The sequence below is a fragment of the Myxine glutinosa genome, chromosome 8 (genome assembly GCF_964187855.1).
Source record: "Myxine glutinosa chromosome 8, kmMyxGlut1.1, whole genome shotgun sequence".
NCBI classification, from domain to species: Eukaryota; Metazoa; Chordata; class Myxini; order Myxiniformes; family Myxinidae; genus Myxine; species Myxine glutinosa.
In genome coordinates, this window is record NC_136268.1 from 139,697,811 (window position 1) to 139,836,068 (window position 138,258).

A 138,258-nucleotide genomic window follows, 5' to 3' on the forward strand; every position below is an offset into this window, starting at 1 on the left:
AGGTAAATTGCATGGATATTGACACCTGTGGTGCTGATGGTAGAAAGTAGTATTTTGTGAGGTGCAGGAGACAGTGAAATGGCTGGGCGTGTGGTTTAATTGGTAGTTATGGTTATTGAAGCACTCTGTCACTGGGAGATCGTCGGCCAGGTAAGGCCACAGGTAGGCTCTTGGAGCCAGTTAGGTTCGTGTGAGTGGGGCCCGAGGATCCAACGGAAGGACCCGGGTTGCCCAATGCTGAGGTGGGCATCGAGGGGGTAAGCGCCAGGGAGGGCCTTCCCCAGTTCGGGAAGTTGCGAGGAGTAGGCAAGCTCGGGAGACGGCTCCAGTGGACGGAGGAGCGCAGGTAGGTAGACCTGCTGGTAGAGCCACACGAGCCAGCCCCAAAATTGTGCGAGGGCACAGAGAGAAAATTTGTTGAGTGAGACCCAAATTCGGAGGGCACCACAGTGTGGGCAATGGGAATTCTGGTTCTTCGAACCACATAGTTTAAAGAGGCCTACTGGCAGGGTACGACCCCGGGGAGTTTAAATGAGTAATGTTGTTGGTGTAGTTAGGATGTGAGACCCCTTCGCACCATCCACAACCATTCACCACGGAGGATAAACTTCACACCGTAAGGCTCTGTAAGCTGTTTGGGAAGTAAGACGTATCACGACATGAGGGAAACATTGCTTTATTCCATCCCTTCCTTCCTGGGAGAACCTGGGAGGGATTTGGGGACGAATTTGGCGTTAGAGGGGGACATGGGAGACAAGACGTAGAGATGAATTCTAAATACAAGGGGGGCTAGGGTAGTGTAGCCAACGGTGGGGGGTACGTACGGCTAGGAACGAGCTTGCTCTGCTCACTCTGCCGCGTTCCTCTCACTGCACCAGGTATGGTGGTGCCTGGTCACCTTGTTTTTCATGTGCCACTGTTTGCTTTTCCTTGTGCTTGTTGCACCTTGTCTTCCTCCCCACCCAGGACCATTTGCAGGGCCACCTGTTGCAACATCTTGCTGCCAAACATCCCTTCATCTTGCACTTATGGACCACAAGCCTTGTGGCCCTGCACCTCTGCTGTGGCAGCTCTTGGCTGCTTTATCATTCGGGCCAACCTTCGGACCACCTGTTGGGTGGCATTCGGGCCAACCTTTGGACCACCTGTTGGGTGGCACTGGCACCACACACACATGGATCACCTGTTGAGTGGCACTGACGCCACACATTTGGACCATGTGTTAAGTGGCCCTGCTTGTGAATAATAAAAAAGAATGATCCATGTGTGCAATTTGTGAAGATTTAGATGGCCCTGATATTCAAATGGCTTGTATGCCGGTCAGGGCCAGCCGGTTTTTGTTAGCCCGCACACAACAAGAAGCCGCAAGATACAAGCAGCAAGTGCCTCCATGTCCCTCCTCCATTTCTTTCCTCAAGTCCAGGTCCTGGGTTGTAGTGTGTAAATAAAGGTTAAGTTTTGTGAGTGTAAATATAAGAATGTTGCCCACCGGCTATGTGTTTAGTTCAAAAATTCCGGAAATGCGCGAACAGTTGTGGGTGTGAGTCTGTTAGATAGCTGCTCAACGCATTAGGAGGGACATATCTAGTGTAAATGATGTCGCACACATGGGTTAGAGTTAAATGTTAGGGGGATTACATCTATGTATCACACTAATGGTAAATGTAAAAATTGCATCCCAGACTCTACCGGTCGCTCCGCCTGAGGTCGACTCGGGGGGAGTCTGGTCGGAGAGGGGGGTCGTGTTGCGGTTTTGTAAATAACGGCAACCTCCCCCCCCCCCCCCCCAATAGTTAGTTACACCACAACATGTAGCCTCGCTTAGTTATTTATTTATTATTAAATGTTAAGTATAGTCTCCTTCCCGGTGTTATTATGCGTTGAGGCAGGCAGGGTAATGGTAGGCCTCATTGCAGCATAAAGTGCCTTGTCATGGGCCTAGGCCAGGCCTTGCAGGCTGTAGGGAGGAACTGGAGGGCGTGGCCAAGGAGGAGCAGCGAGCAGCCAATGGGAGCTAAAGGGAGTGGCCGAGGGCGTGGCCAATGAGCTGTCACCAATGGGAGCTAAGGGGAGTGGCCAAGGGTGACCAATGGGGGGCTGTCACGACACGTGACCCCAGGCGGCCAACGAAGGGCCGTGGAACATTCGAGTGGGGGGGGGGGGGGGGGTTCGGGGGGCTATAAAACCCGGCCCGAACCCCCGTGCTCTCTCTTTTCTTCAGACTCGCCCTCCTCTTGCAGACTCTCTTGCATTGGCCCCGATCTCTCTCTCTGCCTGGACTCCCTGCACGCTCGCTCTGCCTCGCCTCTCTCTGCTTCGCCTCTCTCTGCCTCGCCTCTCTCTCTCTCTGCCTCGCCTCTCTCGGCCCCGACGCTCTCCCTGCCTGGACTCCCTGATATAGACGCTCTCCCTGCATACGCGCTTTGCCTCGCTGACCTTGAGATACGCTCCTCGGAATGCTGCTACATGCACGACTGCGACCAACGCCGCTGCCGCGAACATCCCCGGCTGCAGTGTCCTGGGGTTGGAGCTATCCTTGGGGGCATCCGCCAAACGAGCCCGTCCAGGCAAACTGCACAAGCGGCCGCGCTTTCTGCGCATTCCCTTCTTCCTTCCATTCCCCGAACGAATCTGAGGGCCCTTGTCTGGGCACGTAAGTAAGGCTGATAAGGTTCTTCGCTGTGTCCCTTTTCTACGAATTCTGTACATTTGTGAATAAATCCTGTGGTTTTGTTTCCAACCTGGCCGTCATCGTCCTTTCAACATTGGCCTAGCATTGCCCAAATTAAAACCGCTTGATCGGGTTCAATAGTGTTAACGGCACGTGTTATGTGACGCACAACCGCTCGGGCGTTCGATACTAGCGTGACTCGTGCGAGGTTCAGCCCCCGTTCTCGCAGCTGCGTGTGTTGAAGGTACTCGGGTCGTGACCGATAACCCTTCCGCGCGTAGCTGCGGGCTCGGCGGCAGGAATTGCTGAGCAATCCGTCCACCACGAGTGTAGTGTGGGTGGGGGCCTCGTGGACTCGGAGTTTGAGGGGGAGCAGGGCTTAATCCCCCCTTAGTACGTCAACGAATCCGAGATCCACAACAAAATTATTGTTTCTGTGCATTTATCAACTTGCCTGTCAAACTTTTTTTTCGTATACAAAGTCGAGACTCGTGTAAGAGCTAACATATTAAACACAAAAAACATAAACATATAATAAAGGGAGTGGGAGACAAGAGAGGAGAGAGAGGGAAGCATACAAGCACAACAACAGCAGAGAACAGGGACATCGGTAGATCTGTGGAAGGGAGAGGGCTGGGAGAGGGGGAGTACACGGTATTAAACAAATGAACACTACTAGGAATTTCAGGAATGAAGTCGGAGATTGAAAGAGGTGGATTTGGGAACGGGGGTAGAAAAGATCAAGGTTTTGAATGGGGGGAAGATAAGAACAGGTGGTGAACAGCTGTTTTAAAGACCTGGAGGGAGAAGTGGGATTGAAGAGAGTGAGCTGGCGGATCTTGTGTGTCCTGCAAGAATATGTAGGGGACAGCGCACCAACCTGCCTGAGGTGAGCCAGTGAAAGGCCCTCAGAATCAGCTTCATCGCGGGAGATTCCAATGATTCTGAATGTTTTGGTTTCAACCGCATGAAGCCGAGCTAGGTGTGAGGCAGGCGCACCAGCCCAAAGGGGAGAGCAGTATTCTATCAAGCTGCGGATGAAAGCCTTGTATGTGGTGAGGAGCTCAGGCGTGCCCAGAAAGGAGTTTGCATGACGGAGAATGCCCAGTCGGTGACTGGCTTTGGAGGCCAGCTTGGAAATGTGGTTTTCCCAGGAAAGATCATGGCAGATAGTGAAACCAAAAAGCTTGAGTGCCAGAACTTCTTCCATAGGATTGTTGAGAAAGTAGATGGGAGGGTTTTCCAGACGGTCTTTTCGGATAGACATTGTGAGAGTGTGAGATTTGTCAGGATTGAAAGACATGTTCCACGTGTTTGACCAGTTTGTGATTTTGTCCAGTTTGACCCGTTAATACGTTAATTTCTACCCAGTCTGCAGAGAGTGAAGAGGCTGCTGCCTGCTGATCTGAGGGGTGAAGACATGGAGCGGCAGAGAGTGGAGTCATTAGCAAAGAGATACAGAGGATTTTCCAGAGAGTCGGAGAGATCATTGATGAATACCAGAAAAAGCACAGGGCCCAGAACACTGCCTTGAGGAACTCCAGCCTGAACAGGAAGGGGAGATGAGAGAATTCCATCCAGGGCCACACGTTGACTGCGACCGGAGAGGAAGTCCGCAAAACATGCAGGGAGGTTTCCATGGATACCATAAGAGGAGAGTTTGGTGAGCAGAGCGGGGTGCCAGACCGTATCGAAGGCACGTGATATGTCAAGGGAGACGGCTCGAAATTCCTGTTTGGCATTGAGGACCTCCATCCGTTGTTGAGACAGCAGAAGCAGCACGTCCAGAGTGGAGTGAACTGGTCTGAATCCAAGAACAGGTCACTCTACTCCGGACATGTATGATTTTATCCAACTTATAAAATAATAAAAGATTAAATCTCAATGCAAGAATAAAGGTAGGGGCAATACCCCTGGGCACTCACCTGGTAGAATAAAGCAGTACACTACATGGACTAAAGGTATTTATAACAGTATCACGGTGTTTTAAACCAATTTAGAAGGTTACTAGGAGAGAGGGCAGCATGCAGAATCATACTAACGTACTTGTAAGTTTAAAAACAAAAAAAGTACTACCTATTTGGGGGGGGGGGGGGCGGGAGGTGGAACCCCCGCCCCCGAAACCCCTCAGACCCCGATTTTTCTGATGCCGTGAACAAACTTTGGTACATCACAGGTGATGAAGGTTGTGGTCAGGCTTCATCAAAATTGGGTTGTTTCTGAGAATTTGACCTATTTTGGGAAGTCAAACCAGGACCCACTTTGACCCCAGGTACACCCTTCGACCCCAATTTTTTTTTTTATGCCGTGAACGAACTTGAGTTGGAACAATGAAATATCATTTTAGCCAAGCTTGGTCATAATCCCATCAGCAGTTTCGGAGAAAAAGTTGTAAGTGTTTACGGACTGACAATGATAAGACCGATGATGTCAGACTGATGTCCCATAAACTCCAGGGAACTTCGTTCCAGGTGAGCTAAACATGTAGGGCACGCGGAAAGGTTAAAAAACAATGTGACAAAGGTGATAAGAATAATTGTTACCTTAAGGCTAACCTTATATACAGACTTGGCATTTAATATGGAATTTTTTTTTTGTGGGGGTGAACTTACTCTTCAAGATGACTTAGAACCAAAAGTTCATTGGAATTATGTTGAAATTATTCTAGATTTTGTCAATGTGACCTTTAAAAGAAACAAATACCACATTTGACATTTCGAAGCAAATAAATTGATCCTTGAAAGTGATCTAAACTGATATCGAACTCAATTCACGGACAGTACTGTGTTAAACGTCTGTACGTTTTCCAGAAGTATCTCTTTATTTTGCACATTAGCCAAAAAATTTTTCAACAAAAACAAAAGCTAAATTATGACTGGGATTACGGACAGTAAAATTACAGTTCAGTACTTCGTGTAACCCCCCACGAGCATTCAGGAGAGCACGTACACGTCAAGGCATGCTGTTCACGAGATTTGCCAAGGTTTGGACAGGAATCGCTTGCCATGCAGTAACAATAGTCTGCTGCAATTCACGCACAGAGGTAGGCTGCTGGTCCAAGTTGTCGATTTGACGCGTTAATTCTGCCCACAGGTTCTCTATCCGATTTATTTCCGGGGACATGGCAGGCCACTCCATATGCTCTACACCACGGTCAGCAAGAAAGTGTTGGATCATGCGAGCACGATGAGGCCGTGCATTGTCATCTTGGAAGACAAAGTTTCCTCGAAAGGCTGCACCAGCAAATGGAAGCAATGTTTCTTCCAGAATGACCCTGTACTTGAACTGGTTCAGGTTTCCATTCAGAACAACCAGGTCAGTTTTGCCCCCTGCATGAAAAGCAGCCCAAACGGTCACCCCACCACCTCCAGCTTGGACTCTTGGCACTATACAATCTTCGTTGTGGGCTTCATGCACTTGTCTGCGCACTCGGACGCGGCCATCTTGACGATAGACCAGAAATCTAGACTCGTCACTGAAGGTCACGTGATTCCAGTGTCCTGGCTGCCATTGATGGTGCTCTCTGGCCCACTCCAATCGGCGCTGGCTGTGTTGTCTGGTCAGGCGTGGCTTTCTCAGGGGACGCCTGGCACGATAGCCTGCTTGAACCAGTCGTTGGTTTACTAGCCTTCTGGATACAGGCACATTTGTCAGTTGCTGCCACTCAGCCCTAAGCCGATTAGCTGACTTGGTACGGCCATTGCAGACTAACCGGTGCAGCTGGCGGTCATCTCTCCTTGTGGTTCTGCGTGGACGTCCTGGCCTCGGTATTGGAGAAGGGACACCCCTCTGAGCATTTCGTTTCAGGATCTTTGACACCTGACATTGAGTGATGCCATTCTGCCGAGCAATAGCACGCTGTTTCATGCCAGAATTTCGTAAAACCACCACTCCATGACAAACAGCATTGTCAAGTTGACGGACCATCTCCAGAGGAAGCGGCAATAACTTTTGTAGACGTGCAGCAGTTGTTTTCCACTAATACAGAACGCAACAACCCTTATATACCCGATTGTGAAGCCAATCGTCAAATGTACCTGTCCTTACATTTTGTCACGCCACCTGTGATATAATCCTGTTATTGACTTCTTGCTGCGAAAGACAATCAGTGACATGGCTCATTCAACAAAGACATCACCGAAGGGTAAAAGAAACTCACCACATTGATATACTGAGTTCAGCAAGTAAACCCAAGTCAAAAAAAAAAAAAAATTCCATATTAAATGCCAAGTCTGTAATACCTTAAGGCTAACAACCGACTCAGGAATCCTCCTCTAGACCGCGAGCTCACCTTCACAATTTTAGAATCAAAATCTGGAATTCTGCTCAAGTGGATTGTAACTTTGCCCATCAGTTGAGTGCCATCATCACAAGGTAAACACACTCTCTTTTTGAAGGAGCGAGCACACAATGGCCTGCTCTGAAAGATTGTTCAGAAGAGGTGGGAGCTCCTCCGTCCATTAGCATTGGCTGGTGGACGTTAAAGGTCCCACGGTGTCTTTTGCAAAGAGTAGGCAAGTTATCGCCTGCACCCTGAACAAATGACAACCTTGATTATGAAACGCGGGACACTCCTTGCTATCTCAGTGAGGACGCAGCAGCAGCTCCGCTAATACAAGCACGTGACCATGGTTGTTCGCGTGTCAGGCGTGAACGGCTATCTTCGGCAACAAAGAGCAACCATGTTGCCTTTACACTTGCTAAACTCTACAGCCATTATTCACAACTGCTGCCCTCCATTTTGTTACTTGTATGGCCCGTGTCCATTTACGCCCATCCAACCTATCTACCGGTCTCCCACATTGTCTCACAAAAAATTACAAGCATTCAGTTTTGTAAAACTTTCAAGTAATTATGACATATTTAACAAGAACGACACTCTTCGACGTCATGACGTCAACCGATATGCATCCGCCCACATTATTACATCATTATACATACTTCGACTAAGTTTGATTTAAATCGACTCAGCTATATTCTCAAGTTATCAGATTTTAACCTGACATGACCTCTGATCTTTCACCTCTTTATGGCATAATCCATTCAGTTCATCTTTGCATCATATATAGGTTTACCAAGTTTGTTCAAAATCCCATCACTTGTTCACAAGTTGCCACGGCAACATAGTTTTTACTTAACATGACCTCTGACCTTTGACCTCGTCACCCAAAAATCTAATCAGTTCATCTTTATCTCATTATACATACCTGCACCAAGTTTAACTAAGATCCCGTCAGCCATTCTAAGATATCAAGGCAACAAAATAATTGTAACTTAACATGACCTCAGATCTGTGACCTCTTGACCACAAAATTGAATCGGTTTATCCTTGCATCATCTATATAATAATAGCGTAAGGACTCGACTTTGTTATCCCTTTTACGCCGCACCCAGTGACCCGATGCCCACGGCACTAATGGATTTACTATCTACGAACCGCGCTCTTTGTTTATCACGTACAGACATACTCGAAAAATCTGAATTAGCCGACGTTGGGGCCCAAAAGCATCCGATTAACTGCCGATACGACGCCATCGTATCGGCGGCTTTTTTTGTTTGTTTTTTTGTATACTGAATCGAGGCTCGTGAAAGAGCTAACATTTATTTCACAAACAAATCAACCAGACAAACAAAACATACAAAAAGAGGGAGCGGAAGACAAGATGGGGAGAGAAGGGGAGGCACACAACCACAACATTTGAGAGCAGGGAGAAGTGTGGGAGGGAGAGGGCTTGGGGGGAGGAGGCGTGGGAAGGGGGAGTGGGGGGGAGAGCTATAAAACACAAGGGGACCGAAATTAGCGGGGGTAGAAAAGATCAAGGTTTTGGATGGGGGAGGATAAGAAATGGTGGTGAACAGCTGTTTTAAAGACCTGGAGGGTGAAGTGGGATTGAAGAGAGTGAGGGAGTTTGTTCCAGAGGCGGGAGAAAAGAGGAATGAAGGAGTGAAGGTGAGCAGAAAGTCTTGATTTTGGCAGTTTAACCATAAGAGGGTTGCAGGCAGATCTTGTGCGACCTGTAGGAATATTTGGGGGACAGAGCCCAGAGAGAGCTGGGGGGGGGGGGGCAAGGCCAGAGAGGAGTCGGTAGAAGACGGAAAGACCACCAACCTGCCTGCGGTGAGTGAGTGAAAGGCCCTTGGAGTTAGCTTCATCGCGGGAGATTCCAATGATTCTGAACGCTTTGGTTTCAACAGCGTGAAGACGAGCTAGGTGTGAGGCAGGGGAACCTGCTGGGCGAAAGCGAAGCAAGCCGTCCGCTGATTGGACAGGCGAAGGCGAAAGCCAGCCATCCACTGAGTGGACAATCCAGAGCATGCATTTGTGCCGGTGTCGGCGATCGTTATTCATATACGCACTCTCCATTCTCATCTTTCTTCCTAACTCTTACTCGGACAAGCAAATCCCCTATGCCATCCATAATGGTACACTCTATCCATACACCACCTCCTCCCTTCCGTGGATGTTCCACGCGCCATCGTATTGGCGTCGGCTGGGTGAAGGCGAAGCAAGCCGTCCACTGAGTGGACAATCCAGAGCATGCATTTGTGCCGGTGTCGTCGATCGCGGTGTACTACACCACATCCTCCCTTCCGTGGATGTTCCACGGGTTTCGGCTAGTAATATATAATTATACCAAGTTTGGTGAAAATCCTATAACTCGTTCACAAGTTAGCTCGTAACAGAATTTTTACCTGAAGGGAGGTCTGACATTTGACCTTTGAACTCTTGACCCCAAATTATAATCAGTTGATCTTTACATCATTATACATACCTGCACAAAGTTTGAATTAGATCCCTTCAGTCGTTCTCAAGTTATAGACCTATTACAGACTTTGACCTTTGGCCTCTTGACCCCAAAATCAAACTATATGGTATTCATATTGGTACGTCATAATTAAAGTACCGATGACATCATCATGAACGTATCTTATTCCCCAAGCGGAGTACTTGACAATGAGCCATGTTTCAGTTTTTTTCCATGGAGCGGTTTTGGAGATATAGAGGTGCAACATTTTTCCAAGATGGCGTCCATACCACGTGACATATGACGTTATAATTATCAGCAAAAAAATCTACAGGCAGAGGCGCTCCTACCATAAAATTTCATGTCATTCGCGTGCCTAAATCCGCTCGTCGCTCTCTCTCGCTCTCGTCTAATTCGCTTGTCTAATTCGCTCTCTCGTGCCTAAATCTTTTCGGACCAACGGTTACCGAGAAAATGAATTTTAAAAATGCAGACACCGCACACGTACACATACGCACCCGATTGCTTAACCCCGCTTTTCGCTTCGCGAGCGCAGGGTAATAAGTTCATCTTTACATCATCTGCTATATAAGAGCCGTTGGTCTGTGTGTCTGTCTGTCGTCATTTTTCTCAGAGATGGCTGAACGGATCTTCGTCAAACTTTCAGAGGTTCATCAGTGAGTGCTTGGGAGTGTTTTTGGCAACAACAAAAAAATTTTTGGATTTTAAAAAATAAATCGCTCTCTCGTGCCTAAATCTTTTTGATAATGACAGTTATATACAACAAGTACGCATTCGCATGAATAAATACAAAACAATCACCAGACATTTGAACACAAATAATAAAACAATTCCAGAAGCGGTCGAAGTTGGGGGTAAGGCTTCTTCTTCTTCGTGAACGTTATCATACTTAACTCAGAAACGTGATCAACGGCACATTCACTCGCATATATTCAACGAAAAGGTAAAATGATGATTTGACATTCGTGATGGATTCTGATTTGGATGCAATTGCTTTTCCATTATATTTGCCCTCATTTCAAATATGTTAATCTTTATTTTCCGCTTGAGCAACGCCGGGTACTCCAGCAATAAATGCTTATATACTTTACTCGGGGTACACATACAAATAAAACGTTGTCTGGGGGGTTAACATAGGCTATGTGACCGCGGCTTCATTCTTGGGTATGGGGGACTGGGAGGGGGGCATAAATTCTCGATGTAAATGTGGAGCGTGTCATGCCACCTGGTGATGGTGGCAGAGGGTATTACAATTTCCTTTTTTACCTGGGAAACACGGAGGCACAAGGCACTCTTTGCACAGGAAAAATTTTCCTCCTTCCCTTCCCACCCCTCCCCGAAAACGGAGGGGCCTGCCAAAAGCCCCCCCCCCCCAAAAGATGTATATGTAGTATATATTTCCCCTCCCTCTCCCCTCACCTTCCCCTTCCACTCCATTTCTCAACCCTCCCTCTCCTGCTCCCCCCCCCCCCCCCGCTAGTTCTACATAAGTGTACCAACTTTGATCAGAATCCCATCAATGGTTCACAAGCTATCACGGTAACAGAATTTTCATCTAACATGACCTCTGGCCTTTGACCTCGTGACCCCAAAATGTAATCAGTTAATCTTTACCTCATTATATAAACATACACAAGTTTGACTAAGCGGTAACAAAATCAAACTCATGTAATCAAAACAAGACTCATGTAATCAAACTTCAGCCATTCTCAAGTTATCGCGGTAACAAAAACCTATCACGGACGGACGGACGGACAGACAGAGCCTGAAAACATAATGTCTCCGGTGACTTCGTCGGCGCAGGCATAAAAATTAAACAACCAGCTATGCAAAGCACAGGATTCCATAACCGAATAAGTTGCAGAAACTTCTTACTGGTACACTGTTGAAAAATTTGATGTTGTTAAATAAATAAATAAAACAACAAAGGGGATGTTAAAAATAAAAACCAAACAAGCAAGTAAAACAGGAAAGCGCACGATGGATGAAATAAACTAGACGTTGATCAAGGTATGCCAACCGTCGTGGGAAGCAAGAAGCCGATGCTTTGGGTATTAAAACCTTCGTTGGATCAAAATAGAGGGCACGCTGGTCTTCACCAGCAAGACTGGTTCTTCATTCTCCTTTGCTCTAAGAAAGGTGAATGCTCAAAGCATCCGCTTCTTGCTTCCCGCAGCAGTGAGGATACCTCAAGAAAAGTCCTGTCGATGCCGCCCATCGTTCTACACGCGGATCAACACGAACCTTCACCAGCAAGACTAGTTCTTCGTTCCACGAGGAAAGAGCAAGACACAGGAAGGTCAGGCAGAGCAGAAAGCAAGGTATCTCAAAGGAAAGGAACGTGACAATGATCAGATTTGGTCATTCCATTTTATAAATCTCACTATAAATTTCAATGGGATAAAAAAACACAAAATATATACAACTTGAATCAAGACAGAAAATGGCAAATTGTGCTTCAAAAATAAAATAAACAAAAGCTAAGGACATCTTCTATCCCTACCAGCGATCTGTTCCATCCCTTTCCCTACCTCTGACCATTGTGGAAGTGTAACTCAGCGTAACTTATTAATTGGCACTGGTAACTTATTAATTAACCTGGTAACAAAGCAAATACATTTTACATGCAAACTCTGTGAAGGACGAGTTTGTAAATGAGTTAGGAATGTGCACGAACATGATAATCTCTTGAAACACCTGGTCACAGCCCCAGGCTGGAGCACCCCCCTATTGTTTGATAAATGGAACTCACAACAGGGGGGGCTAGCTGGCGCCAGGAAGGCGACCAGTAACGTCAGCGGAGAAGAGATTACGAGTTCAGCGGACAGAGGATTAAGTCGAGTTGGTCCATATAAGCGGGAGCTGCGGCTGGAGTCGAGAGGACTTGCTGCGAGGAGCTCTGACGAACGGGACCATGGTGGAGGAACATCAGCCGAACGAAAAGGACCATGGAAAAGAGTTAATCTCAGCCATTGAATAATGCGGTATTATTTGGTAAATGGAATGAAGTGAATAATAAAAAAGACCTTTTGTAAACCTGAGTCCGGTCATTGGAGTCCTGTGAGTCATACACGAAATTCTTCCACAATATGGAGGCACCGCTGGGATTTCGAGTGGACGTCGCCAAGGTGAGCATGTAAGCATGACGTCTTGGGGATCTGTCCATTATGAAATATGAATTCTGAAGATGGAGGATTTGGTGTGTGGGACTTGCATTCCGTAGGTAATCCAAGGAGTGTAAAAGTATTTTTGTCACGACCGTCCAAGGTAAAAGTCACGGATGGAACGGTTTAAATGATTCTATTATTCGTGTGCTTGCATATGCGTACGGTATACGCTGGGTGTTAAGAGCCTTACTCTGGTCTGCGGGCAAGTCGGCTCATGAAGTGCACCATGAGGCGATTTGTTTGCCGGGTCGGTAAGGTTCGGTAAGGTCCGTACACGTGTACAATCGTGTACACCCGTTTTAAATAGAGAATTTTTTTTCAGTTTTCCCGCCATAACTAAAACTCGTTCGATTTTTTTTGACGAAATTTGCTAGATAAATAGCATGAGTGACACGGAACCAGTGCTGTTTTTTTTTTGACGAAATTTGCTAGATAAATAGCATGAGTGACACGGAACCAGTGCTGTTTTTTTTTTGACGAAATTTGCTAGATAAATAGCATGGGTGACACGGATTAAATGATTTTATGATTATGAATTAATGAGGAAATGATTTTATATTTAAATATAAAAATTGATCTGCTTGGTGTTAGTTTAAGGGCTGTTCCAAATTTATCTTGATTATGAGACAAAAACAGCAGAATGGGAATCAACAGACAATGGAACAGCTCGCGACGAGTGTTTGTGGGTGACAACCACCCTCTGGTCGAGGCTCATAGAAGGGGTGATGCTTACTGATTCGGCACGCTTAAAATAGGTGTTAATGGTGGGATGTCAGAGGTTTTGGCGTGGGCTTAATAGTCACACTGTTTGAAAAAATAATGCTCGATGCAACATGATCCTAAAAAGAACCCATCCCTACATCGAAGGATAAGGAAGGGAAGGAATGGAAAATTTGAAGTATTAAAGTTACGGAACTCAAAATGTCTGGGTTTGGATGGAGTCATTAAAGGATTGAGTCATTCATTGGTTTGATGATGGTCCTAATATTTTGATAAATGTTTGATAATGGTCCTGGTGATTTTAGTCCTAGGAATAATATATGCTAGTGGTTTGTCTGAAGGTTTTAATGAGATCGGATTTTATCTATCTATAATTCCAGTAATCTCGGTGTGTGTGTCGGTCTGTCTGTATGCGACCGCTGTTTCTCAACAACTACCGGTCCGATATACTTGAAACTTGCCAGGTATATTGGTGGGGACCCGAGGATGTGCCTTTTCAAGGTTTGAAATTAATCGGACGGGTGGGTCCCAGGGTGTGGTCGCCGTGTTCTGTGGTCGTTCGCTTTGGCTCTGCGGATGGACCGAACCATTGCATGTAAATAGAAGGGGGGTTCTGTGGTCGTTACTGCCACGTGGTTTCAAAGTTTTGTTGTTGTTGTTTGCACGCATGTTTTTTGCAAGCACGTACGGGCGAGCACGTACGTGCGGGCACGCCCTAGTATATATAAATTGAGGTAATATTAAGTTATGGAATTAATTGCTTTCAACAATGCAAAGGGTGATAAAATATGGGATTTTAATGGGATTTTTAAATGGGATATTGGTTTAGGAATGTTTAGAGGTCATTGCAATGTGATAATAACTTGTTGGAACTTGTTGTTGGAACTTGTTGTTGGAACTTGTTGTTGGAACTTGCTGTTGGAACTTGTTGTTGGAACTTGTTGGAACTTGTTGTTGGAACTTGCTGTTGGAACTTGCTGTTGGAACTTGCTGTTGGAACTTGTTGTTGGAACTTGTTGGAACTTGTTGTTGGAACTTGTTGTTGGAACTTGCTGTTGGAACTTGTTGTTGGAACTTGCTGTTGGAACTTGTTGTTGGAACTTGCTGTTGGAACTTGCTGTTGGAACTTGTTGTTGGAACTTGTTGTTGGAACTTGCTGTTGGAACTTGCTGTTGGAACTTGTTGGAACTTGTTGTTGGAACTTGCTGTTGGAACTTGTTGTTGGAACTTGTTGTTGGAACTTGTTGTTGGAACTTGTTGGAACTTGTTGTTGGAACTTGTTGTTGGAACTTGCTGTTGGAACTTGTTGTTGGAACTTGCTGTTGGAACTTGTTGTTGGAACTTGTTGTTGGAACTTGCTGTTGGAACTTGCTGTTGGAACTTGTTGTTGGAACTTGTTGTTGGAACTTGCTGTTGGAACTTGTTGGAACTTGTTGTTGGAACTTGTTGTTGGAACTTGCTGTTGGAACTTGTTGTTGGAACTTGTTGGAACTTGTTGTTGGAACTTGTTGTTGGAACTTGCTGTTGGAACTTGTTGTTGGAACTTGCTGTTGGAACTTGTTGTTGGAACTTGTTGTTGGAACTTGTTGTTGGAACTTGCTGTTGGAACTTGTTGTTGGAACTTGTTGGAACTTGTTGTTGGAACTTGTTGGAACTTGCTGTTGGAACTTGTTGTTGGAACTTGCTGTTGGAACTTGCTGTTGGAACTTGTTGTTGGAACTTGTTGTTGGAACTTGCTGTTGGAACTTGTTGGAACTTGTTGTTGGAACTTGTTGTTGGAACTTGTTGTTGGAACTTGCTGTTGGAACTTGTTGTTGGAACTTGTTGGAACTTGTTGTTGGAACTTGTTGTTGGAACTTGTTGTTGGAACTTGCTGTTGGAACTTGCTGTTGGAACTTGTTGGAACTTGTTGTTGGAACTTGTTGTTGGAACTTGCTGTTGGCACTTGTTGGAACTTGTTGTTGGAACTTGCTGTTGGAACTTGCTGTTGGAACTTGTTGTTGGAACTTGTTGTTGGAACTTGCTGTTGGAACTTGCTGTTGGAACTTGTTGGAACTTGTTGTTGGAACTTGCTGTTGGAACTTGCTGTTGGAACTTGTTGTTGGAACTTGTTGTTGGAACTTGCTGTTGGAACTTGTTGGAACTTGTTGTTGGAACTTGCTGTTGGAACTTGCTGTTGGAACTTGTTGGAACTTGTTGTTGGAACTTGCTGTTGGAACTTGTTGTTGGAACTTGTTGTTGGAACTTGTTGTTGGAACCCGTACTTATTTAATTAATTACATTTCTTATTACATTACAGTAATTACATTACAGTAATTACCTGAGGTAATTACAGTAATTACAGTTCCGGTAATTACAGTAATTACAGTAATCATTACAGTAATTGCAGTAATCTTATTACAGTAATTACATTACATTAACTCAGGCACCTTTTGAGTAAGGAAGCTGATATTTGGACATGACACTGACCAAGTGATGTGGCTGTCAAGGAAAATATTGATTTATTGATTAATCATTTAATAAATTAACTCGTTGATTTATAAATGACTTATTTAATTAAAATTCCTGAGAGATACATCTTCGGATGAAATACTTGCAGATTGGTTATGCTATGAGCCAATTGATTAAGGAAAATATTTTGTGATGGCCATATTGGCAATTTCGTGGCCATATTCGTGGCAACTCAGTTAGTGCCACTGCACCTTTAAAATGCATCCCTGCGTTCATTTTTCGATCGATTGAGTTGAAATTTTGAACAATCGGATCTGGACTGTCGTTAACGACTCTAGCACGCACTCGTCCAATCAGGATGGAGCGGTATGGTCCCCGGATCATCACTGCCCGCAGTTTTAATTAATTTTACTTTTTCTCTTGGGCATATAATTTTGAAGACATGCATGTCATGATAGAGGAAATGTTTGTTCTGTTAAACGGAATAAATGTTGTTAATGCATGTGTGTGTGTATTTTTGTGTATTTGGATATATTTTCACGACTAATTCCAGTTATCGTCCTGCAAAAGGTCTGCTCGTTCTTTTCCTTTGAGTCGTAAATTCCTGTTGAATTCTCATTAAAAAGCGGAATTAAGTACGCTGTGTGATGATGGAGATCCTTGATGACGAATCAGGAATAGTGAATGAGCAGACAAATATCACGGATGGTACACCAGATAGGGAAAATGTAGATGAAACCCCTTTTTGCTCAGGTGCTGTGTAGCGCTGCACAAAGATCCATATGAGCGGGGCCTGGGTGCTGTGTAATTAGTACACAAAGAACCAATTACTAGGGTGCTGAATAAACACAAAGATCCATTTTTGGAGCTGGTTCTCCCGGTGCTGTGATTTATTCAAAGAACCAAAATCTTGTAAGAATTAAGATATGATTTGTCGACATCATAAATACTTTAATATATGTAACGATTTTTGTAACGATCATCCTGCAAAAGGTCTGCTCGTTCTTTTCCTTTGAGTCGTAAAATCCTGTTGAATTCTCATTAGAATGCGGAATTAAGTACGCTGTGTGATGATGGAGATCCTTGATGACGAATCAGGAATAGTGAATGAGCAAACAAATATCACGGATGCTGCGGCTGGAGCAGGGGAAGCGATTTTTGAATTGTTCAGTGATTATTCGATATTGTTATGACTTATTGTCAATAGGTATACTAAGTGGCCATGAGGTAGCCTGTTGCTATGTACAGTTTTATTCTATTGTTGATTATACCACATAACTGTGGTGATAAAGGAAATGTTCGTTTTAAATAGATGATTATGATATGACCATGACTATAAAATCATGATGATTATTATGAATGATATCATAGGGTTCAAATGCAGAATGATTGCATGAACTTGGGAAAGAACTTTCAAGCCCTATGGGATAAATTGGGTGGTACAAGCGATGGAGTTTCAAAATTTAGCATGATTAAAGGAATTTTACAGTCTTATTTCAGGAGTTTTACGAAATTTATATTGCCAAGAGATTTTGGATACTATTAAAAGAAAAAATGATGAGATATTTTTCCCAATGAACTTTAATATCTGCCATCCATTTTGGCTGTCTCACGAATGAAGGATGAGTTGCCTTTAGTGGTTGCAAAGAAAATTTGTGGAGACCAGGCAAAATGGGAAAATATGTCAGATATGACCCTAGGACAGGACGGTGATTCATCAATTGACATGAGGTACGAACCCGAGGTGACGACCGATGAAATTCGATCTCAGTCAATGGATGGACCTGTCCTGACATCATTGGGGAAAGGGCCTATGCAAAGAGACATCCAAAGTGATTAATTTGATTTATTGATGAATATTGATGAATTAATTGAAATTGAATAATTGATTGAATTGTCGATTGATTGAATCTAATTGATTGAATTTAAGTGAATAAATTTAACTGAATAAATTGAACTGAATAAATTGAATTGAATATATTGATTGTTTGATTGATGAAAATGCGGTCTCAAGAAAGAAGCTTTGATATCTTTGCGAGATATTATCAATGTGGAGACAACCTGGGAAAATTGAGCAAGGTGGTGAGTTTATATACAGATATATATGTGCGGTTACCATTGTGTGATTTCCCCGTCAACAGAGCGGACACCTGAGGATTCACCCATTTCATACTGACCCTCCGGCTCATCTGCAAATACTGATCTGTGAGATTGGATTGTGCAAAAGCCACGGCTGAGGGAGATTCTCTGGAAATCACCGTGTGAACAGGTGGAGAGACCCTTCCTGGAGGTACGAGTGAAGCTTTAGAGGAACAAACTACAACACATCCAACGCTACTTTGATAAAAGGCAGAATGGGAAATGGAGCCTGCAAGAATACACAAGGACAACCAGAGAGTCCACCAAAAGGTACTTGTACACATCATATGTACGACCGTTATGGTGCAGAAGCTATAAGGCAGGTCGAGAATTGGTATTTGTGGACAAAGGGACATGATAAGGAGTTTCCAAGAGATGGTACATTTGAGCGAAGTCGATTGGAAAGATTGGAACAAATATTGAAAGCCAGGAAGAGACAGAATCTAACGGTAGACTGGCTTGCATTCCATCTTTGGGATGGTGAATCCAGACAACGGGAACAGCAAGAACGGATAACGGATCTAGAACTTAAAATAAAAAGGATACAGGATACAGTGCAGGAGACAAATGCACAACTGCCCTCAAAATTAGGAATGAAAGTGACGGTTGTCCCATCTGATTTCCAGTTATCTCCCCAAAAAAGGACGGTACAGAGAATTTTTTCGTGTTTCAGGAGACAACGAGAGATTGCAGTGGCAACTCAGGAATGTAGAGATGCAGCCCAGCAATACAAATGCACAGGTGCACAGACCAGGAAACGACAGAAACCGGTGTTTCGAGTGTGGAAAGATGGGACATTGGAGAAGAAGATGTCCGTATGTCAACAGGAGGACAAGGTCATGGGGCAAACCAAGATCAAGGGTACCAGTACGTACCGGTACCTCAGACAATGATTAGGCCTTCATTGCTGCAAATCCCAAATGATGATTGGCCTCAACAGATTCGATTACTGGACAAACATGAATAACTGTCAATGATTCTTGGGTCTGAAAAGTTTTCGGAGCAAGAATTATTCATTTTTTCTTTTGCTTGTAAGCAAATTAGTAATTAATTGATCACATGCCGAAATTGGATCTTTTATGTTGGGCACACAATTTTAAATTTACAAAGTTGGAACAATTGCTTTGCAAATTTTTGAAACTAAGTGACAAGAGTCACATGATGATCAGGTGGGAATTTCGGACTAGTGTTCCGCATGATTGATAGGTCAGTGGTCGACTGAAATGCAAATGGGTGTGTAGTCAAATTTGGATAAATTATTGTGGGAACTGAAAGGGTAATTTCAATGTGACATCATAGGGGTTTTCTAAGAATAAGCTTTTGGTCCATTTGTGTATTAGCATTTCTAAAATTGAAGGACAAATTTTATGAAATTGAAATAAAATTGACACCCATCTTGATCTGTAAATAATAGTTCCAACGCAAACAAATACGCATAATGCAGGTGTGTGTGTATTTTTGTGTGTCAATGTTAGTGTTTTTATTGTTTTGTGTATCAATCTTACAAGATTGTTGACACCGACAGTGTGCCTGTCTGGAAATGGATAGTTTTATGTGGATGGGATTGAATATGCAGAGAATCCGTAAAATAAAATAGAAATAAAATTTGATTATGAACATTATCTCTTTTGTCAAGGGAGATGGAATATAAAGATTTGATGTGCTGGGTTATGAGCAGCTATTCATTCATAGTAAAATTGTGAGTAATTTGGGGATTCCATTTTGATAGAATTTATATGAGAATAACAGCTATTTATGGATATGAGCTTCATAAAAGGAAATGAGGGAGTACAAAATTATCCAAATTTGGGAGAGGTCTTACACTGACTTCCCAGAATACTCTGCTCATGGATTTATATATATATATATATCAACTTGAATTTTATCAGCATATAAATTGTGCTGCATGTATGGATGTGTATTAGGCATAGATGATATGGGAAAATAGTAAAGAAAATCTTGCTGATTGGAACTATTGTGAGTTTTAAAACGGAATGCATTGTGCATCTTAAACCAAGGGGCAGACATGAACGCGCTGTTACGTTATTTATACTCAGAACGCGCTGTTACATGTACCTGCAACATATTTGTTAATCTCGCACACCTATATTGGCATACTGGTGTCAGTAGTACTCACTGGGTGCATAGAAATGGATGAGCAACAGTTAAGGGGGTGTATTAAAACACTTACTTGGATACTTTCTACAAAAGTAGGGGTTTCAATAAGTGGTACCATACACATGGGATTCATCAAATTAAGTTTTGGAGTTCAAACAAAGTCACTGGTTAACAGATGGGAATGGATAGTAAATAAATTCTTCGATGCTGGGTAAATGAAGTGAGATATTACAAAGACTTATTAGAGCTATTGTTCTTCCTTGCAGCAGTGGGAGAAAATTTAGATCCAACATAATGAATCTATAAATGAATGTGATAGGGATAATATCCTCAATTTGTACTAATTATTTGATTGTGGGTAAAGGAATTAATTAATCGTAGTGGATTGTTAACAAGCAGCCTGAAATGTCCTGAGAGTGTGCATCCATGTAATCAGAAATCCCAGATTTGTTTTTACAAACAACATTTTGGTAGAGATCTTATGCGGACGAATACTTGCTTGGTAGATAAAAACGGTACTGCATGTTGGCAGCCACTTCAGTGGCCATTTAGGCCGAACAAATAGGAAAAAACTGTAATTGAATATGTAATTTACAGATGAGTATTTGGGAAGTAAAAAGGGAATTTATTGATTTGGGAGACATTTTTCGAAGGTTTATTAAAGTGTTGCAATATGACATTTGGCAAGGAAAATTATTGGATGGGAAAATTAGATCTGTTTATAAAATGAGTTTGTTGACCCATTGAAGTTAATTCTTTGAATTGTTGTTTAATTAGCATTTTGAGTTCAAATTGGAAATAGTTTGGTAGAGCTTTGGTTAAAACCTTTGGTTGCAGTGTTTTGGAACAAATTGATAAACCATAGGAGATTGATAAGAATAGAAAAAAAATATGGACCCAAAATAGAAAGTTGGATTCATGCCCCTCATTGCAAACAAGGACATGGGGCTAAGGTGGACGATCCCACAGAAAATGAGGCTGCACCTAGCAGCCCAGCAGAACATTCAGTGGTAGATAAATGATAGTCGTGATTTACAGTCATTTGAATTACATTTTAACACCCCTTGCATTGTTAAACATTACATTTTCAACATGTGATATTCCTACTTGGGATAGTGACATTTATTTGCCTACATGACATACAATTACCTGCTGATATTAATACAACATGAGTGAAAAATGTATCACAACTACACTCATGATCAGGGGATTGAGTTCAACCCCGGGAGATAGGGGGATCAGGGCAAGACAAATAATCTGATTATGTTACATATTAAGGGATTTTCTTTATTTACCTTTTAGGAAGCTTGTTAGTTTGGTATATAATGTTAAATGTCATCGACATATAACTATGTCATAGGTATGAATATATACAAGGAGTAGCAGACTTGTTTGTTGGTTTAGTAGTTATATTGGCAATTGTTTTAGTGGTGGCTTGCTTGAAAGCCTTAGTGACGGTGTGTTTGAATAAGGTAACCAACAACACGATGATAACGCATGAAGTGACAAATGAGGAAAGAAATGTGAAACCAGAAAAGGAAGACTTTTATGGTGACATAAACAGTAGAATTAAGATAATGGCATAACGACAATGTTATGAGTTGTGTCAATTACAATATCAGTGAACTCATATCACCACGAGTGACACACTGTTAGAAAAACAGAGGGAAAAGAAAAAGTGGAGAGGAATTATGGTAATAATACATTATGCTTAATTTGTTGGTTTGGGAAAATTGTTGTTGGGAATTAGATATTCCCGTTTGTGATTGTAATCATATACAATGCTATTCTTAGATTCGTAATAAAATACATACCTGATTGAATATTATTTGTGTGACGCATATAAATGAATATAACGTTTGTGTTAAGGAAAAAAACAACAAATTGTTGAATGTGAAACTGTCGGAAGATATACATGATTATGCTGATTTCATGGTAAGATGTACCCTATCTGATCCAGTGTGTGCGGAAAGCAGATTCAGATGTGACTGAGCATAAGGATAAGACGAGATCACAGTTTGGAGGGATTGCTAACGGAATTGGGAAGAAGGTCGAGAAAGAAAATTTGTGGCTAAAAAATGAAGTTAATCGTGGCATACACCCTCTTTCTCAAAGAATGATGAAGACATTCTCCCGTGTAACTTGGAGATGAATGCTTACCTTCACCAAGGAAATTTATGTGACCATTTGCCTGGATCACACTGCAACATATGAAAGAAAGGCGATCACTTACTCTTGTTCGAAGGCTTCGAACATTCACCACATCAGAAGTTGCAGGACAACGACATTTTACCTGCAACCTCTGTGAAATGCGGGGACATATGTTATTACTTCACCAACGTCCGGGGAACCAGCATGGAGCTGCAAAAAACGGCTGTGCCCTTGTCACAACAGCTGTGCACGATTCTGCTGGTTGCTCCTGGTAAGGACCATGAATGACCTGAACACCATGGTCCCAACATCATTGTGGATGCATCCGGCATCCCTGTTCCACATCTTGCTGGCCAATCAACGTCACACCAATACTTGCTGCCCACTCACAATGAGGGAGGAGGCAAGTCGACTACAACTGGGTGAAGGCCGTGTTCAGGAATTACTATGGTTTACAGCAAAAAGTGGCAAGAATGCTACAAGGAGAGCAGGGTCAGCCTATGACTCCGCAATGTTACCACAACAGCGAAATCCTACACGAAGTAGTGCAGGAGCTATGAAGACATTAGGAGAAAATGTTTCATACCAGGATTCAAACACAAGTGATCAGCCCTTCCTTTCAAACAAAGTCAACATTTGTGTGGAGGAAAACGTTTTTGCCAGATGGTGCAGATGCTTTACAAAACTTGAAAATGAAGTGAAATTTTTGTATCTTGGTGATGGTGAAGTGTTGTTTTGAAAATATATTTGTGATGCAAATGCAATAGATTGAACGATATGGAAGGAGTCAATGACCAACGAAATGTTTTGTGATTCTTGCAGGATGACGGTGTATGCCCAAGGGAATTTGATTACCAAAGTGATTGATTATTTACTTATACTTGTAATGATGTTTACTTGTAGTGATTGATTATTTACTTATACTTGTAATGATGTTTACTTGTAGTGATTGATTATTTACTTATATTGATGTTTAGATTAATGGTTAACATAAACAAAAAACAAAAAGATGAGGGAATTGTGGAAGTGTAACTCAGCGTAACTTATTAATTGGCACTGGTAACTTATTAATTAACCTGGTAACAAAGCAAATACATTTTACATGCAAACTCTGTGAAGGACGAGTTTGTAAATGAGTTAGGAATGTGCACGAACATGATAATCTCTTGAAACACCTGGTCACAGCCCCAGGCTGGAGCACCCCCCTATTGTTTGATAAATGGAACTCACAACAGGGGGGGCTAGCTGGCGCCAGGAAGGCGACCAGTAACGTCAGCGGAGAAGAGATTACGAGTTCAGCGGACAGAGGATTAAGTCGAGTTGGTCCATATAAGCGGGAGCTGCGGCTGGAGTCGAGAGGACTTGCTGCGAGGAGCTCTGACGAACGGGACCATGGCGGAGGAACATCAGCCGAACGAAAAGGACCATGGAAAAGAGTTAATCTCAGCCATTGAATAATGCGGTATTATTTGGTAAATGGAATGAAGTGAATAATAAAAAAGACCTTTTGTAAACCTGAGTCCGGTCATTGGAGTCCTGTGAGTCATACACGAAATTCTTCCACACCATCAACTTGCAGGTTGCTCTGTTTCCTTCTCTCTTCACTCCCATTCTGTTCATTCATCCCTTCGTTCCATCCACCTATTGTTCCACAGCCCCACTTACATGCATTACCTTCTTCCCTCCATCACTGAACTCTTCCATGAGCCTAGACCTTGTATGCAAAATAAAGTTGTGACCGGATGTCCGTGTGAGTTACAATTGCAATCATTTTGTAGAGGTTGCATTGTCTTCTGTACCCAATCAGTTGAGCAGATTCGTGAAAGCAGGTTTTCAAATGTCAGGCATTCATATATTTGTACCCACGCCAACTTGTGAGTCGTCATACAGTAAGGGTACGTGATGACAAAAGGTTGACTGAACATGACTTGGAAGAACAAAACATGCCACACAAAACCGCAAAAAGAATTCTCACCATGAGATGTCAACAGGAAACTCGACAAATAAACTGCTGCTTGTTCCTCTCGTTTCTCATTTGCATAACCTGCAAACTGGTTGCAGCAAGACAAAGGCGTGGTGGTGGGGGGTCAGGTCAGGGGACAGGGGAGGAAGAAGCGGATTCCACTGATGCAGTATCATGCAAATAGCAAGGAAATTCTTCAGAATTTAGCCATAGTACCGGAACCCAATATTAGTCAGGTTCACGATGTTAACAAATATAATTTCGTTCAAAATTTTGGGATTAGCAAACCTGTACATTTTTGCAATCATCAGAGCATGGAGAATCCGAAAATCAATGTTGGCATTTGCACAGACACCTGCATGGCCGCCATTTTGGATTTTCAAAATGGCCACCATAAAATACATATTTTGTGCTATCTCGGCTTCTCGTCAATCTAGATACTTAATTAAATATGCTAATCCTATGTTTTCTGGGTCAAGGAATCCGATAATAGGCCTCAAAATAGTGCTCAGGATTATAGAAAAGCAACAAACAAAGGTAATTGAAAACCATTGTCTTTATATTTGCGATATAACTGTATTACATAATATGATATTGCATGATAATACATGATATTGCAAGTCCTTTGAAGTTATAGGTATGGGTTTATAAAGCAAGAAAGCAGCCTTGCTAGTATCAGATTGAACTATAAGTCCTATACACAGGATCTACGAGGTCAATACCGTTCAGGAATATGCTTTTACAGATCTTCATCACAGTCCTGAGTGTCATCTGGAAAGTCCTAAAAGTGAAGCAAGTGTTAGGATTAGAAGTCTAATGATCCCACCAATGGTTTTATTGACCCAGAAAACATAGGATTAGCACATTTAAATAAGATTCTAAGTTGACTAGAAGCCGATAGTGCAAAATATGTATTTTATGGCGGCCATTTAAAAAATCCAAAATGGCAGCCATGCAGGTGTCCACGCAAATGCCAATATTAATTTTTGGATTCCTCATGCTCTGAATATTCCAAAAATGTATAGTTTTGCGAATCTCCAAAAATTGTGAACGAAAAAATCATAGCGAACCTGACTATATCGGGCTCTTTTTCAAAACGGTGGTATCTATAACCATCCAAAACAAGCGTTACGCCTCAGTCGCCCGTCGGTGAAGTGATGTGAGTTGACAAAGTGGAAGACGCAAGGCGGCCATCTTGGATTTTGACGTGGCGACCCAATTTTCAATAGCGTTCTCCCTTATGCGTAGATACACCCATGCACCAGATTAGAAGTTAGTAGTTCGTTTATTTTTCAAGATATTTCACTCACAAGGTTCAGACATATACATGGTGGCGGCCATCTTGGATTTTGACGTGGTGACCCAATTTTCAATAGCGTTCTTCCTTATGCCTAGATAAATGCCTGGTGTTGGCTTAGCGGTTAGGGTGCCGGCTGGGGATCCTAGGATCCTGGGTTCGAATCCCGGTCGATCGCTGAATTTCGCTGAATTAACGCCAGGGGGGTTGACTCAGCCTGTCATCCTTCCGAGGTCGGCAAATTGAGTACCAGCTTGCTGGGATGAATGATCCCGGTGTGTACCCCGGTTTAGAATAGGTACACCGTATCCCTGCGTATCATAAGAGGCGACTAAGGGTTGGCGTCAGGAAGAGCATCTGGCCATAAAAACATTGCCTCAAACAGGGAACCATGATTGTCATGGGGCCTACAAGGCTAACCCCCACTGTAGCGTGGAAAATGGCCTTAAAAACGATCATTCATTCATTCTTATGCCTAGATACACCCACACACCAGATTAGAAGTTGGTACTTCGCTTATTTTTCAAGATATTCTGCTCACAAGGTTCAGACATACATGGCGGCGGCCATCTTGGATTTTGACGTGGCGACCCAATTTTCAATAGCGTTCTCCCTTATGTGTAGATACACCCACACACTAGATTAGAAGTTAGTAGTTCGTTTATTTTTCAAGATATTCCGCTCACAAGGTTCAGACATGCATGGTGTCAAACATACATGGCGACGGCCATCTTGGATTTTGAGGTGGGTTGCACCCACACACCAAATAAGAATTCGGTCCTTCGCTTACGCACGCACGCACGCACGGACGGACGCACACACGGACGGAGGGGAAAACCATAGTCCCCCTTTCGCTCCGCGGTGCGACGGGGAACAATAAACGCTGTCCCTGAAGGATCATTGATGCAACACCCTGCTTACGAAGCACCAGAGCGAGAGTTTATAGTTGGGTTGAAAACTGAGCTCACAGAAGAGCACATGCACGACCTACGGACTATCATGTAAGATATGGTAAAGCTATCCAATCAAGAACTAGAACGGCACTCAGGAGAGAACATACCTCCACCTGGTTGGCCATATCACTCAATGGTTAAGAATCACCTAAAAAATTATACTGGCCGGATCCGGATTGTCACCAAAATTGAATCGATTTTTCCTTGTCACACACACATTGTCCAACAAGTTTCGTCCAAATCCGTCCACAACTTTTTGAGATATCCCGCTATGTATCGTTTTTGCCCCGATCTCCAAATGTTGAAGAATCACTTAAAACATTCTCGTAGCCGGATCCGAATCCGGATCTTCACCAAAATAGAATCATTTCGTCCTTGTCACATACGTTACATGTCTGCTAAATTTCGTCCGAATCCGTCCACAACGTTTTGAGATATTTTGTTCACAGACAAACAGACAGTCAGGGGTGAAAACATACCCTCCATCCACCTTTGGTTGTGGAGGTAATAAAAATGGAGACCTATTCTTGCACAATTACGTTCAGCAAATTGACCCTCTCGGAGAACAAGAAAAGCACAATCGATGCAACGCAATCGCACAGCCGAATAATAAAAGTACACGATGTACCTAACAAACTGCCTATTGCTTCCAGACAAAGAAAGCTCAAGGGGCAACGTACGAATGGTGTTCAAAAGGTTATAGGAGCGACATGCAGCAAATAGTCCAAGACAAGCCAACTGTTTTTGTTACGTTTCAATATGGCGTCTCTTGACTGCAATGCACTTGCTTCATTTGTCTTCTTCATTTGAAACTTTTTTGAGGAAAGACAGGCGACGTCATAAAAAGATGGCGTCCCTGGTAGCAGGGGGGTTCCGGGAGGTGATGTCAATTCTCTCAAGATCAGTGGGTGTGTTTGCCTGGAGTCAAGTCCTGTGTTGTCCAATCATCATCATACAGAAGTATAGGTAGTCCTCTTAAATCTTCCGAACATTTAAATGTATTACTCCATGACATTGTTTGTCCAAATCTGCCTCATTACTTTGTCCTTAAACTCTGCTGTTGCCGTACGCCCTTCTTTTTCTGGCCTGTTGCATCTTCAACCATTCAGTGTGTTGACTCTCCCACGTGCCTCGACTCTGTGTACAACAATTAATTACTCTTCATGTGTGTGTGTGTGTGTGTGTGTGTGTGTGTGTGTGTGTGTGTGTGTGTGTGTGTGTGTGTGTGTGTGTGTGTACGCAATTTGTTCCACCTCTTCCATTAGCACAAGACCCTGTAAATACAAAACAAAAAGCCGCTTCTAAATTCGTTTTATGATTGCTTTGGGCAGAGATTGATGGAAGCTTCTTCTTGGGCTCGTGGTGGAAGCTTGAGGCGGGGCTCTTGCAAATTGTCTTATCGTACCTGGCCTTTTGTGTATTAAATTCATTATTCCTTTCCCAAGCATTGCACGTTGCTGTTTGGGCAGTACCTCCTTCTTATCTGCCACCATTTTGTCGAACCAGTAAGAGGGTTAATTTGGAGATCCTGGAAGGTTGAACTATTGTACGAGTTTGATAAACTGTGAGGGATTGTCCCCTTCGGTACACAGGCTATCAATCGAGCTTGCAACCGGATATCAATCGAGCTCGCAACCGGATATCAATCGAGCTCGCATCTGGATATCAATCGAGCTCGCAACCGGATATCAATCGAGCTCGCAACCGGATATCAATCGAGCTCGCAACCGGATATCAATCGAGCTCGCAACCGGATATCAATCGAGCTCGCAACCGGATATCAATAGAGCTCGCTACCGGCTATTAATCGAGCTCGCAACCGGATATCAATCGAGCTCGCAACCGGATATCAATCGAGCTCGCAACCGGATATCAATCGAGCTCGCAAACGGATATCAATAGAGCTCGCAACCGGATATCAATAGAGCTCGCAGCCGGATATCAATCGAGATCGCAGCCGGATATCAATCGAGCTCGCAACCGGATATCAATCGAGCTCGCAACCGGATATCAATCGAGCTCGCAACCAGATATCAATCGAGCTCGCAGCCGGATATCAATCGAGCTCGCAACCAGATATCAATCGAGCTCGCAACCGGATATCAATCGAGCTCGCAACCGGATATCAATCGAGCTTGCAACCGGATATCAATCGAGCTCACAACCGGATATCAATCGAGCTCACAACCGGATATCAATGGAGCTCGCATCCAGATATCAATCGAGCTCGCTACCGGCTATCAATCGAGCGCGCAACTGGCCATCAATCGAGCTCGCAACCGGCTATCAATCGAGCTCGCAACCGGCTATCAATCGAGCTCGCAACCAGATATCAATCGAGCTCGCAACCAGTTATCAATCGAGCTCGCAATCGGATAACAATCGAGCTCGCAACCAGATATCAATCGAGCTCGCAACCAGATATCAATCGAGCTCGCAACCGGATATCAATCGATCTCGCAAACGGCTATCAATCGAGCTCGCAACTAACTAGATATCAATCGAGCTCCCAACCGGCTATCAATCGAGCTCACAACCGGATATCAACCGAGCTCGCAACCGGCTATCAATCGAGCTCGCAACCGGATATCAATCGAGCTCGCAACCGGATATCAATCGAGCTCGCAACCAGCTATCAATCGAGGTCGCAACCGGATATCAATCGAGTTCGCAGCCGGATATCAATCGAGCTCGCAACCGGATATCAATCGAGCTCGCAAACGGCTATCAATCGAGCTCGCAACTAACTGGATATCAATCGAGCTCCCAACCAGCTATCAATCGAACTCACAACCAGCTATCAATCGAGCTCGCACCCGGATATCAATCGAGCTCGCAATCGGATATCAATCGAGCTCGCAATCGGATATCAATCGAGCTCGCAACCGGATATCAATCGAGCTCGCAACCGGATATCAATCGAGCTCACAGCCGGATATCAACCGAGCTCACAACCGGCTATCAATCGAGCTCGCAACCGGATATCAATCGAGCTCGCAACCGGATATCAATCGAGCTCGCAACCGGCTATCAATCGAGCTCGCAACCGGATATCAATCGACCTCGCAACCGGTTATCAATCGAGCACGCAACCGGCTATCAATCGAGCTCGCAACCGGCTATCAATCGAGCTCGCAACCGGCTATCAATCGAGATCGCAACCGGCTATCAATCGAGCTCGCAACCGGATATCCATCGAGCTCGCAACCAGCTATCAATCGAGCTCGCAACCAGCTATCAATCGAGCTCGCAACCAGATATCAATCGAGCTCGCAACCAGATATCATTCGACCACGCAACCGGATATCAATCGAGCTCGCAAACGGCTATCAATCGAGCTCGCAACCGTATATCAATCGAGCTCGCAATCGGATATCAATCGAGCTCGCAACCAGCTATCAATCGAGGTCGCAACCGGATATCAATCGAGCTCACAACCGGATATCAATCGAGCTCACAACCGGATATCAAATCGAGCTCACAACGGGATATCAATCGAGCTCACAACCGGATATCAATGGAGCCCGCAGCCTGATATCAATAGAGCTCGCAACTAGCTATCAATGGAGCTCGCAACCGGATATCAATCGAGCTCGCAGCCGGACATCAATCGAGCTCGCAGCCGGACATCAATCGAGCTCGCAACCGGATATCAATCGAGCTCGCAACCGGATATCAATGGAGCCCGCAGCCTGATATCAATAGAGCTCGCAACTGGCTATCAATGGAGCTCGCAACCGGATATCAATCGAGCTCGCAGCCGGACATCAATCAAGCTCGCAGCCGGATATCAATCGAGCTCGCAACCGGATATCAATCGAGCTCGCAACCGGATATCAATCGAGCTCGCAACCGCTCGTAGCAGGCCTGTTATTAAAAGCCGTAAGCCGGCAGTCTTTTGGCTTAGTCCAGCATGGATGTGGTAGGATGCGGAAGTGTGAGTATTATATTCCATTTCGATACTTGCCGTCGACATTAGAATATGTAACGTGGTCATACAAGTGTAATATTGTGGAGGAAAATTATTTTCCTGTTGATTTGCCATTGCCATACGCTCAGGAAGGCCCATGTTTGCCAAAGACGAGGGCAGTGAGGTGTTATTCTGCCCATGCACCAGAGGCATGTGTCTGAGTAAATGACGAGATGCATTGAAGGAATAGATGCTCAAATGCATGGTTTTCATTTTGTTTTATGACATCAAGTTAAAATTACGTGAATGTCATATTTTCACTAAATGTGACAAACGTCCATGGGCATCTCAGTCCGTTTATAAAAGTGAAAACACAATTGGAGGCGTATTATGCCTTGAGGGCCACGCTCCTCTATGAACAAGGATTTCGCAGTGGAATGGCTAGTTATGGTTAGCGGATGAATTTTTCAGCCAGCTCCAGTCAAGGCTCTGTTGAAACACAAAGAAAGAGAAACAGATGCAAATCAGAGGCAAAAGTCTACAGATCACATAATGCGTTGAAAGAAAAAAAAAAATACCAAAATCATGCTTTAAATTAAGCTCGATCGATACCTCTTTAATGCCTACTTCAAGCAATATGACAAAGCGATATCAGAAAGATCGTGAAGTTCAAGTCTAAAAAGTGTGTTGGCCAAAATTTATGCTGAAACCTTTACACATTCTGCTAAAATTGTTTTGAGGAAGAGGGTAGATTGCAGCAAAGTCATTGCATTGATGGAAAAGAGGTACATGCAGTGTTCTGTGATTGAGCTGTCAATCAATGGAAGCCATAATTTGCATATTTCTGGGAAAAACTATGCATACGAGAACACAACGGCACACTTCAAATTCTTGCCCAAAACATTGGGAGATGAAAATTTGTAATAATGGGCCCTGCTGATGCAGACAACTCAAAATAAATGCAGATAAAATTTAGAGTTCATAGAAGACAATACCCTGCGCCGTCTTGACAAACAAGGACATGGGTGGGGCCTACGAGCGGCAAATTTGATTGGTCGTTATGACGTAAAATGCTGTAATATTTTGTCCAAGTACTACTAAACAGAAGGGTTTTGAAAGTGCCAAAAAGTCTATTTGTGTTTGTGTTCAAGTATATAATTCAAATGGAATAAAAAAGGTTTTAAATTTTGGAGGATTTTTTTTTGGAAGTTTCCCACCGTTGATGCAGTGTCTTATACACCACCTTAAATTTCGTTTGACTGCCAGACAGGTAGACAGAGTAAAAAAAATCTTACTCTGCGCATGTGCGATCGGGACAAATTCAAAGCCAAAATACTGCTAAACTGCAGGTTTGTTTTCCAATTCACGTCCTGATTAGTGTTCAAAATATAACATTCAATTGAAATAAAGTTGTTCCTCGATCAAACTGACTGAACCAATTGTTCATAGACAGACAAACAGAAGTGACCCAATTGCTTAACCCTGCTTTTTGCTTCAGGTGCACAGGGTAAAAAAAAAAAAAATCACAAGTACCTGCAAATCTGACGACTGATCTTGAAGGTTCTGAATGAGCTCCAGAGAAAGTGAAATTTGTTTCTGGCCCTCAGCGACAAGCAGCATCGATTCTCCACCATTCCCACAGTATGTCTTGGGCCTGTTGGGAAATGCAGGAAAATCACATCACCCTATCAAATGTACAGTTCACTAAATAACTCCAATCTATATTATATTCTCCGTAGGTGATTCTGTCTGTCTGTCGAACGTCTGTCCGGGTGTGTGGCTTCCTCCGTTGAGAGAGTAGCTCCACCTATTCTGGAAGAGGCTTCAAAAACAAATATCTACCATTTTATTTACTCGCATAGCTTTGAGGCCTGTTTTGTTAGGCCAGTGGTGTCTTGCTCTCTCTCACAGTTTTATTTCAACTCTAATTCGATATCTCATTTCATTTTTAACAGTCGCTAACATGGTTTTAGACTCGGTTGAAAAAAAAACGGGAATAAAATCCGATGAAAGTTTCCGTTTATAGAACGAAATGCATTTTCAAAGGCGTATCACATAAAGGCCATTGACACTCTTTCACGCCACTCTAACTCCACTCTCCAATCTAACTCACCATCTGATTTCATTTTTATTGATGGTTTTAGACTTGGTGCCAGAAATAATTGAGAACATTCATGCACACACGGGAAATTGCCGAGATATATATATAAAAAAAATCGTGGCACGGTCTGTCATACACCTGTCATACCTAAAATAACAGACGGGAAAATGGCGAGATATATTAAAAATGTACTTTGTAAAGCGAAAGGTTTCCGATATATTCAACTTTAAAAATGAAGTCACCCATGACTGATGTGCATGTTAAGACTCAATCAACACGTCTTCGATCACAAATTACTTTTTGAAGAAACAAAGGCACATTTTGATTCCAACTCAAGCAAAGGAAACCAGGTAATGCCTGTTTCGTTCGGAGTGATTACACACCACCCAAAAGATGATGCGTTTCATAGCGAAAGGAAATAAAATCAAGACATCTTTAATAAAATTTTTTTTGGTTTTCGCAAGAGTTTTCAAGGCTGAATAGTGTTCACATCCAGGATTAATAAAGAAACTCCATTTCACAGATGTGAAATAAATAAATAAATAAACACAGATGGGAAATAATCTGGTCCGGTAATTACGATTATAATCGCTGCGGAAGTTGCCGTGGCCATTCGTTGTGATCTCGTGCTGTACGTGTTGTTTTGTCAGGTTCTTGGTGCGAGTTGCTCTCGACGTCGGAATATGCTCCATATGCGTCGCGTGTATCCGAGCTGTCTTTAGCTCAAGGTTAGGTAATGTGGGGCATGTGGGTGGTCATTCCTGCTTCTTTATGTCATGCTGTCTCAATGAGTTGCATGAGGGTCATTTGTAACTGCCATTTTCAAAATGAATAAAAGAATGAGGGAACAGAACGAGACCACCAATGAACGTCATAATCCTCTCCCCCTCCACCGTGTATGACCCACGCACCCCCCCCCCCCTTGTGTGTGACCCTCACCCCCGTGCAGTGTGCGTGATGTGCGAGGGATGGGGTGGGGAGGGAGAGGATTTGAGCTCTTTAAGTCACATCTCACATGAGATATAATGACACATTTCAAACTGTATTTCGCATGTGGAACACATGTGAAATACACGTGAACGCACATGCATTCACATGTTATCAGAAGTAAATGCATTGTGTAGATTACATCATTTGTGGATCTGATGAATTGCCAGTAACCATATATAAAACTGAATGTACAGTATCTAAATGAAGATGTCCAAATGTCACACACGCTCATGCCCGTGGGATTCCCACGGGTGACCCCACTAGCACAAAATAATCGTAGTAATCAACGTTGATCAAAGCTAACACTGAAGGTCCACTCGTGGTTGCATTACCAGCATTCGGTTGGCAGGGGGATGTTTTGTGTAGTTCCTGGGGGAACAGTCAAGGGTGGGATGGACCACGGGCCAAGTACAGGACTTCCAGCAGGAGGAGACTGGCGGCTTTTCGACTGGAATTCAAGAGTGAAAGTTATGGCCAAAAGAGGACATGCTTCACAAGCAAATATTACATACCATTTAAGAAGGGGAGTCAAACAGCCCCCGAAATGTGAAGGAATCATCATGTGCCAATAAAACTACACACAGTGTGTATCAGTGATTTTTCCATTTCCAGCCAATGACATTCGTTTTCTTACAGAGATGGATGAATTTCCTCATCCCATTAGAACAAAAGTCATGCCTTTGGCTCAAATTAAAAAGGCAATTTTTTGACTCTTCCTCAGATGTCAAAGAAATAAAGAGGAATAAAATGAGTTGCACAAACCTTACCATCGCTATCTTGAGCAAAGACCAAATGTCCTTCTGTCGTTTTTCCTGCAGAGCAATGAGCGTACGCTCAGACTGCTTCATGCGTTCCAGGGAGCTCTCTAGCCGTGGAACCAGAGCCACAATTTCTTGCTTGCATGCCAGGATCTTGCTGCAAGCAATCCAGACAAATGTGCAACAAAACGAGCACAAAAGAGGCATATCAATATAAAGAGCACACAAAGAAGGAAAGTTCCAGAATGTGTTGTAGAGCTTTGCAATACCCAAGCAGCATGCAGAGCTCCTTCATCAGTTTGCTGTGGTTCTCGATGGCCTGCACGACGAGTTTAACCATCTCGACGCAATCCCCATAGCCACGCTCTTCTGCTCGTCACACACAGACAATTGTCTACTTTTCTCAAATTGATTTGGTTATCCCCAATGTAGACCTTTATCAAAGTAAAAGCTAACAATAAAACAGGACCGTGTCATGCCAACAAAATCAGTCACTTATGCAGCTGAGTCGCACAGAAATGTGCACAATCACCCATTACCTCCTTGTCATAAAGAATGGCATCATGCTATCTATATAATAATATGCTTCATCGTGTTTCTGTGTTTCTTTAACAATCCTTCCCAACAATTGGTTGGACAGCTTGCCTGACTCCACCCACCCATCCTGATGAAAATAAATAAATCTTACGGCCACCATTTTGGTGCTCACTGCTATACAAAGCCAAATACACCTAAGAACTATCATATTCACAATTGCTGTGCACTCCCTATTCACCTCCTTATTTCCTTTTAACGATGTGTAATTTTCTCTTCATTGTAAAACGACCAAAGCGACAGCTAAAAGGATTTTGAACCGATAGGTGTCACGGGCCTTGTGAAGTTCGGCCTCAGCGATCGAGACAGCAGTCTGTTAACGAATCTGCCGCTCAAATAACTATGTGGCCTTCTCTCAAGCAGAGATTAAATCGAAGTCATTAGGAATTTGTCCAAGGTCATTATTTACTCTTAACGGTGTGTATATGCATCAGGAAGAACATAATTGGTTTCGGTCGTTTGTTGTCACATATATCCTTTCCGTATATCTCGCGGGATTTGTGAGTTGGACAGGCATCCGTGATGGGACATGACCTGCTCATACTCACATATCTTTGCCGCATATCTTGCGGGAATGTGAGTTGGAAAGGCAACTGTGATGGGCCATGACCTACTCTCACAGTTTTATTACACTCACATGGTCACATATCTTTTCCGCATATTTTGAGGGATTGTGAGTTGGACAGGCGACGAGGACGGGCCTGACCTGCTCATGATCCCATATCTTTTTTTAATATCTTGCAGGATTGTGAGTTGGACAGGTGATCGTGATGGGTGGGAAGGTTGTTTAAAGGCTTGGAGGTGGCACAGGATTGATGCCTTAGTGTTGGGGGAGGGGGGGGGGGGGGGGAGGTGAGGACAGGACTTGTGTTGTGTAAGGGGCGGGGGGTTGGGAGGGACAGGAGAGTTGAGGACTTTAAGTCACATTTTACATGACATGGAATTTCCACGGGTCCCTGCTAATCTTATACGAGGGGCAGTCAACAAGTAACCTTGAAATATTTTTCACAACTTGTTTATTGCATGTACGTGTGTAACAACTTTTATTTTTCAACATAATCTCCATTGCGTTCAATGCATTTTTTCCAGCGCTTTACTACGGCCTGGATTCCACTCAAAAAAACAAACATTTTGGCTGCTTATGTAGCCATTTGTGCACCACCTGTTGGACCTCTTCGTTGGATCGGAAAGTAGTTCCACCAAGCGCCTCTTTAAGTGGCCAAAAGATGTGCTAATCCGAAGGGGAGAGGTCTGGCAAGTAGGGTGGATGAGGAAGACACTCAAAATGCAGGTCCTCGATTGTTGCAGCTGTAGCGTGGGTTGTATGGGGCCGAGCATTGTCATGCTGCAGCAAAACACCGATAGTGAGTTGCCCACAACGTTTTGATCTGATTGCTGGTTTCAGATTATTTTTAAGGAGGTCGCAGAATGATGCACTGGTGACTGTGGTCCCTTTGGGCATGCAATGCTCTACAAGTGGGCTTCGGCTATCCCAGAAGAGCGTCAGCATCACTTTTCCAGCGGACGGCTGTGTGCGGATTTTTTTGGGCTTCGGTGAAGTTGAATGGCGCCACTCTTTGCTTGCCCTCTTCGTTTATGGCTGAAAGTAGTGGACCCAGCTTTCATCCCCAGTCACTATGCGCTGTAAGAAAGCATCGCCTTCTGTTTTCCTAACATCGCAGAAGTTCTTCACATGCGTCCACTCGCCGTTCTTTCAGTTTGGGTGTGAGTTGTCCAGGCACCCACCTTGGAGACACTTTGTGGAACCCCATTATGTTGTGAATGATATGGTGTGCTGGACCATGGCTAATGTTCAATTTGGAGACCACTTCATCCAGCGTAATGCGACGGTTTTCCCTTAGCAAACGCGCTCAACTCCTGCAACCATTTCTGGTGTGTCGGCTGTATGAGGCCAGCCCAAGCGAGCAGCGTCTGCCACACTAGACACTCCACTTTTAAACTTCCTGTCCCAGTCGTACACCTGCTGCATCGATAAACATGCGTCACGATATTGCATCTTCATTCTGCGATGGATTTCACTGGGATTCACACTCTCACTTCCCAAGAAACGGATAATAGAACGTTGTTCCTCCTTGGTGCATCCTTCTAAGGGAGCCGCCATCTTGGAACTGCTTGACTGACATCATACGCTCAATGTTTCAAGATCTAAAACAGGCAAAACATGACTCTTACCCATAGATATAACATGTTATCTACAACTACACACACTACATTCTCGAAGTTATATCGCCATTTTAAGGTTACTTATTGACTGGCCCTTGCATATAACGGAGCTATGGCATATGTGTGTACGTATCATCTGCTCCTCTGACAGGATTTGCCCGAGGAAGCTGAAACTTTCAAGGATTGATGATGACATCCCAAAGTTGTGCATGTGCTAGTTTTGTTTGATTATATCGAGGTTTTAATTCATTTTATTTTCGCCCATCTTGACATTTTCTTCCTTTGCAGCGAGGAATGCAATCGGAATTATCCAAGCTATATAACCACGATGTATTATATATGCAAATACGCAGTACGCAAGTTTTCATTTCATGTACGTAACCTGGGTTATTTGTATTTCCAGGAGCAATCGAGTCAGCAATAATAGTCTGCTGTAGATAATAATTGAGGCAGTCTGTTGCCTTTGCACTGCACAAATTAAGTGAGGTGTCAGAATGTGTTGCATGCTTGTAACAAGATCGCCCTTAGGGAGAGTACTCCGCTAGTACAGTATATAGTGCCTTCAGAAGTATTTACACCCCTTAACATTTTCACATTTTCTTGTGTGAGAGCCTGAATTTAAAATGTATTAAATTGAGATTTTTTTGTCACTGATCTACACATTATTTCCCATAATGTCAAAGTGGAAGTTATATTTTTATTTTTTAGAAATTTTTAGAAAATAATTAAAAATGAAAAGTGGAAATATCTTCAGTCAACAAGTATTCATCCCCTTTGCTATGACTCTCTAAATTGAGCTCAGGTGCATCCAATTTCCTTTGATCATCCTTGAGATATCTCTACAACTTGATTGGAGTTCACCTGTGGTCAATTCAATTGATTGGACAAGGCTTAGAAAGAAAAGCACCTTTCTATATAAGGTCCTATTGTTGACAGTGCATGTCAGAGCAGAAACTCTAAAATGAAGTCCAAACAACTGTCCGTAGAACTCCAAGATAGAATTTTTAGGAGACATAGATCTGGGGAAGGGTATAAAACAATTTCTGAAGTTCCCAAGAGCACAGTGAGCTCCATCATTAGGAATTGGAAGGAATATGGAACTACCCAGTCTCTTCCTACAGCTGGCCGTCCTACCAAACTGAACAACCGGGCAGGGCAAGAAGAACCTTGGTCAGGTAGCTGACCAAGAACCCAATGACCATTCTGACAGAACTACAGAATTATTTGGCTGAGATGGGAGAACCTGCAGGAAGGACAACAGTCTCTGCAGCATTTCACAAATTAAGGCTTCCTCCCGTCCATGGTACACGGAATATTGTGGCGAGGCTGTTGCCCTGAAACAACTTGCTTTCGTCTCCTGGAAAGCAAATCCAACGGAAGGAAATCTCATTTCCTTTCACAAAGCCCGAAACAAGTGTGTGTCCACCCTCAGGAGAGCCAGGAAACAATATCTCACCATTCTCAAGACCGAACTCTCTTATCTGTCTCCCTCTTCCAAATCCTGGTGGCGTCTGGTCAAATCTGTTTCTGGTGTTTGTTCCCCCTCCATCCCCTCCCTCACCTCAAACGGCTTAACGGCTGACTCCGCACGTGAAAAAGCTGAATGCCTCAACTCTGTGTTTGCCTCTAAATCTTGTGTCCCAAACCCATCCCTCTCTGTACCCACCGTACCCAGTCGTACCCAGCTGCTCCTGGACTCTGTGTCCTTTCCTCCTGACAAGGTGGAAAAGTTTCTGTCAACCCTCGACTCTGATTCTGCAACTGGTCCTGACGGCATCAGCCCACGGGTCCTAAAATCATGTTCTTCTGCTCTTTCACTCCCTCTTTCTGTTCTCTTCACCCTCTCTTTTGCTCAAGGTCATCTGCCATCTGCTTGGAAATCAGCCAACATCACCGCTTTGCACAAAAAAGGTGCAAAAACAGATCCCAGCAACTACAGACCAATCAGCCTTCTCCCAATTATCAGCAAAGTCATGGAATCCATCATTGCTTCAGATATTAAATCTTTCCTCTTCTCCAATGGCTTGATCTCTGATCATCAATTTAGTTTCAGACCTGGTCACTCTACTCTGGACATGCTGCTTCTGCTTTCTCAACAATGGATGGAGGTCCTCAACGCCAAACAGGAAATTAGAGCTGTCTCCCTTGACATTTCACGTGCCTTCGATACGGTCTGGCACCCTGCTCTGCTCTCCAAACTCTCCTCCTTTGGTATCCATGGAAATCTCCACGCATGGCTGGCGGACTTCCTCTCTGGTCGTAGTCAACGTGTGGCCCTGAATGGGTTTCTCTCATCTCCTCTTCCTGTTCAGGCTGGAGTTGCCCAAGGTAGTGTTCTGGGCCCTGTGCTTTTTCTGGTCTTCATCAGTGATCTCTCTGACTCTCTTGAAAATCCTCTCTATCTCTTTGCTGACGACTCTACTCTCTGTCGCTCCATTCCTCATCCCTCAGATCGGCAGTCTGCAGCCTCCTCACTCTCTGCAGACCTGGACAAAATCACAGACTGGTCAAACAAGTGGAACATGTCTTTCAATCCTGACAAATCTCACACTCTTACAATGTCTCTCCGAAAGGACCGACTGGACAACCCTCCCATCTACTTTCTCAACAATCCTCTCCAAGAAGTTCTGTCGCTCAAGCTTTTGGGTCTCACTATCTGCCATGATCTTTCTTGGGAAAACCACATTTCCAAGCTGGCCTCCAAAGCCAGTCGCCGACTGGGCATCCTCCGTCGTGCGAAGTCCTTCCTTGGCACACCTGAGCTCCTCACCACATACAAGGCTTTCATCCGCAGCTCAATGGAATACTGTTCCCCCCTCTGGGCTGGTGCTCCTGCCTCACACCTTGCTCGGCTTCACGCTGTTGAGGCCAAAGCTTTCAGAATCATTGGAATCTCCTGCGATGTAGTCAACGCCGAGGGCCTTTCACTGACTCATCGCAGGCAGGTTGGTGGTCTTTCTGTCTTCTACCGACTCCTCTCCGGCCTTGCTCCCCCAGCTCTCTCTGTGCTCTGTCCCCCCAATATTCCTTCAGGTCGCACAAGATCTGCCTGCAACCCTCTTATGGTTAAACTGCCAAAGTCTAGGCTCTCTGCTCACCTTCACTCTTTCATTCCCCTTTTCTCCCGCCTCTGGAACAAACTCCCCCACTCCCTTCAATCTCACTCCTCCCTCCAGGTCTTTAAAACAGCTGTTCACCACCATCTCTTATCTTCCCCCATCGAAAACCTTGATCTTTTCTACCCCCGGTAATTCACCCCAGAGTCCTTGCAGTGTTCATATGTTTTAATCCTCTCCCACCTCCCCCCAAGTCCTCCCGATGTCCCTGCTCTCAAATGTTGTGTTTGTGTCCTTCCCCTTCTTCCCCCTCTCTTTTGTGTCCTCCCCCCTCTCTCCCCATCTTGTCTGCCGCTCCCCTTGTTTTTTGTGTTTTGTGTGTCGGTTTGTCTTTTTGTGTGATTAATGTTTGCTCTTTCACGAGCCTCGATCTTGTATACAAAAAAAACAACAAAAAAAAAAAAAAAGGCTTAATGGGAGAGTGGCTAGACAGAAGCCACTCCTGAGAAAAAGTCACATGACAGCATGCCTGGAGTTTGCAAAAAGGCATGTGAAAGACTGAGAGCATGAGGCAAAAGATTCTGTGGTCTGATGAGACAAAATTGAACACTATGGCCTGAATGCAAAGCGCTACGTCTGGCGGAAACCGGGCACATCTCATCACCCATATATCACCATCCCTACTGTGAAGCATGGTGGTGGCAGCATCATGCTTTGGGGATGCTTTTCAGTGCCAGGGACTGGGAAACTTGTAAGGATAGAGGGAACAATGAATGGAGCCAAATACAGGCAAATCCTTGAGGAGAACCTGCTTCAAAGTGAAAAAGACTTCAGGCTGCGGCAAAGATTTATGTTCCAACAGGATAATGACCCGAAGCATAGAGCCAAAGCATCACTGGAATGACTTCAGAACAAAAACATGAATGTCCTTGAGTGGCCCAGCCAAAGGCCAGACTTGAATCTCATTGAGGATCTTTGTAAAGACTGGAAGATTGCTGTTCACCGACAAATACGAAGTATTGACTGAGGGGGCTGAATACTTATGTAAATTAGATTTTTGTGTATGTAATTTTCAATACAATTGTAAAAATTTCTGAAAACATGTTTTCACTGTTATTATGGGGTATTTTTTTGTAGATAAGTGACAAAAATTTAAAATTTAATCAATTTTAAATTCAAGCCATAACACCAAAATGGTGAAAAAGTCAAGGGGTGTAAATAAATACTTTCTGAAGGCATTATATACAATTTGAGAAGTGTGTGTTTGTTTGACTTGTATACACTCCTGAATCACTGGATGGAATAAGTTTAAAACTGGTGGTTGTACTTCGTTGTACACGAGATGGTTTTTGGCAGTGAAAAAATAAAATTCCAAAGGGAACACCCCGATTAATGTAGAACATATAGCACTGCTCTCAGTGGCCGATTACAAGTCATTCGTCCCATTCGTACTTCTGGGGGAATTAACCCATCCATAAGGACAGATTATTTCGTTGGTAAGGAAAGATTATGAAGCAACTCTCTGAAATCTTGCTTATTTCAGAAACCCATCTCCATATGAAACTTTAAATGGTGAGCCACAATCTCATATAACCCCATCCTTATACAGTACACTGTATTTTTTTCTACCTCATTAATCCTATTGAATCAAATTCAAACTTGTTCCCTTCCCTTCTCTTCTCTTCTCTCTCTCTCTCTCTCTCCCATTCTTGTTGTGTGTTGTGTCCATACATTCCATTGATTGCATCAAACCGTGGCTCCACCATCAGCAAGTCTGCATTTTACCATCATCTCGTCGCTCTTCCACGAGTCTAGATTTATTTATACAACAATAATGACCGCTCTAAAGGTGGTTTTTAATGACCGCACTGTGGTCACAACCTGTGACAAAATCTCAATGGAGATCGGATGTAACAAACCCGAGCAGTGTATAAATCAGCAAAAGCCTAAAGGCCTCTCAGGCCCAACAGAAAACCAATATGGCAGCCATATTATTTTGTCTGGGTGCCATGGTGGGTGGAGTCAAGTAACAAATGTGGGTGCGGTCTGGCAGCTGTCTGACCAATGGATGCACATTCCAAAATTCCACCCCAACAAGAACCACAACAACAGCAGCAACAACCACGTGGAGCTCTTGTCGACCTTAAATACGTCGCAGATAAAAAGAGCAATCACTTAAAGTAATGCATATTCCTCGGTATCTGTTCTGGCATATCGATGAGAGAACCAAAACAATGCTGAAAGCTCATACCACGAGGCTTCTCTCGCAGCTCCCTGTACAGCTCCAGTGCCTTCACTTCCCTACAGGGCAAAACAAAATGTAAAGGGTCCATAACACTCAGTTCACCACAGCTTGGTTCTAAACTCAACCAGACATTCTGAACAATTTCACTTTGTCAAAGAATATTTCGCCTCCAAAGGGCCAAACAATCTAAAAACAAAAAAGTAGGCTTAAAATCATAAAACTTCGCTTTCCGATGCATGGCTCTCGGCCAGAATAAATACCATTGCTCTGCTGCAGTGATTAATTTAATGAATGTTTGAATGTAGGGAATAAAAACATTTATGAGTTATGACTTATGACGCAATATCTTTCCGCAAATACTCCCGAAATCCAGGCTCACTGCTCACGTCCACTCTTTGTTCTTCTTTTGTCTCTCGCCTATAGACCAAACTTTCACAGTCTGTTCAGTCCCATTCTTCCCTCCAGGGCTTCAAGGCAAATGTTCACCACGACCTCAGATCATCCGCCATCCATACTCATGACCTCTTCTACCCCAAATGACCCCATTCCCAAGCACTCACTTTTTCCAGGTTATTGTGACCCTCAATCCTCCTTAACTATTTTCAGTTGTTATTTGTAGGTTGGTTTGTTCCTTTTTGGTTTAACCCCTGGTTTCCCCTTCCTCTTCCTCACCTCCTTCCCTCCCCTTAATTTCACTTACACTTCTATTCTGCTGTTGGTGTTTCCCCTTTTCCATTCCATTCTGTTCTATCTTCTCCACAAGCCTCGACCATGCATACTAAAAACAAAAAAAAACAAATAAAGTACAATAAAAAATATAAATGTCGGCAAATTAAGTTAATTGTGAGATGTGTATACTGATTACAGGAAGGAAAGGGAAATCAAAACATTAAATAATGAGCAAAGAGTATGCATTTCAACCTCATCCTTTCCTGCCATGCTCACCCACAGGTGAGAGGCACCCTAAAAAAAAGAAAAAAAAGTTGTACAAGCCACCACTGTTCCATATATTATACCTTCCTTATCTCACTTATCTCCGCACAGCAATAAACCTTCTACCTTCTTAAATAAATATCAATATATCAGAAGCGATCAACATACACTGGTGCAACTGATATTTACTGCAAAGTCTGCCAACTTAGAGTAAGGTTCGATGGCACAACAAAAAGGCACTCATCTCCCACTTATCCTATCATACTTCACATTACAATTTAATTAAGGGCAAGACAGATTGCCAGGACTACTTGGCTTTGACCTACAACTTGTGAGTGTGACTTACTATGCATTCCTAAACCAAATGGACAGAATGAGTTGAAAACTGGTGGTTGTAATCACAGGGTGCATGGGAGGTATTTACGGGGTAAGAAAACAACAACTAAATAGTCCAGGTAATTCAGGATGGAGGGAACACTCCATTTATTTGCAAATGTGTATCGTATAGTGCCACTCCTGGTGGGAGATGGGTATTAGAAGTCTTGATAAAATACAGTACCCCAATTCTCTGCGTGATAACCATAGACATCATAGAAGTATGTGGAGATTGTCATACTATAACTGTAACATCAACTGTCAGTGTGTTTGTTTGACTTCTATGCACTTCTGAACTGCTAGACGGAATGAGTTGAAAACAGGTGGTTGCACTCGGGGTGTTGGTTTTAGGCAGTTTTTAAAACTTCAAAGCCACCGGGAATTGAGGTGGGGGAGGACCCCTCTACTCTCTATGTAAATAAGTATCATGTAGTCCCGTCTGGTGGACGCCAGAATTACAAGTTATAGCACGAGAGTTCATAGAACACCTTAACCCGCACAGTTTTGAGAAAAAGGACATGGGAATGGTGCTTTGCATTTCTGAACACTATCTAAGTTTCCTACTGGCCGCAATTTTGTCTGAATCTCGATATACCCCAATGCTGATAGAGCGAGTGGAAAATTTGATTGGCCGTGATGGTGTAAAATGGCTTAATACTCGTATATTGTCTAATTACTGCATAGCTGGAGGGTTTCAGAAGTGACAACAAGGACATTGATTGGTGTTCTACATGTATACGTACATAATTATATTGAAATAAAATAAAAGTTTTAAAGGCTGTAAAAACAAACAAAAAATTGTTTCAGAAGTTTACCGCTGTTGATGCTCCCTCCGTCTTTCACACCACCTTATTTAACGCTACATTAGTTCTTCATCAAAATAAAGACCAATTACTGCACTGTAGTCCCAAGAAGGAAGCTGGACATTAACAATAAATATGCACACACGCACACCCACATACGCACATGTTTGTTGTTTGTGTCCTTCATGACATCCCTAAAACATGCCTGGTGTTGGCTTAGTGGTTAGGGTGCCAGCTTGGGATCTTAGGATCCTGAGTTCAAATCCCGGCCGATCGCTGAATTAACGCCAGGGGGGTTGACTCAGCCTGTCATCCTTCCGAGGTCGGCAAATTTGAGTACCAGCTTGCTGGGATGAATGATCCCGGTGCGTCCCCCGATTTTAGAATAGGTGCACCGTATCCCTGCGCATCGTAAGAGGCGACTAAAGGTTGGCGTCAGGAAGGGAATCCGGCCATAAAAACGTTATCTCAAACAGGGAACCATGATTGTCATGGGGCCCACAAGGCGAATCCCCGCTCTAGCGGGGAAAATGGCTTTAAAACGATCATTCATTCATGACATCCCCAAAACAGTATATTCCCTGTTTGGAATGATTTTCAATTTTGTTTGACTGCCAGACAGACAGAGTAAACTAGATCGGCACTCTTCTGCCTCCACCCACATTATTACATGATTACATCATTATACATAGTTGTACCAAGTTTGATTTAAATCCCTTCAGTTGATCTCAGGTATCACGGTTTTAACCGACATGACCTATGACCTTTGATGCCGAAATCTAATCAGTTCATCAGTATTTCGTCTCGTAATATATATACTTATACCAAGTTTGGTCAAAATCCCATCACTGGTTCACAAGTTAGCGCAGTACCAAATTTTTACCTAATGGGACCTCTTCCCTTTGACTTATTGGCCCCAATAATGTAATCCATTTATCTTTACATCATTTTACATACTTGTACCAAGTTTGATCCTCCCTTCAGACATTCTTAAGTTATCGCAGCAACAAAAATCCAATACAGAAACTAACCTTTGACCTTTTGATGCTGAAATCGAATTAGTTCATCTTTGCATCATAATACATAGTCATATCAACTTTTGTCAAAATCCCATCACTGGTTCACAAGTTATCGCGCTAACAGGATTTTTAGCTAACATGACTTCTGACCTTTGACCCTATGAGGCCAAAATCTAATCAGTTCATCTTCACCTCATTATACATACCTGCACCAAGTTTGACATGGAGCTCTTCAGCCGTTCTCAAGTTATCGTGGTCACGAAAATCTATCACGGATGGACAGACGGACGGACGGATAGATGGACAGATGGACGGATGGATGGATGGACGGACAACTCGAAAACATAATGCCTCCGGCGAAGGAGGCATAAAAATTACCTTCCTCTCTGTGCATGCATGCTCGGGACGAAATGCCATACAATTTGCCAAATTCAGAGCCAAAGTACTGCTAAACTGCAGGTTCGTGTTCTGATCATTTTTTAAACAGTGTTAAAAATGAAGTATTCCCTCGATCATAGACTGACAGATCATAGACTGATAGAACAAATTGCTTATCCCCACTTTGCGCTTAGGCTAATAAAACACGCCATAGACGTCATAAAAATGGGGGAAATCAACCTGTCCGCAAGGACGGGTTCTTTGCTAGTCTAATAAATAATTGCAAAGCTCCTGCTGAAAGGCTGACATTGATCCTGGAAAAAACACGTCCCCTCATTCTCGCTTGACACCCAAAAAGACTCACGTGTTCTCGAGGATGTCGGCCTGCCTTCGGGCATTGGGACTTCGCTGCAATTCCACAATCTTGGACTGCACGCACATCTCGTCGAGCTCACTCAGGTCACCTTCCTGTTCGCCACATGGCTTGCACATTAGTCACTCTCAGCCCTGACACTCGTTTTCAAAACAAACCATTCAATGTCTGAAAACTTTCCAATCCACGCAGCAAGGTATGAAGTGCATGTGACTTTACCAAGTCCTCATTCAGCCCAAGTTCAAACAAATGAGGAAAAAAAACAACCAAACAAACAAATAAACCACATTGATATGGGTAGACAAGGACAAACCTATCGGCTGACCCCCGCTCTAGCAAGGAAAATGGCGTTAAAATGCCTGTTGTGTGTGTGTGTGTGTGTGTGTGTGTGTGTGTGTGTGTGTGTGTGTGTGTGTGTGTGTGTGTTGTTGTAGACAAGGACAAACAAATGGCATGAGAACATGAGTGTGTTTCGGAGGTGAATATGGACAAAAGCAAAAGGCATAACTGTGCCATGAACACAAGTAAAAGTTATTCTGCATAAACAGTCAAATCAAATCGAGCATTTTATCCAAAAAGTAGCGTTTAGCATTTACTGACAAAAATAAAGCCTAATGTACGTCAATGAACATACAAATCAAAATACATGACTGCAGCGGGCTGGCAGGAGAGTCATGAGGTGTACGCACTCGTCACCCTAACACCCCAAAGACCCAAAATACCCTTAAAGGCCCAGAGGCTCCAAAAGATCCTGAAGACCCAAATGGCGCCGAAGACCCAAATGGCGCCGAAGACCCAAATGGCGCCGAAGACCCAAATGGCGCCGAAGACCCAAATGGCGCCGATGACCCAAATGGCGCCGAAGACCCAAATGGTGCCGAAGACCCAAAACACCCCGAAGACCCAAAACACCCCGAAGACCCAAAACACCCGAAGAGCCAAAACACCCCGAAGAGCCAAAACACCCCGAAGAGCCAAAACACCCCGAAGAGCCAAAACACCCCGAGGAGTCAAAACACCTCGAAGATCCAAAACACCCAGAAGATCCAAAACACCCCGAAGATCCAAAACACCCCGAAGATCCAAAACACCCCGAAGATCCAAAACACCCCGAAGATCCAAAACACCCCGAAGATCCAAAACACCCCGAAGATCCAAAACACCCCGAAGATCTAAAACACCCCGAAGATCCAAAACGCCCCGTAGATCCAAAACACCCAAAAGACCATGAAGATCCAAAATACCCTGAAAGGCCCAGATGATCCAAAAGACCCTGAAGACCTAACAGACCCGGAAGACCCCAAAACACCCTTAAATACCCCAAATAACCAAAATACTTCAAAGACCCAAAAGACCCAAAATACCCTGAAGACCCAAAACAACCCAACGATCCAAACGACCGTTAAATACTCTGAAGACCCAAAATACCCCAAAGGCCCAAAAGACCCAAAAGACCACAAATACCTAAAATACCCCGAAGACCCAAAAGTCCCTAAAGACCCAATTTTGGCCATTTTTGGGCACTCTTCCCTACCATCCCCCAACCCATCATCATCCACCCCATCCCCCTCCACCATTCCCCCACTTCCCCCCACGATCCCCAAGCCACCATCACCACCGCTAAACCCCACCCACCATTCCCACCAGCCCTGACTCCCTGAGAAAGCAGACATCGTCAAAGATGCCTAGCCCTCTGAAACGACGTGCAGTGAGGCTCGTGGAGCACGTGGGTCACGCTAGTGAATCACAATTCAGCATCTAAAAAGGATGTGATGAATATCCTATTAACAATCTCCTCGCTCTCTGAGTGTATAGCTAGGCCGATATCTATCTATACACCACCTAATTTTATTTTTTCCCACTAGAAACTGTTTTTTTAAAAATTTGTTTTTTTCCAATTACACAATGATTGATATTCCCATCAGCGAAGCGACGTGTCTTATATTCTAGTTCTAGTATATATAATAAAGGAGCAACAATGTGGCGTATATGATGGAGAACCATCCGCACATCTCGGAATTCACCATCCGGACATGAAGGTGCAAAGAAATACATTTTAGAGAGGTGAATCATGGCACATTCAATCATGGAAAGACCACTGGATATTGGTGTTAATTATACTGCACATGACGACAAAGAAGATGATCCATGAACCTTGAAACATTGGAGACGGCACAGGAAATTGACTCCAGAAATGTTTCAGAGTGAAGAGCTCGAAGAGTTTTTCCCTTTCATTCCTCAGATGTTCAGTGGACTCGGGCGAGATTCAGTTGCTGATATTACCCATCACTGTGTCATTCTGGAGCTTCATTATAGCTTTTTTCAGACTGTGTACACAACTGTTTATGCCATGCCGAAGTTAAATGTCTGGTAAAGGCCCCTTAGCAATAGGATGACTTGATTTGTTTAAAACTTGCCCTTACCCCCTTTGAAAAAGCTAAGTGGCATTTTAAAAGGTGGCATCTTAAAAGATAAGAAGCAAAGTTTACTTATAATGGTTTATAGCATTTACTGAACATGATTAATTCCTGAAGATACAAGAGTGTACAGACTCGGATAAAGGCAACTGTGCGTTGACAAATGCACACTTTTTTGAATAATACATATGCAAGGAAGAGTAGAGAGACACACCAAATAAACAGCAGAGAGAGGGGGAAACACCACCAGCAGAGTTGAAGGCCAAGATAGAGGTAAACTTAGACAAACAATGGGTGTGGGGAAGAATGAGAGCAGGAAAGGATGCATGGGGTGGACAATCTGGAAACAGACAATATAGATGGAAGGAAACTCCAAAGAGGGAAAACTGGAAATTTGGAAGGAGGCGGGATTTGGATGGGGTGAGGGGGAGGGTTAACGAGGGTATAAAAGATCATGGTTTTGGATTGGGGACAATCTGAGATGGTGGTGAACAGCTGTTTTGAAGACTTGGAGGGAAGGATGAGATTGAAGAGGATGTGGAAGTTGGTTCCACATGTGGGGAAAAAGAGTAACGAATGAGTGGAGGGTGGGCAGTGATCGTGGATTTAGGTAGTTTCACCAGAAGAAGGTTGATGGCAGGGTGGGCATGCCTTGCAGAACACTGAAGGAGAAAGGGGTGGGACAAAGCTCGAAAAGAGCAGAAGGCACAAGACCAGAAAGGAGGCGATAGAAGACAGTGAGCTGTTTGCGATGGCAAAGCGATACGTCTATGGACTCAGCTTAATCTCCTTAATCATGCTCTTTTCGTGCCATAATCTTAAAGGCCTTGGTTTCCACCAAGGAACCAATTTTCTTGGAGCAAGATGTGAGGTGGTGGACCCAGCTCAGAGGGGAGAGCAGTACTCCATTAAGCTGTGGATGAAAGCATTATACAGTAAGTGGATAGAAGTTTAGGTTTGCAAAGGACTTTGCACGATTGAGGATGCCGAGTCGGCAGCTAATGAGGCTAATTTTGAAATGTAGTTTGCCCAAGAAAGATAATGGCTGATAGCGAGACACAGGAGTTTAAATGACTGAATTTCCTCGAGATGATTGTTAAGAAAGTAGATGGGAGGCTTTTCCAGACGGTCCTTTCAGAGACAGAGAGTGAGAGTGTGAGATTTGTCAAGATTGAAAGACATTTTCCTAGTGTTTGTCCAGCTTGTGATTTTTTTTCAAGGTCTGAAGAGAGGGAAGAAGCTGCAGCTTGTCTGGCTGAAGAACGAGGGATGCCACGGCACAGTGTGGAGTCATCAGCAAATAGACAGATTATTTTCCAGAGAGTCAGAGGGATGATTTGTGAAGATAAGAAATAGGACTGGGTCCAGAACACCCAGTTCTGAACACCCAGTTCTGCCTTGGGGCACTTCAGCCTTGAGAGGGAGAGGAGAAGAAAGGATTCCGTTGAGTTGCACACCTTTGCTACGAGAGCAGAGGAAGCCAGTAAGCCATGTGTGGAGTTGGCCTTGAATGTAATAGGCAGAGAGTTTGGAGAGAAAGGGAGGATGCCAGACTGTATCAAAAGCACGAGATATGTCCAAAGAGACAGATCTGATTTAATGTCTGACATTAAAGGCCTCCATTCAATGTTGTGTGAGTAGAAGCAGCATGTAAATCGGTGATATTACTGGAGATGCAACAACTCATCATTTGCGTTAGCTTCCTGTAGGTATGGATATATACAAATACGTCCATAGAGATGTCCAAAATTTGAATCTGCTCTAGATCACCAGATTGGCTGGCTGTTGCACTCACTCCTTGGAGTCCATTCAAAAACTGAGCAAATGCCTTCTTCTTGAGAGTTTGAACATACATGACAGCCTTAGAAGCTCTTTCTCAAGTTAGTGGGGCTATTAATGCAATTACCACGATAACACGTGGTGACAATACAAATAAATGTACACTTGTAGCAGACGTTCACAAATGTAATAAGATTGGTGAAGGCAGGGATGCTCACCAGCAAAAGTAATGCAGCTTCGCTTTCCATCTCCAGCCATGCACTATGCAACTTCTCAGATGCTGAAAAATATAATTGACAAATAAAACCATAAACCAGAGAGCAGACATAGTCATCGATTTTATTGCATCGGAGTTAATCAGGAATCATATACAGTGGCCTGCAAAAGTATTCACCCCCCCCCCCCCCCTCTCCAATATTTTCATATTTTGATGCCACCTGAGCTTATTTAATGATGCTTTCAAATCAAACTTAATATATAGAGTCTTCACAAAATACTGCAAAGTGATGAAGCAAAAAATGCAGATAAAATGTAAATAAGTTGGATTAACAGAGAAAATCAGATGATTCTCAGTTGCATAAGTATTTAAACCCTTTGCCTAATTAACGCTAAATCACTTAAGGAGCAAATTATTTGTTTAAAAATTTCCAAAATAAATGTAACAGGTTTCACCTGTTTGCCATTAGAAGCCATTACTGAAAAAGACGCATCTAAAAGCTCGTATGAAGTTTTCAAAGAAGCATCTTAATGATACTGCAGGTGTGTGGAGAAAGGTTTTGTGGTCAGACGAGACAAAAATTGAACTTTTTGGTCTAAATTCAGTGTTACATCAAGGGGCAAGCTTAACAATGCACATCACCATCCCGACTGTAAAGCATAGTGGTGGCAACAGTTATGGGGCTGCTTTTCATCAGCATGAACTGACAAACTTGTCAGGATAGAATAGACAATGGACAGTGCAAAGTACAGGAGAATCCTTGATGAAAATCTGCTTGAGTCAGATTCACATTCATCTAAGTCAGAGATTCACATTTCAGCAAAGCAATGATCTGAAGCACAAAGCTAAATGAAAGCCACAATGGAGTGGCTGAATAAGAATAAAGTAAATGTTCTTGAGTGGCCCAGCCAAAGTCCTGACTTGAACCCAATTGAGCATTTATGGCGGTAATTGAAGATTGCAGTCCATCGACGATCTCCATTAAACTTGGCAGAACGAGAGCAATTTTCATGTGAAGAATGGGCGAAGCTTTCATCATCTCACTGTGCAAAGCTGGTAGATGATAATGATGACCACTCATTGTTGCATCGTGATGATGCATAGAGCTGCCGAAGCAGTTTCTAGGCTATTGGGCACAATCCTGGACGGGTCGTCACTCCGACGCAGGATACTCGAAAGGCTCATTCATCCCAGTAAGCTGGTACTCATTTTGCCAATCTCATAAGAATAACAGGCTTAGTCAACCCACGTGGTGTTAATTCAACGGCATGCCAGGGGCTTGAACTCAGCACCCTGAGATCTCAAGCCAACCACCATAACCGTTAAGCCAACACCAGGCTTAAAGCTGGTGGAGACCTACCCAAAAAGACTCAGAGCAGTCATTGCAGCAAAAGGTGCTTCCACTGAGTATTGTCCTGAGGGGCTGAATACTTTTACAACCAGTGAATTTTTATTTGTACATGTTTTTTGCAGACAGTCCTGACATATAACCTCCAACGATAACAGTATTTAGTTTGATCTCTTCAGTTAATAACAAAAAAGTTAATTTGGAAAAATTGTTTCTCCATAATTCCTAATTCATTTAAATGTGGCATTATTGGTAGGGGGTGAATACTTTTGCAGGCCACTGTACAGGTCACACATTCACCTGCAGCATAAACTAAATACCTGTTTATAAAATCCACTGGTGCACCAAAGAAGCCAAAGTGGCATTTCGGGATGGAGCAGGTGTGCATACATTACCTACTTGGCCACTTAAACGTACTGCCTAGCCTATCACGAGGGCAACAATCAACTTACTGGCCAGGATAACGAAAGGAAATGTTATCACATCACATGTTGCTGAGGGACGTTTCTGTGGTTGCAAGGTCACAAAATGGCAGGACCTTTGAAATATGAACTTTGTTTCTCGACCTGACGATAAACTATCCGACGATAAACTATCGCATAATGTTTTTCAGACATCACTGAGTGAGCTAACTTTAGGCTGAAGTAAAGCTGGGGACCCACCTGCTAGCATGAGTTGGTGGACCTTTCAGATGAAGTTAAGCTGGGGACCCACCTGCTAGCATGAGTTGGTGGACCTTTCAAATGAAGTTAAGCTGGAGACCCACCTGCTAGCATGAGTTGGTGGACCTTTCAAATGAAGTTAAGCTGGGGACCCATCTTCTAGCATGAGTTGGTGGACCTTTCAGATGAAGTTAAGCTGGGGACCCATCTTCAAGCATGAGCTTGTGGACCTTTCAGATGAAGTTAAGCTGGAGACCCACCTGCTAGCATGAGTTGGTGGACCTTTCAAATGAAGTTAAGCTGGAGACCCACCTGCTAGCATGAGTTGGTGGACCTTTCAAATGAAGTTAAGCTGGAGACCCACCTGCTAGCATGAGTTGGTGGACCTTTCAAATGAAGTTAAGCTGGAGACCCACCTGCTTGCATGAGTTGGTGGACCTTTCAAATGAAGTTAAGCTGGAGACCCACCTGCTAGCATGAGTTGGTGGACCTTTCAAATGAAGTTAAGCTGGAGACCCACCTGCTAGCATGAGTTGGTGGACCTTTCAAATGAAGTTAAGCTGGGGACCCATCTTCTAGCATGAGTTGGTGGACCTTTCAGATGAAGTTAAGCTGGGGACCCACCTGCTAGCATGAGTTGGTGGACCTTTCAAATGAAGTTAAGCTGGAGACCCACCTGCTAGCATGAGTTGGTGGACCTTTCAAATGAAGTTAAGCTGGGGACCCATCTTCTAGCATGAGCTTGTGGACCTTTCAGATGAAGTTAAGCTGGAGACCCATCTTCTAGCATGAGTTAGTGGACCTTTCGGATGAAGTTAAGTTGGGGACCTAACTGCAAGCATGAGCTATTGGATCTTTTGGATGAAGTTAAGCTGGGGAACTATCTGCTGGCATGAGCTAGTGAATGAATATGAATGAATGATCGTTTTAAGGCCATTTTCCCCGCCAGAGCAGGGGTTAGCCTTGCGGGCCCCATGACAATCATGGTTCCCTGTTTGAGGCAATGTTTTTATGGCTGGATGCCCTTCCTGGCGCCAACCCTTAGTCACCTCTTACGATGCGCAGGGATACGATGTACCTATTCTAAACCGGGGTACACACCGGGATCATTCATCCCAGCAAGCTGGTACTCAATTTGCCGACCCCGGAAGGATGACAGGCTGAGTCAACCCCCTGGTGTTAATTCAGCGATCGACCGGGATTCGAACCCAGGGTCCTAGGATCCCAAGCCAGCACCCTAACCGCTAAGCCAACACCAGGCTTATACAGTGGACCTATAAAATGAAGTTAAGCTGGAGACCCATCTTCTAGCATGAGCTAGTGGACCTTTTGGATGAAGTTAAGTTGGGGACCCATGAGAGCAGCTCAAATGAGAATATGGAGAAGACTCATTCATAATTATTATTCTATGAAAGAGTAATCACTAATTATCAATTAATAATTAATAAAGACAAATTGATCATTATTATTCGATAAAAGCAGAAGTTATGCCACGGACGGATGGACGGAGACACGCACGCAAGCACAACTCCATCTCCAACTGCGTCGGGGATGGTCTAATAAATATAATTTAAAGATCTAAATTAGTGCATTAGTGAAAGTGTCTAAATTAGTGAATGTTGTACTTGACAAATATATTGCATGTCTATCTGTGAGCGTCAATGAGGATACAAAATGAAGTAAACTGCACGAAAAAGGATATTTTATAACACACAATTGTTGTTGTTGTGGCTATGGTTGTTTGTGTGCTCCTCCCGTGTCCTTGTAAAGAGTTTCTGTTGTCGTAGACTAGAATAATAAATGTTACCGTTGGAATCGCTACATTGAAGCTCAATCCCAGAAACATGACCTTTTAAATGAGGCAAGTTGGTGATTGAACGAATAATATTTTGTTCCAAGTAAATGGATTATTACCTTTCCAAAGGTGACATTTTTATTATTCTACTAGTAAAAAGCCCATCAAAAATGACGGGTTGAAACCGTTTATTTGACTTGACAAAAGTCAGCCTCGTGAGCGTGTCAAAGTCTGAAACCTCAGCCTAGTGTCAGCAATGCTTATACCTTATTCATTCATTCTTCAGACGTAAATGACCACTCCTTTTACTCTGCGTGTGTTGCACACGTCACATGCAGCGAATTTCATCTCCCTGCGCATTGTATTTATTGGTATTTTAAAAAAAACGCTTCTGTACACCGCTCTCGAGGCTCAGTTTGCAAGCCACCGTCTACAATTCCAATAGAAGAGACATAATTACTCTTTTATGGAAAATGTTTTTTGGAGTTTGTTTTATCGTCAAAAATAGGCCGTAGTGAACACACATTTGTGTTAAAAGATTGGCCTTTAAAACCTCCCCTTATGAAGGGGGACAGACGTCTGTACAAACACACAAACTGACTGTTTTATATGGTAGATAACAGCAGAAACCTTTTAAGAATTGAGTGTTATGGACAGAGAAACTCAGCTCCTTTTATACACAGTTTATACAAAATTTTACACAAGTAATGCAGAGGAGTAGAAGGGTCGAAGGTAATCGAGAAAAGCCAACAGAGCAGCAGCAGTGTGTTTAATATCACGTGTATTTTGAGAGTCTTACAGATACCAGTGCTTGTCTGCTCTCCATACTTCTCCAAGTCAAGGTTAACGCTAGCACGAAAGAACTCCACCTTCGCTTGCAGGCAATGAGAGGTGGCAGCTGCCATGTTCTTCAGTTTGGTGAGGTTACCATTGTGGCGAAGAAGGCTCAGCCTGCAAGCAACAACACACTGGTCCTCATATATATATATATATATATATATTTATACACACCCACACACAATAATGCCATACATGTTAAATTTCAGAGCACAGGACAGGTATTTGATATTGACTGCCATTCAATATGTCATTGCATAATTTGCAAGGATTTGGCGAGTTATCGGGGGCACTCTGGCAAAATTCCTAATTTCTCCCATCTTCAGTCAAACAAACGTCAGGTCTGGCCATCCAGTTGTTGAAGGACTTGGGCAAAAATTCCCCTTTGGACGACCCACACGAAGGTAGAAAGGACGACCCACAAGTAGTAGTAGTTGTTGTTGTTGTTTTCGTATGCAGCCTGTGGCTGCCGGTTGCATAATTTCTCTGGAAGCACGTTTGTGCCACTGATGCAGTGCCCCAATTACCAGTGAGCTGGTACTCAATTTGCTGACCTCTGAAAGACGACAGGCTGAGTCAACCCCCCTGGTGTTAATTCGACAATCGACCGGGATTCTAACTCAGGATCCTAGGATCCCAAGCCAGCACCCTAACCGTTTAACCAACACCAGGGTGGTGGTTGTTGTGGTTGTTGTGGTTGTGGTTGTTGTGGTTGTGGTTGTTGTGGTTGTTGTTGTTGTGGTTGTGGTTGTGGTTGTAGTAGTAGTAGTAGTAGTAGTAGTAGTAGTAGTAGTAACAGCGATAATATCAATCATATCCAACTTTTCTGGGACTGAAACCCAGTAAATTATCGACAAAAACGAGCATAATTACTACAGTGACTACTATAATGGCCATGATTATTCCCACATTAAACGGTTGACTGGGGAAAAGTTTTGACTCGAAGTCTTTGACAGACCGGCCAGCCAGGCCTGCCATTTGACTAAACTTGACAGGAATTTGTAATTTGATCAGGATGCTGGCTATAAGTCACCTACTCTTCACGAAAACACTGTGGGAACTTTATCGTCCACCAACTAATGCCAGCAGAGGTGATGCCGAGTTTCAAGTCCATCCAATGTAAGGCGCACTTTGTGAAACAACACCCCACATGTGAAACACCAAACACCAGGGTCGAGATTCAAACAGGCTACAAAGCTCAAAAGTCAGTGCACATACCTCGCGGCTATCCAAAAAGTGATCATACTACCACCCAAGTTGTACTGATGTGTTCATCAGAGAAAAGCACACTCGCCTTTGAGTTGTCGAGCCTGGGTTCAAATCTCGGCCCAGCTATAAACTGTCATCTTGGTGTTTTGCAGCTAGGGTATTTAATCAATGCGTGCACCGTCCCTCACATGGATTTTAAACTGGGCGTCTGCTGGCATGAGTTGGTGGATGCTGAAGACCCAATGCTGTCCATCATGAAGAGGAAGCGAGCTATCGTCCGCACCCTGAACAAATTTGAAATTCCTGCTCTAACCTTCATGGGACACCGCATCTGTGGCATGGCCATGTCACCAGCAAAATGATGCTATCTGCACCCATGTGCTGCATACCAAAGGAAAGGAGGATCAGAGAAAAGGTCTTGATTCAACTTAATCGGTGGTATATTATTTATTTATTTATGTTCAAGATCAAGGCTCATGGAAGAGCAAGGTATCCGAGTATGAACTGACATTCAGGCAGCCTTACAACTCTTGGACAGGATATGCAAGGGAATGAACTGCGGTGATAAGAGGCACACAGAGAGGAGTGGAGGAAACATTGTAACCTGCAAGTAAAAGGATTGAATTGGGTTACAAAGGGTTAATGGGGGTAATAAAACTTGTGTGCAAGAATGGTTGATGACTGGAAATGGTGGTGCAACGCCTGCTTGAAGCCCTGGAGGGAAGAGTGGATAAAAGAGTAATACATTTGGAAAATACACAAAAATTTGAACCACCCTTGTAAAACTACTTATCACATGAAAAGCAAACAAAAACCAGCAGTCACTTACGGAAAGCAAACAAAAACCTTGTAAAACTACAACTTTCAAATAAAAAGGACTTAGCTTCTTCTTCATTTGTATGCAGCACAAGGGCTGCGTGATAGCATCATGGGCTGAGAGCGCGGATGTGCTGTTGACGCAATGCACTCTGCTGGTTAGAGCAGGAATTTGGAGCAGGCCTCACATTATCCTCAAGCACCCTCTGGTACAATGAAGAATTCATAGTGGATTCTATGATGGTGAGCTTGTCCAGGATGCCGGCAATAGCTCGACAATTCTTCGCGAAGGACACCAGAGGATCTTTAACGTTCACCAGCTAATGCAAGCAAATGGGACGCCCGTTTAACATCCATCCGAGGGACGGCACACAAATTGATGAATCATCCTGAATGTGTATCACCGGGTTCACAGTTTATAGCTGGGTCGAGATTCAACCCCAGGCGAGACAGCTCAGAGATGAGTGTGTGTATCTCTAGCCCATCGTGCCAGCAGACGCTGATTGGCACAAGTTAAACTAGAACGACACACAGTAGAGCGCATACTTCCGCCGTGGGTCAAGATGGAATAGTATGATTTCACAAAAGTTTGAGGGAGTAGTTCAGTGACAACACAAGACAAGACAACACAAGACAAACACTGCACAGATTATATATATATATGTAAAGTTGACTTTTTCAACATATTTCAACATACAGCTATTTGATCTTCATTTCAACAATATTGATAGATAAAGGTATTATAATATAACAAATATCATGAAACATTTACATTTTGTAGTCCATTGTATAATTTAAATAAACATTAATGCAAATTTCGCATGTGGAAAAAGTAAGTACACCCTTGGCTCTAATAGGTGGTATTGCCCCTTTGGCAGAAACAACCTCAAGTAGGCGTTTCTTATAACTGTCTACCAGTCTCTGAAATCGACTGGGAGAAATTTTTGCCCACTCCTCCATGCAGAATTCTTTCAGCTGTGCGATGTTTGAGGGGTTTCTTGCATGCACAGCTCGTTTCAAATCCCCCCACAACATTTCGATGGGATTTAGATCCGGGCTTTGACTTGGCCATTCCAGAACCCTCCATTTCTTTCTTTTCAGCCATTCCTTGTTGGATTTACTGGTATGTTTAGGGTCATTGTCATGTTGCAAGGTCCACCTTCGGTTGAGCTTCAACTTTCCGACAGATGGCCTCACATTATCCTCAAGCACCCTCTGGTACAATGAAGAATTCATAGTGGATTCTATGATGGTGAGCTGCCCAGGCCCTGATGCAGCAAAGCTGCCCCAAACCATAATATTTCCACCACCATGCTTTACAGTTGGTATCAGGTTCTTGTGGTCAAATGCTGTCTTTGGTTTTTGCCAAACATGTCTTCTGGTACTGTGGCCAAATAGCTTGACCTTTGACTCATCTGTCCAGAGCATATTGTTCCAGAAGTGCTGGTCTTTGCCCCGGTCTTCATTGGCAAACTTTAGTCTTGCCCTGATGTTCTTTCTGGACAGCAAAGGTTTCCTCGTGGCACACCTCCCATGTAGATTAAATTTGTGCAGCCTCTTTCTAATGGTAGACTCGTGCACTTTGACATCAACAGTGACAAGAGCTACCTGTAGGTCCCGTGATGACATTCTGGGGTTCTTAGAGACTTCTTTCAGCATCTTGCGGTCTGCTCTCGGTCTGAACTTGCTGGGGCGGCCTGGCCTGAACAAGTTGGAAGTTGTTTGGAATCTTCTCCACTTGTATATGATCTTCCGGACAGTCGAATGATTGATTTCAAATTGTTTGGAGATCTTTTTTAATCCCTTACCAGACTCGTAGGCATCTATAACCTTCTTTCTGAAGGCCTCAAAGAGCTCTTTTGATCTAGGCATGGTGACTCCGCACACTTCAACAACAAAGAGCAAACCAAACTAAATGTCTGAGATTTAAATCAGACAGGTTCCTCCAAGATCCTCTCTAATGATGTTCTAATCATTTGCACCTGAGCTGGAGCACCTGATTCTAATTTTAGGTATTTGAAGTCGTGATAAATGTAGGGGTGTACTTACTTTTTCCACATGCGAAATTTGCATTTATGTTCATTTAAATTATACAATGGACTACAAAATGTAAATGTTTCATGATATTTGTTATATTATATCACCTTTATCTATCAATATTGTTGAAATGAAGATCAAAAAGCTGTATGTTGAAAAAGTCAAAACTTTACATGGGGTGTACTTACTTTTTCACGTGACTGTGTGTATGTGTGTGTGTGTATGTATGTATGTATGTATGCATGCATGCATGTATGTATGTATGTATGCATGTATGTATGTATGTATGTATGTATGTATGTATGTATGTATATATATATATATGTATATATATATATATATATATATATATATATATATATATATATATATATATATATATATATATATATATACATATATATATATATATATATATATATATATATATATATATATATATTACAGTGGAACCTTGACTTACGAGTGCCCCAACTTACGAGTTTTTCGAGATACGAGCCGTCGCTCGGGCGGTTTATTGCTTTGAGATGCGAGGCGAGATCCGAGTTACGAGCTTTCGCCACCCGGTCACGTGGTTATCTTGCCGTTCAAGTACAGTACGTATCTCTGTCGTATAGCGCTGCGTTTTTGTTTTCGCATTTTGGTTATTTCGAGTTTACGCCACCAGGTAGGTTCTGGTCACGTGGTTATCTTGCCGTGCACGTACAGTACGTATCTCTGTCGTATAGCGCTACGTTTTTGTTTTCGCATTTTGGTTATTTCGAGTTTACGCCGCCAGGTAGGTTCTGGTCACGTGGTTATCTTGCCGTTCAAGTACAGTACGTATCTCTGTCGTATAGCGCTGCGTTTTTGTTTTCGCATTTTGGTTATTTCGAGTTTACGCCGCCAGGTAGGTTCTGGTCACGTGGTTATCTTGCCGTTCAAGTACAGTACGTATCTCTGTCGTATAGCGCTGCGTTTTTGTTTTCGCATTTTGGTTATTTCGGAAAATTTCATGTTCATGTCGAACATTTCATGTTCATGTTCATGTTTTCATGTTCATGCCATGCCAGGCCACAACTTGTTCAGAGTGCCGGCGATAGCTCGCCTTCTCTTTGTGGAAAACACGGTGAGATCCTTAACATCCAACAACTAATGGGACGCAAACGGGGCGCCCAGTTTAGCGGTACACACATTGATGAATCACCCTGCCTGTGATTCACCCATGACAGGTTATAGCTGGGTCGGGATTCAAACCCAGGCTGGACAGTTTAGACTTTAGAGTCAAGTGTGCGTACCTCCAGTCCAGGCCATCCTGCCAACTTGTATGCTGCATACAGGTGAAATATAAAGCGCGAGATATTTTTATATATACTGTATATTTTTTTAAAAATTGGTGTGGTTTTTGGGGTGCTGGAACGGATTAATAGCATTTCAATGCATTTCAATGGGGAAATTTGATTTGAGATACGAGCAATTTGAGTTACGAGCTCGGTCACGGAACGGATTAAACTCGTAAGTCAAGGTTCCACTGTATATATATATATATATAGGAGATTAAAAACACCTCACAGCCACAAAAACACGAAACTAAAAACACCTCACAGCCACGAAATTAAAAACACCTCAGCCACGTGATTTAAAAACACCTCACCACCACGTAATTTTACACCTCACCACCACATAATTCAAAATACCTCACCACCACGTGATTCAAAACCACCACCACGTTATTAAAAACACTTCACAACCACGGAAACAAAAGTTTCAGGGAGTAGTTCAGTGACAACAGACACTGCCCAGATATGTAGATATATAGATAAATAAACCTGAAAATCGCAGAGCCAGAATTATTTTTTGGTCTGGGAAGCCCATGCGAGGTTTCTTCTTCTTCAGCCTCTCACAACCCTGGGTGAATATGCGATCTTTTTAATAAAAGTTGGAATTTTGCCAAATCTGTTTTATTCGTTTGTTAATATACCTCAGCCATTGACAAATCTGGAATTATAATTTTATTTGAGGTTCAAATTAACCCGGGACATTGTGTCAAACGATGCCTGCAAATCTGTACATGTGATAAATTAATTAATCGTCCACAGTCGAAGACTCTTCTTCATGCAATAACAACTTCCAGCTTCCAGACCGTACATCGAATCATCTTCAAATTTTGCACACTTGTTACTCTTCATGACTTCTACTACAGTATGAAGTTTGACGTCGATAAATGAAGTGGTTCAAGAGATATAAAAGTTTTTTATTATTTGCGTTTAATTAACGATATCTGCCAAACCACGTGACCTATCGCAAATTCCAAAAGGGCATTTTAGTAGACTGATATGCTGAACAGATTTGTGAAGTTTCCCTCGATTGGATCACAAATGAGGGAGGAGCTCGGTTTTAAATGTTTGTGCTTAAAAACATAATAATTCTGAAACCATGTGATGCATGACGTAATGCTCACTGACTTTTTTGTTCGTCATGGGTATGCGATTCTGCCTGCAAAGTTTGGCCTCGATCTGTTCAGGAGTTTTTGAGAAAATGGGATTTTAGTGTTTTTCACTCAAAACAATATGGCGGCCGAACCACGTGACCTGTGACGTCATAATTACCATTAAAATATTCTGCAGACCGAGTTCTTTCCTCTGGCAAAAATTTGCTCTCAATCGGTCCAATTATTGCAGAGAAAATGTTTTTTAAAAGAAAACAGAAAAAAAAATTCCCCAAAAAAACTTCCTGGATCCGGAATAATTTCCTGAGCTTCACCAAAAACTAATCAATTCTTCCTTATCCCAAGTGCAATCATCCCACCAACTTTCATCCAAATCCGTTCAGAACATTTCCAGATATCTTGTTCACGAACACACACACACACACACACACACACACACACACACACACACACACACACACACACACACACACACACACACACACACACACACACACACACACACGCACACACGCACACACACACACACACGCACGAATGCATTATTCCCTGGCAGTAGTAACTAATTTGTTGAAGAAAGCAGGATATTTTTGGTGTGCATGATATGTGGATTTCTTAATACATTGATCGTTGATAACTGTCTAATATAAAACTACTGAAACTGCAATGTTTGTCCGTAGGTAAAACCAACAGAGTGTGCACACAAGCATGCGACTTGGAACCCACATGGCTGCCCGCTGGCCCTGCTGCAGACGACTGTGGTGCTCTCGCAGGCCACGGATGTGGTGATATGCCTGGCCCCACGCTTTCCGCCGCTGCATATATGTCAGCAACACTTTTGATTCGGCCACTGCATGCCCCACACACGTACTCGATTTAATCGGTGGTAGAGACATTTTGTTTTCTCTGCAAGGTTGTGTTTAAAACACTCCAACAAACATGGCTGCATCAACTCATTCAAGAAGCACTCCTACCATAGTACGAGGACAGTAACCTAAGGGTCACCAAAAGCTCCAGAGGTTGAACTGTCACTAATTACATGTCAAAGTAATACCATAAAAATAGTGTGTGGGGTGGACTTGAGGTGGGGCTCTTGAAACTGCAATTACGACATCTTACATTGGTTGTCCTTTTTTACCTGAAGATAGGCTGTTCATGTGAGAAGTGCAAAACACCTGGTCAATTTGTTTACAGTGCAAAAAGATTGCTGCCCAGACAACCACCAGACTCTAAAATAGCAATTAGTGTAACACAGCAACAAGAAACCTCAAACAATAACAGACCATTTGCTACCCACAGTCCAGGCAGGAATCTGGAATTTGGTCAGGGTTTCAGCCAAAATGATGTGCAAATTTTTTCCTTTAATCTAATATGGCTGCCATACCAGGTGACCTACGATGTCAGAGTTAGCAATAAAATGTTATCCATAGTAAGCGACTCCTATGTATGAAGTTTAGCATCGATCGGACATGCGGTGGTAGAAAAAAACCCATTTTTAAAGCGAAAATATATAGATGTGAACACATACAGACAGACAGGGATGGAGGGGCGTTGCTATAGTTTTACATCCCTTTGGCGTGAGACTAAATATGGGAAAACGAAAACATTTTTCACAGAGACACAGACACACCTTTGTCTCCAACGTTTAATAGACAACTCGCATATAAGACTCCTTGCTTCGCTGACCTTCCTGGGAGTTCCCTGAATACACAGTCTTGGTTTCATGGAAATCTGTTAATCCGTTCTCAAGTTATAGCATGACAAAAAGCAAGACACGACCTTTTATGACACAGATTACCAGAAAAATACATTACAAACATACCGGTTTCCCTTTAGCCCCAATAACCAAATTACATTGAGCATCACTTCTTTGTTCCAGGAAGAAGGTGGAATCACATGCTCTGCAACATAGATATGTCTATTGACATTGCATGAATACACTAAGGCATTGTGGATAATGGTCAAATCAACAGTGTGGTACAGTACTGCATTTTGAGTCACAGCATCATGAGGCAGATTCTCAGACAGGAACATGCAACAATGCGCTGAAAACGATTGAGATGTAACCCCCTACAGTATGTCTGTGCTTACCAATGTATCCAACGAGGTCAGGGACACGAGGTGACCGGATGTGTCCCCCTGGCTCCTGCATACTCTTGTCAAAGAGGTACACCATTGGTGTGTTCCAACCAGTTTGCTGTAAATGAATAACCACATTCAAATAACTCAAGGATTCATTATATAACTGAGGGAAATGTAAAGAAGGCAAGCGAAAGTGAAATCCAAAAATAAATTACCCACATTTGCAAATTTCCAGATATACACATCCAAATCACAAAGGCAATGTAAAATAAATAAACATATATTTAAATCTCACCGCAATATTAATAGTCTATTGCTGCAGAAAACCGCCAAGTTTTCAGCTGCACTGTCAAGATTGGGAAGAACATGAGATGTGGCAGAATAACTAATTGATGAACCAGGTGTTCACTTTGTGCCATCAATGGTCGCGCTCGAGTGCATAAGGTCAATGAGCTACAACATATCCGCATAAAGGAGCTATGTGTCAAGGAGGACCAACTCAAGCTTTTAAAGAATGTGGATCTGGGAACACGACCACAATGTAGAAGTATAGAGCATCACATATGGCAGGTGACCTATCAAAATGGAAAATGGAAGAGGGCCCATATCGCCTAAACCAGATATTCCAGATGTAATGGTTGGCCATGGATGGGAGTTGGGTGATGGCAAGCTAGAGCCACCAGGGTATGTCGGAAATGTTCTGCCACAACAACTCATCGGTATCATGGGCGAACCTGTAGATTCTGAAGATGTGGACTCGGATGACTCGGATGCATAACTGCCAGATATCCCATATCAGTTTGATGGAGAAAGCACCGATGGTGATCAAGATTGACAATATTCACCAATGAATGAACGCTGTGCCCTTTCTTTATATTGAATACATTACCCAGTATATCCTGCTTCATGGTAGCTTCTTCATTTGTTCATGTGCATACATTCTGTCAGGCTAGTTTCACCCTTCATCATATTTGTAATCCTTATGACCATATTGTTATGAATTTGGGTGGAGGAATATATAGAGTCAGATAGATCTGAATAGGTATCATGCTTCGTCTGTCGTGATAGGGAATCTATCTTGTAATAAGTTCTGTGTGTTAGGCCGTTTGTCGGGGTAAGTGTATACCTGTGAACATACAAGGATGTTCGTGTGTTAAATAGTTGTAGGGATTAATATAAGACCCCTGTGTGGTCGACCTGGTGATCAAACCTGTGTCCCTTATGGCAACGCATTCTCATAAAAACACTTAGATATGTCCTTAGTGCATACACTAATCAGTCCACCTCCCTTACAACAATGACCGTGGAAGAAAACGGGCAGGAAGCCAGATCGGTGCACCGCCGCATGGGCCGCAGCCAGCTACATCTCCAGCTAGCCCAGCACGAGCCTCATGGCAGGCTATAGCCATGCCCAGGGAACGGGTGATTGGTTGGAGCGGGAGGCACTCGACAAATGGAAGAAAGCCAGCGAGTGCGAACGTTCTAGAAGACGAGGGTTGCAGCACTGGTTGAAGAAAGAAAGGCCTGACGTCACAGGGCGAGCAGTAAAACTGCCGGCTCGCCGGCATTGCGCGCTCTGCTCTTCTCTGCTGGCCTAGGCTGATTCGTTGCCTTCCTTCCTCCCGCGCTCTCTCTCCGTTCCTGTCTCTCTTTGTGCCTCGTGTTGGAGATCGGCCTCGTGTTGGAGATCGACCTTGTGTTGGAGATCGCTAGCCCTGCGTTGGTGCGGTGTGCGGTGCTTGGTGCGAGGCGTGCCGCTGAACAGACGAGGCCGGGGCGAGCGGGTCGCTCGAGGCATGGTGGCACACAAGCGGGGCCGGACGGAGCCGCGTTGGACAACGGACACACAGACTACAGACAGATAAGCTCGCACCACATTTCACAAGTACACGACGGACGGTTATTTTATTAATTCATTTTCCTTTGTCTCGTATCCGAAGTGTGAGTGGGGACGTCCCAATTTAGAATTAGATTTTATCATCGCGTTTTCCTGTCCCGATCTTTATTTCGAATAAACCCTTGTATTATTTTCCATTTCCTTTTAAACCCGTTCTCGTTTGAGTTAATCACTTTCCAGGTTGAAGACGCTGGTGCGCGCGAGCCGGGAGGTAAGCGCTTCCGCTACTTCCTCTTCATTCTTTCTTCCGTGCTTTTGTAGCCTAATCCGTATTTGATCGTCGCCTCCATTAAGTCCGTTTGGGTCATCCGCGAGCCCTGGTATTAACCGAAGGGATTGCGCGACAACTGTTGTCAAGGAGTGGGATTTGAACCCTGTTATAAATTTGGTGTCAAGGAGTGTGGAGAATTTGGACGAAATTATTTCGTAGTCGGAGGCGATAAATTGGAATAGTTGATCAGTGCGGGGGACACGAATGGCGCGTCAGTAAAAATCTAAATCGGTTCCTGGTAAAAGCCGCGCGGGGAAGCGACCTCTTCTGTACGGATGGAAGAGGTAAGCAATATGGAAGAAAGGAGAATGGACGGTGCTTTGAGCCTTGGAAGTGAGTCGGAGGTAGACGGGGTAGAGAACAGGAGTGGAGCTTTCCCTGCCGTAGAGACGGCCCCCACAGACAACCAGGCCTTAATGAAATGTTTGAGGGAATTAATAAACGAAAAACTGGGAGAATTAAATGATAAAATGGATGCCCAAAGGAATGACATGAATGCATAAAGAAATGAATAACAATATGCGGGAAATGAAAAATGGGTTGGAAAATAAAATGGATGCCCAGAGTGAGCGCAGTGAGCGAATGGGAATTAAAATTGATGAATGTACGAGTAAATTGAGGGAAGGACGAACGAATGGTGCCTATGGGGCCCAAGAGAAGCCAAGGGTGGCAGAATGCGAATCGGACCGGGGGAATTTAAATTTGGAATGGAGGAGTGTACAGCCCATGCAGATATGCACGGGGCTCAGGAGCCATGAATGGCAATTAGATTAAGATTGGAAGGGAATGGGGAGTTTCGAAATTTGGATGGGGAATGCGTACAGGTAGATGTGGAGTGCCAAGAGGTGAATGGAGAATAAATTTTAATGGGGAATGTTTCCCACCTGGTGACCTGGAGGTTTATCGGGGCCGGGTGGATGCCACAACACCCCAACCGGGGATGGATTGGAGTCCTTGCAGCACAAGGGCGGTTGTGCAGTGCAACAGGGGATAACAATAGGGGGGGTCTGAGCAATGGAGCCGGACCGGGTATTTATTGGGGAAGGCCTGTCGGGGCCAGAATTGATGGGGAATGATTACGAGGATGATGTGACCCAGCGGCTGGAGACCTGGGACAGTCCCATGGAGGTAGAGGTTGACCAGTTCCAAAGGAGTTTGGGGGAGGAGGTGAGTCGGTCCGAGGAGGCGGTTGAGGTGACCGAGGGGACACTCACCACAAACACAAATTGGATACAAGAGGCTCCGAAATTGAATGACCTGTTGGGGGAGTGTGTTGGCTCCGGGCTAGATTTGGACGTTGGAGGATCGGGATATAGAGCCTCTGAAGATTTGGTCCCCGTAGGGAATTTGGAACAGCTGCAGGGAGGGGCAGAACAACCTGTAGGGGTTGTTGCCTGCAGCTGCGGTTTGGGACAGGAAATAAAAATTGTTAGAAGGAAAAATAAATTTAGATTAAAATGGGAATTTGATTTGGAGCAGCCTTGGGGGGAGTTGGTCCCTGGGCTGCAGAATGTGGACCAGGAGAGGTCATTGGGGATGGCCTCGGGCAAAAGTTTCCCCTTTGTAAATTTGGGAATGCCAGCCAGCTTGGGGGGCTGTGCTGGCGAGATTTGGACGTGGGGTCCAGCCATGGGTGTCGTGGTATGATCTGATCCCCACGGGGGGGGGGGGGGGGGTCTGGTGGAGTGTGGTGTCCCTTGTCCGTCGGGGCGCAGCCCGAGCTGCTGGCTCGGGCCGGCAGGGTCACCGGACCCTGGTGGGGGTTCAGACCTCCAGGGGGGGGGTCCGAGGTGGTTTCTCAAGCCTGGGATGGCATTTATTGAGGACCACTAGAGGGAGGTGTTGTGGGTCGTGCTTTGGTGGTGGCATCGCGGACGGCCAACTTGGGCCCGATGTGGTGACCACCCGGGCATGCGGCCTGACACCCTCTCCCTGAGACTCTGGGACAGCCAGCATGTGGTGACCTGCCATGCTGTGCTGGTCTATGGACGCGGGTCGAACCGAATGGACAGGGATGGACATAGCCTGCCGGACAACCATTGGGGCATCTGTGGAACGTGATGGTGTGAGAGTGACCTTCCACAGATGTTCTGTTATGATTTATGGACTCTCGGTTTGGGAAGAGCCATGGGAATGTGATCGGGAATGTGATCGGGAATGTGTAACATGCCGAGCATATGGGCTATGCTCGGCTGGCATGTGTATGGCAAAGCATCTTTCTTTGGTGAGGTTAGGAAAATGTGAAAAATGTTTGGCATGGGTAATCTGAGGATTAGATGCAAATTTAAGGGTGAATTTTGAAATGTCATGGTGGATACTGACAGCAGTTTTTTTTTTTTTTTTTTTTTTTGTATACAAGATCGAGGCTTGTGAAAGAGCTAACATTAATCACACAAAAAGACAAACCGACACACAAAACACAAAAAACAAGGGGAGCGGTAGACAAGATGGGGAGAGAGGGGGAAGGACACAAAAGAGAGGGGGAAGGACACAAACACAACATTTGAGAGCAGGGACATCGGGAGGACTTGGGGGGAGGTGGGAGAGGATTAAAACATATGAACACTGCAAGGACTCTGGGGTGAATTACCGGGGGTAGAAAAGATCAAGGTTTTCGATGGGGGAAGATAAGAGATGGTGGTGAACAGCTGTTTTAAAGACCTGGAGGGAGGAGTGGGATTGAAGGGAGTGGGGGAGTTTGTTCCAGAGGCGGGAGAAAAGGGGAATGAAAGAGTGAAGGTGAGCAGAGAGCCTAGACTTTGGCAGTTTAACCAGAAGAGGGTTGCAGGCAGATCTTGTGCGACCTGAAGGAATATTGGGGGGACAGAGCACAGAGAGAGCTGGGGGAGCAAGGCCGGAGAGGAGTCGGTAGAAGACAGAAAGACCACCAACCTGCCTGCGGTGAGTGAGTGAAAGGCCCTCGGCGTTGACTACATCGCAGGAGATTCCAATGATTCTGAAAGCTTTGGCCTCAACAGCGTGAAGCCGAGCAAGGTGTGAGGCAGGAGCACCAGCCCAGAGGGGGGAACAGTATTCCATTGAGCTGCGGATGAAAGCCTTGTATGTGGTGAGGAGCTCAGGTGTGCCAAGGAAGGACTTCGCACGACGGAGGATGCCCAGTCGGCGACTGGCTTTGGAGGCCAGCTTGGAAATGTGGTTTTCCCAAGAAAGATCATGGCAGATAGTGAGACCCAAAAGCTTGAGCGACAGAACTTCTTGGAGAGGATTGTTGAGAAAGTAGATGGGAGGGTTGTCCAGTCGGTCCTTTCGGAGAGACATTGTAAGAGTGTGAGATTTGTCAGGATTGAAAGACATGTTCCACTTGTTTGACCAGTCTGTGATTTTGTCCAGGTCTGCAGAGAGTGAGGAGGCTGCAGACTGCCGATCTGAGGGATGAGGAATGGAGCGACAGAGAGTAGAGTCGTCAGCAAAGAGGTGGGTCCCTTGTCACCATTATTGATCCAGGTGTGCAGATCAAAGTGTTGAAGGCTGTGATAAAATTGATAGGGTAGCAGGACACAGCTTTCAACTGGTTGCGGGGGCGATTGCGCCAATATTTGGGACGTGGGGTCATGGGGATGGAGTTGGGGGTCTGGAGGTCAACGTGGTACTCTGGGTGTCCGATGTGTGTGGACCATGTCTTGTGGGTGGGTCTCCTGGTGGAGCATGGCTGTTGACTGGACCTTGGTGTGGTCAAGTGTGGGTGGGCACTGGGGGCTGCAGTTCTGTGGACTGGGGGACGAGGGCGGCACAGGTGACGTGAGGGGAATGCCACGCACTGCGACCGTCTTCCCCAGGGCCGAGGTTGTGCGTGCGGTAGTGTTTGTTGGCAGCAGGTGCTCACCACATTGGCCAGCTGGGGCTGGTGCAGCCGTGTTCCTCGCAGGGGGACCGAAGGATGGATGGTGGGTCCCACCCTTATCGACACTCATGGGCCATGTTGGCTGTTCGACTGCTCAGCTTGTCCCGATGACCCTTGCATGGTAGAGGTGCAGAGCTATCGTAGCCACAGGTAGTTGTTTAGAACAGTTCACCGTTGGATGCGGATCCACATACCTGCCAGTATAGTGAGGACAAAAAGTTAAATTTGGTGAAAATTTGGTAGGCCCAATGATAAATTTTGCGATTTTATGGGTGGATGGCACTTTGGACCTGACCAACCGGTAATTACCTGCACATCAAGGTGGAGATGAGGCCTTGATGGTTACTGTCCCAGGCTTCAGGACTTGCTTGTTAAATTGGGGACATGTAATTTGGAGTTGGGGGCGGGTGAGAGTGATGACATGGCCGGTGAGGGGGGGATGGAATGTGTGCCACAGAGTCTTGTGGGTGGCGTTTGTTTATGTGTAGAGGTGATGTGTTTCTATGTGGTCGTGGAGAATGGAAACCGAGAGTGAGTGGTGATTATTGTGCTTTTGAGATGTATTGATTTAAATGTGAACGGGGATTTCACACAATGGCAGGCCATGGCACATCTTTTTGTAACATCTGCTCTTGCAATATGTGTTGGAGAATTGAATGGCAGCGGGGGAGGAAATGTGTTTTGGGATTTTGTGGGTGGGGAAGGTGTGTGTGTGTCCGCAGGTACAGATCAAGCTCTGAGGAGCGATGCCTGCGGCCCCCCTCTGCGGCAATTACCCCTGGCAGCCAGTGGTATCTGGAAATTGGAGCTCGTCGGTGGAGGGTCTGTTTGGGCGCCTTTGGGTAAGGGAGACTCCCGGCGACCCGTGTAGCTGCGCTGAAGCAGGCCACGGGGCCTGGTGTGTGGGGACCCTCACCGGCAGGGTAACGGCGGAAAGGGCTGTTTGGCTGTCACGGGGCCAAGAGGTAAAGGGGGGGGAGGGGCAATGAACTTGAGTCAAGTGACTTGTTTTTGGGACTGCGGGCACCACAGCCTGAAGTGCCCCCACCATCTTACTTGTGCGGTACCTCCCCGCTGCCTAGTTGAGAGAAATGCACACCACGAATGAGATCTATGCCATGGTCCTGCAGGGGGGGTGAAATATGTGCTCTATTGATTTTTGTGTCGTAATGATTTATGGAATGTGAATGAGTGGTTAAGGGGTTGTGTTGAATGAATGTGGGCGAAATCCACAGAGCCATGTCACTTACCTATAACACCAGGACAGGGCCCGTGGAAATTTAGGGGTGCATTGGGATGGCCCCACAGGTAAGGTTGCGTCTTGTGGCATCCACCGGGGGATGCGGTCTTCAGGAAGGGGTCTGTACAAATGTTTAATAGAGTTTCAAATTTTTGGATTTTTGGTTAAGGTTAAGGGTGGTGGTTAAGTTCGGTTTGAATGTTGTTTGTTTCCTCCCACCACAAGAACGACGAATCAAAATGATTGTACATATTTGCATGATTGGTAAGGGGATTAGCATGTTAAGGAGAATAGGTAAGTAGCTCCAGCTCACTTCCCACAGCCCTCCTGATTTATTCAATAGGTTAATTAAGTGTGAGACAGGAAGTGTAAAGACTGGAATGGTAGCGCCTGCAGTGAACCTTGCAGGAGCTATGGTTCCGGGGGGGGGGGGGGGGGGGGGGGGCCTGTGTTATGAATTTGGGTGGAGGAATATATAGGGTCAGGTAGATCTGAATAGGTATCATGCTTCATTTGTCGCGATAGGGAATCTACCCTGTAATAAGTTCTGTGTGTTTGGCGGTTTGTCGGGATAAGTGTATACCTGTGAACATACGAGGATGTTCGTGTGTTAAATAGTTGGAGGGATTAATATAAGACCCCTGTGTGTTAGACCTGGTGATCAAACCTGTGTCCCTTATGGCAACGCATTCTCATATAAACACTTAGATAGGTCCTTAGTGCAGACATTAATTAGTTCCCCGCCCTTACAACAATGACCGTGGAAGAAAACGGGCAGGAAGCCAGATCGGGGCACCGCCGCATGGGCCGCAGCCAGCCACACCACTAGCTGGTCTAGCACGAGCCTCGTGGCAGGCTATAGCCATGCCCAGGGAACGGGTGATTGGTTGGAGCGGGAGGCACTCGACAAATGGAAGAAAGCCAGCGAGTGCGAACGTTCTAGAAGACTAGGGTCGCAGCGCTGGTTAGAGAAAGAAAGGCCTGATGTCACAGGGCGAGCAGTAAAACTGCCGGCTCGCCGGCATTGCGCGCTCTGCTCTTCTCTGCTGGCCTGGGCTGATTCATTGCCTTCCTTCTTCCCGCGCTCTCTCCGTTCCTGTCTCTCTTTGTGCCTCGTGTTGGAGATCGGCCTCGTGTTGGAGATTGGCCTCGCGTGGAGATCGCTAGCCCTGCGTTGGTGCGGTGCTTGGAGCGAGGCGTGCCGCTGAACAGACGAGGCCGGGGCGAGCGGGTCGCTCGAGGCGTGGTGGTGCACGAGCGGGGCCGGACGGAGCCGCGTTGGACGACGGACACACAGACTACAGACAGATAAGCTCGCACCACATTTCACAAGTACACGACGGACGGTTATTTTATTAATTCATTTTCCTTTGTCTCGTATCCGAAGTGTGAGTGGGGACGTCCCAATTTAGAATTAGATTCTATCATCGCGTTTCCCTGTCCCGATCTTTATTTCGAATAAACCCATGTATTATTTTCCATTTCCTTTTAAACCCGTTCTCGTTTGAGTTAATCACTTTCCAGGTTGAAGACGCTGGCGCGCACGAGCCGGGAGGTAAGTGCTTCCGCTTCTTCCTCTTCATTCTTTCTCCCGTGCTTTTATAGCCTAATCCGTATTTGATCGGCGCCTTCATTAAGTCCGTTTTGGTCATCCGCGAGCCCTGGTATTAACCGAAGGGATCGAGCGACAATATGTTATATCACAGAAGCATAAAATATTGAATTGGTGCATGAGTTGTAGATGTATTGAATCCCATTAATGTATGTGGCTTTGCCTTCTTCTATTAACGAGTGCCATAACCCTGTCAGTTTATGTCATAAAGTCATAGTTGTGGTATCAAATGAATAAAGTCTCACATATTTCTTCAAACAAAAGTAAATGTAGAAATTTTATCATTTTTGTGACGCACCAGATATGTACGTGGGGTGCTGGCATATGTAGTCAAATAACTCAAATGAAATATTTCTGCAACATGATAATATTAATTTTAGAAGAACCAGCAGAAGCTAAGCTTTCATTTGGTAACTCATTTGCATGTATTCTGCTGTAATGATCGCACAAATTAGTATGAAACATTGAAATTGAGTGTGACGCGAATCGTCCACGGTCGCATTTTGAGGTTATGTCGAAATGAATGATCGTTTAAAGGCCATTTTCCCGCTAGAGCGGGGGTTAGCCTTGCGGGCCCCATGACAATCATGGTTCCCTGTTTGAGGCAATGTTTTTATGGCCGGATGCCCTTCCTGACGCCAACCCTTGGTCGTCTCTTACGATGCGCAGGGATACGGTGTACCTATTCTAAACCGGGGTACACACCCGGATCATTCATCCCAGCAAGCTGGTACTCAATTTGCCGACCTCGGAAGGATGACAGGCTGAGTCAACCCCCCTGGCGTTAATTCAGCGATCGACCGGGATTCGAACCCAGGATCCTAGGATCCCAAGCCGGCACCCTAACCGCTAAGCCAACACCAGGTTGAGGTTATCTCTAAATATTGAGCCAAAATGAGAAGTTGGTCCCAGCTTATACAATGTTAACATTTGATTTCATGTTCAGGATACTCTAGGAGTCGAGGGCATCAGAAAAAGGGGCAACACCACTCACCTGGTAGAATAAAGCAGTATACTACACAGACTAATGGTATTTTAAACAGTATCACAGTATTTTAAACCAGTTTCAATGGTTACTAAAAGACAGGGCTGCATATAGAACCATACTAACATAATCATAAGATTTAAAACAAAAAAACGACAAAATACCTATTTTGGGGAGCAAACCAATCCCCCCGCCCCGACCCTGCCCCTACTCCCCCCCGCCCCGACCCTGCCCCTACTCTCCCACCCCCACCCTGCCCCTACTCTCGTAGACCTCCTTCGACCCCGATTTCTCTAATGCCTTGAACAAACATTGGTACATCACGGGTGATGAAAGTTGCGATCAAGTTTCATCAAAATTGTGTGTGTAGTTTTGGAAAAGAGAGGCAATACCTATTTTAGGGGGTCAAACCTCCCACATGTCCCCTTAGACCCTGTTTTCAAATGCCGTGAACAAACTTTGGTACATCATGGGTGATGAAGGTTGTGGTCAAGTTTAATCAGAATTGCCTGTGTAGTTTCTGAGAAGAAAGCAAATACCTATTTTGGGGGCAACCCCTCTCCACCCCCCGCAGGGCCCGATTTTATTAATGCTGTTAAGAACTTTGGTACATAACTGGTGGTGACGGTTGTGGTCAAGTTTCATCGAAATAGTGTGTATTTTCATATTTTGGCGGTCAAACCTGGAGCCACTTTGACCCCCACTAGACCCCCTTAGACCTCGATTTTTTTTAATGCCATGAACGAACTTGAGTTGTAGCATACCAAATATTGTGCCAAGCTTGGTCGCAATTCCATCAGCGGTTTCGGGGAAGAAGTTGCTAGTGTTTACGGACCATGTTCCTGGTGAGCTAAATATAGTGTCAGAGGATGTGCAGGGAGGGGGGGGGGGGGTATACTTTTCAAAAGGATTAGAATATTTTTCCATTTTGACCCCTATTTGACCTCATTTGACCCCTACCAAAAACTGCCAGAACTTTGAAGAGGGCAGCCCAAGCCAAATTTGTTCAGTACCCTTCAGGCATGTCAAAAACACTTTCAAACCTTTGTTCCAGAGATTTGGTCATGGGACATTAGTACTGATCCCCTACTACATGGGGAGTTGATGACATATGCGAAGTTTAATTTTTTTTTCAATCGCTGAGCAATTTCGCAGAAAATGTCCAATTAGTTTCCTTTAATCCAATATGACTGCCATACCATGTGAGCTATGACATCGGAGTTAGCAATAACATTTATAATCGAACTAGAATGACTGCACTGTGGTCACAAACTGCGACAAAATCCAATAATGGGCCGATTGGGAAAAATGCATTTAAAGCACTCTGAAAAGATGGACAGCGCAATTGTGAAACACATTTAATGTGCTATTAGATAATTAACTCGACACCTCTCATCCATGTCACACTCCGCCACGGTTATACAGAGAATGAGCTGATTTACACGGTCACGGATTGTTTAACCCCAATATCGGGTCCATTTTTTGAGGGAGGCAATACTATGCGTGCTGATGGGCTTGATTAAACCTTACTAATCATTTTTATTTGACATCGATTCGATTTTTCGGGGTACCTCATTGTAACACTCAACCCTAAAAAAAAGCCAATGGAAATCTGATGCAACAAACCCTGGCAGTGTACAATCAGCAGAGGCCTATCGGTCTAATGTCTTAGGCCCACCAGAAAACCAAGATGGCAGCCATATTATTTTGGCTGGATGCCATGGTGGGTGGAGGCAAGTGACAAATGTGGGTGTGGTCAGGCAGCTGTCAATCAATAGGTGCACATTTCAAAAATCGACCCCCAACAAGAACCACAACAACAACAGCAACAACAACCACACAGAGCTCATAGTAGATCTGCGACATAAAAAATGAGTGCAGGTGTATTGGACCAGGGTATTTTTTTTTTTTTTTTTTTTTTTTTGTATACAGAGTCGAGGCTCGTGAAAGTGGCTACCTTGTGCCAAAGAAAGAGAGGCTCACAAATGAAGGTGGCTCACAGTGTACGATAACAAATTGTTAGAAAAGGAAAAGAGTAACAGAGAAAAGAAGAAAAAAAAAGTAAAGAAACAGGTGTACCCTATCTATATGAGGGGAGACAAAGAGCTCACACTAACAGTGATAAAGAAGAAAAGATTTGCAACTAGTTTATGGACATGCAGCTAAAATTTGACAAATTTTAAGTTAATGATCTCACCTCCAGCAAGTAGGAGCCTATGGAGCGGCGAGGGTCCAATGCAATGCCTGTGTCCAACAACAGGTCTTGCTGTGCAAGTGGGATGTGTGCATCCCTCTCCAAGCGGAGATGAAGAGCCTCCAGGCTTTCCTCGGCTCGTACTGGGTAAGCAAGAATATCGCCTGACACCATGTTGAGTACATGCAGAGTCTTGGGCATTCATTGAAGGGTGGGGGCGAGGGGTTAAATGGAAGAAGGTGGATGAGAGAAAGGAAAACATGAAATGAAGAAGAGTAGCACTCGGTAGAGCGCATACCTCGACCAGGCTGAAAAGTATACGATTTGTATGCCACTGATAGGACGGATCGGGATCTGAACCAAAATCTAATCCGTTTGTTTTTGTCACCTTCCCAACACAACCTCGTTATGATTTGTTTCCATCGCAAGTTGAGCTGACCTCTTCTAGCCTCTCCAGTTAGCCTTCTTTGTATTTAAAAAAAATATCTCCCTGCTCTTTTATCGTTTTCCCAGTTGAGTATACATTTGTCCATCATATACGTAGGTATTCTTTGCTTTATATTTTTCTTTTATCTTTTTTGCAATTGTTGGGGCTGTATTTGTTACCGTTTCAGTTTCATGTGTGACATCTTCCATTCACACCTGTTTTTGGGGAAAAAATTGGGGTTAAGGATACCCTTTCTGACTTGCTGGCTTCATGTTCACATACAAATTGGATTCGGTTGTTTGTTAAACCTTTCACATACTCATCCAATCCGACAGTTGTCATTCCGTGCACAACATTTTGTGGATTGTGACGACTGAAGAGTTTCCTTGTTTTGATACCTAGTTCACTGATTTCCGATTGTGGCAAGTTTATTATTCCACAACTGTATTGGAACACTGGTACTGTCGGACCCCGGCATTCACGGGGTATACGCTCCTGGAAAATGCTGCGAATGTCGAATCCGCGAATGTGGGTGCATCGTTTCAATGTGAAAAGGGGCGATAGGTTCCAAATTTGCGGGAAATATCACGAATGTCGAGGAAAAATCCCACAATTGTCAAGGAAAATTCCACAAAAGTTGAGGAAAATCCACAAATGTCTGAGCATTGTTTCAATGGGGATAAGGGGCAGAGCTAATTGGACTAATAAATGTGGTGGAATATTTTCATTGTGTAACTCGCAGGGCATAAAGTGTTATGCAGCAGGTGGTAGTTGCGGTGAAGCGTTTTCATTGTGTAACATCTCAGATGACTTGCTGTTGACATTGCTGTTGTTGACTGCTATCTCCACAAGTGGGTGGGCTTCAGGAGATGGAATAGAGAACGAACGACCTGATATCAAAGTAGCCACCGTGTGTGTGTGTGTGTGTGTGTGTGTGTGTGTGTGTGTGTAATTTTTTACCACTTGAGCTTATCATCTTTATTATGAGAATATGGAGAAGACTAATTAATAATTTGGTCAAAATGTCAAAGCGTAAATTCCCAGTGAGTACAAATAGGCCTTATTAGTCTGTCCGCCGCTGTGCAGCGTGAGGCGGCTGGGTTTTGTAATCGCGTCTGTTTTTTATTCTGCCCGCTTGCATTTTGAAATGCTTTCTCGTTTACCATTTGAGCTTTTTATTTTGAGAATATGGAGAAAAAAAACTGATATATTTTGCATTTTTTTAGCTGTTGTTTTCATGAAGTTTCGTTTGAGTACAAAGCGGATGGGCTTTGCATTTTGAGATGCTTTCTAGTTCGGACTTAGAATGCTTTTTATTTTGTGTGCCCAATCCCTCATTATATTCTAAATGATTTATATAATGGAATATACTATATCGCTCTTTTTAAGTTTAAATATAACATTTTGGCTTGTAATTGTGGGAAAGGGGGATCTGGCAGCCCTTGAAGTTGTTTCAGGGCTGGATCTATGGCCCTCTGATTCGTTTAGTTTGCCCACAACTGCCGTAGGGGGTTAAATAAACAATACAAGGAAGACGTCGTGCAGAGACCTTTTATTTGACCTTTTCTCCACGCATGGCTGGCGGACTTCCTCTCTAGTCGCAGTCAACGTGTGGCCCTGAATGGGTTTCTCTCATCTCCTCTTCCTGTTCAGGCTGGAGTTCCACAAGGCAGTGTTCTGGGCCCTGTGCTTTTTCTGGTCTTCATCAACGATCTCTCCGACTCTCTGGAAAATCCTCTCTATCTCTTTGCTGATGACTCCACTCTCTGCCGCTCCATTCCTCATCCCTCAGATCGGCAGTCTGCAGTCTCCTCACTCTCTGCAGACCTGGACAATATCACAGACTGGGCAAACAAGTGGAACATATCTTTCAATCCTGACAAATCTCACACTCTTACGATGTCTCTCCGAAAAGACCGACTGGACAACCCTCCCATCCACTTTCTGAATAATCCTCTCCAAGAAGTTCTGTCACTCAAGCTTTTGGGTCTCACTATCTGCCATGATCTTTCCTGGGAAAACCACATTTCCAAGCTGGCCTCCAAAGCCAGTCACCAACTGGGCATCCTCCGTCGTGCGAAGTCCTTCCTTGGCACACCTGACCTCCTCACCACATACAAGGCTTTCATCCATAGCTCAATCGAGTACTGCTCTCCCCTCTGGGCTGGTGCTCCTGCCTCACACCTAGCTCGTCTTCATGCTGTTGAAACCAAAGCGTTCAGAATCATTGGAATCTCCCGCGATGAAGTTATCTCCGAGGGCCTTTCACTTACTCACCGCAGGCAGATTGGTGGTCTTTCCGTCTTCCACCGACTCCTCTCTGGCCTTGCTCCCCCAGCTCTCTCTGGGCTCTGTCCCCCAAATATTCCTACAGGTCGCACAAGATCTGCCTGCAACCCTCTTATGGTTAAACTGCCAAAATCAAGACTCTCTGCTCACCTTCACTCCTTCATTCCTCTTTTCTCCCGCCTCTGGAACAAACTCCCTCACTCTCTTCAATCCCACTCCTCCCTCCAGGTCTTTAAAACAGCTGTTCACCACCATCTCTTATCTTCCCCCATCCATAACCTTGATCTTTTCTACCCCCGCTAATTTCACCCCAAATCCACTTTTTTGAAATACCAACTTCTTTCCTGGAAGTGCTTGGTGTCCTTGTGTTTTATACTTCTCCAAACCCCCTTCCCCTTCCCACGCCTCCTCCCCCCAAGCCCTCTCCATCCCACAGATCTCCCGATGTCCCTGCTCTCAAATGTTGTGTTTGTGTGCTTCCCCTTCTCTCCCCATCTTGTCTACTGCTCCCTCTTTTTATATATTTTGTTTGTTAGTTTGATTTTTTTTTTGTGATAAATGTTAGCTCTTTCACAAGCCTCGATTCTGTATACAAAAAAAAAGAAAAAAAAAAAGAGAAATGTCCTTGCAAAATCCAACCCTAACCCCCAAAAAACGTTGCCATGGAGACAAATTGTCCATTTCATCAAGATTAAAATTGACAATCAATCATAGCTCAGGTCAACCAGATGAAAATGGATTTTCAGATGAAAATTGATGATTTTAGAAGTTTGACCATGAGTTGACCTTTGACTTTTGCCCTCAAAATCAATAGGCTTCTCAGTTGTGACTACCTCTAGAACTTGCTAAAGCTTCATGATGATTAGTTTAGAATTGTGGCCTGTAGGCGATTGACATACAAACAGACAGACAGAATAAAATAATGAACAAGACCAACCAAAACATCGTACTTGAAAAATCCTCGAATTTGCAAGTAATAAGACAACTGTCCAGCAATTACAGATGGTCCATGAACCACACACATATTTACTGTACAAAACAGAAGAGGTGAATTGCGGTGCTTGGGTAAAATTCCTAACCTTGCTGCGAAGGATTGTGTCAAGGATTAGGAAGCCATTGGGTCGGCCTGTTTCGGTGTCAATTCCTCCTCCACGTTCAGAAGGGTTCCAGCACAGCACAAGCTGCAACCAGTGTTCCAAGTGGCCTGTTAACACCCTTCAATCCAAATCAAAAACAAGTCAATTCAACATCCCTTATTAAAATGGAGGAAACATGTATGGTTATGTACAGTCTTGGCCAAAAATATTGGCACCCTTGCACTTTTTTCAAACAACTCATAATTTTCTCGAAAAATAAGTTGAAGTTGACAAAAGTGTTTGGTCTCCACAATTCTTTATTTCACTGTTAATATTACAGAACCTTTGTTTTTGATTCAGAACTTAATATATCCTGGCTAGCAGACTTCCTTTCTGGTCGCAGTCAACGTATGGCCCTCAAAGGAATTCTCTCATCTCCCCTTCCTGTTCAGGCTGGAGTTCCTCAAGGCAGTATTCTGGGCCCTGTGCTTTTTCTGGTCTTCATTAATGATCTCTCCGACTTTCTGGAAAATCCTCTCTATTTCTTTGCTGATGACTCCACTCTCTGCGGCTCTATATCTCAACCCTCAAATCGGCAGGCAGCAGCCTCTTCACTCTCTGCAGACCTGGACAAAATCACAGACTGGTCAAACAAGTGCAACATGACTTTCAATCCAGACAAATCTTACACTCTTACTATCTCTCCAAAAAGACTGACTGGACAACCCTCCCATCTACTTTCTCAACAATCCTCTCCAAGAAGTTCTGTCACTCAAGCTTTTGGATCTCACTATCTGCCATGATCTTTCCTGGGAAAACCACATTTCCAAGCTGGCCTTCAAAGCCAGTCGACGACTGTGCATCCTCCGTCGTGCGAAGTCCTTTCTGGGCACTTCTGAGCCCCTCACCACAGACAAAGCTTTCATCCACAGCTTGATGGAATACTGCTCTCCCCTCTGGGCTGGTGCTCCTGCCTCACACCTAGCTCGACTTCATGCTGTTGAAACAAAAGCTTTCAGAATCATTGTAATCTCCCGCAATGAAGCTGATTCTGAGGCCTTTCACTCGCTCACCACAGGCAGGTTGGTGGTCTTTCTGTCTTCCATCGACTCCTCTCTGGCCTAGCTCCCCCAGCTCTGTCTGGGCTCTGTCCCCCTAATATTCCTGCAGGTCACACAAGATCTGCCAGCAACCGTCTTCTGGTGAAACTGGCAAAATCAAGACTCTCTGCTCACCTTCACTCTTTCATTCCTCTTTTCTCCCGCCTCTGGAGCAAACTCCCTCAATCTCTTCAATCCCACTCCTCCCTCCAGGTCTTTAAAACAGCTGTTCACCACCATCTCTTATCTTCCCCCATCCAAAACCTTGATCTTTTCTACCCCCGTTAAAACACCCCAAATCCGCCTCTTTCAATCCCCAACTTCTTTCCTGAAATTCCTAGAAGTGTTCATTTGCTTTATACCATGTACCCCTCCCTCCTCCCTCCAGCCCTCCCCCTTCCACAGATTTACCGACGTCCCTGTTCTCTTCTGTTGTTGTACTTATGTGCTTCCCTCTCTCGCCCCCTCTTGTCTCCGGCCCCTTTTATTGCATGTTTTATGTGTATGTGCATGTTTTCATGTTCAATGTGTTAGCTCTTACACGAGCCTCCATTCTGTATACAATAAAAAATAAAAAATAAAAATAAATGGCATTGACAAAATTATTGACACCCTAGGGCCTGAACTTAATATTATGTAGCACAGCCGTTGGACAAAATAACTGCAGTCAAGCGCTTCCTCTTCAATCCCACTCATTGCTGGCCACTTTAGAATAGTCCAGCGTTGTCTTGAACAATTCCTGGGTGCTTTTTGAAGTGTGTTTAGGGTCATTGTCCTGCTGCAAGACCCATGACCTTCGACGGAGACCCAGCTTTCTGACATTGGGTTGAACATTGTGCTCCGAAATGTCTTGGTAATCTCCCGATTTCATGATGCCATGCACACATTAAAGGCACCCAGTGCCAGAGGCAGCACAGCAACCCTAAAACAAAACTGAACCTCCTCCATGTTTGACTGTAGGGAAGGTGTTCTTTTCTTTGAAGGCTTCATTTTGTTTTCTGTAAACATAGAGATGATGTGCTTTACCAAAAAGCTCTAATTTGGTCTCATCTGTCCAAAGGACATTTTCCCAGAAGGTTGTTTGGCTTGTTCATGGATGTTTTGGAAAACTCCAGTTGGGCTTTCTTTTGTCTCTCTCAGCAGTGGGGTCCTCCTACCACAGAACACCCTTTCATTGAGTTGGCGACAGATGGTGCGAGCTGAAACTGTTGTTCCTTGTGTCTGAAGGTCAGCTTGAATCTGTTTGGCAGTTGATCGAGGTGCTTTCTCCACCATTAGAACAATCCTTCGCTGCAATCTTCGATCAAGTTTTCTATTGCGGCCACATCCAGGGAGGTTGGCTACAGTGCCATGGGCCTTAAATTTCCTGATAACATTGCGTACAGTGGACACAGGAACATCAAGGTCTCTGGAGATGGACTTAAAGCCTTGAGATTGTCCATGCTTGGCAACAATCTTGTGTCTGACCTCCTTAGAGATTTTGCTGGTTTTCTTTCTTTTCTCCATGCTCATTGTGCTACACACAGACACAAAACAGCAGAATGACTCCTTTTCTCTGTTGAAACTGGTTGAATGAGTGATTTTTATATTGCAGGCACCAACAACTCACCATAGGTGAGTTCAATTCTAAAGTAAAGGCGAATCACCTGTTGGAAATCTAATTCTTTCTAACAACTTCTGAAAGGTGCCAATAATATTGTCCAGGCCATTTTAGGATTTCTGTGTGGAATAAGATAAGATGTAGTAATTTTTCAGCTTTTTTTGTTTGGTTCCACTGCAATCCAAAGAAATACATATGTGGATACCAAAATATTTTTTAATTTCAACAATCTTCTGGAAGAAATGGTGCATTATTTGAAAAAGGTGCAAGGGTGATAATATTTTTGGCCTTCACTGTATGTATGTATGTATGTATGTATGTATGTATGTATGTATGTATGTATGTATGTATGTATGCATGCATGTATGTATGCATGTATGTATATTTGTGACCAAAACGTCTTGGGGTATGAAGTTATAAACCGAAAAATATATAAACTTCTTCAAGAATATATAAACCGAAAAACATGGTCTGTGAATCCGTGAGGTGGTGAAGTGTATGCTTGTTAATTATGTACTGCTTGAATGTCGGTTGCATCATATCTATCAATTATGTACTGTTGGAATATAGCTTTCGACCCTTTAGACTGCTGAGACCCCTTAGGGCTTAGACCTTTGAAGACCCTTTAAGTTCCCCAAGACCCAAAATAACCCAAAGACCTTTAAAGACCCTGAGGATCCTAAAAATACTACCAAGATCCAAAAGACCAAAAATACTCTGAAAACACAAAAGACTCCAACGACACCCAGATTACCGAAAAGGAGCCAAAATACCATGAAGACCCTTTAACCCTGAAGACCCAAAAGACCCCAAAATAACCTTAAAGACCCTGAAGACCCAAAAGATCACAAAGCCCCAAAAGACCACAAATACCCTAAAAGATCCAGATAACCCAAAAGACCATGAAGTCCCAAAACACCCCGAAGACCCAAGAGACCCAGAAGACCTAATATACCCCGAAGACCGAAAATATCTAAAAGACCCCAAAAATACCCCGAAGAACCAAAATAACCTTAAAGACCCCGAAGACCACAAAAAATCACAAAGACCCAAAAGATCACAATGACCCAAAAGATCACAAAGACCTGAAAGACCACAAAAGACACCAAAAGGACTCAAAAGACCCCAAATACCCTAAAATACCCAGATGACCCAAAAGTCCCTGAAGTCCCAAAAAACCCTGAAGTCCCAAAAAACCCTGAAGTCCCAAAACACCCTGAAGACCAAGAATACCCTTCAATACCCTGAAGACCCAGATTACCCTACAGACAAAAAAGATCCTAAAACCCCGAAGACCAAAAAGACCCCAAAGACCTTTAAAGACCATAAGGCCATAAGGCCCTGAAGACTCCAAAGACCTATAAGACCAGCTTAGACCCTTGACCATTTAGAGTTTTACATCACTTGGACCTTTTTAGATTACAAATAAATTACAAATAAATAATATCACCAAAATTACAAATACATTTGTACAAAAATAAATGTTTGTATTATGATTGGTATAAATCATGACAACACAGCAACTCAAGCTCAGTCAGGTCATTATCCTCAGTTAAAACAAGCCGTGTTTCTGCAGCGATGTGTGGGGAGGCCAGCACAGGGAGCCGATCCACGTTAGCAATTTGAATGTAATCAAACAGAAAACCAAATAGTTCAATGGAGTCATCAGAAGGGACCCGAAGATTTAAAGAGCAAAGATGGGTCATCAGGCCTATATCATCATATGAAACCCTGTCATGATGCTTACGGGTTGAGGTTGTGTGGTATTGGTATGTGGCTGGAGAACTTGATGTTCCTGTTCATCTCCTCAATAGCAACGATGTCATGCTTGCCCTTGGTTCGAACAATGCGATGCCTGCAATATACAGCACAACTGTTCAATAATCTAGCAATCTCGGCGATCAGCTTAACCTGGCTTCAGGAAATGCATACATAATGTGATTGGTCGATTTTGTTTTGCGGAAGTGCAGTGGTAAACAAAGAACAATGTTTCCGTGTGCAGACAGAAATTGTATACAGAATAATACGGTGGAGTTTGGAAGAATTAACAGCGAAGAAATGCATATGGATGAGGCAGAATGTGAAGCAGAGATGCAAAGAACAACATAGCTATAAGTAATTAAAAATTTAACAATAAACAGAAAAACTAGTTGTGTTGTTGGTATCAATATAAGAATTGTGTTGTATATGGCAGAAAATAAACTGGTATTTACCACTGCACAGGGTGCATGTTGGGCAGGAAAGGCCGGTAGCCAGTGATGCATTCAAACACAACAGTGGCAAAGCTCCAGTAATCGACCGTCACCGTGTACTTTTGTCCCTCAAACAACTCTGGAGCCTGTAACAAAAACAAGGTGCACAAGAAAGTCGTTTGACAGAGCTTTGGCAATAAGTAACCTCATGTATTATGTTTTGGTAGGAAAGCAAGCTTGAGAACTGACGACAAAGACATGACCTTCAATTATGTAAGGGTCAGTAAGCACATGTTGAGCTTCAACAAATGCAATACTGTACTGTACAACTGTTGACATGAAAATGGAATTTGCTTCTTAATTATTTTGTGAAAAATATTAAAGATATTTCATTGAAAATGTAACTGCATTGAGATCAGGTCAGGTCAATTGTCATCACCATCCACGAGGTTGGCTGAGACAAACAAGTAAGAGGGATGGGTGAGGAAATGTTAATGGGGATAACAAAGATCATGGGTCAGGATGGGGGTGGACACAATGTGATGAATGCACTGCCTGCCTGAAGCCCTGGAGGGAAGAGTAATAAAAGGTGTTTTTTAATTCAAGGTTTATCTGCCTTCCACAGATAGGAGAAGTGAGGTACAATCAATCAAATCGGTCAAATCAGGTTTATTGTTGAATGTATAAAATATAGAATGAAATTTGTTTTAATCTTGCAACCAGAAAAAAGAAAGGAATAACTAAAACAAGTGGAGATACATTCAAAGTAAACCGCCCCCATGCCAAATAAATAAATAACATATCCTCCAGCACGCGGCATTGCCGGTGCAAGTTCGGCGCCCGGTGATGCCACCGTGCAGCAAATAGAGACGGTATTAGGAGGGAGAGGTGCACAATAATTGATCAATCAATTGCGTAATCAACATAAATAAATAATACATCATAAAATAATTAATTTCTTAATCAACTGGCTAATAGAATACCTAAAGCACCAGTGTTTCATCCAAGGCTGTAACTTTTTGAAAATTAACCAAATAATTAATTAATCGAAAAAATAAATACATAATTGATTAATCAATAAATAATTGATCAATTAATTAATTAATCAAAAAAATAAAAAACATCCTTTTTAGCCAAATCACTTGGGGTCACTGTTGTGTCTGAATATCAGCTTCCGAGCAAAAAAAGGTGCTTGAGATATTGCCCAGATGAGAGAAAATAAATAAGTGATTAATAAATGAAAATAAATAAATAATTGTAAAATAATTAAATCATTAATCAATTGGCTAATATATTTATTGGGGAAAATGCCAGGGGCATAGAAAAGGCCCCTTTATATGGTACTAGAATAGAAGATCCATCGCTTCGCTGACAGAAATACCAATCTTTGCTGCAATGGCTATCTTTGGGGGAAGGAAAAAAAAAAAAGGATTCCTGGGAGATCCTGCTCTCTGTGCAGGGATAACCAACGTCACATGTTGGCATTTGCAGTTTTCACATGTGTGTCCATGTACCCATGAAATTTAAAATAAAAAAAAACAACTTATTTTGGCTCACACTCCCGGGAGTTACCCGGATCCACCGTAGTTGGATTTATTGAAATCCGTTAATCCATTCTCAAGTTATAACACGACAAACAAACAAACAGACAGACATGGCTCCTTTTATAATATAGATAGATAGATGTGCCATGTGGCAAACAATAGAAAAGAAGGGACATTCAAAAAAAGATCTCGTGTGCATGCTGGACTTCCCTTGTGTTCTGAGGAGGAACCAAGTAATGCTCTAGAAAAGTTCACATAAAGGGGCACCAATTTTATTCATACAGCTGCATGAAGAAGTAAATGTGTTTTATGTGCCAGATGTAGGGCACCTCCCTTGATATGTAAACCACCACTGTTTCATCTGAATCTGTAACTTAAAAAAATAATTAATGAAGTAATTCATCGAATAATTAAATAATTAATCGATTAATTAATTAATCAATAAATAAGTAAATCAAAATTATCCTTCAAAGCCAAATTACTTGGTCATTGTCATGTACAAATATCAGCTTACGAGCTCAAAAGGTGCCCGAGATATTGCCCAGATGAGAAAGAAAATAAATACTTAATAAATCAATAATTAAAGTTAACCAACTAATTGATTCATCAAAAAAAAAAAATGTTAAATACCATTTTTGCCAATGCACGTGCTCACTCACTATTTTGGTGAAATTTCAGCTTCCTAGCTCAAAGGATGGCTGAGATATCGCCCGGGCAAACAAGAAAACAAGAAACCGGAATGAAAACTGAGTACTCCCTCTTTCAGCACGCATCATTGCGGGCCCCTTTCGGTGCCTGGTGATGATGTCATGTAACGCCTGGAGATGGAATAGGAAAGGAGCGGTGCACAACAAACGTCGACCTCTTGCTCACCGGATGCGGGCCGTCGTGCCCGTGCTACCGATACGCTAATGGAGGGGGTAAAAGGAGGAATACTGCTTGGTGTCTCAAGTGCATATTGTAGAGGTGCAGGTGGGAGTGCTGTGAGGGGACCGGGTGAGGTGCGGTGCAAGGAGGAAACTGGAAAGAGGTGCATATATATGGTTCCTGCCCTGAAAAGAACAGGAAGTGGCTATGCCGCTGTTGTTGAGGTCTTGCGTCCAAGGGAGACGATGTGAAGAAAGATAGGGAAAGAACATGTGAGGAGATAGACCTGCTTATCATGTGAGATGAGAGATTTCCTTAATGGGTGTGTGTGTGTGTGTGTGTGTGTGTGTGTGTGTGTGTGTGTGTGTGTGTGCATTGGCTTTGTCCTAATGAATATGCCACACTGTGCACGGTGCCTGCTTTGCTCGCTCGCCCAGCACTCCATTCTGCCAACGGAAAACTCCGCAGCTCCCAGCTTCAGCTCCGTTCCAATCAGCTCTGACCCGGCTATTGCCATGTACCACCAACCAAGCCAAGATCATCATTCCTCGGTGCGTCTGGAGATGTTGTTTATATAGTGGCCTGGTGAGGGCATGGCCTGGATTCGGATGAGAATCGAGCTAGGCGTGGTTAGCGGTGCCCATTGGTACATGTCCAATCCGAGCGTTAACCCCCCCCCCCCCCCCCTTCCTCTCCCCCTCCACGCGAGATCCCAATCGCGATTCATGGTCATTCTTCCTTCTGGCTGCGGCACGCATCGGATGTCCCCGATTAACATGGGCTAGCACCTCTTGCTGTGCTCTCTGAGCGGGAACAAGCGCTGCGAACCTAATTGCTTGTATAAATGAAGGAAGCATCAGGGCTGTTTAATGAGGTGCTATTTGGTGCCCAAATGTTCTTGTGCTAGTGAGGTCTGAAGAGGTAGGGTGAAGTAAAAATCCCTACCGCCATGCCTCTCGCTGTCTTGTGTTCCAAGGGCTGTGGCAGATATCCATGGTGATGGTCGATGACGTGGTGATAGAGGCAAAATGCGGGTTAGCTATGTTTGAGGCAGTAGTCTTGGTTGTTCGTCCTGAGGAGGTTTTGAGGAATCTTGGTGGTGGAGCAATTGAGAACATGTTCAATGAGGTTATGCAATGTAAAATAAAGTGAAAATTAAGCGGTGTTTCTAAGAAGTGTTTGAATGAGTGTATCGTGTCGTGTGATTATTGTATCTGGATTGTAATTACTAGGGCATGCCCGTACTATATCTATATCTAAAATTATATCCCCCCCTCTATTTACATGAAATGGTTTGGTTCATGAAATGTTTTGGTCCATTCGCAACGCCAAAGCGAACGGCGAACGGCTTGCGAGTACAGTGACAATCCCCCCGGGGTTTTTATTAGTTTTAAAACATAGTTTAACGCCAACATAGCGCCAACATAGTTTGCAAACGTGAAATAAATGAATACGCTCTCAAATGTGCCATCCGAGGCAGAGTGTGTCCGCCACGTTCGGCACACGCGATAGCTCGCTGCTCTCTGATTGGTTGAATCGTTTTTTGGACATAGCTCGGTAAGTAATTGTCCGATTAATATGAAACCTTGAAAAGGCACATCCTCGGGTCCCCAGCAATATACCTGGCAAGTTTAAAGTATATCGGACCCGTGGTTGTCGAGAAACAGCGGTCACAGACAAACAAACGTACAAACAAACACACAGAGATTACTGGAATTATAGATAGATGATTAATGTGTGTGGCAGTTGGGTTATGGCTCGAGATTTGAATGGTGATTTGGCACGATATGCACGAATGAGGGAAGGTTCGGGGAATCACAGCTGTTGGGGATTAGGTGGAGTCGTCGTGTGCCTATGTGTACCTAATCGTAAAGGGGGACAACAACACAACAACATGCATTTTAAGGCCATTTTCCCTGCTAGTGTGGGGGTTAGCCTTGCGGTCCCCATGACAATCTTCTCCATTTTGCCCTATTTTCTGCATCTCTCCGAGTTAATCCCCTTGCCCGCATTTCTTCTTCCACCATCTTTAGCCAAGTCTTTCTCGGTCTTCCCCGTCCTCTACTTCCTTCTACATTCATTTCCATCACTCTTCTCAACCAGTCACTTTCATCCTTCCTCAACACATGACTAAACCATCTCAACCTGTTCCTCTTCACAGCATCAATCACAGGCTCTATTCCCATCATTTTTCGCAATTCATCATTTGTCTTCCTCTCTCTCAACGATACTCCGCACATCCACCGACACCATTCGCATTTCCACCCTTTCCAGCCTTCGTTGCTGCTCGACATTCATGACCCATGTCTCGCTCCCATAAATCATAACACTTCTCACACATGCAGCAAACACCTTTCCCTTCAGCTTCAACGACACTCCCGTCCTCATCAGCACGCCACTCAGTTCCCGAAACTTATTCCATGCACATCTCACTCCAGCAACCGTTGCAGAGTCTGATCCACCTTCTCCTTTCAGCATGTCACCGAGGTAGCAAAATGTTTTCACACCTTCCAGCTTCACGCCATCTCCAAGATCCAACTCAACATTTCCTCCATCTGCAGCTCCCTCTTTGCACACCTTACATTTGAATGTAGCTGCTACACTGGTTAATGACCCTCTCAGACCACTACATTTTTGATGAACCCACTCAGCGCACATTGTACATTGAATGGAGTTCACTCCGACACCCTTCCTGCACACAGCACATGGCCACTTCCCAGTTCTTTCCACCTCACCACATGCTTTACAACTTGCCATCACCTTCGTCTTTCCTATATTCACCTTCAGACCTTTTGTCTCCATACATTCCTTCCACTTGTTCATCTTTTCTTTGAGTCCATCCATACTTTCCGCCATCAACACCAGATCATCTGCATACAACAACTCCCACGGTAAACCCTCCTTTACGTTCTGAGCCAGCACCTCCATCACAGCTACAAATAGTAGTGGACTTAGTACCGACCCCTGATGCACTCCCACCTTCACCTCAAACTCACCACTGTTCCCGTCCTTCGTCCTTACAGCTGTGCGCGCTCTTTTGTACATTGCCATCACTACTCTGATCAACCATTCCTCCACTTCTAATTTCCTCAATGCCCATGTCAATACTTCGCGTGGAACCCTATCGAATGCTTTCTCCAGATCAACAAACCCAAGAAACAACTTCTTCCTCTTCTCCATGCACTTCTCCTGCAACTGCCTCACAATAAAGAGCCCGTCTGTCGTTCCTCTTCCTGGCATAAATCCAAACTGCATTTCGTCGATCTTCACCTTCTTCCTTATCCTCCTCTCCAACACCCTTTCCAATACCTTCATTCCATGCTCCAATAACTTTATCGCTCGGTACGAGCCACACTCCAGAGGGTCACCTTTCCCCTTGTATAGAGGGACAAGGGTACTCAGTTCCCAATCCACTGGAATGCAGCCTTCTTTCACCACCAGATTACAGATCGCTGTCATTCTCTTCACACCCCAACTTCCTGCTGCCTTCAACATATCTCCCACAACTCCCGTCGGCCCTCCCGCTTTTCTACTCTTCATTGCTTTTATCGCTTCCTCAACTTCCTTCTCAGTTATCTTCTCTGCCGGTCCTAAAACTGGGTTACTCTCTATGTTGCCTTCCCATTCATTCTCTGTATTCAACAGCATTTCCATATATCTTTTCCATCTTCCTTTAATTCCATCTGGGTCCACAACGATTTGTCCCACTTCATCCTTCAAGCAACTCACCCCCATCACATCACACCTCTCTTTCGCTATCTGCTTTGCAATCCTGAATACCGCTCTCTGACCCTCTTCCGAATCCAAGCGTTCTCCGAACATTTTCCTGCATGCCTCCTGCGCCTTTGCTACTATTCCTGGCTCTAGGGGGGAGTTCGTGGCCATCGCAAAAGTACAAAGACACGCATGATTTTATTGTTGTACATACCAAGACCTTTCAAAAAAATTTGGGTGACAAGCCCAAATCTGTATAGATTTTGCTGCAGAGGGCGCTTTTCAAAATGGCCACCATAAGTATTACTTTTGACCATATCTTGGTCTTTGAGACTCATAGAGACATGATATTGGTGCCTAAACCCATGTTTTCAGGGTCAAGGAACTCAATAAGCCCAATAACAATTACATTGGCTCCTTCGTTTGGGGCAGCCATCTTGAATTTCAAAATGGCCGCCATTCAAAATCGCAGTTGTCCATATATCAGTCATCAAAACACATAGACGCTTGATGTTGGTGGCTATACTCATGCATTTAAGGCCAAGGAATCCAATGATAAGAGTATAATAATACAGTGGTTCATTTGGTTGAGTTATCATGTAACCTAAAAATCCACAATGGCGTCCAAAATGGCCACCAAAACCTAATGGCTATACTTGAAATGACTCTAAATCAATGATTATTTACCTCAAAGTTGTAATTTCGGTGCATATCAGAGTCTAATGTTTCATCTCAGTTGTAAGGATTTTTAGTTTTCAGTCTTCTGGCACTTGCAGAACACAGAACATTTTACCGAAGCTTCTCGACAAGGGCACGTTACATGAGCGCATTTGCCACAATGACACACCAGGGACCAACGTGGCTCGAGGGTTTTCCATGATGTTGATGGCAAAAGATGGCCATTCTCGAGGGTAAATCCGTAATCCACTGGATCAAGGTCTCCTATTCTAACGTTGAGTTGCCTATCTAGAGCATGCATAGTGGTGTATGCATTGTAGAATGCATGATAAATGTGGGGTTCAAGGCCTTGACTTGTCGGTGGCAAATTTTGATGCGATGTTGATTTTGAGAAATGGAATTGATAAGCTCGAAGCTCCTGGAAATTATCGGATTTGCTCCCAGCATCTGCTACTTTGACCAAATATTGTTCTGCATTCTGAATCACTGCAGAAGTTAGTGGAGCGGTTGTGCCAAATCCTCGCAAGTGGATCTCAGGGTCAGCCTTGAGGGCTGCTTTCTTGGTGCCAATCTTGCTGGTGATATCACACCCTGTGAGGCTGTGTAGTGCTGGAAGTACTGCGCAGAGATCAGGATCCAGCGGTGCATGCAGAATGTGAAGGGGTACATAATGGGTGGTGGTGCCTCTACCTGCCCCTACCCACAGTTCCTTCAGTCCCTCTTGAAGAAAGATTGGCATATAAAACAGTAAGGCAACTATCACATCTGTATCATTGGAGATAACAACGTAGGTTTTGTAACCTGCCTGGAGACAATCAAGGACATGCATGGGTATGCGTAGATCTGCCTCCTCAACTGTGCAGTGCAGGTTCCGCATGTCATGTTCTGTACTATTGTGAATCTTTATGCACTGCCAGTCGTTACAGTCTATGCATAGCTGGCTGAGTATTGTCGGCTGTTAATGGCCTTGCGATGACTGTTCACGCACATAGTTATAGATTAGCTTCTCCAGCAGCACTTTGTTTTTGTTCGATGCCCAGAATGTTGCCATGTCCTTAGGAAGGGGGGTTGTCTGTTCAACCGTGCTCAGAACTACTGGAGTCACACTGCATCTCCGCAACCTTTCACTGTCTTTCACTGATGGATTGTCATTGTAAATGTCAAAGATGTAATCACATCTACCATAATTGTGGTACACATCCGTCATCTGTGTGAAGTTTGAAAGCAGATCAGAGAAATTTGAAAGTCCAGTGAGGGGCACTCTGCGAACTGCTGCCATGATATATATAAAGAAGGCCGACTCAGGCTTGTGACGGTAGGAATAATCGTCAGACTTCAGTTTATCTTCAAGCTCACGAATAAGTTGACTCTTCTCAGGCTTGGTCATCAGCCCATCATCATCGAACAGCATGGAAGATGGCAAAACATCATACTTCAGAAGAGCTTCTGTGTGAAGACCTCTATCTCGAGCGATTTCGATTGATTTGCCAGTCATGTTCATTTTTCTGACCACTTTCCTTGTTGTTTTTTTGGGATTGTTTCTGATTGATATCATAGTTTTGATGTTCGTACTGTGAATAGTGTCATTCAGTTTCAAGGTTTTGTTGATCATCCTTTCACTGTGGAATGCCTGATATTTCTTCTTGCCTTTTTCAGATGCGTTCAGGACATCATTTCTGATCTCTTCTGTCATCACCTCTTTTGTGACAACGTTGTGCAGCACTAGGGGACACTCTGCTGAAAATGGCGACCCTCTCTCTTCAATGTACTTCATCATTTCTTGGATGTGCCCTTTTTTTTATTGGTGGTTGACTGTGATGATTCGTGATGGTGCCATGCCTCAGACGTGCTCTCATTGACGCCAGTATACTCGCGATGCAAGTTTTTTACAGCCATCATTTCATGATAGATTAGATCCCACTGAGCGACATACTCCTTCTGCTTGGCATGCCCAATGACACAATCACTGCACTTTGATGAGAGGTTGATAGTCTGCTCAAGCTTCTGATCACCGCCAACTGCTGTGAAGCGACCAGGCTTGTCCTCAATTGAGAAGGAATGACCCTCAGAGAAGTTCCTGAATACAGATGGTGCTGTTTCAGGCAGACTCCTTGCATCTTCTAGGTACACTGTGCCCCAGCAAAGGTAATTAGTTGAGTCTCAAGCAGCAAACTCATAGAGGGCATGTTGCATTGCATCAAGATGTAAGTCCCATAATCCTTCTCGGTCAGCTCGCAACAGATCAAGAGCTATTTCATGTCGTTTCAGGAACTGACACCAGAATTGTAAGTTCCCATTTGTGGATGATCTTGTCTTGATGAAAGTCTTCAGATCATTGATTAAGCTTTGAAGAGGACATTTGGAACTGCTCCAAGAGCTTCTGACTCTCTGATACATTTCCACTGGCTGTGCTTTTCTTAAGCTGATCTAGAATTTCTAGTTCATGAGAATAGTTTTCGACTCCTTTATCCGCAAATAACTCCTTGTGCAGCAGGCGTTGCATTGATTCAGCTAGGAGTTTTTGCGCATCCAGTGAACGACTGTAATGTCCTGCATTGATTACAGAAAACAGCAAATCTTCAGTTTTGTGATGGACACCATATACTCCTGGCTCTAGGGGGAGTTCGTGGCCATCGCAAAAGTACAAAGTCACCCATGATTTGGGTGATAATAGTTATGGGTGCCACGTTGGATTTATAGGTTACCTGAATATACTCAAGTAGATTTTTGCTGGTCTCAGTGAACCACTGTATTATTATACCACTGTATTATTATACTCTTATCATTGGATTCCTTGGCCTTAAATGGATGAGTATAGCCACCAACATCAAGCGTCTCTGTGTTTTGATGACTGATATATGGACAACTGCGATTTTGAATGGTGGCCATTTTGAAATTGAAGATGGCTACCGCAAAGGAAGGAGCCACTGTAATTGTTATTGGTCTTATTGAGTTCCTTGACTCTGAAAACATAGGTTTAGGCACCAATATCATGTCTCTATGAGTCTCACAGACCAAGATATGGTTAAAAGTAATACTTATGGTGGCCATTTTGAAAATCGCCTTCTGTAGCAAAATCTATACAGATTTGGGCTTGTCACCCAAAATTTTTTGAAAGATCTTGGTATGTACAACAATAAAATCATGGGTGACTTTGTACTTTTGCGATGGCCACGAACTCCCCCCTAGAGCTTACACTATACCTCTTTCTTTGCAGCCTTCTTGGCTGCCTTATAACTTTCATGCTCTGCTTTTTCTGCTCCTGTACCCTTCGCCTTCTGCCACTCCTTGAACTTCTTCCTCTTCTCGTCAATCCTCTTTCCAACTTCATCATCCCACCACCATGTTTCCGAGTGCCTTGGTGGTCCTTTTGTCCATCCACATACCTCACCAACGGCTCCCAACAGACTATCTTTCATTGACATCCAACCACGTTCAAGCTCAACCACATCATCCTCTACCCTACTCAGCCTCTCTTTGAATGCCCCGTTTACTGTCACCTCTTTCAACCTCCACACCTTCATTCTCGGTTGGTACTTCACCCAACGAGCTCTCCTCGCACCTTTCACCCTTATGTCGCAGACAACCAAGTGGCGCTGTGAAACAGCCTCCTCCCCCGGGATCACCTTTGTGTCCCGGAGGTGCCCCCTATCTCGCCTACACACCATCAGGTAGTCAACGGCTGTCGTCGACCCACCTGACGTGTATGTAACAAGCTTATTATCCCCTTTCTGGAACTGAGTATTACAAATCAACAAATCAGCTCCATCAGCAAACTCCAAAATCCTTTCACCTTCTCCATTTCTCACACCATATCCGTAACCCCCATGAACTCCCTCAAAACCGTCCATACTCCTTCCCACATGTCCATTTAGGTCTACCACAACAACTTCCTCATCTTTCACGTTTTCCATCAGCTTCTCTATCGCACACCAGAACTTGTCCTTCTCTTCATCGCTCCGACCAACCTGCGGAGCATATCCCGAGATGACGTTCACCAAGAGCTTTCCAATCATCATTTTCACCATCATCAACCTATCACTCACTCTAGTCACACTCACCACACTGTCTACAAACTCCTCAGAAAACAGGACACCAACACCATTCATGCCCTCCGGGCACCCTTGCCACACAAACTTGTATTTCTGTCCCTGCCTACCCTTCACCATTCTCACACCACTTCCCTTCCATCTCGTCTCTTGCACACAACATATGTCCACTCTTCTTCTGACCAATACTTCCACCACTTCTCCTGATCTCCCTGTCATTGTCCCTACATTCCATGTCCCAAACCTCAGAAACCGATCTCCACTTCGGGCTGTACCCTGCCCATATGTAGTTGTAATTGTCATGGTTCTCTTTTTGAGGCAATGTTTTTATGGCCGCATGCCCTTCCTGACGCCAACCCTCTTTGTCGCCTCTTACGACACGCAGGGTTTCAGTACCTATTCTAACCAGGGTACACACCGGGACAATATATCTAATACTAATCGTAAAGGGGGAGAAAAGGGGAAAACCTCACTAATCCTACACAAAGCATATTGACACGACCAACCCACTACGCAAAGGGAAAGGCCTATTCTGGACATATACTAAAGAAATAGCTAACGAGGGAACCTGTATGTTGAATGCGTTTGCAGGAAGAGGGTGGTGGGGTGACGCCTGCGCAGAACCGTCATAATATGTAGAAGTTTTCTTATCTCAGTGCTGCAAAACATTGTGTACAGTAAGAGAAACAGCATCATGAACTGATCTGTTGCTACGAAAAGCAAACTGGAAAGGATCTAACGAAGGCGAAAGACTAGATTTTACAAATTTCAGAACGAGGCGCTCAAATGATTTCACGACAATAGATGTCAGAGCGACAATGATCAAGTCAGGTTATTGCAGTACAATTTGGCACAGGAATTATCACAGATTGCTTGAAACACCTAGGAATACAACATATAGACAATGAACAATTAAAAATGAACCGTAAAAATATATGAGAGTTCATCTGCGCACGATCACAGGTGACGCTGCTTTACCAACTTTCAGACCAGAAAGAGATCGCTCGGTATTGTGCTCCCCGATCACAAATGCTTGGGGAAGATTGCCACTCTTCTTGCATTCACTGACAACATAGCGGTCAAATCTGACATAAAAATCATTGAGTTGATCCGGCAGGGTCGTATCATCCACAGGCCAAGCTTTGGTCCTTGGTTTGTACCCCTTAATCGCATTAATATCCTGCCAAAGTCATTTTGGATTGGAGGAAGAAATATTAATTTCAAGTTTCTCCCAGTAAGCATCATTTGCAGCTTTAATTGCCTTCCGTGGCTCATATTCAGCACTTTTGTACCGTTCATCATCATCACAAAGAAATGTTCCCGCTGAACCAACTTTGGCCGGATAGATGATTGATTAAACCAAGGTTTTTCATCACCATAAATGGTCACCAATTTCTTCGGGACACAAATAGCCTCACATAATTTCAGGTCATATAAGATCACATCGGTACACTCATCCAAATCGTCGGTACTCTCTGTGAGTACTTTCCCATCTGAACACGCATCATCACCAAACTCCCCTCTTATGGTATCCATAGCAATCTCCACTCATGGCTAGTGGACTACCTCGCCTGTCGTAGTGAACGTGTGACTCTATATGGAATTCTCTCATCTCCTCTTCCTGTCCAGGCTGGAGTTCCTCAAGGCAGTGTTCTGGGCACTGTGCTTTTTCTAATCTTCATCAATGATCTCTCTGATTCTCTGGAAAAATCCTCCCTATCTTTTTGCTAATGACTCCTCCCTCTGCCGCTCCATATCTCAATCCTCAGATTGGCAGGCAGCAGCCTCTTCACTCTCTGCAGACTTGGACAATATCACAAACTGGTCAAACAAGTGGAACATGTCTTTCAATCCTGACAAATCTCACACTCTCACGATGTCTCTGAAAATACCATATGGAAAACCCTCCCATCCACTTTCTCAACAATCCTCTCGAAGAAGTTCTGTCACTCAAGCTTTTGGGTCTCAATATCTGCCATGATCTTTAATGGGAAAACCACACTTCCAAGCCGGCCTCCAAAGCCAGTCGCCGACTGGGCATCCTCCATCGTGCGAAGTCCTTCCTTGGCACTACTGAGCTCCTGACCACTTACAAAGCTTTCATTCACAGCTTGATTGAGCCCTGCTCTCCCCTCCTCGGCAGGTCCTCCTGCCTCACACCGAGCTCGGCTTCACACTGTAGAAAAGAAGGCTTTTAGGATCATTGGTATCTCCCGCGATGAAGCTGATTCTGAGGGCCTTTCATTCTCTTCACTTTCACTTTCAGAACGATTGGCTGAGCGGTTTGGGCTGTAGGCGAGTGGAAAGGCAAACAAGCAAACAAACCGAACCGATCAACATACTTGGCAAAATAAATTTCAAAAAACACGAAATAAATGGTAACAAAAGGACAGACAAACAGACCCAAATGCAATAACCTTTCCCCTGGACAGGGAAATAAAAAACAGTTAAATAAGTTAATTTACACCAAATCTCTCAAAACGATCCCGGTCCCGGTGTGTACCCTGGGGATGATCCCGGGGTGTACCCCGATTTAGAATAGGTACACCGTATCCCTGCGCATCGTAAGAGGCGACTAAGGGTTGGCGTCAGGAAGGGCATCCGGCCATAAAAACATTGCCTCAAACAGGGAACCATGCGGCCATGGGGCCCGCAAGGCTAACCCCCGCTCTAGCGGGGAAAAATGGCCTTAAAACGATCATTCATTCATTTTCATTTTTCTCTCAAAACGAAAGGCTTACCAAGTACTGTAATGTCCCCACAAAAGAAGTGCAAAGGCTCCCCTGGTCTAACTCTTTGGCATAGCCAAGGTCGATGATCTTGTATAGCACCTGGAGGAGAATTATGGCTGTTCAGCATGTGTATAATACAGAATACAAACAATACAAACGATACAGAGACTGACTGACTGTCTCACTCACACACACACACACACACACACACACACACACACACACACACACACACACACACACACACACACACACACACACACACACACACACACACACACACACACACACACACACACACACACACACACACACACACAAGATTTGTATTCCTGCAATCTCCATTTCTTTAAGAATTTCTTTGGGTGGGCCTGTTTGTCATTCCATTTCAGCAGTTCGTTATGCTGGGATCCTAGATTCAAAACACAGCTGCAACACCCACAAATGTGTTCATCGATTCCTGGTGCCTTTAAATTCATGTAAAGTACACTGGAGTCTCCTCATGTATTTTAACTCCAACACTGAAGGTGGACGGGGGTTAGGTATTCACCCCTGTCTGCTTGTTTGTGAGCAGGATATCTCAAAGGGTTATGGACGTATTCAGATGAAACTTGATGGATGGGTTGGGGAGGGGACAAGAACAAGCCAATTCAATTTTCGTTAAGATCCGGATGCAGATCCGGCATATCAGTGGGATTCAAAAGGTAAATTGTTTAGCCTGGCAGAGGCATGCGCTCTACCGAATGCCGTTCTAGTTCAACATGCGATACCTCTTAAACAAGCTCCTTCAGCAGCATAAGGACGATGTAAAAACATGAACAGATACAGAGATGTCTTGAACGGCACTCGGTAGAGCGCATACCTCCGCCAGGCTGAAGAGTTTATGTTTTGTATCCACCGATAGGTCGGATCTGGATCCAGACATGAACCAAAATTTAATTGGTTTGTTCTTGTCACCTGACCCACTCATCCACCAAGTTGTCAAAACCCGTCCACGACTTTTCGAGATATCATGCTATATATCGTTTTGGTCCCATCTCTCAATGGTGAAGATTCACTTTAAAAGATTTTTTTTTTAATCTCCTATCTTCCCCAAAATCGAAGCAATTTGTCCTCGTCACACACCCGACCTGTCCACCAAGTTTTGGCCAAATCCTTCCACAACTTTTCGAGATATCATGCTATATATCGTTTTGGTCCCATCTCTCAATGGTGAAGATTCACTTTAAAAGATTTTTTTTTTAATCTCCTATCTTCCCCAAAATCGAAGCAATTTGTCCTCGTCACACACCCGACCTGTCCACCAAGTTTTGGCCAAATCCTTCCACAACTTTTCGAGATATCATGCTATATATTTTGGCCCTATATCTCAATGGTGAAGAATCCCTTAAAAATTATAGTATCTGGATCTAGATTTTCATCAAAATCTAATCAATTCGTCCTTGTCACACGTCCAACCTGTCTACCAAATTTCATTTGAATCCGTCCACAACATTTTTGAGATATCCTGCACACAAACAAACAGCCAAAAAAAAACAAGGGTGGAAAACATAACCTCCGTCCATCACAGACGGCAGAGGTAATAATTAAAATACTTCAGCATGGTCCCCCAAAAATGAATAAAATCTCAAAATTTGAAGGACAAAAGGCAAAAGGTATTCAGGCTGTCATTCTTACTTACCCTTTCGTCTTGCGTCTGCAGCACTATATTTTCAGGCTTTAGGTCCCGGTGAATAATGCGGTTTTTATGGAGATACTGCACGGCCGAGGCTGAAAGAAAACAACAGGAATACCATAATTGGCACACAGCAACATGCACAAAAATACGTGCTATATTGCATAAAAGATGAAAAACGGTGCACGTGCGTTCGACAAAAATTACCAATGTCAGATATGGCCATCATCACATCACTCTCCTTCATCCCACAGCAGTTCTCTGGGTTACTCAGCACCTGAGAAGACAAAGCCAGAATAGCTGGTGGCTGGAATCCACAGCTAATTACAATTTCTGAGAACATGTTCACCAAGGCAGGCAAGGCTATTGCTGGATACTCATCCAAATTTATGCATCAAAATCAAGGAAAATAAAACCAAGAGTTTTCAAGATAGTTCAAAGGTTTTCTTTTTCCCCCGCCGTGGAGATTATTTTTTATTTTATTTGCTGAAACAATAAAGAAACAAATCAATCAACAATTAATCTCCAGCCAAAATTGCAGCAACGATGTCAGCAAAACATAACCTCCTGGATCCTCACAAATTAGAACGAAATGATTGTTTCAATAATTGTGGAAATATTTTTTTCCATCGTCAGCAACTGTAAGTGGTTCGGTTTCTTTAACTTGTGGGCCAGCCAGCCCATCAGCCAGGGCCTCTCTTGCTTTGACCATATAGCAAAGCTGGCACATCCTTCGTTGCTGACTGGCCATTCTCCGTTGTTCCAAGTCACTCCTTGAAACATCAGAACTAATTACAGCCTACAAGTCCTCTGGCTGTAACTCAATGGAGAGCTGCTCTCCCATAAAGGTGGGTACCCCAGCATCACATCTGTCTCTCCTGAAACAGCAATGGACGAGTCGACTAGAGAAGCTTCAATTTTGTCTGCTTCATAACTGTATGCCTGCTTACTCTTCACAACCAGCAGTCCTCATCCTCTGCTGATGTGAAAGAGGAGGTAGGGAAGTCTTTGGAGAATGGTGGGAATCCCTGAAATATGCTGGTGCATAGCATCAAGCGCAAGGAACAAGTTATCACGCACGAGCACACATTCGATGGAGTTTGCCAACTCAAAAGAGCATTCTGGGGACTCATTTTCATGAACTTGCCAAGTCGAATTTTGAAATTTGGATACTATTCCTTTTAAACTGCATAGGTTTCTTTAATACTCGTCACCAGATGGCACTTCAGCAGATTAGCTTTCCAGATTTCATCACGCACCGTAACCACATGCCACTTCCCAGGGCCATTCAGCTGATATCATTGCGCTGATAAAAAATATTTTCAACGATGTTCACAGTTTATTCAGCTATGCATCCCAGTCTTGCCTTCTTTTGGTTTTGTTCTGACATTTTCACCCAAACTCTCCTCTTCCTGTCCACGCTGGAATTCCTCAAGGTAGTGTTCTGGGTCCTGTGCTTTTTCTTGTCTTCATTAACGATCTCTCCGACTCTCTTGAAAATCCTCTCTATCTCTTTGCTGATGACTCCACTCTCTGCCGCTCCATTCCTCTTCCCTCAGATCGGCAGTCTGCTGCCTCCTCACTCTCTGAAGACCTGGACAAAATCACAGACTGGTCAAACAAGTGGAACATGTCTTTCAATCCTGACAAATCTCACACTCTTACTATGTCTCTCCGAAAAGACCGCCTGGAAAACCCTCCCATCTACTTTCTCAACAATCCTCTCAAAGAATTTCTGTCACTCAAGCTATTGGGTCTCACTATCTGCCATCATCTTTCCTGGGAAAACCACATTTCCAAGTTGGCCTCCAAAGCGAGTGGCCGACTGGGCATCCTCCATCGTGCAAAGTCCTTCCTTGGCACTACTGATCTCCTCACCACTTACAAAGCTTTCATTCACAGCTTGATTGAGTCCTGCTCTCCCTTCCTTGGCAGGTGCTCCTGCCTTACACCTAGCTCGGCTTCACGCTGTAGAGGTCAGGTGGGATAGGGGGAGATATTCAGCAGTAAATGCTTTTAAAAATTTGCAGCCCGAGAAAGAATGCTTCACTGAAGAGGCTCAATCTTTCCGAAAAGTTGGAATTATTTACGCCTGATTATAGTTGGGAAAATAAGCATGATATGTAGGTCAGCTTTGAATGGCTGCTTTGATCCTCCCCAGCTCCTCAAAGATGTGCATACATTCTTTCAATAACCTCTTCCTGATTAAACTCCACAATTCTAAGCTTATCAATGACCTCCACCCTTGTTTCTCATTTCTCCTGTTTGGGAAATTGCCTTTTGCAGGTGGTTCACTACCACCCATCCACCGAGGCTACAAGCAGGCAGTGCACCACCATCTCGGGTAACTCCCCAACCTTACCCTCATTAACCCTACCGAACCGACCCGTTTTACTAGCAGGTTCCTCAGTTTTCTCTTCCTTCTCCATATCTCCTTTTTCTTCCTTTTCATTGGTTTTATCTAACAGTGGTCCAACTGCCCCACTGCCAGTCCATTAATTTTATTACCCTCTGTCACCTCACTCTTCAATAAGCCTGGATTTTGCAGCAAAATGTATGTACCCTCCGCAAGTCTCCTCCTGAGCAGTATTCCATTGCAAGGAGTGGCAGGTCATCAGGCCCGAGGGATTTCTTCATCTCCTCTGGAACCTCTCGTGATGACACCACATTTGGATGGTTTAACCTGCATGGAAAAAATGGAGGAAGTAATACAAAAGCATTCTTCCTTTTTTTCCTACATATATATCCAATAACTAGTGATGTTGAGATTGGACCACAATGAAACGAGTCCCAGGACAAACTCATGATTTTATATACATTTCAATATACTAAATGAACATACCTCACCATGATCAGCACAATTGATGCTGTCGAGTCTGTAGTTCATAAAAATGAAAAATAGAAATGATCTTGCCGTAACAGTAAAATACCACACTGAAACTCGAGTTTCAAAGGGGGGAAAAAGGACCACATCTGTAACCACAGTGGCAGTGGCATGTTCCCACTGTCAAACTAATATATAAGTAGCAGTTTCAAACAATCTTATGCTTGTCATTTCGAAATCAATGCCTATAGTATATGGGTCGAGTGTTAGTCACAATGAGGGATCCCCAAAAAATCGAAGCATATATAGAATAAAAATTATTAGTAATGTTTAATCGAGCTCTACGGTACACCCCTTCCTAAAAAAATAGCGTTATGCAATTTTTGAACGGCCCTGTTGGTGTTAACTTATCCGTGACCGTGTGACGAATCAGCTCGTTTTGATATAACTGTGGCAGAGGGAGACAAGAATGAGAGATGTCTAGTTAATCATTTAATATCGCATTAAATGTGTTTCCAAAATGTGTTGTTTATCTTTTAAGAGTGTTTTAAATGCGTGTTTCCCAATCAGACCGTTACCAGATTTTGGCACAGTGTGTGACCACAGAGTGGTCATTCCAGTTCATTAATGAGTGGAGCAGGATGGCCTAGAGGTACGCATACTTGCCTCTAGGCTGTCTAGCCTGGGTTTGAATCCCGACCCAGCTATAAACTGTTATACCGGTGTTTCACAGGCAGGGTGATTCATCGTGTGTGTCTATCCCTCGGACGGATGTTAAACTGGAGTCCCATCTGTCAGCATTAGTTGATGGACGTTAAAGATCCCAGGATATTCTTCATGAAGAGTAGGCGAGTAATCACCGGCACATTTGGTCAAATTCCAAATTCCTGCGCTAACTACCAGGGGGCACTGCATCAGCGGCACAGCCATGCTCCCAGCAACAATGCAAACTATCAACCACGGGCTGCACACAAAATGTTAATTCATGTGAGAGGGCAATACTTTATTTCTTCAAGGAAATGTACAGTTGTTACAATATTTATAAAGAAATTTAGAGAAACATGACATTTAAAAGTGCTTTGCATGACTCAATTTTGACAATCAAAATATTTGACAAATACCGATCTCATCAGATCCGATGCACCACGTAGCAAACTGCTGAAGCAGTTTCTTGGGTAAGGGGCAGTTTGCCATCCCTCTCCCAGCAGTAGTTAGTGCAGGAATTTGTAATTTGCTAATGGTGCTTTTTGCTTTCAGAATTATTGGTATCTCATGCGATGAAGCCGATTCTGAGGGCCTTTCACTCGCTCACCGCAGGCAGGCAGGTGGTCTTTCTGTCTTCTACCAACTCCCCTCTGGCCTAGCTCCCCCAGCTCTGTCTGCCAAATATTCCTACACGTCGCACAAGATCTGCCAGCAACCCTCTTCTGGTGGAACTGCCAAAATCAAGACTCTCTGCTCACCTTCGCTCTTTCATTCCTCTTTGCTCCCGCCTCTGGAACAAACTCCATCAATCTCTTCAATCCCACACCTCCCTCCAGGTCTTTAAAACAGCTGTTCACCACCATCTCTTATCTTCCCCCATCCAAAACCTTGATCTTTTCTACCCCCGTTATTTCACCCCAGATCCACTTTTCTGAAATACCGACTTCTTTCCTGGAAGTCCTAGCAGTGTCCATTTGTTTTATACCTCTCCCACCCCCACCCCTCTTCCCCTGTCCCCTCCCCCCCAAGCCCTCTCCCTCCCACAGATCTCCCAATGTCCCTGTTCTCTCCCGTTGTTGTGCTTGTGTGCTTCCCTCTATCCCCATCTTGTCTTCCGCTCCCTTCATTATATGTTTTATGTGTCCATTTATGTGTTTTGTGAATAATGTTAGCTCTTAAACGAGCCTCGATCTTGTAAACAAAAAGAACAAAAAAAAAACAAGGTGCCAGTGATAACTCGCCTACTCTTCGTGAAGGACACCATGGGATGTTTAACATCCACCAACTGCTGCTGGCAGAAGAGATGCACCAAGTTTGTCAAGGAAGAAAAAAAAAAATCGATCACAAAAAGTTTCAAATCATACTTTTATAATTTCATAATTGTATAATAGTTAAGGGGATAAAGAGTAATCAACAACAACAACATGCATTTTAAGGCCATGTTCCCTGCTAGAGCGGGGGTTAGCCTTGCGGTCCCCATGACAATCTTCTCCATTTTGCCCTATTTTCTGCATCTCTCCTTGTTAACCCCCTTGCCCGCATTTCTTCTTCCACCATCTTTAGCCAAGTCTTTCTCGGTCTTCCCCGTCCTCTACTTCCTTCTACATTAACTTCCATCACTCTTCTCAACCAGTCACTTTCATCCTTCCTCAATACATGACCAAACCATCTCAACCTGTTCCTCTTCACAGCATCAATCACAGGCAATATTCCCATCATCTTTCGCAATTCATCATTTGTCTTCCTCTCTCTCAACGATACTCCGCACATCCATCGAACCATTCGCATTTCCACCCTTTCCAGCCTTCGTTGCTGCTCTACGTTCATTACCCATGTCTCGCTCCCATAAATCATAACACTTCTCACACATGCAGCATACACCTTTCCCTTCAGCTTCAGCGACACTCTCCTCCTCATCAGCACGCCACTCAGTTCCCGAAACTTCTTCCATGCACATCTCACTCGAGCAACCGTTGCCGAGTCTGATCCACCTTCTCCATTCAGCATGTCTCCGAGGTAGCAAAATGTTTTCACACCTTCCAGCTTCACGCCGTCTCCAAGATCCAACTCAACATTTCCTCCATCTGCAGCTCCCTCTGTGCACACCTTACATTTGAATGTAGCTGCCACACTGGTTAATGACCCTCTCAGACCACTACATTTTTGATGAACCCACTCAGCACACATTGTACATTGAATGGAGTTCACTCCGACACCCTTCCTGCACACAGCACACGGCCACTTCCCAGTTCTTTCCACCTCACCACATGCTTTACCACTTGCCATCACCTTTGTCTTTCCGATATTCACCTTCAGACCTTTTGTCTCCATACATTCCTTCCACTTGTTCATCTTTTCCTTCAGTCCATCCATACTTTCCGCAATCAACACCAGATCATCTGCATACAACAACTCCCACGGTAAACCCTCCTTTACGGTCTGAGCCAGCACCTCCATCACAGCTACAAATAGTAGTGGGCCTACAAATAGTACCGACCCCTGATGCACTCCCACCTTCACCTCAAACTCACCACTGTTCCCGTCCTTCGTCCTTACAGCTGTGCGTGCTCTTTTGTACATTGCCATCACTACTCTGATCAACCATTCCTCCACTCCTAACTTCCTCAATGCCCATGTCAATACTTTGCGTGGAACCCTATCGAATGCTTTCTCCAGATCAACAAACCCAAAAAACAACTTCTTCCTCTTTTGCCATCACTACTCTGATCAACCATTCCTCCACTCCTAACTTCCTCAATGCCCATGTCAATACTTTGCGTGGAACCCTATCGAATGCTTTCTCCAGATCAACAAACCCAAAAAACAACTTCTTCCTCTTATCCATGTACTTCTCCTGCAACTGCCTCACAATGAAAAGCGCATCTGTCGTTCCTCTTCCTGGCATAAATCCAAACTGCATTTCGTCGATCTTCACTTTCTTCCTTATCCTCCTCTCCAACACCCTTTCCAATACCTTCATTCCATGCTCCAATAACTTTATCGCTCGGTACGAGCCACACTCCAGAGGGTCACCTTTCCCCTTGTATAGAGGGACGAGGGTACTCAGTTCCCAATCCACTGGAATGCGGCCTTCTTTCACCACCAGATTACAGATCTCTGTCATTCTCTTCACACCCCAACTTCCTGCTGCCTTCAACATATCTCCCACAACTCCCGTCGGCCCTCCCGCTTTTCCACTCTTCATTGCTTTTATCGCTTCCTCAACGTCCTTCTCAGTTATCTTCTCTGCCGGTCCTAAAACTGGGTTACTCTCTATGTTGCCATCCCATTCATTCTCTGTATTCAACAGCATTTCCATATATCTTTTCCATCTTCCTTTAATTCCATCTGGGTCGACAACGATTTGTCCCACTTCATCCTTCAAGCAACTCACCCCCATCACATCACACCTCTCTTTCGCTATGTGCTTTGCAATCCTGAATACAGCTTTCTGACCCTCTTCTGAATCCAAGCGTTCTCCGAACATTTTCCTACATGCCTCCTGCGCCTTTGCTACCTCTTTCTTTGCAGCCTTCCTGGCTGCCTTATAACTTTCATGCTCTGCTGTTTCTGCTCCCGTACCCTTCGCCTTCTGCCACTCTTTGAACTTCTTCCTCTTCTCGTCAATCGTCTTTCCAACCTCAACATCCCACCACCATGTTTCCGAGTGCCTCGGTGGTCCTTTTGTCCATCCACATACCTCACCAACGGCTCCCAACAGACTAGCTTTCATTGACATCCAACCACTTTCAAGCTCAACCACATCATCCTCTACCCTACTCAGCCTCTCTTTTAATGCCTCCCTTACTGTCACCTCTTTCAACCTCCACACCTTCATTCTCGGTTGGTACTTCACCCGCCGAGCTCTTCTCGCACCTTTCACCCTTATGTCGCAGACAACCAAGTGGTGCTGTGAAACAGCCTCCTCCCCCGGGATCACCTTTGTGTCCCGGAGGTGCCCCCTATCTCGCCGACGCACCATCAGGTAGTCAACGGTTGTCGTCGACCCACCTGACGTGTATGTAACAAGCTTATTGTCCTCTTTCTGGAACTGAGTATTACAAATCAACAAATCAGCTCCATCAGCAAACTCCAAAATCCTTTCACCTTCTCCATTTCTCACACCATATCCGTAACCCCCATGAACTCCCTCAAAACCATCCATACTCCTTCCCACATGTCCATTCAGGTCTCCTCCCACCACAACAACTTCCTCATCTTTCACGTTTTCCATCAGCTTCTCTATCGCACACCAGAACTTGTCCTTCTCTTCATCGCTTCGACCAACCTGCGGAGCATATCCCGAGATGACGTTCACCAAGAGCTTTCCAATCATCATTTTCACCATCATCAACCTATCACTCACTCTAGTCACACTCACCACACTGTCTACAAACTCCTCAGAAAACAGGACACCAACACCATTCACGCCCTCCGGGCACCCTTGCCACACAAACTTGTATTTCTGTCCCTGCCTACCCTTCACCATTGTCACACCACTTCCCTTCCATCTCGTCTCTTGCACACAACATATGTCCACTCTTCTTCTGACCAATACTTCCACCACTTCACCTAATCTCCCTGTCATTGTCCCCACATTCCATGTCCCAAACCTCAGAAACCGATCTAGGGATAAAGAGTAATCAATGTATAATTTTCATGATGCAATGGCTAAACGGTCTAAGAGTTGTCTGTTTGGTTAAGGAGTTAAAAACGTCATCTTCCTCCATTAGCTGATGAGGGTTTGATGCCCATGGTTGCTCACACACAAACCCACACTCAGGAAGCGTGGAAACATCCCCCAAACCCCTTTGTAAATGCCTCAATGCTGCAGTTCACAAAAATTGGTTGGTTTATGGTATAACAAACAGTATGGTGGGTCTGCAATAGAGTGTACACAAATAAGATGCTGTGACACAAACCTCTCCATGATCTGAATCTCTTGGCACCATCTCATGCGGTTCTTTGGACTCAGTTCCTGTCGGCAAGTTTTCACTGCTTTTTGTTCCAAAGTCTCCTACACAGTTGCAGGAAAAATAGCAAATAAATATTTATAAAGGAATTTCCGAACCTTAGTTTCATGCTGTTGAATTGATCCAACAGCTTGAAGAGTTTTAATAGCATACCAGTGGTGGAAATAACAAATATGAAGAGGTAATTTGCACAAGATAATAGTGAGAGCTCAGTGATGAGTTGGGCAACATCACAACTGTTAAGAACCAGGGCCCAGATGCACGGACCATGACAACGCTTTATCTGCGAAAAAGGCCTACGTCAGAACTAGCTAAAGCAGAACCCAAATGCAATTTTGTTCCTGAAAAATATTGAAAATCATTAATCATAGTCTAATTTGAAAGGGGATCTTTTTTGAAATATTTTTTTGCCAATCAGAAAGTGTCGGGAAAAAGCCCTAGAGTGTCCATTTTTGATTTGCCAGTGACGGCACAATTTGAACTCACCTTGACCCAAATGGCGGATAGAGAACTGTGCATGTTAAGCTGTGATCCTGATACTGATTCCATCGTCATTAGCAACTTTAAAGGTTATCGGTATGTTGAAACTGATAAGTGGGAATGGGATTGTGAAGAAATTATTGGCGACAAAATTAATGATGGAAACATTTTCAGGGGAATTGTGCCATTGTGGATGCATATCGTTTTGAGCCTTGTTGCATTCGAGCGATTCAGACTAACATGGTGGTGTTAGTGAAGAGGAAGGTGGCGGTGTTATGTTCGTAGTGCAGATGAAAACGCCGGTCCATGTTCACTACAGATTGGTAGGTTTTGTTTTTCCCTTGAATTGACAGTTTATCAGGGGTTTTGTATTAATTGATAAATCAGTTATATTACTGCAGACGAAATACGGCTCGGATGCAATGCTGAACAAACTCAGCATGCACATGGCACGACGCAGCACGTACACCACCCAGGCACACTCGGACTTTCCCGGGACACCATTTGTGTCTGTGGTCGTGCCGTGTTGATGTTCCGCGCCCCAGTGGAGGCGGGAGGGATGGTGCTATATGGCCTATGGGGGAGGTGTGGGGTGGTTGTAGGTATTGTTAACTATATAGGGTGATGGTAGATGGGGGATTTCGGAGGGGGGGGGAGTGGTGCTGGAAGGTGTTACAGTTTCGAGCAACGGTCGTTTCTTCCACATAATCGTGAGGGTGGCATCCTCTCTCAATCGTGGCGGATAACCACAAGATATAGCCATCTCTTACGCTTAATAACATTGCTCTGTAAAATGTTCCGAGCACAAAAGCAAATATTTTGTAGGCCCAATCCACACTCGGGTATTTCAGACAAACCTCGTCTAATTTCTGGCAACTCTTGGATTGTTCGGTCATTGGTGGAGCATGAAACCATCTCGGTGAGTATTACTACAACCACCAAGGACGCATTGACCTGGCATAATTGTGGATCTGCTTATTCATGAGGTCTACTCGACTTGTATTTACATTTTAGAGGTCCCTCAAGGTGCTTCACTCAAAATGAAAACAAATGTGGTGAGAAATTGATGTTTTAAAATGAAATCAGGCAAAAGTAATCACGTGACCCTTAGGCTTAGGGGCTTGGTCTCAGTCCATGCACATGGCCCCTGATCATGCATATTGGCCATGTGTACCTCACCTTGTGCTGCCACATGCACACATAACCAAAGCCTCCTGAGCCAAGCCTCTCCTTGAGCTCCCACATGCCATGGACGTCTCTGGTTGTCACCAGGCTCATCGCCTGCAGAGGTTTCAGGCAATCATTATGGCACATTTCCAACACAAAATGTACAAAGAACAACCATAACACAACGCACCAAGAGGACATTGTGGAAAAAGAAAAAAACATTTTTGAGAAATATGAATCCTTCAAAGGTGGCATCAACAAATAGGTCGGTTCAGTGATGGGTAAAAATAACACGTGAGACTTTAAGGTGGGTTAAAGAGAACGTTTTTTTTACTTGTACACAGCGGGGAAGGAGGAAGGGGTGTTCGATTAAAAGGTTTATTGTAGAGCACTCGCCAAGTGGCTCAAGCACTCCATTTGAACTCATTGCTTAATTAACGGCTGGCTTGGCAAGTGATAGATAGCTGCTTAGTAACTGAAAACACCCTCGCTCCTATGAGAGCGGCAGGAAGGGTCATGTTATTGTCCTCTCTGTGGTATGTAGATTAGAGTAGATCTAGGCTCGTGCCCATTAGTCTTTGTGGGATGTGATAAACATATAATGCCTCAAGAATGTCGGGTTTGCTCCGTTTCAGTTTAGTGTTAAACAGCAGTAGCGACTGTTTAAAAAGGAAATCATGCGTGTCTATAGTTTATAATATCTTTACTACAGGTAGGGGTGCCCCAGGTAGGCGTTAACAAGGCGTTTGTCCATGGAGGAAAAACGCCTTGGGAAGGGGGGATATTATTTGTGTTAATATTCTTTTCTAATAACATTAATATTATGCTATTATCACAAGTGTTGTTATTATTACCTTTGCTCCATCACCAAAGATGGACAGAGGTTATGTTTTCACCTCTATCTGTCTGTGAACAGGAAATCTCAAAAAGTTTTGAACAGATTCGGACGAAACATGGTGGACAGGTTGAGTGTATGATAGGGAAGAATTGATTCGACTTTGGTGAAGATCCAAATCCGTATCCGGATACGAGAATTTTTTTGAATTTTCAAGTGATTCTTCACCATAAATTGAGAGATGGGGCAAAAAACTATATTTAGTACGATATCTCAAAAAGTTGTGGACGAGTTATGACATAACTTGGTGGACGAGTTGGTTAGGTGACAAGAACAAACTGATTAGATTTTGGTTCAGGTCCAGATCCAGATCCATCCCATCAGTGGGACACAAAGCGGAGACCAATCAGCTTGTCTGGTTTCCGTGCCCCAGTGGAGGGGGGAAGGATGGTGCTAGGTGGAGGGATGCACTCTATAGAGTGCCATTCTCGCTACTTTTGCTATTAGAAGTGGCCTTGGAAAAATGCCACGATTAGCTATCTTAACACGGTTGTACACCTTGCCATGCACTTCACCCAAGGTGGAAAACCCCCCTTGGGAAGTGGAGTGGGGTGGGGTGGGGTGGGAGTGGGGGGAATCAAATGAATTCGCTACAACCTCTAATGTGTGACCCTTAGGCTTGGTGGTTCTCCTGTAGGATAAATAACAACCTAATGTATCGCGGTCAGACAGACACAGACATCAAATTGCGTATTTTAATATGATGACTATTACATCCGCTCACTACGGGAGAAGCAGGGGAAGTTATGTTGGTATCTTTATTGTTGCCAATTATTTTTACCATAACGTATGTTAGATCAAGTCATCGAAAAGATCAGACCGTGTCTCACCATTCTAAATTCCATCATCATACTAAAATACACAATTTGGTGTCTGTCTGTCTGCCTGATGATTTTTTGACTGCGATACATTCTGTCGTTACTTATCCAATCTCAACCAAACTTGACAGGATGACGAAGGGTTACACAATGAAGGTTGTAGCGCATTCATTTGGCCCCCTCTCAAAGGGGTTTTTTCCCCCCCGAGCGGGTTTTCCCCTCCATTGCCGTCAATGGGGTTGCATGTTGAGATGTATATCCGTGTGAAGTGAGCTTTATCGTGGCGTTTTTCCAAGGCCGCTTATAATAACAAAACTATCTATAATAGCACAATATTAATACTAATAATGTCCCACCTCCCCAAGGGGTTTTTCCTCCTTGAACAAACGTCGAGTCAATGTTTATAAATAGCTTATCATGGCGTTTTCGTGGGAGCAATGGCCTCTACCGGAAGTAAAAATATTATAAACCACAAACACGTATGATTAGCTTTTTAAACAGTCGCTAAGGCTGTTGATAACACTAAATAAATTAATTTGGAGGAATCCTGACATCCATGCGGGAAGTTTTACTTACAGAACTGAGCAAAGACCTACTGTAATCTATATACCGCACAAGGGTTGGGTTAATAACATGACCCTTCCTGCCTCTTGGCTTTTGAAACTCGCTCCTGCCGTTTAACATGAAACTGAAAGGGAGGAAGCCCGTGTGTGCTCATTTACCAAGCAGCTAGCTAGCGCTTGCCAAGCCAGCCATTCTTTAACGGTTTTGAATGGAGTGCTTGCTCGAATGCTTAAACCACTTGGCGATCTCTCCACAAGAAACTTGGTAAATGAACACACACCCAATGTTCTTGAGACCCGACCATAGATCGACTGTAATCTATATACCCCAAAGAGGAGTGACCCTTCCTGCCGCTCCCGTAGTGTGCAGGTGGACTTGTAATCTTGTATAATACAATTTGCATCCGTGAGGGTGTCAGAGTGGGGGGGAAAGGAGGAGGCAATATTGCAAGTCACAAAACCCCTTTTGGGGAGTGGAGATATTACAAGCATCAATATTGATTTGTCATAACATTCATATCAATATTATGTGATTATCATGAGCGTTGTTGTTACTTTTGTATCGAGAAGCGGCTTTGGAAAAACGCCACGATAAAGCTAGCTTAACATGGATATACACCTCAAAACGCAACACCCTTGGCGGGGAATACTCCTTTAAGGTGGAGGAGTTAAATCGCTACAGTACAACCTTCATTCATCATGTGACCTTTAGTCTCCCTGTCAAGTTTGGTTGAGATTGGAAAAGTAACGACCGAATGTATCGCAGTCAAAAATCGTCAGACACCAAATTGCAAATTTTAGTATGATAATGATAACGTGGAGTGAAGTAAAGAAGTAAATCCGGATTACAAATCTCTCAACTCACCATATTCGGAGAGGAGAGGGCGACGAGCAATAGATTGCGGAGATGAGAGTAAAATCACCACAGAATGCCCGACGTCGGGCTTAAAACACGTCAGCTCTGTTCACTCCTCACAACAAAATCTGTCCGAACGGTTTGATGAAAAACGAACAGATTCTGACTGAATATCGGTGTGAAAAAGAGACTACATGAGAGAAGTATGAAATAAAAATAAAAATAAACACGGAGATCGAAGTGACGGGATCGATCAATCAATCGTGACACGAACACCGACTAACTGGGCTTTCCATCGGGGACGCAAATAAATCTTTCCAATCGTTTCCCATCCAGGAATTTGCGTTCCTCATTCGAATGGTGGGAAGAACTCGAAAGAGTTAGTTTCACATATCTGAGGAAACGCTGCCTTCGCTTAAAAAAAAAAACCCCCCCACAAGTCCAAACGAATCTTCTTTACTTCCTTCCTCACTTCCGACTTCGGACGTTAAAAACCGCTTCGATTAATACACTGATCCATTCGCTTTGATGTCTCATATTGCTGGCTATTAAATGATTGTAATATATTTCATAATTATAATTGTACTGTACACCAGCGCAACAGAGCGCAACAGGAACCGATTTGCTGCTGTTACACCGCCTAGTTGACGTCATTGTGGTGTGGAACCCACGAGCCGTGACGTCATGCGGACTCTTCCTCTCTAATGCCCACAATCCTGCAATCTCCGACAAAATATGTCAAATGGAGACGAAATATCACAGGATTTCATTGAGATCTTTATTTATTTCTTAAATATTGATGTAGATTTTGTGATTGTTTATTTTTTAAAGCAATTGTTGAATAGGGAAGGGGATATAGCTCAGTGGTAGAGCGCATGCCTTGCAAGTATGAGGCCCCGGGTTCAAGCCCCGGTATCTCCATATTGTTGCTTTTTTCGACGGAGACACCTGAATATTCCCTGCATTGCCCTCCTGTTCAAAAACCTGGAGTTGCGACTTCGTAGTTTCAAATGGTAAACCCCTGAAATTTAAAACACCTTCATAGTGCAATGGTTCCACCCTGTGGATCAGATCTCGCACTCCCAGGTAAAAAATTCCACAGAAAGCAACAGGGACCTTTAATTTCAACTGGTCCTGCAAAAACAATGAGAGTTAACGTCTGAAAACCCAAAGACCAACCACAATACTTCAATTATATTTTGTTAAAAACAAACGCAAACGACAGTTCCAGGAGAAAAAATGGCTCAAATGGCAAACAAACTACTGGTGCAGTTAGTTCACCAGAGAACCTGGGTTCATATTCCTCAGTCTGGGCATGAAATTTTCCCCACAAATGTCAATTGATTATTTCAATCCTGTTCATTTATATATTGTTATTGTATTGGTCTCCGACAGGTACCATTGACCTACTTTCTCAATAATCCTCTCCAAGAAGTTCTGTCACTCAAGCTTTTGGGTCTCACAATCTGCCCTGATCTTTCCTGGGAAAACCACATTTCCAAGCTGGCCTCCAAAGCCAGTCACCAACTGGGCATCCTCCGTCGTGCGAAGTCCTTCCTTGGCACACCTGAGCTCCTCACCACATACAAGGCTTTCATCCGCAGCTCAATGGAATACTGCTCTCCCCTCTGGGGCCGGTGCTCCTGCCTCACACCAAGCTCGGATTCACCCTGTAAAGGTCAGGTGGGGTCGGGGGAGATATTCAGCAGGTAAATGCTTCACAAAATTTGCAGCCCGAGAAGGAATGCTTCACTGAAGAGGCTCAATCTTTCCGAAAAGTTGGAATTATTGATCTTTATTGATCGAGGAATTATTCATTGATCAATCTTTCCTTGATCTTTTCTACCCCCGTTAATTCACCCCAGATCCACCTCCTTCAAATTCCGTTTTCTTGAAGGTCCTTGTGGTGTCCATCTTGTTCATTCCGTGTACCCGGCCCCAGCCATCTCCCTTTCACAGATCTGCTGTTGTTGTGTTTGCCTCGATCTCCCCCTCTCGTCTCCCGCTCCCTTTATTATATACTAGCAGAAGTACCCGGCATTGCCGGGCGGGGGAGGGGAGGGGAGGGGAACGGGGGGGAGGGTAGAAGACGGGGGGAGGGGAGAAGAGGGGGAGGGGGAGGGGAGAGGAGGGGGGGATGAGGAGGGGGAGAGGGGAGAAGAGGGGGGAGAGAGAGGGGAAAAGAGAGGGGAGAAGAGGGGGGGTGGGGAGGGGGAGGGATGGGAAGGGGTAGGAGGGGGGAGGGGGAGGGGTGGGGGGAGGGGGAGGGGGTGGGAGGGGGAGGAGGGTGGGAGGGGGGAGGGGAGCGGGGGGGGGAGGCGGGTGGGAGGGGGGAGGGGAGCGGGGGGGGAGCAGAGAAGAGGAGGGGGGAGGGGAGGGGAGGGGTAGGGGAGGAGGGGGGAGGGGGAGGTGGGGTGGGGGGAGGAGGGGGGAGGGGGAGGTGGGGTGGGGGGAGGGGGAGGGGGAGGGGGAGGGGGTGGGGAAGGGGTAGGGCAGAAAGGAAGGGGTAGGGGGAAAGGGAGGAGCATGGGGGAAAGGGAGGGGGAGGGGAGGGGGATGGGGAAGGGGTGGGGCAGAAAGGAAGGGGTAGGGGGGAAAGGGAGGAGTATGGGGGAAATGGAGGGGGGAGGGGTGGGGAAGGGGTAGGGCAGAAAGGAAGGGGTAGGGGGGAAAGGGAGGAGCATGGGGGAAAGGGAGGGGGAGGGGAGGGGAGGGGATGGGGAAGGGGTAGGGCAGAAAGGAAAGGGTAGGGGGGAAAGGGAGGGGCATGGGGGAAAGGGAGGGGGAGGGGAAGGGGAGAGGGTAGGGTGGAGGGGGGAAAGGGAGGGGAGCGGGAGGGAGGGGGAGGAGGGAAGGGGAGGGGAGGGATATATATGGTTACTGGCAATTGATCACATCCACAAATGATGTAATCCACACAATTTATGTACTTTACATAACGTTAATAGGAATACATGGCCGTGTAGATGGGAAATACAGTTTGTTTGAAATAAATCACAAATATCAGATGAAAGTGAAGAAAAACCTATATGGTGTGAATGGCAATGTTCCTCGCTGAAATGTGAAAAAACTGAATTACGTGCGAATGCAAAACTGTGAGATTATGGCGGCAAAGTTGGAACATCATGTGATCGCTCTGAGCGAATCAGCGTGCTGCTCTGCGACCAGCTGAGATTCCGTGTATAATGTTCCTCGCTGAAATGCGCTGAGGTAAATATTGTTGTGGATATGAGAATGTTGTTTTTTTATTGTTGTGTAGTGAATAGTTGTAAAAAGTCACCCTCCTTCCTGCATTTGTTGTTGTATAAAGGTCAAAGGGCGTTCCCGTAGTTAATTCCATAAAACATACACGAAGGACACCATATATCCCTCTTCAGTAGTTATATCCTTATTATGTGTATTAGTGTAAGGCTGTGTTGTAGCGGTTCCCGCTGAATGTACACAATCGCCTTGCACCTGCCAGGACGCGGCCAGGGCGCGATCGCCATGCCGGGCTCGTCCGGACGGGCCCAGACGCGCCTCTCCTGGGCATGCCCGGACTCGCTGTTCCCGGGCATGCCCGAACCTCCCGGGCACGCCCGGTCTCGTCTTTCCCGGGCATGCCCGCTCTCGCCTTTCCAGGGCTCGCCCAGAGCACCCGGGCACGCCCAGCCTCGACTTGCCAGCCGCGTCCAGGACGCCCGGGCATGTCCAGACTCGCCTTTCCAGGGCTCGCCCAGAGCGTCCGGGCATGCCCGCTCTCGCCTTTCCAGGGCTCGCTCAGAGCGCTCGGGCACGCCCAGCCTCGACTTGCCAGGCCGCGTCCAGGACGCCCGGGCATGTCCAGACTCGCCTTTCCAGGACTCGCCCTTGACACCCGGGCATGCCCGGTCTCGGTTTTCCCGGGCAAACGCCCCGGCATAAATGTGTATATATATTGCTGCCCGATAAACGGGCTTTTCAGAATACCTGAGCTGTTTTGTTTCAATAAAGCAACTCGGACGAATTCCGTCTTTGGTCGCGTCAATTCTTTCGACTCGTGTTGGAGCACAGCTCCTTCAGTGTCTTCCATTAATTGACACTCCATTGCACTGCATTAAATAAAGTAGATCCCTCCGACATGGCATCTTCAAAGTGCCAGGTTTGCCAGGTTTGCTGCAATTGCCAACTGCATTTGGGCGGTTTTCTTCGTTCGCCATTGCTGCCCTTTGGTTGGGGCTAGCTCGAATCACCCCAAAACCACCATTGGCCACGAGGTAAGGTCGGGGAAGAAAGGCGTGTCTCCACCTCGTCATAGAGGGGAGGAGTGAACCAGCCCTTGCCGACCAACCAGAATGAGAGGTTGCTTTAGAGGGCGGAGAAAGAACGTTTGGGGGAGTTCGCATTAGGGTCAAGGGTGAGGCTTATATAACCGGCGGGAGACGCCCCCAGGAGAGTAGAGGAGGGAGGAGATCAGAAGACAGACAAGCCTGAAGAGAGTCCTGGAGTTTGTGAGAGAGGGAGAGAGAACCCGTCACGCCAGACCCCCCACCAGCAGCGTTGGCTCCACCAAGCAGCTCCGACCCATTACCCCGTGCACACGACAGGATCGGTGGCATCGGCGGCCGTCGAGGTCCAGCCCGATGTCCCGTGCGGGATCAAGCTCCAGCCAGCTCCGTGCCTTCCTCCTCCTCCAGCCACCCACCTCCTTCCAGCCAATCCACTCTGCAATTCCCCGTGTGAGTCCATCTTTGTTTGTTCTGTCCAGGGTATGTTAAGCCTGTTTAGATAAGCTAGTATTTTCACTGTGTCTTTCTGGGCCGTCCCTCTTTCTGCTTTATTTTTTAATCTTTCCTTCTTCCTTGGTTTCTTCAATCCCTGTAAATAGTAATAAATAATAATCGTATTTCAAACCTTTTTGTCCTTCTTCTTCTTCACATCCGTGTCGCCTTTGTCTTTTCCCTATTGAATATCTGTGCGCGATTTTGGCCAACGTTCAGGAATCGGGTTAGTCGGGGTAACTGTTAGGGCCGCGGCGCATCCGCTCGCAAATTAACATCTTATCCGCGGTCCGTAACATGAATAAAAAATTCGATATATTTTCACTTTTACGTTTTGGCTAACTCGCTCGCGAACCTGACGAAGATCCTGAGCAAGGATCGCTACGTTATGCTAACGCTACGTTAGCTACGCTACGTTACGCTACGTTCGCTACATTATGGCTAAAAATATGGATCTAAAGATGAAAGAAAAAAAAACCTATGTGGTGTGAATGGCAATGTTCCTCGCTGAAATGTGAAAAAACGGAATTACGTGCGAACGCATAACTGTAAGATTATGGCGCAAAGTTGGAACATCACGTGATCGCTCTGAGCGAATCAGCGTGCTGCTCTGCCATTCCGGTCATAATATTCCTCGCTGAAATGCGCTGAGTAAAAATATGGTTAAAAAATATTATGAAATAATTTTTTAGGTCGACCATGTTCGTACCAGCTCAATGGCCATGTTTGTGCCAAATATCAAGTTCGTGAGCCTCTCCGTTTAGGAGTCTATTGGTAACATTACACACACACACACACACACACACACACACACACACACACACACACACACACACACTGTGTTTTATATATATAGATTCAACGTGTTAGCTCTTACACGACGCTCGATTTAGTGCACTGTGAAAAAAAATATATATATATATATATATATATATATATATATATATATATATCAATTTTTTTATTTAAAAAAAGTATTTTAAAATGTAGGTACACCATTTGACACAAAGAAAACGCAGGTTTCAGGTGTCTGTGCAGGAGAGCAATGTGGAGAATATTCAGGCGTCTCCGTCCAAAAATATAAAAACATGGAGATACCGGGGATTCAACCCGAGGCCTCATACATGCAAAGCATGCGCTCTACCACTGAGCTATATCCCCTTGCTACTTGGAGGCTTTAATAAACCTACATCAATCTATATTTACCTGTACAAAAAACAAAGTATGCACAAAAAACCTCTCCATTTCTGGCTATTCTCAGAGAGCTACCTCAATGTCAGAAAGTCTGGCATTTCACTCAAGCAGATCGGGAGGTAATGCAAGACTGGTCCACCATAGGCCTATCTAATGCCTCTGAATACTGCACACTCACAGACAGGTTAGTGGTCTCTCTGTCTTCCACCACCTCCTTTCATTCCTCGTTTTCCCACCCGTAGAACCAAGTTCTATTAAATCTCATTCCTCCCTCCAAGTCTTTAAGACAGGTGTTCATCACCATGTCCAAAAATCCCCGATCCGAAACCTCGACCAGGGGCAGATCCAGGAATTTAAAGATGCAAAGTTCACCAAGTTAACGTGCCTTATAACAAGAATGACCACAATATGGTCACAACCTGTGACAAAATCCGGTAACGGGCCAAATGGGAAACGTGCATTGAAACACTCTTAAAAGATGAACAGCGCGATTGGGAAATACCCATTTAATGCGATATTAAGAGGGTGGAGATGTCTAAAACACATGGACACTGCTCGGACTTCCGGGAAAGAAGTCGGTATTTCAAAAAAGTGGATCTGGGGTGAATTAACGGGGGTAGAAAAGATCAAAGTTTTGGATGGGGGAAGATAAGAGATGGTGGTGAACAGATGTTTTAAAGACCTGGAAGGAGGAGTGGGATTGAAGAGAGTGAGGGAGTTTGTTCCAGAGGTGGGAGAAAAGAGGAATGAAAGAGTGAAGGTGAGCAGTGAGACTTGATTTTGGCAGTTTAACCATAAGAGGGTTGCTGGCAGATCTTGTGCGACCTGTAGAATATTTGGGGGACAGAGCACAGACAGAGCTGGGGGAGCCAGGCCGGATAGGAGTCGGGAGAAGACAGAAAGACCACCTGCCTGCCTGCGGTGAGTGAGTGAAAGGCCTTGGAGTTAGCTTCATCGCGGGAGATTCCAATGATTCTGAAGGCTTTGGTTTCAACAGCGTGAAGCCGAGCGAGGTGTGAGGCAGGAGCACGAGCCCAGAGGGGAGAACAGTATTCCATTGAGCTGCAGATGAAAGCCTTGTATGTGGTGAGGAGCTCAGGTGTGCCAAGGAAGGACTTCTCCCAACGGAGGAGGAGGATGCCCAGTCGGAGACTGGCTTTGGAGGCCAGCTTGGAAATGTGGTTTTCCCAGGAAAGATCACGGCAGATAGTGAGACCCAAGAGCTTGAGTGACAGAACTTCTTGGAGTGGATTGTTGAGAAAGTAGATGGGAGGATTGTCCAGACGGTCTTTTCGGAGAGACATAGTGAGAGTGTGAGATTTGTCAGGATTGAAAGTCATGTTCCACTTGTTTGACCAGTCTGTGATTTTGTCCAGGTCGGCAGAGAGTGAGGAGGCTGCAGACTGCCGATCTGAGGGATGAGGAATGGAGCGGCAGAGAGTGGAGTCATCAGCAAAGAGATAGTGAGGATTTTCCAGAGAGTCAGAGAGATCATTGATGAAGACCAGAAAAAGCACAGGGCCCAGAACACTGCCTTGTGGAACTCCAGCCTGAACAGGAAGAGGAGATGAGAGAAACCTATTCAAGGCCACACGTTGACTCCGACTAGAGCGGAAGTCCGCAAGCCATGTGTGGAGATTTCCATGGATACCATCGGAGGAGAGTTTGTTGAGCAGAGCAGGGTGCCAGACCGTATTGAAGGCACATGATATGTCAAGGAAGACAACTCCGATTTCCTGTTTGGCATTGAGGACCTCTATCTATTGTTGCGACGATAATTGTTTAATGATAATTATGACGTGGGTAGAGGCGCCATCTTGGAAAAACTGAAAAACTTTGCACCGCTATATCTCTGAAAGCGCTGCATAGATAAAAATTGACACGGATCATTGTAAAGAACACTCCATGGGGAACAACACAAGTTGATGATGTCATAGGTACCTACATTATGACGTCATAATTCGACAAGTACAAACCTTCATCCAAAGAGATGAAATTTATTGAGTCGTCTCGGGATAAATTGGTGGAGAAAAAAATTAATGGTCATCGGGCACGGGGTTTGGCCACCACATTTTTTTGTATACAGAACCGAGGCTCGTGAAAGAGCTAACGTTTATCACACAAACAAATCAAACAGACAAACAAACAAACAAAATAAAAAGGGGAGGGGTAGACAAGATTGGGAGAGAAGGGCAAGCACATAAACACAACATTTGAGAGCAGGGACATCGGGAATGTGTGGGAGGGAGAAGGCTTGGGGGGAGGCGGCATGGGAAGGGGGGGGGGGGGGAGAAGTATAAACCACAAGGACACCAAGAACTTCCCAGGAATGAAGTTGGTATTTCAAAAAAGTGGATTTGGGGTGAAATTAGTGGGGCTAGAAAAGATCAAGGTTTTGGATGGGGGAAGATAAGAGATGGTGTGAACAGCTGTATTAAAGACCTGGAGGGAGGAGTGGGATTGAAGAGAGTGAGGGAGTTTGTTCCAGAGGCGGGAGAAAAGAGGAATGAAGGAGGTGAAGGTGAGCAGAGAGTCTTGATTTTGGCAGTTTAATCATAAGAGGGTTGCAGGCAGATCTTGTGCGACCTGTAGGAATATTTGGGGGACAGAGACCAGAGAGAGCTGGAGGAGCAAGGCCGGAGAGGAGTCGGTAGAAGACAGAAAGACCACCAACCCTGCCTGCGGTGAGTAAGTGAAAGGCCCTCGGAGGTAGCTTCATCGTGGGAGATTCCAATGATTCTGAACGCTTTGGTTTCAACAGTGTGAGGACGAGCTAGGTGTGAGGCAGGAGCACCGGCCAGAGGGAGAGCAGTATTCCATTGAGCTGCGGATGAAAGCCTTGTATGTGGTGAGAAGCTCAGGTGTGCCAAGGAAGGACTTCGCACGACGGAGGATGCCCAGTCGGCGACTGCCTTTGGAAGCCAGATTTGAAATGTGGTTTTCCCAGGAAAGATCATGGCAGATAGTGAGACCCAAAAGCTTGAGTGACAGAACTTCTTGGCGAGGATTATTCAGAAAGTGATGGGAGGGTTGTCCAGTCGGTTTTTTCGGAGAGACATCGTAAGAGTGTGAGATTTGTCAGGATTGAAAGACATGTTCCACTTGTTTGCCCAGTCTGTGATTTTGTCCAGGTCTGCAGAGAGTGAGGAGGCTGCAGTGCCGATCTGAGGGATGAGGAATGGAGCGGCAGAGAGTGGAGTCATCAGCAAAGAGATAGAGAGGATTTTCAAGAGAGTCGGAGAGATCATTGATGAAGACCAGAAAAAGCACAGGGCCCAGAACACTGCCGTGGGGAACTCAAGCCTGAACAGGAAGAGGAGATGAGAGAAACCCATTTAAGGTCACACGTTGACTATGACTAGAGAGGAAGTCCGCCAGCCATGCGTGGAGATTTCCATGGATACCAAAGGAGGAGAGTTTGGTGAGCAGAGCGGGGTGCCAGACCGTATCGAAGGCACATGATATGTCAAGGGAAACAGCTGTAATTTCCTGTTTGGCATTGAGGACGTCCATCCATTGTTGAGACAGCAGAAGCAGCATGTCCAGAGTAGAGTGGCCTGGTCTGAAACCAAATTGATGATCAGATATCAAGCCATTCGAGAAGAGGAAAGATTTAATATCCGAAGCAATGATGGATTCCATGACTTTGCTGATAAATTGGGAGAAGGCTGATTGGTCTGTAGTTGCTAGGATCTGTTTTTGCGCCTTTTTTGTTTAAAGCGGTGATGTTGGCTGATTTCCAAGCAGATGGCAGATGACCTTGAGCAAAAGAGAGGGTGAAGAAAACAGAGAGAGGGAGTGAAAGAGCGGAAGAACAGGATTTTAGGACCCGTGGGCTGATGCCGTCAGGTCCAGTTGCAGAATCAGAGTCGAGGGTTGACAGAAACCAGGAGCAGCTGGGTATGATTGGGTATGGTGGGTACAGAGAGGGATGGGTTTGGGACACAAGATTTAGAGGCAAACGCAGAGTTGAGGCATTCAGCTTTTTCATGTGCGGAGTCAGCTATGTAGCCGTTTGAGGTAAGGGAGCGGATGGAGGGGGAACAAACACCAGAACAGATTTGACCAGACGCCACCAGGATTTGGAAGAGGGAGACAGATAAGAGAGGCTGGAGAGACTGTCTTGAGAATGGAGAGATATTGTTTCCTGGCTCTCCTGAGGGTGGACACACACTTGTTTCGGGCTTTGTGAAAGGAAATGAGATTTCCTTCCGTTGGATTTGCTTTCCAAGCAAAGCAAAGCTTTGTTGCAAGCAAGCAAAGCAAGCAAGCAAAGTTGAGACGAAGGCAAGTTGTTTCTGGGCAACAGCCTCACCACAAGATTCCGTGTACCATGGACGGGAGGAAGGGTATGACAACTGAAGACGAGATGTGATAAATCTGTGCATGAGAGAGAGCCATTTACTTTGGAAGAATTCCCAGGATGAGTTGACGTCAGAGGTGGCAGAGATGGGAGACCAGTCCAGATGATTGATGGGAGACCAGTCCAGATGATTGATGGCTGCTTGAAAACCGTGCCAGTTGGCCTGAGTGAAATGCCAGACTCGTCGACGCTGAGGAGGCTCTCTGAGAATGGTCAGAGAGATGTCCACTTTAACAAGCACATGATCAGATGAGCCGATTGGAGCAGAAGAAGAGCAGCAGACATTTTCAGGGAAGTTAGTCATAACCAAGTCCAGAAGAGAAGATGCTCCGTTGACTGAGATCCGGGTCGGGAAATTGACAGATTGTGTCAGTCCCAGTGAGTCGCAGAAGTCCTTTGCTGAGGAGCCATGGCTGGTGAGAGAGGTACCCACACCCAGCCAACTGGCATGGTGACAATTGAAATCACCACATATGAGGAAGAGAGTTGGGATGAGTCGATAGAAGTTGGTCCATATTCTCAGACAGCGAGATGTAGATGGAGGCATTACTTTTTGGTGGATGGTACAACACACATATGAACAAGAGGTGGGAGCGAAGGGGAAGCCTTAGCCAGAGGTATTCCTGGGGGTGAGGTGGAGAGAGGGCAGTATAGGGCGAATGAGAAAGACAGTTTTTGATAAAGATAGCAACCTCACCTGCAGGGCGAGGCTCAGGTCTATCATACTGGAGGAGGGAGGCACCCGGGAGAGATACTAAGGAATCAGAGACATAATGAAGGAGGAAAGTTTGTTTAGCAGATCACGTCTGGTTTGGCAGAAGCAACCTGTATGGAGAGATCAGTCAAGTTTGAAACGAAGGCCCCGCATGTTTGAGGTCCATACCGTTAAAGAAGAGGAAGGGGAAGCATTGGATACAGAACAGTGGGGGGGGGGGGGGGGGGGTATCGTAAGATGTGGAAGAGGAGGAAGAGGTAGGGAGTGCTGTTGAAGGTGTGTCAGATTTCAGAATAGCTCGGAGAAAGGGAAGGATGGGGCGGACAAAAGGTTTGATGGTGATTGGGTGAGGCACAGTGAGGTGTTATTTGAGGAGGGGGAAGAGCGAGGCAGAAGGTTGGGGGAGATGGAGGTGAGAGTTGGAAGGGGGAAGAAGCGGGGAGGACGCTTTGAGGAGGAGGAGTGAGAGGGGGGAAATGGAGAAGAAATTAGGGTGGGGAGATTTAAAGGGGAGGGGTGAGGGGGGAGTTTATGAGGGGAGGGGTTCGGGGGGAGTTTAGGAGGGAAGGGACAAGGGGAGGGATTTGAAAGGGATGGAAGATGGGGGAGATTTGGAGGGGATGGGTGAGGGGGGAGTCTAGGAGGGGAGGAGCGAGGGGAGTCTAGGAGGGGAGGGGTGTGGGGGGAGTTTAGGAGGGGAGGGGTGTGGGGGGAGTTTAGGAGGGAAAGAGCAAGGGGGCAGATTTGAAAGGGATGGGTGATGGGGAGGATTTGGAGGGAAGGGGCAAGGGGGAAGATTTGAAAGGGATGGGTTATGGGGAAGATTTGGAGGGGAGGGGTGATGGGGAAGTTTTGCAGGGGAGGGGTGATGGGGAAGATTTGGAGGGGAGGGGTGAGATTGGATTTTGGAAAGTGTACGATTAATGGGAAACGAACATTTATTGCAAAATGAGTTTCTTGTAACCATCGAGTTAAAAATACGTTTGAGGACGCTGGAGGGGGGGGGGGGGGGGGTGGAGTGCAGGTGAGTTTCGGGAATGTATGAAAGAGGAACTGCAAGAGATGGAATTTTTTTTTGGAATGAATAGATTTGGTGAGCAAGTCGAAAGCAACCTTTGAAGAAGAAGAAGAAAAAGGTGTTAAAATACACGACAGAATGGGAATACAGTACTTGAGGGGAAAGTTTAAACATTTTAAAGTTTTACAATGAAAACTATCTGGGGAAATGGGTGTGAAACATGTGGTCGAAGAACGAACGAACGAATAAGAACAACGAATAAACGAATAAGAACAACGAATAAGAACAGAGAAGGAAATATTTTTTGGGGTTTTTTTTTTTTTTTGAGTTGAGATTTTAAACAAGGAAGTATGGGGTGAAAAGACTGGGAAAAACTGAGAGAACGAAAGTAATTGGAGCACAATTGACGGACCGCTGAGAGAAAAACAGCCTCAAGGTCGGACACGGTGCAAGGCCTCAAAAGACACGACACGAATTAACACGATTTTCTATACAGGTCTGAAAGATTAACACAGAGAATCTTCCTACGGAACACACTATAGGTACACACACCATAAAATAAATAGTTTTGACGAAAATACAAATGGGAACAATTACCTAACTTCGACAGCGTGGAGAGCGTGGACAGCTTCGAAAAAACGTAACCTCGCCGGCAAGACCGTTTTAACACAAATTCTTAAAAACCACTAAACTCTGATTGTTCTTTTTACTTGCCGGAATAGATTCCGGCAAGTATGTTGGTTGGTTTGTCTGTCTGTTTGTGCGCAGTACTACGTCTCCATCATTGCACATAGCATCGCCATACTTTACACACATATTTGTCTTGCCCTGGAATAGACTGTGCCTTGATTTGAATACTTACCTTGATTGATTACAACAGCAATTAAAAAAGACGTATTATAATTGGAAACTCACTGCGGGCTTTGCCTCGTCACTACGCCCTCTTGCGGCAAAAATTTAACAAAATGGCGCGGGCGAGCTGAACTGTCAATAAATTTAATGATTTTTGTCCGATATTGTTGAAATACTGCCTGTAATACCCCACAGGAGAAGAATAAGTAAATCCACAGGGGAAGAATAAGAATAAGTAAGAATAAGTACATAAGATAAAAAAGTACATTCCGGCAAGTCCTCGGTCGCTGACCGATTTTTCATTCCACATGTTGCCCTGTCTTTTAGCAACCATTGAAATAGGTTCAAAATACCGTGATACCGGTACTGTTTAAAATACGTTTTAGTCATGTAGTACACTGCTTTATTCTTCCAGGTGAACGCCCAGGGGCATTGCCCCTATTAATTTTTTTGGGAATGCAAGCGCAATAGTTAGTTCGTAATATGTAAGCAAAACAGTAATATGTAAGCAAAACAGTAATATGTTAGCACAATAGTTAGGTATAATATGTAAGCACAACAGTTATTTATTATATGTAAGCAAACTAATTTGCGATATGTAAGCACAATAGTTAGTATTAAGATGTAAGCACAATAGTTAGTTATAATATGTAAGCACAATAGGCAATATGTAAGCACAATATGCAACAATAATATGTAAACACACTAGGTAGAAATAATATAAGCACAATAGGTAGCAATAATGTGTAAGCACAATATGTAACAATACTATGTGTGTACAATAGGTAGTAATAATATGTAAGCACAATAGTTAGTAATGATATGTAAGCACAATAGTAAGTAACATGTAAACACACGTTAGCTATAATATGTAAGCACACTAGTTAGTTATATGTAAGCACAATCGTTAGTAATGATATGCAAGCACAATAGTTAGTTCCTTTGTTATTTGAATGCCCGGACCTTCGTTGAGGGCCTTCCGGTGGTTGATTTTTATGGTGCGAAGATGGGATGGTAGTGTGGCCTTCAGGCGTTTGAACTTTTGGTGCGTGCTTGGAGTAATTCAGTACGGTGTTGTTGTGATTACCCTGCGCTAGGCATTCGGTTGCGCAACTGTGCCGTGCGTGTTTGCATTTTTAAAATTCATATTCTCAGCAACCGTTGGCTCGATTGACACGAAATTTTACCATAGGAGCACCTCCGCCTGTAGAATCTTTTATTCATAATTAGATGTAATAATCTTGTAAAAAAGTTGCACCTCTATAACTGCGAAATAGCTCAATGGAAAAAAATTAAACAAGGCTCATTGTCAAGTACTCCCCATGGGGAATAAGATATGTTGATGTCATCGGTGCCTTCATTATGACATCATAATTCGACGAGTATAACGCTTCATCCGATCAGTAGAATTAATTTTTTTCCTCTGCAACTGTTTTCTCTGTCCTTTCTCTGTCTCTGCAAATTGCAGTTTCTCTGCAATTTGACACGAAGACATCAAATTTTCACCGTTGGAGCACTTTCTCCTGTCGAATATTTTAATGATAATTATGACGTCATCGGTCATGTGGTACAGGCATCATTTTGGAAAAACCGAAAAACGTTGCACCTCCATCTCCAAAACTGCTCCATGGAAAGAAATTGAAACGTTCCTCATTGTAAAGAACTCCATATGGGGAATAATTGTTGTTAATTATGACATCATAATTCAACAGGGACAACGCAGTCTGGTCACTTTGAAATTTATTGAACCTGATCTACGCAACAATTATATTGGAGAATATAATTACCTCTGCCACCAAAGGTGGATGGAGGTTATGTTTTCACCCTTGTCTGTCTGTCTGTCTGTCTGTGAACAGCATATCTCAAAAGGTTGTGGACGGATTCGGATGAAATTTGGCAGAGAGGTAGTGCATGTGACAAGGACGAAATGATTAGATTTTGGTGAATATCCGGATTCGGCTAGTGGAATTTTTGAAAAGTGATTCTTCACCATTGGGAGATAGGACCAAAAACGATATATAGCAGGATATCTCAAAATGTTGTGCACGGATTTGGACTAAAAGTAGTGGAGAGGTTGGGTGTCTGACAAGGATGAATCGATTCAATTTTGTTTTACAATGTAATCGCTCATGTGGTCTGGCAGCCATATTGGATCAAAGAAAAAACCCTTCAAAACCTGAAGTTGGTTCGCACCACGCCACGCCCTGCCTCCTCTTCCCGCTGCATCACAAGCACGGCCCATTCTACAATCCACCACTTACACTCACTTAGGCAATGAGTACTTAAGACATCCCTCACTGGCTTTGCTCGTGGGGAAGACATGATTCATGACATGGGAAGGCTGACTGCCACACCCTGCCAGGACCAAAAACAACACCGAGTAAAGGGCCAGTGGCCATCTAGTAAGGAGATGGTGTCTCCGAAAAAAAAAAAACTCGCAGATTAGCATAGTTAAAAAATCTACCAATCGCTTGGTTTGTATCTTGGGTACGTATCAAGAAGAGGTAAGGGGCGTTTACTTATACATACACATTTATGACTGTTTTCCTTCTTGTGTATTCCGTTCCTTTTGTTGTTACACATACATTTTACAAACCTGACTTTTTTCTCAGGGTAATTTCTGTTTGTTCTGGCTGCTTCCTTTGGTGGTTGGAGTGCAGTTGAAACTGCGTTGGACTACGCTCATGACCAACAGTTTGCTCGGTCGAATTAGAACCGCCTAGGGCATCTATCGGCGCTTTACCTGATCAATCTTGCGGTACCACAGGCATCGTTACGTGGCAAACTGGCCCGGGAACCTACTCGGGACCATGCACATGGTTGGGGTTGCAGTCTTTGACACAACCCACGGGACTCAAACCAGGCAACCGGAATGGACCCGTGGCTGTTAAATATTTCCCTACCGTTTTTGATAAATCGATACTGCACGAGACAAAGCAAGCGATATGGTTTCTAGCAAGTGGGTGGGAGAGTGGAAAAAAAAAAATCAAATCAATATACATGAATAAGAAACGTATGTCAAACAAATGTAAGCTTTTATTTCAGCAATAAACAAATCTCACAGCAAGATTATCATTTGGTATCAAACGTACTCGTAAATGTAGCAAACTTCCACAATGAAGCATAGGGCTTTGCAACGTGTGAAAAACAGTGGTTGAAGACAAAAATATATATAGCATATACCGTACTTTCTCACATAAGGGGGGGGGGGGGGGGGGGAACTTTCTCACATAAGCACAAAACAAAGAATATATTTAAACAAAGGACAGCAAGAAATGATTAAGGCCTTTGTATATGCAATGGAAGACTCGCCTCCTAGTGTTGTGCATTTGAGGACAGGTAGAACAATGGATGGAATCAACAGGATGTTGATGGAGGCATGTTAACCACCATGGGGAAGCAAGAAGCTGATATTTCAGGCGTTAACTTTTCGTCTGAGCAAAAGAGCACTGCTGGTTGAGACTGCTGACATTGCTGATATATATATTTAGGGTGGCCCTAAAGTCAGGAGCCACAGAGTTAATGTATAATAATAAAAGTGCGTCAGCTCCATAACTCCAAAACCATGAAACCTAGCGGCCCAAAACTTTGCATGCATACTTCTCGACCTCCAAGAGTGCATGAATGAAAACTGTGTTTAAACACCATTTTTGGATATGGTTAATGGGGTGCTAATACTAAGAAGAAAAGAAAAGAAAGAGCCATACCAAATCGGTGGCACACCCTCTTGGTCAGCCCACTGTCTCATTGCTGGGTTGTTAAGCAGCCATTTTGTATGGCCTATTGAAACACACCTTGGCTTGGACACACGATATACTCTCATGGACTAATTAAAGTATATGATCAAAATCTGGATTCGGATTTGATCCCATACACTTAAGTATCAAAATCTGGAGTGAAATCTGAAAGATTTACCAACATTGGTGATTCTTATAACTATGTGTATATATGTATTTATGTAAGCAAGGCTGTCATCCCTCCTTTTGCTCTGTTAGGGTTAGTTTTTTTCATTTCAGTTAATAATAATTTTTTTATTTCATTCACACATCCATAAGATAGCATGTCGCTCCACTGTACCGGGACCTGCGATACTTGTAGTAAACCCGAAGATTTGAACCATATGTTTTGAAAATTTCCTCCATATGATGGACCCAGATTGGGTCCATTTCAAAGTATTAAATAAGTGGGGATTGGCAGGTAAGATCTGCCAAACATTTTCAGCCATTTAAACCAGAAGCAATCAGTTTGCTATGCTTGCCAAGCCAGCTGTTCCTTATCAACCATTTTGTTGGAGTGCTGAAGCCGCTTTGGGCTCTACAATCTGCTTGGAAATAGTTTCACCATTCTCTTACCTTTCCATTTGCTTTAAGTGTAGTTTTGCTTAAATATTTGTTATGATTTTCCTGTTCAACTTTGAGTGACATTCTTGGACGTTTGTTCGTTTGCATGGGAAGTGGTGGGTTGCGAGTCCAGGAGGAGGCAGGGGTAGAATGAGGGAGGGGAATAGGTGGGAGCCATGGTGGAGTCAGCTGCACATCGATTTGCATCAATTAAGGGAAACCCATGTTATAATCTCTTAAAATGGTACGTGCTGTTTGAAAACGACGGGTAGTTTGCCATCATGTTTGAATGGGATGTCCAGGGATGCCTGGAGACAGTTACACATTTGTAATTAATTTTATCCTTTATCAATTATTTGTGTTCTTTTACGCCTGTTGTTAAGTTTACCAAACCCTCATTCTATGGCGCTGCCATCCCCTCTCCTCCCGCTGCCATCCCCTCTCCTCCCGCTGCCATCCCCTCTCCTCCCGCTGCCATCCCCTCTCCTCCCGCTGCCATCCCCTCTCCTCCCGCTGCCATCCCCTCTCCTCCCGCTGCCATCCCCTCTCCTCCCGCTGCCATCCCCTCTCCTCCCGCTGCCATCCCCTCTCCTCCCGCTGCCATCCCCTCTCCTCTCGCTGCACCTCCTCCTCCTCTACCTACCCTCCCTTTTCCCTCCCTCCCCATTCTCGCCAGTCACTCTCCCACTCCTCCCCTCCCTCTCGCTTTCCCTTGCACCCCTCCCCTCTTTCTCCCCTCCCTCCTCTCCCCTCCTACCCTTTTCCCCTCCCCCTCCCCTTCTTAATATTCCCATTACGAAGAGACCCTGCGTTGCCCAGCAACGCCAGGTACTTTTGCTGGTGTTGTATTTATTTAAAAAATAAAAAAAAAAAAAAATACTGTATATATATATATATATATATATATATATATATATATATATATATATATATATATATATATATTGTTGCGGAGATGAGGACTGTATTTTTTTGATTGTGTGCTGTATTATTATTATTATTGTTTGTTCTGCGCCCCCCTACCTCCGGAGCTGTGTAAAGGTGAAAGGGCATCCCATAATTAGTCCACAAGCATACACATCAGCCAAATCATAGAATACCCCTGTTTGATAGTTATCTCTTATTCTGTGTTTTAGAGTAAGGCTGTGTCTCCCATTAATTGAAGTACTCCATTGCACCAGTGAAAGAGAATAGATCCCCTTTCCTTCCCATCCCCAAAATCTCCATTTCCTTTTACATCCCCTTCCGTCATTGCCGGGCCTCGATTCCCAATTACCTCCCCTCCAATAACCGCCATTGAACATGTGCTCGAATTGGAGAAGAAAGGCGCGCCCCGCCCGTCGTCATCAAGGGCGGAGCCAGAGGGTCGCGCGACCACACAGGGCCGAGGTGAGCACCCCGATGGGCGTGTCCAAAAGGCCGGCGGCTTAATCGCCGGAGGCGCTATAAAAGGCGCGCACGCAAGTGAGTCGTGAGTTGGTCGTCAGTGGAGAGAGTCGTGAGGAGTCAGTCAGTGGAGTTGGTCGTGAGTGGAGGGTCAGTCAGTGGTTGCGTTGGTTGCGGTAAGAAGTCGGTGGTGAGAAGTGGTGGCGTTGAGTGGTCAGTGGTTGCGTTGGTTGCGTTGAGTTGTCGGTGGTGAGACGACACCAGGGCCAAGAGAGAGAAGGTTCAAGGGCCATTACCAGCAGTTGCGCCAGAGACGGCAGACGCGCCCTGAGCTGAGCCAGAGAGCAGCTTTGGCTCCACAAGCAGCGTTGACTCCACCAGGCAGCTTCAACCCGTTACCCCGCGGGGACCAGATAGCGGTGGCATCGGTGGCCGTCGAGGTCCAGCCGACGTCCCGTGCGGGATCAAGCCCGAACCATCTGCCCCAGCTGAACCTTCCCATTCCTCCTTCCAACATTCATTCCATTCCATCCTTCTTGTGTATGTGAGTTTGTTCTGTTTGTTCTGTCCTGGGTTAATTAAGCTGGTATAAGTTAATATTTGAACTGTGTCACCTGCGTCTTATGTGTTGTAAATAAACCTTGATTGCTCCTTTTTGCTTGTGTAAATAATAAATCCCATTACTCGTCTGTACGTCTTCTCGTTTTATTCCTTTTCCTCTTTGCATTTCGTCGTTTTAGTCTTTTCCCAGATTGGGCAGCTGCGGTGCGATACGGCCAAAGTTCTGGGTGAATCGGGTGAGTCGGGGATCCTGTAACGGTCGCGGTTGGACCATCCGCTCGGCCCATCATACCATCTAAACCGCGATCAGTAACAATATACATATATATATATATATATATATATATATATATATATATATATATATATATATATATATATATATATATATATATATATATATATATATATATATATACATATACATATATATAGATATATATAGATATATATATATATAGATATAGATATATATATATATATATTTAAGGACGAAACAAAAGCAAAAACTTTCTGATAGTAAAGATAATTGATTTATTAATTGATTACTGTGTGAGATTTCCACTGATAGAGCAAGATGCAGTAAATGTTTGAATTGTCGGCGTTAACTTTCATGTATTTTGAGTCTAGGTACACATGATGTTTGGGTGTTCTTAGCAAGCTCCACTCTCTCATCTTTTGTTCATTTTGCTTCCATTACTTGTATGGAAAGGAAGAAGAGGCAATTAATTTTATTAAATACTTGTATACATATTTATAACTCGATGGTGTTCATAGAATACTTACCCGTGCAGTCTTACAAATTTGTAATCGCATCTATCTACACTTCTGAGACAAATGTGTACAAATTATACTTTGAAAGGTCTACTATAGAGGACATTAATAAGCCTTTACAAAGTAGTTTTTATTTTCGTTCGAGTGTTTTCATAACTACCAATGCTGATAGATGTCAGAACAGATCGCTAAAGTATAAATCAGGAGATTAAACGCCAAAATGTACTTCTTAGTTGTGTTTTTAATTTTCATTTTTTTTCTATCCTCCACCAGCCGAGCACAATAACGGCTGAAGCGCTTACAATGATTCTAATTTCGCACGGTTTTCAATGTAGGGTCAATATGTGCTATATCAAATGGTCATGTAACATGTGGTAAAGTTTCAATTTCATTCGTTGAACGGTTTTCGATGTAGGCTCTTAACAAAATGCAGACACATACATATGTATGCCACTGATTGCTTAACCCCGCTTTTCACTTCACAAGCGCGGGGCAATAATATACAAGGTAAACAATTATTATTGTAGTCCAACCACCCAAATCCGATCTGGCTCCTGACTTTTGGGCCACCCTGCCTATATATTTTAATGGATCTGGTGTCATTGGTAAAATGGGGATAGATTCATAGTTATTTCATAGTAGATGGTAGAATAAGTGTGGTGTAATTCTCATAAATCATAAACCATGTTGAGCAAGTATTTAGAAAGTGGTCATCTCCCCGACCCAAAATGTCTGGATCTACACCCTGTCTCTCCCCCCCCCCCCCCCCTCCCCATGACCACTCACCCAAACCACTTCCTACATCTGGAGTTTCTTATCTAGTTCACAGCCAATCAGCATAGCCCATGAGTGGGATTAGCGCATGGACACAAGATGCACTGGGAACATACCCATGTATGGACATCAGTCAGGCTGCATCAGCCAATGGGTACACACCATGGACGGTCCAATTGGCCCTGTGGGATTTTATAAAAGGCGCACACCTATTCAGGCCACCCTGAATACATGTGTCATTGTTGTTGGTTCCTGTCTGCTGCTTCATTGTGTCTGCCTACTGCTTGGTGGTTTGTGGTACCTGCCTGGTGCTTCATGGTTCTGTGTTGCGTAGTGGTTTGTGGGACAAGTCGTGGTTCATGGGAGAGCTGGTGCACTGCATACGTTGTTGGGGATCATGCAAGGCATGGCAAGGACCACCCCTCACTAGTCCATGCATACCCAAATGAGGAACCTATACCACGTGCGTGAGGAGAAGGTTTTTTGCTATCTCATCTTCTGAGCTCTCTGTCCCGCATTCTCCCGAATAAAAGAGATAAGGCATATGTGTTAATCCGACGTGGTTCCGATGGTGCGTTGGGGTTATTCATTCTTAATTTGTTGCAGATTGTGATCGCTGCTGTGCGTCAGTGTTCTTCTTTCTTCCCCTATTCTCCATGTTAATAAATATTCCCGTTTTCATGAAACCATGTGGTCGTCGGGAGAGGGCTCCATTGTGCTGAGCAAAATTGGCTTGCAAATCTGTCAGACAGGCCAATTGGGTTCGCACTAAAGCGCAACAAATGTGGATCACTGCCAGGTTCGCTCGGCCAATCTTGTAAATGTGGATCACTGCCAGGTTCGCTCGGCCAATCTTGTAAATGTGGATCACTGCCAGGTTCGCTCGGCTAATCTTGTAAATGTGGATCACTGCCAGGTTCGCTTGGCTAATCTTGTAAATGTGGATCACTGCCAGGGTAGCTCGGCCAATCTTGTAAATGTGGATCACTGCCAGGTTCGCTCGGCCAATCTTGTAAATGTGGATCACTGCCAGGTTCGCTCGGCCAATCTTGTAAATGTGGATCACTGCCAGGTTCGCTCGGCCAATCTTGTAAATGTGGATCACTGCCAGGTTCGTTCGGCTAATCTTGTAAATGTGGATCACTGCCAGGGTAGCTCGGCCAATCTTGTAAATGTGGATCACTGCCAGGTTCGCTCGGCTAATCTTGTAAATGTGTATCACTGCCAGGTTCGCTCGGCCAATCTTGTAAATGTGGATCACTGCCAGGTTCGCTCGGCCAATCTTGTAAATGTGGATCACTGCCAGGTTTGCTCGTCCAATCTAGTAAATGTGGATCACTGCCAGGTTCGCTTGGCTAATCTTGTAAATGTGGATCACTGCCAGGGTAGCTCGGCCAATCTTGTAAATGTGGATCACTGCCAGGTTCGCTTGGCTAATCTTGTAAATGTGGATCACTGCCAGGTTTGCTCGGCCAATCTTGTAAATGTGGATCACTGCCAGGTTCGCTCGGCCAATCTTGTAAATGTGGATCACTGCCAGGTTCGCTCGGCCAATCTTGTAAATGTGGATCACTGCCAGGTTCGCTCGGCTAATCTAGTAAATGTGGATCACTGCCAGGTTTGCTCGGCCAATCTAGTCAGCAGATTTGCTGTGGTCGTGTGTTTTGAAAGGGCGATTTGCACCCAATGAACTCGGCGGATGTGGAGATCCTTTCCTTCCATACCCGCCAGTTTGTGTGACTGTCTTTGAAGACACGTGACTGTTACAAAATTAAATATTTATATCATGTAATGTTAAAAAGAAATTAAATTGTGCTTACACGTCCTTCAGCTACGGGCACCCCGACACAAATATTGCCTTTTAGACGGAAAGAGAACGTTCGGCCAATGCCAGGTGTTAGTCTATTAATGACGTACATTGACCGACCGACGATTAAACAGGAGTTGACCCAACGTCCACTGTGGGGTCAGCATTGGACCAACCGTTGCTACACTAGCTGGGCCATGTTGATTCGGCAAATGTTCTTTCCCCTCTCCCTCCCTCTACTATTTTTTTTGGATGCAAAGTTGACAGTTAATGAAGTTACATTCAACAAAAAGTCAGTTATATTGACGATAAACCGCAGTCATGCTAATGAGGGATGTCGAAATCCAAAATTGCAAACTATTTAATTACAAGTAAATTGGCACCGTTTCCAATGGAGGTGAATGGCAGCAATGCAAGGAAGAAGAAAAATGTAACTACAAGCGCAGAATTCATTCTCACAGCCTATGCACCATCAAGATAAAGTCCAGGAAAGGACATGGGTCATGTGGTTTACTTGGCTGGGGTTGTGATGAGCTCATATCCAGGTGGTGGTTGTGAACGTGCTCGTGCGTGCATCTCGCAGAAGAGCTGGTCTTCGACGAAAAAGAAGCCTTTTTGCTTGAGGTTCATCCCACAGTCACCACACACAAAACATTCCGGATGACGCATGTGGTCACGTGCTTTAACCACCTGGCCCCTGCAGATGCAAGGAAGTGAAAAAAAAAGACCGTAAACGTTAGATTTCAGGAAACCTCAACTTTTCAGGTACAAAAGTTGGCTGAATTTAACAAAACAAGAGGAGGATTAGTCTCATCGATTCAAGTAAGTGTGAACCAACTCAATTTATTACACAGTCAACGCGTGGGATTTAGAGCTAGATTTTGGTACCGAGTCACTTCCTCTCAGTAGAGCAGGAATAAGTGGGGGGAGGATTGGATCTAATGATGAACCTCTTACCAAAAGTAGATGCAAAGTTCAGCAAGCACCAGTAATGGGAAATAGCTTCTTCAAGAAATCCTGCTCTACGTAACTCAGAAAAATGATTTCAATATTTACTCAGGTAGTCTGCATAATGCAATCTAATCTAATACGATTCTGGTGCTCTGCCTGAAGGTAAGGTCGGTACTGCCAATGCAGCCTCACGGCAACGATTACACTGGGTGGTCCCCAGTGGTAGTCGGTGCAGGAATTTGTAATTGGGCCAACATGCCGATGATAGCTCGCCTCCTCTTCACAAACATTTCATTTTTACTTCCACCAACCTCACTGGCTATATTTGTTTCGTCTAACAGTCCCGTGTATTCGTCTGTGTGTCCATCCGTCGGTGTGTCCGTCCGTGTGTTTGTTTGTGCGTGTGTTTGTGTGTCCGTCCGTGTGTTTGTTTGTGCGTGTGCATCTGTGTGCGTCTGTGTATCCGTCCATCTGTGTGTCCGTCCGTCCGTCTCTGTCCGTCCGTGTGTTTGTGCGTGTGTGTGTGTGTGTGTGTGCCCATCTGTGTGTGCCCGTCTGTGTGTGTCCGTCTGTGTGTGTCCGTCTGTGTGTGCCCGTCTGTGTGTGTCCGTCTGTGTGTGTCCGTCTGTGTGTGCCCGTCTGTGTCCGTCCGTGTGTTTGTGCGTGTGTGTGTGTGTGTGTGTGTCCGTCCGTCCGTCCGTCCGTGTGTGTCCGTCTGTGTATCCGTCCGTCTGTGTGTCCGTCCGTCCGTCTGTGTGTTTGTGCGTGTGTGTGTGTGCCCATCTGTGTGTGCCCGTCTGTGTGTGTCCGTCTGTGTGTGTCCGTCTGTGTGTGGCAGCTTCACTACAGGTCTTAGATACTATTTAAAAAATAATAATAAGCAGTTGAACTAGAGGTTGAATTTTTTTTTTTTAAAGCAGTTGAAAAACAAGAAAAGAGAAAAAAAATAATTAAATGACAGCATGCTGCTGCTGTGATTATAATACATAGGTTTTGAATTGCGAATAACTCGAAACTTGTAGCAAGTTAGGTAACAGGCACGAATGAATAGAAACATCACAAGATACTGCTGGTTGCTGGTTGTGTGGTGGAATGCATGGAATTTCAATTCTGACATTCCTGTCTATTTGAGACTTTCCCTTACCAGTCCCGCATCATCGCACTGCCCAGTTTGGCCCATATCAAGTCCCTCGGCACAAGTTATTTTTAATGGAGAGAGTGAAAACAGGAAGAAAACTAGAATGGCACTCAGTCGAGCGCATACCTCCTTGCAAGAAACACTTGCAGCTGAACAATTTTTTTTCGTCTCCAACTGATAAGCCTGGTCGGTACCTGAACCAACATCTAATTGGCTTGTTCTTGTCACCTACCCAACTCATCCACCACCTTTTATCATAACCCACCACTTTTTGACATATCGTGCTATATATCGTTTTGGTCCTCTCTCTCTCTCATTGGTGAAGAATAACAAAAACTTTCATATCCAGATCCAGATCGTCACCAAAATTGAATCAACTAGTCCTTCTCACACACCCAGCCTGTCCACCAAGTTTCGTCCGAATCCGTCTATACCTTTTTGAGATATCCTGCTCACAGAAAACAGCCAGACAGGGGTGAAAACATAACCTCCGTCCACTTAGGTGGCAAAGGTCATAATGGAACAAAAGAAGCAATAATGTGGAATAAAAGGAAAGCTCCACTAAAAAGGTGGAATGCTGAGATACTATTCTCCCAGGTGTAAACTCACATAATTCCA

General features: G+C 44.4%; 2 protein-coding genes and 2 non-coding genes across 6 annotated transcripts in view; 1 reads left to right on the top strand and 3 right to left on the bottom strand.

Moving 5' to 3' along the window:
* Positions 1-30,568: 30,568 nt before the first annotated feature.
* Positions 30,569-113,514, bottom strand: LOC137432947 (inhibitor of nuclear factor kappa-B kinase subunit alpha). Its single transcript, XM_068125284.2, has 22 exons — positions 113,038-113,514; positions 109,909-110,010; positions 108,199-108,293; positions 102,310-102,430; positions 99,955-100,024; positions 99,754-99,842; positions 98,082-98,171; positions 84,510-84,634; positions 84,044-84,151; positions 79,600-79,735; positions 75,808-75,996; positions 63,753-63,858; positions 62,388-62,511; positions 55,134-55,285; positions 50,531-50,592; positions 46,108-46,211; positions 42,242-42,291; positions 34,426-34,525; positions 34,166-34,313; positions 33,731-33,846; positions 31,841-31,961; positions 30,569-30,796 (listed from the first exon to the last, which is right to left on the bottom strand). Exons 1-22 carry the CDS (start codon positions 113,038-113,040, stop codon positions 30,749-30,751), a joined length of 2,259 nt encoding a protein of 752 aa, XP_067981385.1. The 5' UTR covers positions 113,041-113,514; the 3' UTR covers positions 30,569-30,748.
* Positions 113,515-113,877: 363 nt separating this feature from the next.
* On the top strand, positions 113,878-113,949 carry TRNAA-UGC (transfer RNA alanine (anticodon UGC)). The gene has a single exon. It is a non-coding gene; the product is annotated as a tRNA-Ala (tRNA).
* A 4,907-nt stretch (positions 113,950-118,856) lies between these two features.
* TRNAA-UGC (transfer RNA alanine (anticodon UGC)) lies at positions 118,857-118,928 on the bottom strand. Its single transcript has one exon. It is a non-coding gene; the product is annotated as a tRNA-Ala (tRNA).
* Positions 118,929-135,894: 16,966 nt separating this feature from the next.
* LOC137432948 (PDZ and LIM domain protein 3) overlaps positions 135,895-138,258 on the bottom strand; it is a 41,284-nt gene continuing 38,920 nt past the window's right edge. For all 3 annotated transcript variants that reach the window (XM_068125287.2, XM_068125285.2, XM_068125286.2), the window contains 2 exons: positions 138,250-138,258; positions 135,895-136,248 (listed from right to left, as the gene is read on the bottom strand). The exon at positions 138,250-138,258 is cut by the window's right edge and continues 109 nt beyond it. In XM_068125287.2, coding sequence (XP_067981388.1) covers positions 136,062-136,248; positions 138,250-138,258 — 196 coding nt within the window. In that variant the 3' untranslated portion in view covers positions 135,895-136,061. The remainder of the gene's footprint in view (positions 136,249-138,249) is intronic.

Excerpts from the sequence above, each read along its gene's own strand:
- LOC137432947 (XM_068125284.2), bottom strand. Across the intron at positions 100,025-102,309 it reads CAGGAGGAGACTTGCGGAGG|GTGCTGAGTAACCCAGAGAA; the intron begins GTACATACATTT and ends TTGTCTTCTCAG. Across the intron at positions 30,797-31,840 it reads ATCAGTCGTCAGATTTGCAG|AGCCTTGACTGGAGCTGGCT; the intron begins GTACTTGTGATT and ends GTGTTTCAACAG.